Raw genomic sequence first — 138859 nt, forward strand, 5'->3', positions numbered from 1 at the left:
TAGTAATTTCTGCCTCTGCCGACAGCCTTATTTTCCTGGCTTCACGCCTTCCTGGAGCAGTTGCTGGTTGGGATCAGCGGAGGACAATACTGGCCTCTGCTCTGCCTGGAGGGCTGCTTAAGGCAATGCTACAGCAAGGGCAGGGTTGTTTACTGATGGCAAGGAGCCCGCGGCTGCCCTCCGGGGCTCTGCAGAGGGCTGATCCTTTGCTTCGCACAGCCTTGGAGGTTGCTGCACCTCTGCCAAGCCTGTTTTCATTCTGGAGAGTCTAAGCTGCATTATGCTGCTGGTCAACGGAGCAGCATCACGTCCTCCGGTTGTCCCCAAAAGGGGCACATCATGGGCAGACTCCACTCACTGCCCCCCGCCAGAGCACCTCAGCCTTGGCCCACAGGGACTCCTTCCGGGGCTGGAGCGGTTGCTCTTTGTTCTCCTGCATCCCTTGTCTGAGCCCACCAGCCTGGCGGTCATGATGTCAGGGTACTTCTGGAGAGCCCACGCCCCCCCCAACTCATTGCACAGACCACAAAGCCCTGCTTCAGCTTACTGGGGTCATAACACGAAAGCCTGCCTGGGGCCAGAGAACAACCCCCCCCCCAGCCTGAGCAAAGGGAAAAGCGATCCTGTGGGTGGCAAATCTCTAGCAGAAGAGAAAGCCTGGCTTGAAAAGCCAACCGGAGCCAGGGGCCTGCCCCTGTGAGGAAATCATTGCAAAGCAAGAGGTGTGGAAGGCTCCTGTGTCCGTTAGCTTAGCCTTCTGGCTGACTGTTGGAGCCACCTGAGCTCTTGCCCCCATGGGCCAGATTTGCAAGAGCTCAGCGCTCAGAAGCAGGCTCTGGCCTTCCCGAAGATCCCCGGCTGCAGTTGGCCCACGTGCCGAGCAGACCTGGAACCGTGGGTGCAGGTGGTGCAGCAGGAGTTGGCTGGGTGCGGAGCGCTTCTGAAAACCTGGCCCTTAGCTAGGCGCTTCCAGGTGCATGTCCACTGCGGCTGGGACCAAATTTCCCAGGCCATGCAGAGCAGCTTGCGCTGGGGGGGGACCAAGCTAAAAATAGCAGCGTGGCTGTGCTGGTGCTGTGGACACTCGGGCTCTCACGTCCAGCTGACCCCCTGGGCTTTAGGGCCCACGCTCCAGGCCGAGCCAGATGTCCACGTTGCTATTTTTAACATGTGAGCTCGAGCAAGTCTGTCTACCCAGGTTGGTTCCCGGCTGCAGCATAGACAGACCTGGCAAGGGAGCAGATAAAACCTGGCTCCAGTGGTGGGCACTGAAGATGTGAAGATCTGCCCCATATACAAGGCCTTTGGGGCAGCAGCCAGCTCTTGGTTCTGTCTGTATCCTGCCTGGGAGCGGTAGGCGCTATTAGAATCCAAATGCTCAGAGCTTAAATACCAGCCCAAACCCCAAACTTTGAACATGTTTATTGCCAGCTAAAGCACGCGGTTATTTTCACAACTCACAGGCTGAGTGCATGGCCGCCGAGCGTCCCGAACGACACCCATCTCTCTGGAGCTAGCAGAGCCCGACATTGCCATGATGCTGGTCAGCCGAAAGATAGCTATTAACAGGCTGCATTAGGCCTGTCTATCTATATACACACCGAAAACCCCAGCACACAGTCCCTGCCTTCCCCCATCTCTCTGCTGAGTGCTTCGGGAACAGCAGCTGGTAAAAGCAGAGCTAGGGACGGAGCCTCTGGGCTGGAGGGTGGGGGGCATTTGCCCATTGGGAACCCAAATCCAAGCTGGCAGAGGCAGGAGGGGGGAGTGGCTGGGAGTTGACAGAGGCAGAACGAGGGGGCGTGGAGGCACAGCTACCACTTCGGGCGGGTTTCCCCTACTTGGGGGCAGGAGAAAAGCTTTTAGCTTCCGGAGTCAGCCCCAGTGCAGAGAACACTGGCCCTGAAACCCAGCTCTCGTCTGCACCCCAGTGCTCACTGCAGTGCGTGCCTGGACCCTCAATGGGGCACTGGTTTGTGGGAATGGCCCCCTCTCCCGGGGACGCCCTGTGGTTAGCGCTAACTAGATCCAATGCCTCGGGGAGATGGCTCGGCGGTGGCATGGCTCTGAGTTTGGAAGGCACACAGTAGCCTCTCCATTGGTCTCTATTCCACACATATGGACCCCCCTCCTGGTCAAGGATAGCCCCCTCTGGCTATAGGTACAAGGCTGGCTCCACTATGGGGGATAATGGTGAAATAGCTCCGGAGCCAAGAGCAGCCCAGGGCTGGCAGGTGACCGTCGGCTCTCCTGGTTGTATCCAGCTATGTGGGATCACCAGCCCACGGCCCCCCTAGCTGCCTGCATCACCACATGTGCAGCTACAGGAAGCTAATCTCCATGCACAGGACGATCAGGGAGTCGGAGCAGTCGCGGCGCTGCTCAGCCAGGAGCTTCCCCTTGGTCAGGGGAGAGGCAAAGCCCTTGGCTAGGCTGGCCCGCCACCCTTGGCAGTCCTCCTTCGGGGCTCGGTGCCCACGTTGGCTGGAGCCATGCCAGATTGCCCTGTGAGCCCTGAAGAGACAATGCCAGGCTGGGGTCAGTGAGGGTCAGCAGAAAGCCACTCAGGGCCTGATTTTCAGAGGTGCTGGGTGCCCACCCTCCAGGAGAAGTCAAGGGGAGCTTGGCGCACCCGGCCCCAGGCGTGTGGCTCAAGCTGGGGCCCCCAAATCAGTGGCTGCTTTTGAAAAGTTCAGCTTTGGGGTTAACCCTTGAGCTGCTTAGACTGCACACAGCCTCCCCTCCCAGCTGAGACGCCAGCCCCAGCCTCCCTTGCCTCCAGCGGTTATGGGGGGTGGGGGCAGGCGACTGCAACAACATCTTCCCTTCTGATTGGTTCCCAGGCACTTCAGGCCCCAGGAACAGAGTCCCGGCCCTGGGGTTCTAATTCATATGCATGCAACAGAGTCAAAGATAACCATAGATAACCAACCAACATATCCTGTGCAAAGCTCCTGGAAGTGCCACTTACCAGGAAAGAGTTTAAAGCCTTTCAGCCCCAGGTCCTTTGCTACAAGGCTCTCCTGGGGCGGATCCTGCACCTGGGGGTGGGGGTCGTCAGGTAATTAGGGTCCCTTAGGAATGACCTCTTTGCATCATCCCCTCCCCACCAAGGTCTCCCCGCACGCAGCGACTGCCCCAGCGACACCCCCTGCTGTGCTCCGGGCAGGTGCAGAGTTCGCTCACATGCTACTACGCTCTCCTGTTCCCGCACTCACCAGCTTGGATCTGTCAGCACGTTCTGGCCGTCGAAGGTGTAGATGGGAAAGTGCAGTGAGTTGAAGCGGGTGGCGCCGTCACCTCCGAACAGGGAGTTCCAGGTCTTCGCCAGCAGCTGGCCCTGCCATTGGAATCAGGTTGACTGAGTGTGAGCGATCAGACATTTCATCTTGTACCGGGCTGGCCAGGCAGCGAGCCAGGCTCACGGGTCAGGGATTGGCCAGCCCTGGTCTAAGTTTCTAGATCAGAGCCAGGCTAGGTTCAGGTGGACTCCTGGGGACATCCATGCACTGGTCTCTATTGCAAACAAGCTGGAAGGCACGGGCTGCTCAGCGTGACCGGGATCCATTCAGGCTGAGAGGTCAGGCTCAGTGAGATGGCTCTGGCTGTGGAGGATTTTCAGTGGACACTAGACAGTGCCCGGGAGAACAGGCCATAGGGCACGGTCCTGCTGTGGGGGAAGGGCCAGATGGCTCAGTGGGTTTTAGCTTCTGGGATTCTCTGAGAAAGGTTTTTCACCACTTTCCTGGAGGCTCCTAAGCACCAACTGTGGGCGTGGGCGAAGGACCCAGCAGCTGCAGCCGCTCACCCTAACAACGCTGCTGCCATCCGACTTTGTTACTCACCTTCAGGTTGACGACGGGCAGAGCTCTGTCTGTCCTTTTCACGATGGAGACCAGGTTCTGCGTGGGTGACGACAGGAAGGCCCGGAAGGTGCTGGACAGCTGGGCCTCCTGCGATTGCCTGTGGCACTGCAGGTCCGCGCCGCTGAGCCCGTTCATATTGCCGGGCAGCGGGAAGTTCAGCGCGACCAGGCGGAGCTGAGAAAGCAGAGGGGTTAGCGGGAGCAGGCGGGGTGGGGGGAGCTCTAGCGGCTCTGTCTTCCAACAGGGCACCAGCACCCAAGGGTGTCACACGCTCTGGGGCCTGTAAACCACATGGGGTGCCCAGGGCATGAAACCTCGTGGTAATGGTACTGTCTCGGAGCAGGCCTGCAGGCGCTGAGAGATTGCACCGCTGAAGGCTGAGTCTCTGGGGCGGACTGAGTGCCGCTGCACATCGGTCCCCGAAGCGGAGATGGTAACTACACATGGGCCAGAGCTCTGCTGGCTGGACAGGCAGTGGGCTCTGTCCTGCAGATCCTACATCACAGCCCCTGGCTGGGCTGCGGGGGGATCCTTTGCAGCTTGGATCAGCCTGGGGTGACACCCCGCCTCCCACAAGCTGCCTCCACATTGCTGGTGGGACCTAGGCATCAGGACGGGGAGCCAGGAGTCCCAGAGATCCCTCGTTGGTGCCCAACGGGTCCCAGGGGAAGGGGAAGGCCAGCCCGCGACTTACCGAAGGCACCCTCGTGGTGATGCTAGTTGGCAGGATCCCGGTGGCTGCTTGACTCCCTTCCTTTGAGACCTAGGAAACACTCAGTGCGTTAGCCTCAAGAGACGTTACCATTTGGAGCAGACTCGGGCGTGCCAGCACGTCACAGGCCTGGCGGAGACAAGGGCCCGGCCCCACGGATCTCACACTGGGTCCAACTAATGGGCTCTCCACAGACCCCGCCGAGCACAGCCCCTTGTCCAGGCTACCATGGCAGCGTGAATTCCATGGAGGGAGATTCGGGCCTGTGTTATACAGCAGGGCAGACCAGGGAGTCAGAGTTGTCCTCTGCGGCCTTGAAATGGATGAATTCCCAGGGGCCCATCCCACCCTGAGATCGGTGTTGCATTCCTGCTCCTACCCCTGTATGGCCTCTCCCGCGCTACCTGTCCCCCCCATCGCTGCAGTGTCTGAGCTTCTGTATCCCCGGAGCAAGAGCGCTTAGCCCCAGCGCCGGGCGGGGCAGCTGGCCCTCCCATTCCTTGCCTCCTTCTGGCCCCACATCTCCCTTCTTGGGAGAGGGAGGGGTGCAAAGGCCACCTGCGCTTTCCTTCCCTGGCCTGAACCCCTCTGGCGAGTGGCCACCCCGCCGCTGTTGCACTTCTCATCTGGTGAGAATTCTGGACCAGCCACGCTCGCGGTGCAGAGCCATTTCCCCAGCCACGGGGCATGTCCACGCCCTTCTCGCGCTCAGCATGCCCTGCAGGGACCCGGGCAGGCTGCGCTGAGAAGCAAAGCAGCTTGCCAGGCCGGGCCGGGCCAGCTGGCTGAAGTATCCCATTTCTGCATTGTCAGTACTCAGGACTTGGGGTCGGAGTAAGAGGAACTCAGGACGCAGCTCGATGTGGACAGCACTCCATAGAGTCAATGGAGCTGGAGCTGCCCACTCCAGGGAATAATTGACTCCGTGGTGTGCAAGACCTGTTCAACACGGGGACAGCGACCCTGGTGCAAACCCTAGTGTAGAACCATTGCACTAGTGTGAGCCTTCTGCATGTGCCCCCTGTCCACGCCCAGAGTTCACAACCACGTGACAATGCTGGTGGCTAAACTCCCCAGTGAAGACAAGGGCAGGTAGCCTGAATCTCCGAGCATGGCCTTTCTGGTGACACAGGTCTGCGGTGGTGGTCAGATGCACTAGTCACGAGTGAGTCCTCACCTGATGATGTTCTGTGGACACAGAAGGGTCATCGCCAGCCAATATGGAATCCGAATCTTCCAGCTGAGCAAAATCACACGAGAGAGAGGGAGAGAGAGGGAGAGATGTGTTAGGTCTTGATCTAGTCCTGTAGCTTTATTCACATGTGGTTCCCTTAAGGGAAACCTGTCCCCATTTTCCACTGAAAGAAAAGGAGTACTTGTGGCACCTTAGAGACTAACAAATTTATTAGAGCATAAGCTTTTGTGAGTTACAGCTCACTTCATTGGATGAAGTGAGCTGTAACTCACGAAAGCTTATGCTCTGATAAATTTGTTAGTCTCTAAGATGCCACAAGTACCCCTTTTCTTTTTGCGAATACAGACTAACACGACTGCTACTCTGAAACCTGTCATTTTCCACTGGAGTCACATTGAAAATGAACATCTTTGAGTAAAACAGACATTTCCTTTTGGAGCCTAGTGCCTGGCAGGAGAGAAGTCAGCTGGGAATTTCCCCCGAAACCTGGAGAAGTTCTATAGAAGTTGGTGATCTTTTTTCCTTTCCCACTTGGCTTGACTCATTTTCTTCCTGGACGCTCCTTGTAAGCAGGTGTATTAGCGAAAACACACTGAACAGCTCACTGAGCTGTCCTTGCTGCTACCGGACCATTTCATACTAAATCTCAGGGACTGTACGTCAGGGATTCTATTCTCCGCTACTGACATGTTGCATGAGTTTGGGCAAGGCACTTCCTCTCCCTGTGCCTCAGTTTCCTGTGAAAGGCACCATGGGAACCCAAGGAAAGGTGCCATGGGAACACCAAGCATTAGCTATTGCTAGAGATCCAGAGACCCCAGCCCAGACCATCTGGAGTCTGGCATTTCCTGGTGGGCTGGTCCCATACCAGGAGCTTGCTCCAGCCTCTCGGGGTTCTGATGAAGGCGCTGTTCTCATTGCTGACGTAGACCAGACTCCCTTCGGGGATGGACGAGCTGGATTTGAACATCAGTTCTTTCGACTTGAAGACCCAGGTGTGATGCTGAGGGAAGGAGAAGCAGCAGTTACAGGTTAACGGCCAGACCGCAGAAACACCCTTAGCCATGGCCCTGCTGGGCCATTCCCACTCTGGCACCACCAATCAGTCGCTTCGACCACCCCAAGCTGGCAACAGCCGGGAGTGTCATAGATCCATCCAGCACAGCAGCCCCCAGCACAATCAGCGGCTGTGGCAGCAGGTTGTGACACCTGGGACGGGTCCTGTGCTTGGGGACAGCACTGTCTCCAGTGATTTCTCCCCCATGCAGATAACCCAAACCCTCAGCTCCCACCAATGGTGCTGGGCACTAGGGAGTGGATGCATTCAAAGCCCCATGATGCCCGGGATGTGGGTGTGCCAACATGCTTGCTACACGGTTTGAGGGGTGTATTGAGGCAGTTTGCTGCAGCTGATTGACGTTCCTGGGACATGGTAGAGGTGCCCTTAGGGACGAGTCTCCTCATTTGCGCTGGCCAGTCCTAGCTTTCTCTGCCACCCCTGCCCCCGGCTGCTCAGGGCATGGAAAGCCACTGCCACGAAGGAAGACAAGGGATGCTACAAGATGCCAAAGTCCAATACACACCCTGGAGTCAGCTGGGGGGTCAGGCACGTCCTTCTGAGGTGACTCAGCATCTAGAGAGCAGCAGACAGAGACATCATAGATTCATAGATACTAAGGTCAGAAGGGACCATTCTGACCATCTAGTCCGACCTCCTGCGCAACGCAGGCCACAGAATCTCACCCACCCACTCCTATGAAAAACCTCAGGCTCCCGCTGCACGGGTGGGTTCGGCAGAGCTGAGCGAAGGCTCCGGCCGGCCGGGGAGAGCAGACCCGTGCTCCCCACTACCCACCCCGGGGCTCCTCCTGGCAGGATCTGGGTTGGTATGTACAGAGAGGGACCCTTTCCGTCCGAGAGCCCTGCTCTAGCCCCATTGCAAGGGCCCCTGGGGCCAAGGAGTAAATGAACCCCTTGTCTCCACTGGGCAGGGAAGCCGAGCTAGAGCCCTGCTGCCCTGAGCAGTAACACCACGGTATGGCCAGCGAGTTTCTCGCAGGGGAGCGGCCCGCTAAGAACTCAAGGAAAGTGCTGCTTCCTGGCTCTTCCTTGGCAGGGGTGGGGTGGGGCACTGGTTGGGTCTCCCCATTTCCCAGATTTTTTTTCAATCCAAAGCAAACTCCAAGGCCGCCCTGAAGCTGAAGATGATGGGCACGCAGCGTGAGGCAGCCATCGGCCCCCAGGCCTGCCCAGCTGCAGGCACAGCGCCCATCACAAGGAGGGGGAGACCTCTCGAGATCAGGAGGAGATGACAGAGATTGCTCATTAACATCTACTCCTAGCTGGCCGCAGGGTCCCAGCCAGGCAAGGGCAATGCCTATCCTGGGCTCAGTGAGACCAGGACAAGGCCTGGCTTGTGAGCCCAGCTGTCTCGTGGGGCCGTGCGTGGGCAGCACCATCGCCGAGACGCTGAGGCAGAGCTCATGGGAGCCAACGGAAAGACACCCACTGACTCCAGGAGGGCTTTGGATCAGCCCAGAGGCAGCTCAGAGAGCTACAGACCTTCCCCTGCAAATATTCTGCAGTGGGCTCCTGGAAGCACTTCACGTGCCGCCCACGTGTCCTGGGAGTCAGTGGCCAGGGGAGTGCGGGACTGGTGTGGGGAGGCCAAGGAGAGTCCATTACTCTGCTAGCGGGGCCTGAAATCTGGTCCGGGGCCCCCCTGAAATGCCAAGAACAATGTCCCTACCTGAGATCCCAGCTGCGTTGTGGGCCACCTGGAAAAAACAAATAAACATGGATCTATCAGCGCGAGACCATCGCAGACGAGACGGGCCCATCTCAGGGCAGCTGGGATGGCGAGTGGGAAAGGGGCTGGGGCAGAAGCCATTCCTCCAGTCTAGCCATAGCTACCTGAGCTCATCCTCCCGGGGGGAAGCGGGAGGGCTATCCTGGCGGGGTATTCCAGCCCGAGGAGGGGCGAAGGGTGATTTGCCCACTTGGCTGAACGGGCCCTGGGCTTACGGGGGGACGAGCGGCAGATCCAAACAGTGCCTGAGCCATGAGCCACAAGAAAGCACAAGCCAGGGTGGTCAGGGGAAGGGCCTGCCCCAGGAACCAGCCCTGCCCTCTGCCCCAGGCACCCTAGGCAGGCGCTGAGCAGCTTCAAAAACTTGGGATCCCTAGTCCCTCCAAGATCCCGCTGCTGCCCTGGATCTCGCTGTGGGCAGCAGGGGAGGCCGGCAGGGGGCCCAGGAGGCCCACGTCTTACCGGCTGTTTGCAGAACGGCTTGGTGCGGATGGGAGAAACCCTCTGAAATCAAAGACAGGCTGGTTTACATTGAGTCCGGGAACCGAGCACTGGCGCAAACTCATGCCCAGCCATCGGCCGGGATCCTTACATTGACGTAGAGGATGCCTGGTGCTCCAGGAGGCCCTGGTGGGCCGGGGGGGCCTGGTGCTCCGGGATGGCCGGGGGGACCCTGAAATAAAGATCAGCACAGAATTGGCCGTGGATCTGTTAGTGGGCTGGTGCTGCATGTCCCGGGGAGAAGGGTGCTACCAGACCAGGGCCTGCCTGTCATCTTCCTGCCCTACCGTCCCCTGGATTTTCCCCAGAGCTTCCCCTGCCCTGCTCACTGGGCACCCTCCCTCTGCTCTCTCACAGCCCTGCTTCAACCCTGCCTCATTCTCCTCCACAGCCGGCTGGATTCCTCCACTCAGTGCCCCGCTTCCTGCCTGGTCTAGGATCTCCGAGCCCTCAGGAACCCCACCCCCGGGCCTCCTGCAAACAACAGGGCAGCACCCAGCCTCACGGAGTCCGTGGTGCGCCGGACCCTGGAGTGCAGGAAAGGTCTGAGCCCGTCCCAGGCCATGGGTCCCTCGGGCTGTGGAGACAAGACCCAGGCCACAACTCACATGGGGGATGATTGCACCGTAAATCTCCGTCTCTACTTTGCCATTCTGTAGAGGGAGAGAGAGAAAGAGGGGGAGTCTCCTGTGGACGGGTTGGGCGCAGGTCAGGGGAGGGGGCCTGGATGTATAGCGACGCTCATTGGCCATCCAGCCCATTTGCTCCCTAGCTCGGCTGTCTGTCTCCCCTGGCCTCAGGCTCACAGGAAGGGTGGCACTTGCTGGGTGCGCCCATGCCATGCCCCTTGCCTTGCGGGGGCTTGGCTGGGCTGTTGTGGGGGTGATGGGCCAGGCAGGGGTGCTGGGTCGGCTCCAGTAGCTGGGGATCCAGCTGCAGTGTGGCAGAGGCAGATTTCCCTGCCCAAAGACAGTCCCCATGCCCTGGCCCCATGGCACTGACAGCCCTCCCCGGAACACGCAAACAACTTTGGACAAACCTCTTGGTATGTCAGTGGCACCCAGGATCCATACGGGCCCCTGGAGCTGGGGAAGGAAGGGTGGCCTGGCAGGACCCCAGCCTCCCTGGGACAGCTGCGGCATCCCTGGTGAGCCAGCAAAGAGAAAGAGAGAGGGGCCGTGATCTCTGCTGGGCACAGGAGGGTGAGGGCCAGGCATGTGGGGAGCTGGGGTACTATCACTTGCTGCACTAGCCCCTCGGCTTTGGAAATTGGGTTTAGTTCACAAGGAAAATGAGTTGGCCAGTCTCTGTCTGGCTCCCATCCAACCCCACAGTGGATTTGGCCCAGCCGTGGCGGTCAGTGCTCAGGCGAGATCCTATCCTGCAGAGGGTCCAGGCGAAGGGGCATTGGCGGAGGGATGGAACAGCATCGGGTGCTGGGTCTCAGGGTGGAAGCGCCCTGGGCAACCTTTCCCAATGGCTGCCTGCATTATGCCAGCCCCAGTGCTGCCGGGGCCGTGCGTGGCACAGCTGGCTGCCCGCCGTGTTTCCATGGCTACTCACCTGCTCTCCAGGGTCTCCCTTTTCACCCTGTAAAAAAGGAGACAGTCCCATCAGAGCCCCGGCTCTCAGAGGGGTTCACAGACCCCACTGGCTCAGCCCCACTGCCTCTGGGAAGTGGGAGCCATTCTCTCATACACATGGGGAAACTGAGACACAGAGCGCTGGAGTGGCTTGCCTGGGGTCCCATGGCAGGGTTGGTGCTGGAGCCAGGAGTCCAGCACTTAGACCAGAGTGGAGTGTTTGACAGCCCGTGCACGTCTCTCGGGCACAGCAAAAGGGAGCTCCAGTGAAGGGTTAAAAGCGGAGGAAGGAAAGCAGCACTGGGGGTTGTACCACTGGGCCAGGAACAGAACAGGGGGTGTCGGGACGGAGGCAGGGTCCCTCTTGCACCAGCAGTGATCTCTGCCTGACTTTGCACACCTCATGGCCGGACTGTCCCGGACTCATCCAAACATGTGGGTTATGCTTGGGAAATCTCCCGCCAAGGGTGGGAGCTGCGTGCTGGGGGGGCACAGGTGGGTGCGGGAGCCAAGTGCTGCAGTTCTGAAGATGGACTTTCGGACTTTCCTCTGTGCCCCAGAGCTCACGTGGGGCGGCTCAGAACAACCCGGGTGGCGGGGGGAGGCGGTTTACCTGTACGGATAACCAAGGTGCGGTGCTAGGGGCCGCTATGCTGCAGGGAGTGAGGCAGGGGGGCTCAGTAGGGGGTGCTCTCCCTTGTCTGCCAGTACTTATACATACTCACCTTGGGACCCGGCGGGCCAGGCCATCTGGGGTGCCCTGAAGAGTGGGGGTCACACTGCAGTGAGAAGAACACAGCTGTGGGGGGCAGTCTGGGCCTTTCCTACAGCCCTCTCCCAGTGTGACGGCACGGGGGGGCCAGGCCCACCCCACACAACTCGGCTCGCCTTTTAGATGAGCACAAAGGGCCCGTGAAACATATCCGCCCTGGATCCCCCACTCATGGCCACAGCTGCTAGCATGTGAGCTCCCCGCACTGTAACCCCTGTGCCCCCTCCACAGGGCCAAGGACCCCCCCAAAGCCTGGCACGACAACAATGCTCCCATGGGTGTCTCTGGGAGCTCCGGGCACTGGCAGGCAGGCGAGATGCGACCGAGTTCACGACCGCTCACCCTGTTCTCCCCAGGTGGTCCTGGTGGCCCCATGGGCCCGGGTGGACCTAGGGAACCCTTCTCTCCCATCAAGCCGAGGCTGCCTGGAGGGCCGGGCTGGCCAAGATCACCCGTCTCGCCCTGAAGGGACACAGTGCAGGGGGTGAAAGAGCCAAAAACACACGACCCTGGTCTGTCTGCAGGACCCAGTGCTCTGCAAACACTGCCTGGGGAGGGCAGCGTAGCACAGCTGGGGAAACTGAGGCACGGAGTAGGGAAATGACTACTTGCAGTGACGGAGCTGGGAGCAGAACCCTGGAGTCCTGACCACACTCCCCTCTCCAGGGACAACCCACTGTCACGTTGGTGTGAGGAGTGCTGCCACGGTGGGTCCAGCTTGGCACCTGCTGCCTTGGGCCAGGCCCTCCCATGCTGCCCTGGTGATGGCTCTGTGTGATGAAGTGGGACTGTTCTTAATGTTTCCTTTGAATACTGTAGGGGTGCCTCAGTTTCCCCTAGGCAGTTCTTAAGTATCTAGGGGGTGGGATAAGGGGGTGTAATTGTTGCAGAGCAAAGGCCCAGGATACATAAATGGCCGACACTCTGTCTCCTGGCAACTGATGGCCTGGGCCCTTCCCCCCGCCAGGTGAGAGCTAAAGGGTTGGAGAACAAAGGAACCAGGTGCCCTCCTGGCCCAGAAAGGGACAAAGCCCAGAGGAGGAGGGGCTGGGGAGAGTTTAAGTTTGGGGCTGGCTGGGGACATGGAGTGAAGTGCAGATGGAGTTGTCTGGTTCACTGCCCCCCAAAATGGACCCGGCTGAGGGGTCCTGTTCTCTGCACCTACAAGCTCTGGTGTAGACCATGTTCCTGTCGTCTAATAAACCTTCTGTGTTACTGGCTGGCTGAGAGTCACGTCTGACTGCGGAGTTGGGGGCAGGACTCTCTGGCTTCCCCAGGACCCCGCCTGGGTGGACTCGCTGTGGGAAGCGCACGGAGGGGCAGAGGATGCTGAATGCTCCGAGGTCAGACCCAGGAAGGGGGGAGCCGGGGGAGCTGTGTGCCCTGCAGACAGGCTGCTCCCAGAGAGGAGACTCCCCCAGAGTCCTGCCTGGCTTTGTATGGAGCAGTCCCAGAGCATCACTCCGTGACACCCTGTGCCCCCCTCGGCCCGAATGGTTCGTTACCTTTGGCCCGGGGTATCCTGGCTCTCCGGCAGGCCCCGGGTTTCCTGGTGGTGGCATAGGCCCCGCAGGACCTGGGGGCCCTTCATGCCCTGGAGCTCCTGGAGGCCCTGAGAGTCCTGGAAGCCCGAGGGGGCCGTCAGGCCCTGGGGGGCCTTGGAAGCCCGGCGGCCCTGGGGCCCCAAGTGGCCCTGGAGGGCCGGGAGGTCCTTGCTGCCCTTCACGGCCTAGTGGTCCAGGGGGGCCTTGGATGCCTTCATGTCCTGGGTAACCTTGGGGGCCTGGAGGCCCTTGGTATCCGGGCAAACCCTGGGGTCCAGGCGGCCCTGCCACGCCGGGCATGAGTGGCTGCTTTGTCAGCTGGCAGGAGAGAGAAGAGATACCGCAGAGCCGCTTCTGTGGTGCCAGCCTCCCCATCGCCCATTGCACCTGCTCTGCCCCCATTGCAGCCCCGTCCTCTTCCACACTGGCCTCACTGCTCTGCCCCTGCAGCCCTGCTCCACCCCTACTGCCCCTGCCCTGCCCCCACGGCCTCTGCCCTGCCCCCGTGACCCCTGCCCTGCTCCACCCCTGCTGCCCCTGCTCTGCCCCACCTCCCACACTGGCCTCCCGTCCCACTGCGGTCCCCACCGAGACTTTGCAGACAGATTAAGGATAACTTGGCCCTGATCCAGCCGGCCGCCCCCCAGCTTTCCCGTCCCACGTGGTCTCTGCTCTCCCTCTCACTTCCCCAAGCCCCAGCGACTTCTGAGCCCCCCCCCCATCAGGCTGAAACCCCAGACACCCCATCCTGCCCTCACCTCGTTCTCAGATCCCTCCGGCCCTTCGGTGCCAGCTGCCAGCCCCGGCACGCCCGGAGGCCCAGGGAGACCGGGCGGCCCCTGGAGGCCAGGCTGCCCTGGGCTCCCCGCCTGGCCTCGCTCCCCAGAGAATCCCGGCAGGCCTCTTTCCCCCAGGGGTCCCCGCTCTCCTTTTTCTCCCTGTTGGGGTGAAGATACGCGGTGGATGGGCTGAGCCCCTGGGGGGACTGGTCAGCGTGCTGCTGCCCCCGCCCTCCAGCTCCCACCCCCTGCACCACTGGGAACCGGCTCTGTCCACGTTGGAACCCATTTAGGAACCACCAGCGCTCAGGGGGGTCCCATTCCTCTGCTGGTCCCAGAGAGAGGGGCAGGAGCGGGCGCAGCCCAGCGTGGGTCTGTCCCCCACTAGTGGCCAGGCACTGGCTGCCTTGGCGGGAGCTGCTCACGCAGCAGCCACGCCAGCCTGGCCCCTGGCTGCGCTCCGGCTAGCGATGGAACGGGGGGGTTCTGTAAGCAAACACCCCATCAAAAAGCCACGGCCTGAATCTGGGGAGGGGGAAGGGTGTGCGTGGCCCCAGAGAGCCTCTGAAAACCCAGCATGCTTCAAAGCCAAGCTCTTGAGGGTCTGGGGACCTCAAACACACTGGGTGCCCCATCCCTGTGCCCCAGAACAGAGCCCCCCACAGCCCCCTTCCTTCCTACCTTTGGGCCAGGGGGCCCAGGGGGGCCAGGGACGGCTGGGCAGACGCACTGCGAGAGGTTACCAGTCGCCTAGGAGATGGAAACAGCCTTGAGTGCCGTGGGCGCTGACCGGGCGCGGTGCCAGTCCCATCCCCGTTGGGCTTCAGGGGGTCACGGGGCAGAGCAAGGGAGATCTGGGGTGGTGGAGTGGGGGGAGGGCTGGACTGGAAACCCCCTCATTCTGCTGGTAAAGCCGCAGCGGCTCCCCTCTCTGCAGGAGGCCGGGTACCCATGCAGCAGCGGGGTCCGCCCTGGCGGGGCTCTGGGGGGGCTGCTGGCACAGGTAGCTTCACAGCGGTCGAAGGACAATTAAGGGGAGGGTTGGTATGGATGCTCCTTGAGCTCCGGCTCTGCTCCTGCCCCTGCATGAGCGGCTGGTGCTCAGCCCAGGGCAGGCTGTGCCAGGAAGGGCCCCTTCCCACCACTCACCTGGGGAAGGGTGGCAGCTGCCCGGGGGGTGGGCGCTGCTGGCGTCGGCCCCATGGCAGTTGCCTGTGAGAAAGCGGAGAGAGATGGAGGGTCGGCATCATCGCCACGGCACCCCCTTGAACCTAGAGGCACTGCTGGCAGAGGCGCCCGCCCGGTGGGGAGGGCAGAGCAGAGCATCTCAGCCGCGCTGGCACGCGCCCCTTTGCTCTTGTCCAGCCACAGCAGCCCCCCAGGGGGGCAGTGGCAGAGGTGAGCTGGAGTCACCTAACCGAAAAGTCTCCATCTGCTGCCAGCCTCTGCAGGGGATCCCACCCCGGTTCTGGAGGCCCCCCGGGCTCTCTCATGTTGGCAGTGGCCCTGGCAGGCCTCAGAGCCCTGGCTGCCTAGTAGGGTGATGGAAGAGGCCCCAGGGCCAGAGCTGGCCCTGCCTGGCTGGAAAGGGCCCGTTCCTGGGACAGGACAGGCTGGAGGGGTGCAGGGCAGTGCGGGGCCGGGAGGATGGAGAGAGAGCGACCATGTGTCCATCCAGCTGAGGACAGGGCCACACCATCGGCTCCTAGAGAGAGCCAGGCGGTAGATTCCCCCTCTTACCTTGATCTGCAGGAACTCCTCTTCCTCTTCCGCGCTCCCCTCGAAGAGCCCTGGGGAGGGGCGGGGGCGGGCAGCAGGGACTGGAGACGTCTAGGAGAGACGGGGCCACGGGTGGCAAAATCAGTCCCAGCCCCATTCCCCTGTCAGCTCCTCACTCCCTGGAGAGCCCAGTCTGCCTCCTCCGGCCCCATGGGGCAGCCATCTGGGCCCTTACCGTTGCCACCAGCTGCTGGGAGAGTGGGGCTTGGCTGCCTGATTTGCATACGCTTACCCATCCTGCTTTGCTCTCCCCTCCCTTCCTGCTTGCACCCTAGCTGTAAAGTGCTCTCTCCTCCCATTGAGGCTGGCTGGGCCAAAGCCCCCTAGACAGCCCTAGACACCCAGCCTGGGGCTGCCCAGTGCCAGGGAACCAGAGCCAAGGGTACCAACCAGCCCCTCGCTATCTGTCTGCACTCGCTGAAGAGCTTGGGGGTGGGTACAGCTGCCCTGTTCCCTCCCTCTGGAGTCGTAGCCCAATTAGTACAAAGCTGTGGCCCAGCTATGTGCTAAATAAAAATCTGGGTTCTGGCTGCCTGGCCCTGCTCGGGGGGATTTGGGTTCTGGTTGTCCAGCACCGTGCGTGGTGGGGTCTGAGGTCCAGATCCCAGCCCCGTTCAGCAGGGTCCAGGTTCTGGCTGCTCAGCCCCGTGCGCGATGGGGTCTCGGGTCCAGCTCCTGGCATATGCGGCCCACACTGATAAATAGCCTGAGAACCACTGCTCTAGCAGGGCTAGTGAGCCATGCGTCCCCAGGCTCCCTGCCCTCTCCACGCCCTGCTTGCCCACCCCCTCTGGTGCAGGGGTAGCTTTCTGAGGGCCCTTCAGCTGCCCATCCCTGAGGCATCAGGGCCGGGTTGGGAGGGGGGAGAGCTGCACATTGGGGCTCTCTGGCCAGGGGGAGTGATGTGCAGAATCCACAGAGCCCTTGAGCCCAGTGCCCCCGCCTCCCACCCCCACCGGGGCTCTTGGGGCTGGGGTCCGAGCGAGGGAGGGACCCATGCAGAGGCAAGGGAGTCTCAGGGGGGTTCTCAGAAGATCCAGTCCAAAAGCCAGAAAAACAGCAGCAAAATACCAATTCGCCTGGCAAAGGGCTGAGCTGCTGAGCCCTGGGGCGGGTGGCCGGGGGGGGGGGCTATTGTGTCTGGCCTGCGGGGCCCTGAGATAAGGGGGAAGGACAAGAGCAGAGGAAACTGATTAACTGGTATGGGGCGGGCTGGGGATCAGGGCACAGCTGGGGGCTGGGCATTGGGGCATGACTGGGGGAACTGAGCCTCCGTGAACAGCAGGGGGCTGGTATCTGGGTGTGGCTGGGTGTCTGGGTATCGGGGTGTCGCGGGGGGCTGGGTATCGGGGTGTTTCTGGGTATCAGGGTGCAGCTGGGCTGCTGGGTATTGGGGATGGCTGGGTATTGGGGTATGGTTGGGTATTGGGGTGTGGCTAGGTGGCTGGGTATCAGGGTGTGGTTGAGTATTGGGGTGAGGCTGGGTATCGGGGTGGCTGGGTATTGGGGGGTGGTTGGGTGGCTGGGTATTGGGGGGTGGCTGGGTATTGGGGCACAACCAGGGGCTGGGTATTGGAGTGCAGCTGGCTCGAGCAACCTTGGGACCTGGGACTCTGCCTCCTGGCACTACAGTGTGGCCCCAGCCCAGCCCGTGAAGGGGACGGGACAGAGCCCTTAGGGACCTGCAGAGTTCACAGCTCCAGCGCCAGCATGTGCTGGGGCCTTGCCCACTGCATTGGGATTCACTGGCCTGCCCGAGCCCTGTCCCGGGCACACTGCAGCCAGGCCGGGAAAGCAGCCCCAGGGGAAAGCGAGGGGCATCTGCACGTGGGGGCCAGGCAAAGCTCACCTGCCCCTCCACAGCGCTCGCCCTGCCTTGTAGAGAGTGTGAGAATACTCCCCGCCACAGATCCCCCCATCTCTCCAGGCACCCCCCACCCATCCACTCCATCCCCCCAAGGCACCCCTACCCATCCACTCCCTGCTCAGCCCCACGTGTCCGCCATGCCCGCCACACACTCAGCAATGTGATGTTTGCCACACACACAGTCACTCTCGCACACCCACAGTCTCTCCCCACATGGACCCTCCCCACTTGCTACCTCCCCCAACACACCTGGTCTCGTGTTTCCGGGGGGGCCTGCGTCCCACCCCCTGCAGCCTCCTTGAGCGCCAGCACCTGGCTCTGGGGGGCTGGCCCCAGGGGGGGTTTGCTCAGCAGGATTTTCGGCATTGGCTCTGTGTCGCCAGCGTCCCTGTCTGTAAGAGCCAAGGGCAGGTGAGCTGGGAGCAGTGCCTGTGCCAGGGCCCCCTGAGCAGCATGGCATCGGCAGGGAGCTGTTGGGTGTTGGCTCAATCCCCCGGGGACACGGGGTGTGGGGCTAGGGGGCGGACAGGGCAGAGCGTGGCCTGGATCCATGTCCTCGTAGCAAAAAGGCGAGTGTTTGTCCTGGCTGGGGCAGAACTTGGGGGTCAGGACAGGCTCCATGGGACCAACCCCAGCTGCAGGAGCAGCCTGGGTGACTCCCAGAGCCCCAGGGCCAGCAGCTGTGAGGGGCTGAGAGTCCCCCCTGGGACCGGATCCCTCCCCATGCGCCAGCCATGCTCTCAGCCCCTCTGCTCGTGCCTGGGCACCCTGGTTGCCAGTCAGACTGAGCACGCTTGCCCAGGGTGGGACTGCTCAGGCCTGGTGGTGCCGGGGGACCCAGGGGATGGGCACAGGCAGAGCTGTATGCCACAGAAGGTCCTGCTGCCACGAGCCAGCGCTCCCTGCAGAAGGAGGTCCCAGGGAAACACTAGCTCAGGCTCCTTGTGGCACCCCACCCAGCTGCCCGCTCATCTTTGCCCGCACACCCTGTGGCGCAGCGGTGACGCGTGCCTTGCCCCGCTTGCAAATGGAATGGAGCAGGCTGACTGTGGGAGCCCACGGCCATGCTCTGTGCCCCGGCACGCTCGCATGCATGGCACCGGGGGCAGCATCGGCCAGTGTGCCCGCAGTTTGGGGGGACCTGGCTGGTTCAAGAGCTGAGGTCAGCAGGAGCTGTGGGGTGCTCAGTCCCTTGGGAATCAGGCCCCAGGGTGTCTCCAGCTGGCCCCCCAGAATCAACACTGCCCACCCAAAGAAGTGAGCCTCACAATGTCATCACGGGGAAACTGAGGCACAGAGCAGGGAAGGGACTTTTTCAGTGAGTCAGTGGCAGAGCTGAGAACAGAACCCAGGAGTCCAGGCTCCCAGCCCTCCCCTGCTCTATATCACTCCCACCCATACCAGCTGGTGGCGGTGGCGGGGCTCCTGGCCTGTTTTGCCCCATGGCTGGTCTGTAGCATCCCCTGTGTGCTGTAAGGTGCACGGATGGTGGGCAGGGGGGATGTCCCTTCCACCTCCCCAGGGGTCACCCCAAGCACCTACCTTCCCCCTCTTCTGGGGGGCGCTGTGCAGATGTTGGGCCAGCGGTGGTCGTGGGCGGGGGTGTTGTCGTCAGCCGGGAGCCCAGCAAGAACCACTGGGCCATGCTGGGGCAAGCCCAGACCCCCCCTAGCAGCAGGACACACAGGCAGTGGAGGCAACGGCTGCCCCGGGGGGTCCCCATGGCGCTATGCTGGGCGCGGGCTGCCCTGGGCGCTGGGCAGCTGACTGGTGCCGTGGCCCCTGCCTGGCTTGCTCTGTCTGCCCTCTGCGTAGGAATGTGCCTCCCTGCAGAGACACCGCGCTCAGGGCTAATCTTTGGCACCTGGCCCTGCGCTGTTATCACACCAAATCCCCCCCACCCCCAGCTCTGACCCGCCCCTGGCCTGGCATCGGCTCCTCCCTGGGACCTCAGCCGGCAGGGCCCTGAGCACCCTCCTTAGCGCTGGCCGGGATCGGTCCTGGCTGCAGCTCCGGCTGCCCCCTCCTGCCAGGTGGCACCGTTGGCAGGTGTGAAAGGCTGGGCTGGCCCCTCACTGAAGGTCAGATCACCCCGACCCGCATGTTGCAAAGAGGCTGCTTGGGGACACAAGGGCATGGAGCCGGGGCACAAGTGACCTCCCCCCAGCTGGCATTTGGCAGTTCAAAAGGAAAGGAGCTGGTCCCAGCCCAGCTGTGCAGGGGTGGAGAGGGGACTGGGCAGTAAACACAGACCAGGCTTGAGGGGCACCCGCAGAGTTGCAGGGGGACGACCAGAGCTGTGATAGCGGGGGAGGGGAGGGGCATTGGCAGAGCTCGGGGCGGGGGGCAGCCAGGGCTGGGATAGCAGAGGGCAGCCTGTGGGTCGGGAGTGAGGGGCACTGGCGGATCTGTGTGCGTGAAACTTGCCCAGTCTTGGCCCTCCCCAGCACACTAGGTATGGCCCTGTCATGCCCCTGCAGGAAGCTGAAAGGGCAGAGAGTGACCAGGGCAAGTAACTGAGCTTGTAACAGGGGTGTTAGGGAGCGAGCGGTGGGATGGCAGGGGGTGGGCCGTGGGTCTCAGCGAGCGAGCGGTGGGATGGCAGGGGGTGGGCCGTGGGTCTCAGCGAGCGAGCGGTGGGATGGCAGGGGGTGGGCTGCAGGTCTCAGGGAGTGAGTGGTGGGGGGTGGGCCAGCGGTGTTAGGGAGCGAGCGAGGGGATGGCGGGGGGTGGGCCGTGGGTCTCAGCGAGCGAGCGGTGGGATGGCAGGGGGTGGGCCGTGGGTCTCAGCGAGCGAGCGGTGGGATGGCAGGGGGTGGGCTGCAGGTCTCAGGGAGTGAGTGGTGGGATGGTGGGGAGTGGGCCAGGGGTGTTAGGGAGCGAGCGGTGGGATGGCAGGGGGTGGGCCGTGGGTCTCATCGAGCGAGTGGTGGGATGGCAGGGGGTGGGCCGTGGGTGTCAGGGAACAAGCGGTGGGATGGCAGGGGGTGGGCCGTGGGTGTCAGGGAACAAGCGGTGGGATGGCGGGGGGTGGGCCGTGGATCTCAGTGAGCGAGCGGTGGGATGGCGGGGGGTGGGCTGCGAGTCTTAGCGAGCGAGTGGTGGGCCACGGAGGGTAGAGGCGGCTGATGTCTCGTGGGGAGGGGTGGGCAGAGCTCCTAGCCACCTTCTCTACTCCCAGGGAGCTCTGCCCCGCCCCAAGCTGGGTGGGGAGCATCCTGGGGCTGGGCACAGAGGGGTAAAGGGGGGGCATCCACTGGTGCAGCTGTCTCGGGCTGGGCGCAAAGTGTGCAGGGGCTGAAGGTGCGTGGGAGAGAGACCGCAGTGCAGTCCCCTGCTCCTCTGGAGCCGGGTGGAGAGTGGGAGCCAGGGAACGGGGCCCCTGGGGATCAGCCTCCAGGCCAGGCGGGGGGCTGGAGGGGGGGCAGGGCCTGGTGGACCAGGCTCCGTCCTGCACACTCTGTTCCCTTGGCAGCCGCGCAGACAAAACAGCCCCCTGGCCCTGCTGCCGGGGGGGCCGATAAGGAGCTGCGCAGCCGGGTGTTTGTTTGGGTTTGGTCAACTCCTCAAGGCTGGCACCTCCCAGGCTTTGCCCAGCTCATGGCCACCACTTGGCCCAGCTGGGGGCTCCAACCAGGCCACCCCAATGCAGCCATGCAGGGGGGTCACTGAGTGACATGTGAGACTGCCTCCCCCGGGGACCGAGACCCCTGCTTGCCCTGGGAGCTGCAGGGGCCATGGCCAGGTGTGGGGAGGGAGGGGTGTGGGGGCAGTAGGTGGCAGCTAAGGCCTGGCCAACCTGCTGTCCTTTCTGCTGGACCCCTGCCCGCAGCACCGTGACGCCGGGGACTCGTCACCCCTTTGCCTGGACTGAAGCAAATGGGGGCATTCCTGGTGCTTCCTTCGCACCCCAGTTCTCCTGCTTCCTGGCCTGTTCTCCCACGGGTGAAATCAGGGCAAAATTAGCCCAACTCTGCCCTTCATCCCAGAGCTGGAGCTGGCCCTGGCATGACTCCTTGCGGATAAATAGTAACATCATCAGGGCTCTTCCAGCCCAAGAAGCGCTCAGAGTTTGGCAGCCTAGTGGCTATACCCTGGCATTGCTGCACCCGGCCCTCAAATGCAGCCACCTCTGGGGTGGGTTAGCTATGTCTCAGGTACCTGGCACCGCACTAACACGCAGCTCAGGGAGGGAAGCGGGACCTGGCAGCCAGTCTGTGGCAGGCTCAGCCCAGCTCTGGGTTTCTTAACAGCCATGAGGGTCGGAAACTATCAGCATTTTAAACAGCCCTTTGATTCTGCCAGTGCCGACGCAGATCACAGGGCCAGCGGGAGAGAACAGCGAAGCGAGCTGCCCCCAGGGGCCTGGCTCCGTGTCCCTCCCCCGCATCAGCGCAGGCTACAGGGGCTTTGAGCTGTTTGCTGGGGGAAGCTAGGGGCAGGTCCGAGATCGCAGGGACCCCACCCACACACCCGTTTGGGACAGGAAGTGAAGGAGAATCCCACCCTGCGTGACCAGGCCCGGGAAGGGAGCTGCCCACGTCGGGGATTGGCCTGGCCAGGGGAACTAGCCTCCCTCTGCCAACCTCCCCAAAGGTCGGTCTGCCCAGCGCTCTAGGGCTCTGCCAATCGACGCCCAGCCAGAGCACAGGGCCCCCAGGGCCCACCGGCCTGGGGCAGAGTCTGCCAGCAGGGACCCCCCCTCCTCCGTACGGGGGAAGGGCCTGGCCCAGAGAGATCCTGACGCAGAGCCTGGGGGGTCAGCGCTGACTCAGGGAACACGCCCGGGAACCTCCTCCACCCCAGGCCCTGCAGCGCCGGGGAAAGTCTCCCACCTCAGCACTGGAGAAACGGGCCACTGGGCAGCGTCTCTCTCCAGGAGCCTGGCCCAGCGCCATCGCTCCCGGCCCGGGCCTGGGAGACGGAAGAAACGAACACTCAGCTGGAAGCCAAGGTGCGAATCCAGGGGATCTGGGCAGCTCTGCAGGACGGGGCTTGTGCTCCTCTCCCTGCCGGGAGCTACAGCACCGGATCTGTGCCCCCCGCCGGATCTGCAATAGGGCCCCGCGCCCCCCAGCTCTGCGCTATGGCTCTGGATCTCCACTATGGCCCCGCGCCCCCCACCCCTCCATCCTATGGGCAGGATCTGCCCAGCTCCGGCCACGAGAAGCAGGGCGGCAGGACGATAAGTGGAAAGCTGCTGGCACCTAGTGGCTATTGAAGAAACTCTCGCGGAAACTGGCAGGATTTGGAGGTAGAGACGCGGCTCCCTCTTAGCTCAGAGGTTCAGGGCTCTTGAGGGTCCCTTGTTCCAGCATCTCTGGGGCTTGTGCCTCGCTGCCCCATTCACACAGTCCCAACGCTCGCTGGATCTGTGCGCAGGGACCCAGCGCCCTTTGCAAACACTCTGTGATCCCCAGCAGGTCGGTACAGACTGGCCCTGCCAACTGGGGAAACTGAGGCACAGAGCGAGGGCACAATAAGCCCTGCTGGCGATCAGTGGCATTGCAAGGACAGGCTGATCCGAGAGCCACTAGTGCGCGCTCCCCCCGCTGCCCGCCCCACAAGCATTGAACAGCTGCGCACCGACTCCCCACGAGGGCTGAGAAAAGGATCCGAGAGCAGGGGCGCTTCCAAGGAAGGATCCCAGCCCCGCCCGCGGCCCTAAAATAACTCCTGGCGACACCCCGGGCCACCTCCCCCGGGGCTTCGCTTCACGCGAGGGAATCCGCTGCACTGAGCTCGGGGAGTTCCCCCACCAGAGGTTTCGGCCGCCGACGTTTCCCTCGCACTTTCCGCCCCAGGCTCCCTGCGAGCCTCTCACGGCTGCAGCAAGCCCTGAATGTCCCGGGCCTGGCAGCTGAGCAGAACCGAGCTCACGGGGGTCCAGCGGCGCCACGCACGGGGGCCCACGGGCGCTGCCCCATCTGAGCCCGGCCCCCGCAGACGCTGCAGGAGGGACGGAGGGGGCAGCGCCCCAGCGTGGACTTCGCCCCGGACACCCGCGCTCCTGCCGCGGCGAACAAAACGCACCAGGCGCCCTTGGCCGGCCAACGCGGGGAATGCTCGTTACCGAGCCGCGGCGGCCCCGGGAGAAAGAGGAAGCTCAGCAGCTCCCACGGGGCTCGGGCCGGGGCCTCCCTGGGGGCGCGTCCTTGGGGCGACACCAAGGCCGCTGCGGGCGCCTAGGGAGGATGGAAGATCAGCTCCTCGGGGGGTCCCCAAGGGTCCGCAGCCCCGCTCCTCCGCCAGCTCCGCGCAGGACCGGGCACCGGGCCGGTCTTGCTTGTCCGCCAGCAGCACCGGGGCACCCCCTGCAAGTCCTCAGCCGCCAGCAGGGCTCCCAGCTCCCACCCCGCCTCCCGCAGCCGCTGGGCGTCGGCGCTGCCCGCCACCAATACCAGCCCGTCCGTGTGGCCGTGGTAGTGTCGCCCCAGGGCCCCTGATCCGAGCCTGGCCCCGCACATCCCACAGGGTGAAGGGCACGTCGCGGACGGGCGCCACCGTCTCCACGGGGAAGCCCAGGGTGGGGAGCGTCTCGTTCAGCTTCAGCCGGTAGCGCCGGGGAAGGGGGTTTTCCCGGCGTTGTCCAGCCGCAGCCCCGGAGCCTGCGGCCCGGAGAACCCGGCCCGGAGCAGCCCCCGGCCCCGCTGCCTGCCCGGCCAGGCCGGGCCCGCGGGCCTTTACTGACAGCGGCCTGGCCTCCCATTGGCCGGCGGGGGGCGTGGCCGGGGGAAGCCCGGGCGGGCCGCTTGGCCGGGGCGGGCTCTGATACGGCCGGAGCCAAGGGAGCGCGGCAGCCAATCAGCCAATCAGAGCGCGGCCCAGGGGGCCCCCGGGGGAATCCCCCGGGCACGTCAGCGGGGCCTGGCTGTCAAAATGATTCTCTCCTGGCGCTCCCCCGTGGGCACCGCCGCCTTCCGATGCCCGGGGCTCTCCTCTGCCCTGCCCCTTATGCCCGGGGCTCTCACCCTGTTTCTTCATGAGGCCACCCAACATGCTATAAAAATTCCAGCACCCGGGGGGGGGGTCTCCGGGATCCAGGCTTCAGCTGCAGGGATGGGGGGGGGCTGTGGGCTCTGGGCTTAAGCCGCGGGAGGGGGGAACTCAGGCCTTCTGCGGTGCAGGGCACTGGGGCTCGCGGCTCTCAGGGCCATAGGATAGTTTGACTTCTCGATTTGGGGGGCAGCTCCAGCCAGGCCAACAGGGCTGTGCATGGGGGGGAAGGAATTCCGTGCCCACAGAGGTGCCATTTCAGAATTTTGGGAGGGGGGGCAACTTTGACCGTGATTCCAGGGGCTACTTAAGCAACTGAAAACTCTAGGGTTTTTTTTAAGATAACAGCTTAGAAATCTCTGACGGGAGCACTGTATCTAATTCCTATATCAAAGAAAGAAATTAAATAAAGTTTAGACCCACACAGCTCTAATATTGACATGTTCTGACATCTTGTGGCAAGTCACTCATGGGACACTGGTTAGGTTTAAAATGGTAATGTCTCTTCTTACTCAGGTACGCTTAGTAAAGTCAGAAGGGACCATCCTGATCATCTAGTCTGAGCTCCTGCACCTGACAGGCCACAGAACCTCACTCACCCACTCCTGTAATAGACCCTAATCCCTGGCTGAGTTACTGAAATCCTCCAATCGTGGTTTAAAGACTCCAAGTTACAGAGACTCCACTCTTTTCTCTAGTTTAAACCTGAAAGTGACCCGTGCCCCAGCTGCAGAGGAAGGTGAAAACACCCCAAGGTCTCTGCCATTCTGACCCAAGGGAAAATTCCTTCCCACCCCCAAGTATGGCGATCGGTTAGACCCCAAGCACCTGGACAAGACCACCAGGCAGATCCATAGGAGAGAATTCTCTGTAGTAACTCAGAGTCCTCCCCATCTAGTGTCCCATCTCCAGCCAATGGGGATTTTTGTTATAAGGAAAAACCAAGTTCCCCTCAGCTCTAAATCGAGTCTGAGCTCGGAGCAGAGACTGGGCCAGGACTCACTGCGCTCTTGGCCGATACAGGGCGAGAGGTTCCATGTGAGAGCAGAGGGGTGATGCCTGGCCAAGGGTTCCCCTCCCCACTTCCTCTGGAAGCAGTGCCCCCGGGCACAGCACCGGGGATTAGCCCAGCAGCTCCTGTTTATTCCGCTGGGATGAAACTTCGGGGCAGCCTGCGCCGCCAGCACTCACCCAGCACACGGCAGCGGGGGGGGTTCAGCGCCGCCTGCCACCCTGAGACACCAGGCAGCAGCTCCAACTCTGCTGAAGCCAACAGAGCTCAGGGTGGGCAGCTGCCCCCATCCCCCTCCACCACTTCCCACTCGAATTGCTGGGGGAAGTTTAGAGTAACGGAGCAGGCCTGCCCGAGGACGGGGGGCTGCCCAGGACCCTGGGGCGAGGCACCCACGGGAGGCACAGATGGCCAGGGAGCCCCTACCTTCCCCACCCCCTGAGAACCCCACCCCCAGCGCCCTGCAGTCCGGTTAGCTCGCGGGGGGGGGTGAGGGGAGCCCTGATCTCTCCAGCTGCCACCCCAATTTCCAGCCGCACCTCACAGGTTCTACGGCTCAGTATTCAGGGGACCTAGGCCCCTCACCTTGGCGTCGGGCCCATCTTCCATCCCCCAGTTCCCAGGCCTCCCCGCGCACAAGCAGGGGGAGCGCGAGGGAACAGCGAAGCGAGCTGCCCCCCGGGGCCCGAGCGCACCGCAAACGAGCCGGGTGTTTCCCTGCCCAGCTGGCTGGCTGCCCCGCCCCCCGGCCCCGGCAGTGTCAGAGCCCGCCCCAGCCAAGCGGCCCGCCCGGGCTTCCCCCGGCCACGCCCCCCGCCGGCCCGCCGGCCAATGGGAGGCCAGGCCGCTGTCAGTAAAGGCCCGCGGGCCCGGCCTGGCCGGGCAGGCAGCGGGGCCGGGGGCTGCTCCGGGCCGGGTTCTCCGGGCCGCAGGCTCCGGGGCTGCGGCTGGACAACGCCGGGAAAACCCCCTTCCCCGGCGCTACCGGCTGAAGCTGAACGAGACGCTCCCCACCCTGGGCTTCCCCGTGGAGACGGTGGCGCCCGTCCGCGACGTGCCCTTCACCCTGTGGGATGTGCGGGGCCAGGCTCGGATCAGGGGCCCTGGGGCGACACTACCACGGCCACACGGACGGGCTGGTATTGGTGGCGGGCAGCGCCGACGCCCAGCGGCTGCGGGAGGCGGGGTGGGAGCTGGGAGCCCTGCTGGCGGCTGAGGACTTGCAGGGGGTGCCCCGGTGCTGCTGGCGGACAAGCAAGACCGGCCCGGTGCCCGGTCCTGCGCGGAGCTGGCGGAGGAGCGGGGCTGCGGACCCTTGGGGACCCCCCGAGGAGCTGATCTTCCATCCTCCCTAGGCGCCCGCAGCGGCCTTGGTGTCGCCCCAAGGACGCGCCCCCAGGGAGGCCCCGGCCCGAGCCCCGTGGGAGCTGCTGAGCTTCCTCTTTCTCCCGGGGCCGCCGCGGCTCGGTAACGAGCATTCCCCGCGTTGGCCGGCCAAGGGCGCCTGGTGCGTTTTGTTCGCCGCGGCAGGAGCGCGGGTGTCCGGGGCGAAGTCCACGCTGGGGCGCTGCCCCCTCCGTCCCTCCTGCAGCGTCTGCGGGGGCCGGGCTCAGATGGGGCAGCGCCCGTGGGCCCCCGTGCGTGGCGCCGCTGGACCCCCGTGAGCTCGGTTCTGCTCAGCTGCCAGGCCCGGGACATTCAGGGCTTGCTGCAGCCGTGAGAGGCTCGCAGGGAGCCTGGGGCGGAAAGTGCGAGGGAAACGTCGGCGGCCGAAACCTCTGGTGGGGGAACTCCCCGAGCTCAGTGCAGCGGATTCCCTCGCGTGAAGCGAAGCCCCGGGGGAGGTGGCCCGGGGTGTCGCCAGGAGTTATTTTAGGGCCGCGGGCGGGGCTGGGATCCTTCCTTGGAAGCGCCCCTGCTCTCGGATCCTTTTCTCAGCCCTCGTGGGGAGTCGGTGCGCAGCTGTTCAATGCTTGTGGGGCGGGCAGCGGGGGGAGCGCGCACTAGTGGCTCTCGGATCAGCCTGTCCTTGCAATGCCACTGATCGCCAGCAGGGCTTATTGTGCCCTCGCTCTGTGCCTCAGTTTCCCCAGTTGGCAGGGCCAGTCTGTACCGACCTGCTGGGGATCACAGAGTGTTTGCAAAGGGCGCTGGGTCCCTGCGCACAGATCCAGCGAGCGTTGGGACTGTGTGAATGGGGCAGCGAGGCACAAGCCCCAGAGATGCTGGAACAAGGGACCCTCAAGAGCCCTGAACCTCTGAGCTAAGAGGGAGCCGCGTCTCTACCTCCAAATCCTGCCAGTTTCCGCGAGAGTTTCTTCAATAGCCACTAGGTGCCAGCAGCTTTCCACTTATCGTCCTGCCGCCCTGCTTCTCGTGGCCGGAGCTGGGCAGATCCTGCCCATAGGATGGAGGGGTGGGGGGCGCGGGGCCATAGTGGAGATCCAGAGCCATAGCGCAGAGCTGGGGGGCGCGGGGCCCTATTGCAGATCCGGCGGGGGGCACAGATCCGGTGCTGTAGCTCCCGGCAGGGAGAGGAGCACAAGCCCCGTCCTGCAGAGCTGCCCAGATCCCCTGGATTCGCACCTTGGCTTCCAGCTGAGTGTTCGTTTCTTCCGTCTCCCAGGCCCGGGCCGGGAGCGATGGCGCTGGGCCAGGCTCCTGGAGAGAGACGCTGCCCAGTGGCCCGTTTCTCCAGTGCTGAGGTGGGAGACTTTCCCCGGCGCTGCAGGGCCTGGGGTGGAGGAGGTTCCCGGGCGTGTTCCCTGAGTCAGCGCTGACCCCCCAGGCTCTGCGTCAGGATCTCTCTGGGCCAGGCCCTTCCCCCGTACGGAGGAGGGGGGGTCCCTGCTGGCAGACTCTGCCCCAGGCCGGTGGGCCCTGGGGGCCCTGTGCTCTGGCTGGGCGTCGATTGGCAGAGCCCTAGAGCGCTGGGCAGACCGACCTTTGGGGAGGTTGGCAGAGGGAGGCTAGTTCCCCTGGCCAGGCCAATCCCCGACGTGGGCAGCTCCCTTCCCGGGCCTGGTCACGCAGGGTGGGATTCTCCTTCACTTCCTGTCCCAAACGGGTGTGTGGGTGGGGTCCCTGCGATCTCGGACCTGCCCCTAGCTTCCCCCAGCAAACAGCTCAAAGCCCCTGTAGCCTGCGCTGATGCGGGGGAGGGACACGGAGCCAGGCCCCTGGGGGCAGCTCGCTTCGCTGTTCTCTCGCGCTCCCCCTGCTTGTGTGGAACTGGGGGATGGAAGATGGGCCCGACGCCAAGGTGAGGAGCCTGGGCCCCCTTAATACTCAGCCGTAAAGCCTGTGAGGTGCGGCTGGAAATTGGGGTGGCAGCTTGAGAGATCAGGGCTCCCCTCACCCCCCCCGCGAGCTAACCGGACTGCAGGGCGCTGGGGGTGGGGTTCTCAGCGGTAGGGAAGGTAGGGGATCCCTGGCCATCTGTGCCTCCCGTGGGTGCCTCGCCCCAGGGTCCTGGCAGCCCCCCGTCCTCGGGCAGGCCTGCTCCGTTACTCTAAACTTCCCCCAGCAATTCGAGTGGGAAGTGGTGGAGGGGGATGGGGGCAGCTGCCCACCCTGAGCTCTGTTGGCTTCAGCAGAGTTGGAGCTGCTGCCTGGTGTCTCAGGGTGGCAGGCGGCGCTGAACCCCCCCCGCTGCCGTGTGCTGGGTGAGTGCTGGCGGCGCAGGCTGCCCCGAAGTTTCATCCCAGCGGAATAAACAGGAGCTGCTGGGCTAATCCCCGGTGCTGTGCCCGGGGGCACTGCTTCCAGAGGAAGTGGGGAGGGGAACCCTTGGCCAGGCATCACCCCTCTGCTCTCACATGGAACCTCTCGCCCTGTATCGGCCAAGAGCGCAGTGAGTCCTGGCCCAGTCTCTGCTCCGAGCTCAGACTCGATTTAGAGCTGAGGGGAACTTGTTTTTTCTTTATCCCTGCCCATCTGCTGGGCAGGAGCAGATGTCGGGGCTCTGCGACCTAGGGTTTGTTGGTGGAGAAATCAGTGATGCAGAGGCTTGGATATGCTTAATGTCATTGGTTTTGTTTACACAAATGCACCCATCTCTGAACAGAGGTAGTCACAAACAGCATGCAGAGAAATCCCGTCCCCCAGGAATCTCAGCCCAACACCAGTGTCTGATTCCCAAGGAGCAACTCTACCTCCAGTATTGAGTGTTATTAGCCAGAGGAAGGCAAAGAGCAAACTCTCCTGCAGCTCACCACAGCTCCCCCTCAAAGAACCTGTAAGAACCAAATGACACTAACAACAACACTGCATTTCTTCAATGGCTAAAAACTTGCTCGCACAGCAAGAAAAAGAACTTGTAAGACTATGTGTAATGGCGCCACCTGTGACCCCTGCCACAACGATGTATATTTATCCTGGGCTGGGTTATGAGAGCTAGTCTCCAGCCTGAGCACCTGGATTTGAAGCCCTCCCCCCCGGGAGTGAACCGTGGCTCCGTGGCCAGGGGCACAGCAGGCAGTGACTCGCCTCTGGGGCCCGGAGATCAAGTCCCCACTCCGGTCACAGGCAAAGTGACATTGGCAGAGCTCAGTGTTTTATTGAGTCACCTCAGACTCTGCAAAACACCTGACTCCGCTCAAAAGCTTCCCAGGACTTGACTAGCGGGGGCAGGGGGAGGCTGGCAGTCAGGATTGAGGGGCGCTAGCTAGCCGGGGGCTGTGGGTCGGGAGTGAGGGGCCCGGCAGAGCTGGGGGGCAGGGAGCCCGGGGTGGGGATCAGAGCTGCAGCTGCTCTCTGGAGCCTGGGCCCCTCCCCGTGGGCTCAGAGCAGCCCCTTGCCGCTGACTCTGGGCTGCTCCCAGCCCTGCCCGTTCCCTGCCCCGGGCACTGGGCTGGCCCCGTGGGGAGGGACCGGCCTGTGACAGCTCCGGCAGGCGGGGAGCCGGGGGCGTGGCCAGGGGCCGGTATAAAGTCCAGAGACTCGGCTCGCACAGCAGCGCGGAGTCTGGATGGCTACTGGCCGGGCTGAGAGCAGGCTGTGAAGCCCTCTCCTCTCCCGGCGTCGGGGGGGCCTGCCTGGCACCCCGGCTGCGACCCTGCTGCCTTCCTTGGGCTGCGCGCTCCCTCCCCCCTGCCCTCGGCTGGCCGGTCCCTTATTCGCCATAGCGCCCGGTCCCTACGCCCGCCCGCCCGCCCGCCATGCCCTCGGGAGGCCTCTCCGCTGTGCTGCTGCTGGCCACCATGGGCCTGTGTGTCAGCGACGAAGCCATCCACTGCCCGCCCTGCTCGGAGGAGAAGCTGACCCGCTGCAAGGCGCCCGTGGGCTGCGAGGAGCTGGTGCGGGAGCCGGGCTGCGGGTGCTGCGCCACCTGCGCCCTGAGCAAAGGGACGCCCTGTGGGGTTTACACGGCCCGCTGCGGCTCGGGGCTGCGCTGCTACCCACCCCGCGGGGTGGAGAAACCCCTGCATACGCTGATGCACGGGCAGGGGGTCTGCACTGAACTCTCTGAGATCGAGTCCCTGCAGGAGAGCCTCCAGCCGGCAGGTAAGGGGGCTGGGCGTGTGGGGGGGGCATGCATGGGAAGGGAACCCCCGACACCCCCCTCAGGTCAGAGCCCCACAGGCTGGCACCGAGGGGGTGAGCCATGGGCTGGCATAAAGGGGCAGGTATGTGTGAGAGGGGAGGGGTTGGATGGTCTGTCCCTGGGTACCTCCACTCTCTGGCATTGCTGCCCAGGGGTGCTGCCGGGAGGTGAGTCATACCCACGGCTGGGCCTTTAGCACCCACTGGCGCAGAAGTGCCCTCCCCAACTGCGCCAGCGACGGGGGCTTGGCAGCTGGGAGGCCCCTGTGGGAAGATGCTAATGGCCAGACTCATCTGAAAGACACAGCCAGATCGTTTGGGTGGGAAGGGGTTAATGCCAGTGGCCGGTGCTCGGGGGGGGGGCAGTTCTCCAGGTACGGGGGGCAGAAAGGGGGCACTCAGAGGAGCCCGGCTGGCTGCAGTAGAGGAGCCGGCTGACCCTCTGTGCCATCCCGGGGGGGGGCAGCCCAGCTGGTGCACTTGTCTGCCAGGGCAGAGCTTGGCTGGTTCCCTGCAACAACTGGCACTAGGATCCTAATGTCTAGCTTGCCCGCCCCATGCCAGGTACCTGCGTTTCCCCCAGCGCCAGCCGTGGCGGGTTCCTTGCCAGGTGAGGAGACCCACTGATTTCCTTGCCCATCCTTGCTCTGCCAGTGAGGGGCCCCCTCCCCACAGTGCCCAGAGGCCGGCCGAGAGGCGGAGCAAATGAACTGGCCCAGCACTGGCTGAGTGCTGCCTGGGCTATGGGCCCTGGGGGCTCCAGGCCCCTGGGCCATTCCTGTGCCTTGAGCCGGGGGCACTCCAGGAACAAGACAGCCCCAGGCTGATCCATTGCCACAGGGTCAGATTTGCATCCTCTGGCCTCGCCCCTAGCCCCTCAGACTCCGCCTCCTCCTCTGGCGGCACACGGAGGGGTAAGAGACAGGGGCTGTGTCATGCAGCTGACTGAGCCCCTGTTCCACGGGGCACCCTGTGTGCATGGCCTAAGTGGCATCTTCGGCCATGCCACATCCCCCGCCCCAGGGCACGCGCTCGGCAGGCCGGCTAGGGGTTACAGAGCAGAGGAGCCCGCTGTCGGGAGGGTGGATGGAGAGTTCATTCCCCTTGCTCAGAAGGCCATGCTCCCTCCTCCGGTTCCCTGGCACCCCCGTGCCCTCTGCCACTCCCCTCCTTCCTCTGCTGGGCCACACAGCAGCCCCGGAGGAAAGGGGCCTCTGCCCCTTTCGAACCAGGGTCTGGCCTTGGCCCTGGGGCTGGGAGTCAGGGAGGGGCTGACACCTGTTCCCCACCCCAGCCAAGAGCCTGGGAGTGAAGGACGGACCCCTCGCAGCTTGGGTTAGGGAGAGCCGCAGGATGGCACCCAGGGCAGGTGGAATAGGAATATCAGGCATCCACCCGTCCGTCCATCTGTCCAGCCAACCGTCCGTCCATTCATCCACCCACCCATCCATTCATCCATCCTCCCTTCGCTCTGTACAGGGAAGGCTGGTGAGACCTGGGGGCTTGGGGCTGAGCTAGAGGTGGGAACGTGGCCTTACATCTGTGCTTCCTCCCACTGGTTCCAGCCGGTAGCTTCAACGATGGACACGAACCTGATCCTGGGGGCGGGTTTGGAATCTGCACCTCAATCTGGATCCGGACCATGAAGCTGAGCACCTGTGCTCCAGCCCTGGGCTGGGACCTGGGCCGAGCTCCGGTTGCTTTGCAGGGACCTCTGCCTTTTGGTGGATCCCCCGGCATTGCCGGGCGAATGGGGAGCTGGGCCACGGGGGACGGGGAACGGCCCTTCCTGTTGGCTGGAGCTGGGGGAGGCTGCCCGTCTCCTTCCTCTGCCTGGACCACACTCAGCCTCTTGTGTTCTGCCTGGAGCAGGCACGGGAGGGGCAGGACTCCTGGGGCATCCCTGCCTATGCGGGTTGCCTTGGGCACTGTGCCCGGGCCACCCCATTGCTGTGTTGGGGAAACACACCCATGCCCTGAACCCGGAGCCAGCTGCTCCCACACTAGCCTGGTGCTGCCCGCGGGTGCTCGCAGCCCCTGAGGCCCTTCTGCCCCGCCAGACGTGGGCTGCTCCTCCAGCCATTACATCTCTGCGCCTCCCTCTCCCCCTCCCCTTGCTCTTCCGCTCCAGTAGACTTGGGCTGGGGACACCGGGGTCCCTCGGGGGGCTGGAGCCAGCTGGCTGTGTGGGCGCAGTGTGCCTTTGGGGCGTCCTACTGGAGGATGGGCCGGGAACGATCCCCAGGCCTGACCTTGCCGCATGGGGGTCTGTGCTGGGCCAGACTGCAAAGGCCTTGGGCAGATTTCCCGAAGGGACCCGTGGGAGCTCAGCAGGTGCCCAGTTCCCCATTGCACCGAAGCACCAAACCCTCTTACGCATCTTTGGAAAATCCCTCCCTTGACGTTTGTCCCGCTGATGAACTGGAACCCAATGCCAGCTCTTCCCCGCGATACTGGCCTGCCTTTCCCAGCCCCCCATTCCCACTCTGATGCCATGGGGATCGGCACTCATCTAAGGCAGATCCACATCCCTTTTGCCAAATCACCTCCCTACCCAGTGAGCCCCTGGCCTCTGCCCTGCCTGGTTGCTGCAGCGTGGGAGTCAGGTGCAGGGACACGGGTGTGATGACATGATGGCTGCCTGCTGCTTTTGGCTCTGACCTGCATAATGCAGAATTTTCCCCAGAGTCTTTAGGAAACAGACTGGCTCTGTCCCCCCATCTCCTCCAGCATCGCAAGCTCTGGCTGGGGGGAGAGGCCCGGGCCACGGGAACCTGGGATCTCCAGCCAGATGTTTCACTCAGAGCTTTGCGGGTACCCGGATGAGTATAGGGCATGGAGAGCAGGTGCATTATTCCTCGGGGGGAGGGGGAGCGTGGTAAAGCCGGACCCGCCCAGGCTCAGGGTGGCCCCATTAGCACACTACAGGTCACTGGACAGTTGGGATCCTTCCGCCAGCCTCCATTAATCCCAACCTTCTCCCCTGTCATATTGTCTTTGCTGCCAGCTTCCCTCCTCTCTCCTAGTGAGTTCACACCCTCTTGTAGGCATTCGCTTTTTTTTTTTTTGCTGTGCCCATGTGTGGTCATGTGTGCCGTGATCTTAACTACTGGCCATGCCCATCATGGCTGGGAGTGCACTGTGGCCACCTGGCTGGCACCCGGGTCCCCGTGCTGCATGCGTGCGGCGTGCGTGCCAGGACAGATGCCAGCCAATGGGAAAGCAGTGCCCTCATCCCGCCTCCGAATTCCTCCACATCCCATATAACTTTCCGAGAGCTGAGACCCTTCCTGGACCCGCCCTCAGACTGGCCCCACCTCCCCTGGCGTCCAGACCCACCCACAGATTGGCCCCACCTCTCCTGGATCTGCCCATAGAATGGTTGGTATTTGTGAGCAGCCCTGCCCATTGGGTAGAGCCCAGGGCTGGGGGGCAGTAGAGTGGCTCTTAGGTTCTGTTACTGACTTGGATGAACTGTGGCAAGTTTCTGAATCTCCCCGTGTCCCAGCTCCCAACCTGTAAAATGGGCGTAGCAGGCTGGCTAGACTGGACTTCTGTCCCCAGTGTCCTCTACTGGATAGATTAAGAACTGCTCTCCTGTGTGTCACAGGCCCAGTACTGACAGCAAGCGTGGTTGTTATTCATTCTCTGTATTACCATTGTGCCTATGAGCCCTAGTCACGGACCACGAACCTTTGTGCCAGGCGCTGTACAAACACAGACCAAAGAGCTGACAAGCTCCGGAAAGAGAAACCAGCTGGCTACAGCCAGACCAATGTGGGAGTCCCAGGGAGTTAGCCAATGCTGTGTGACTAGATGAGCCAGATGCAGGGTGGGCATTGGGGCTGCACATGCAGCAGGAGCAATGGGGTGGCCAGAAGGAAGTTTATGTGGCAGGGAGCCGGTGCCGTTGGAGCCGGACAAAATGAGCATACATTACTCCCCCGTGCATTATTGCCGGGGGGGTCTCTGGTAATTCGATGATGAGAGACGTTCCCTGCTTGTGCCGGAGACCCCCGGACTTTCTGTGAGGATTGAGCATCCAAAGCCCCTCTGAAAACGCAAGCCGTAATCAATAGCCAGTGCCCACGTGTGGGCAGATGTCGGCACCATCCGGCTGAGATCCCAGGCCAGGGAAAAAGACCCAGGTTGGTGCTGCAGGCTGTGGGGGGGGGGCACAGGTTCAGCGGCACCTACCCCAGCTGCTGGCACCCTGGAAGGGAAGATGGCAGGTGGACTGGGTGGGTTTCTGGGCTTGTCTACACAGAGAAATTGATGGCTGTGGCTAGGGAGGTCTAAGAACAACTCTGCCCTAGCGCTGCCCAGCCCTGTAGAGCGTTCCTGGAGACCCGCTGGTTGTGTCCTCTGGGCAGACGTGACTGGGGAGAAGTTAATGTGTAGCTAGGACAGTAAACATGGGTCCCCAATACCAGGAATTGCGCATCCCAGGAAATCCACAGGTGGGGGCGGGGGTTCTTTTTGGATTGCTCTTGAAATTGTGGCCCAGGCCTGGCAATCTTTGTCCTTGACCACGGGGCCTGTGGTGTGATGGACTGGCGCCCACTAGAGCTGCATACCAACGGGGTTCGCTAGGAAGCCCAGGGGAGCAGGTGGCTTGTACCCTGATACGGAAAGGGGGCACTGCTTTTCTGAGTCTGGGATGGGAAACCCGGCTGCCTGCCCAGGGCTTGAAAGATCGCTGCGTTTGGAGCTCACCAGTGGGGCTGAGGGAAGCCCCACCCCTGCCCCCATGGATGCATCACCCTGGCTGTTAATGGAGCGGTGTTGATGGAGGCAGCTCTTACAGCTGGGCGACTGAGCACCAGCAGATGGGCAAGGAAGGAAATGCAGTGGGGGGCACGTGACCCTTCTGACCCACGCTCCCCTCCCCCTTGGCTCCCAACTCCCCTGAGCTTTGCTGCACTTCAGAATCTGGGCCCTCGAGTTGGAGGTTCAGGCCCGGTAAAGGGAAGCCAAACGCAGCTCCCCAAGGGGGTGGTTCATCTCCCTGGGGGAATTGCTCAGCTGAGCCTTGGAAGGGGGAGAAAAGCCAATGGGACAGGGGGGCCTGCGGACTCAGACCCACCATTCACTGCCCAGGGATGCGCAATGTACCTGTAAGCTGATTGTTAACCCTTCCAACCCCAAGTCTGCCAGCCAAGCAGCCGCTCGGGAAGCCATGTGTCCGGTGTAGCATGTGTGATGGCTGTCTCCAAAGGGTTAATGGCACCCTATCTGCCTTTTCTCTTGTATGTTGCTATAGGCCAGCGAAGTCACCTACACCTGCTTTGACCGGGTACTTCCACTTGGGCTGCCCCAGGGGGAGCTCACTGGCCCCCCTGCAGCACCCCTAGACTCCCTCCGGAAGGCTCCAGGACCCACAGGGGTCAGCGGGGCAGGAGGGTGCTGTGGACGGGTGCCACGTGACGAGGCTGTGTGTGGGGCTGGACCTGGCTAGCGATTGTCCTCCGGGCTGTGTTTGCAGACAAGATTGGTGGCTGATAACAAGGTGGCTCCCAGCAGAACAAATACAGAGATGTAGCCAGGTGGGTGTGGGCCTGCCCGGCAGAGCCCTGTGAATGCGGGATGGGCTGGGAGAACGTATGTCCACCCACCTGGACCCTGACTGGTGCCTGGCTGGAACTGGGACAAAGAGGAAGGGAAACCAAGAGGAATCAGCTGGCTGCAATGTTCCGTGTCCCTGGGAACCCCACAAGTTCACTGTTTTATCCCATGAAAACAACATTGCAAACTCTTCTGAGGAGGAGCGGAACTGGATTAAGAGAGGCACAACAGGACTATGGGCCCTGGCTTCTCGACTTAAATCATGAGATCGGAGTATCAGCTTTTAAAAAGCAAACAAAAAACAAATGCTCCTGGCTCTCATGGATGGAAAAGAAAGCTTGAAAATATGACCAGAGCATAACTGGTGTCTGCCTGAGTTTGCAGAGAGCCTGGAACAAGAGCTCAAAGGAGTGTGATCCCATTCATCCTAACTCGGAAACCTGTTGCCTCTCCAGAGGGGAGCAGGGTGACAACTTGGGGACAGGGACATGGCCTGGGGTGGGCCCATGGGATGTGTGTTTAGGGTCCTGGATTGCCTTAATTTGGTGATGGACAGGATCCCTGTCTGTGCTGTAGGCACTTGGAAAACACAAATCCAATCAGGTTTGGATTTGAAAAGATGCACCAGGCAGCTAAAATCTCCAAATTTGGTGTCTTTCAACCAACAGCCAGGGCTTCTCCAAAAGCAGTCCCTGGCTTGGTTCGCTCAGCTGCCGGCATGAGAATGAATTAAACCCAGCTGCAAGGCCAGGCCATTGCACCCCAGGGACTCCTGAGTCATACTCAGGAAGTGCAGGTAATTAACCTTATTTCTGCTGCCCCCCACAATTACCAGGCAGGCTCCAGAAATCATGAAATTTAAACATAAATAAATAAATGTTGGGTTCTTATATTTGCTGTCTGGGTTGTGAGCCTTTAGGTTTAGTGGTTTTAATCTTTTCTCCACAGTCACAAGATCTAGCAACTTCCTGGGGATCTTTAATGACAGCTGAGATTCTCACCTAATCACAGGGCTCCAGGAGCTGGGGCTTTAGGAACCCCCAAGTATCATGAGACTTGCCATAAGCCTGACAGTTTGCAACATGGCTGCATTAAGCTAAGGGTGCAAAGCCTGTATGGAGCCAAAGAACGTTTGGTTTGTCAGAACATGGGAACTGCCAGACTGAACTAGATCTGAGGTCCATCCAGTCCAGTGTCCCATCTCTGCCAGTGGGCAGCAACAGATGTCTCAGAGGAAGGTGTTAGAACCCCATGGTCAACATAAGTGGGATAATCTACTTCTGCCACATTGGCTCTCATCCTGATCTCTAATAGTTAGAGACAAGTTTAAACCTTGCAGTAGGAGGTTAAATATCCCTTCCAAAATTGGTTGTCATTAATGATGATAAGTCTGGGTGTTCTCACTATCCAGATGTCTAGCTCCTTTTTGAATTGTGCTAAATTCTTGGCCCCAGCGACTTCCTGTGGCAATGAGTTCCACTGTCTAATTTTGTTGGTTTCTGTCTTGTAGCATTCAGCAGCAGCTGCTGCTCTTGAGTATGTGTGGCATTCAGGAAAAGCCAAAGGCACTCCCCACCCCAACACTTGGCCAGTAGTTAGTAATGATTTAGTACTGGATAAATGTCTGAGAAAATTTGACCCTGTGGGAACTACATATATGTTGTGTGGCTGCATGGGTATGGGGGGGATGGAACCTCTTCCCTCCTTTCCACACAGACATGTGGACCCCAGTGAACATGCTAGCCCCTTGTTAGCAGCCTGATTTGCCATGGTTCCCATGGCACCTTGCTCTCTGCTGTGTCTTTCTGTTTTTCCAGCTGCCTTAATTTAAATCTAGCTTGTTTCAGAGCTGGCAAGGTGTCCCCCCCCCCACGGTGTGGAGAGGGAGCCGGGATGATGCTGGCGACGGGCCATGTGCGGCTGGTTTTAAATTTGTTTATGGGACAGGCTAAAAATAGCAGGTAGGAAGAATGGATATAGCAGACAGCTGGGTGAGCCTGCCCAAGGGCAGGGGAACTAGCCCAGTGTGCTGTGGTCATTTCTACCTGGGGCACGCTACCTATCTGCCGAGTCTGGATCCTGCTCCCTGCTCTTCTCGTGTCAGGGGCGTCCCAAGTCTGAGATTTGAACCTCTCCAGCAACTGAGGCTCTGGGCACAATTGTTCTGGTGCTGACTTAGTTCTAGTCCATCAGATATGCTTTGGGCATCCATCCAGAGATTTCTTTCCTTTGATCCCAAGAGTCGACTTGGTTTGTGCTTCCAGCCTAGGGGCCCTCTGCCGGGATCACGTCAAGCGTGGACTCAGGGAGGGGAGGGAACGCCGGGCTGTTTGCCGAGTAACGTGGCTTCAGCGAAATGGGGCTGGCACGGGGGCGATGCGACCATCTGGCCCCGCTTCCAGGGGCGGTGGCTGCTGAGCGGAGGGGTGGCGTGGGGTAACAGCTCAGCACCTGCTCTGTTCCGGCATCTTCCCAGCTTGTTCTAGAATCATTAGATTGGAACTGACGATGTTGCAGCGAGCAACCGTGACCCAGCATCGCCTGGCACTGACCCGGAGGCATTCTGGAGTCTCGAGACAGCAGAAGCAGGGTGCGCCGCACCTGGGAGTTAATGGTGTCTCTCTGCTCCAGAGCAATGTAATTCTGGGCACCATTTGTCACCAGGCTTACCAGCGCTGACACATGATTGCAGGGAGATGCTCTGCCTTTCCAGGGAGGAGGAGCGAGCCAGCGGGGTTATGGGAACGGAAAACCCAGATCAACCAGCATCACAAAATAGAGCAGCGCTTCCCAGGGTATTGGTGCATGTGAGAGCTCTCGCCCTCTGTCTGTCTCTCTGGTTCCAGGGGGATCTGTCCATCTGGCTGTGGTTTTCCATCACACTCCTCACCCTGGTAGCTGCACAGGTAACTCGGCCACGCCCGCCCCAAATGCTGGTCTGGCTCTTGCATGTGGCCAGAGTTTGGGAGCTACGGAAATACGAGTGTGGCCTTGTCCGTCTGTCTGTGCCTCAGACCCCAGGGAGGAGCTGCTTGGCCGGAGGGGTGGGTGGGTGTGTGTGTGTCCAGTCTGCCCCCTCTGGCTGGGATGGATGGTTGGGTCAGCCAGACCAAACAGCCCTCTCTGTTTCTCCATGGCCCAGCCCCCACACCTCCCTCCCCAGGGGCTTCCAGACTCAGCTGGCATGGTCTGCACTATCCAGGTGGGCGTCACGCCACGGGAGATGGGGGCTGACACCTGGGTGGTCTCCTAAGTGCAGACACAGGAGGGGGGCTGTGCACAAGCAGGTGTGCAGCCATGTACCCAGGTGGACATCCAGGTATGCAGGCGTGCAGCTGTGTACACAGATGTGCATCCAGGTACACAGCTGCCCCAGCAACCCCCTTATCCCCCCCGCTGGTGCTCATTCAAGCTCAGGTGTGCCATGGCTTGGCTGGCACAGGCTCCAGCCAGCAGAGGAAGTGGTTTCCCTCCCTGTAGAGGTTCCAATAACAAACAGATGAGGAAGCAGCCCTGCCCCCCCCCCCAGCTCCCCCCAGCCAGCTCCAGCCCTGGCTCTTCCTTTTGCCTCCTGCATGACCTGCTCCCCCTCCCCGCCTCACCCAGCCCTGCTCCTTCCTCACGGAGCCAGAACTCGGTGCAGGGCTCGGCAGCCAGAAAGGGTGTTTTTCTTCTCCGGCTCAGCCGCGCCGGTGCTTTGCTCTGGCCGGGGCTTTGCTCTGCACGCTGGGCGACCCTGGGCTCTGGGGCAGTTTGGGCTGGGACCGGGGAGGGAGGGCTATGCCTGGCATTGGAACTCAGGCCCCAGAGGGCGGGCACGCCCACCCATGCTCTATAGCCTTGGCTGTGTTTGCAGGTGTATAGTGGGGCCCCCCCTGCCCCACTTCCCTGGCTTGGAGACAGTGCTGGTGATGCAGCAAGGGGTGTTCTTCCTTCCTTGGCATGACCGAGTGCGTGGGAGTGTGGGGCCGCTGGTGGGGCCGTTGTGCTACCCAAGCTGTGATTGCACCAGTCAGTGCTCGTCAGCCAGCGCAGGGGGCACGCCCACGTCCTGGACAGGAAGGGGTTAAGGACAGAGCGGCTGGCTCTGGGGAGAAGCACTTCCTTCGGTGGCTCTGGTGTGATCCCAGCTGGCGTGGCTGATGTCCCGGGCCCCGCAGATGGTGCCCGGCTTAGCGTCCCATTTCCTCAAGGGAGCCGAGCCCTCTGGTTTCACTTGGAGCAAACAGGCCAAAGACTGATGAAGGAATGACCACGTGAGAAAGGAGGGAGCTCAGTAGGGCAGGAGTTAACTGGGGGTTTCATTCCCCGCTTGCATTGATCCTTCTTGCCTCAGCCCTGGCCTGGCCCAGCCTGCAGCATTACAGGGCAACCCTGGCCCCCCCAGTCCGCTCCCTGGCTCCGTCACGGGAGTCTCCCAGCAGGTTCACACTAGGTGCGGGTCCCTTCACGTCAGAGGGGCTAATCCTGATTCCCGCGGGTGGGGGCAAGAGGAGACTGAGGCCCTGTGGATCCGCTCCCTGGGGTTGCGCTGGGCTTCGAGACACCGGGACCAGGTGTCTCAGCACAACCCCCTCCTCCCTCCCCAAACCCCAGCGTGTTGACAAGATACCAAAAGAGTTCTGCCGGGAAGGCCAAGAGCACAAAGAGCAAAGGTCCCGACGTGGCCACAGGGGGAAAAAAATCTGTTCTAAGGAAAAGGGCAGAAGGCACCATCCCCAGCTCTTCAGTGGCCTCCGGTGCTGGGAGGCCGCAGGGCTGGTGGGGAGCTGCTCCGTGCTGTGGGACTGTGCAAGTAAAAGCTGGGGGGTGGGCAGCAGCAGGAGTAAGGGGGGATCTAGCCTTCTAGGGGCACCCAGTTGCATCGGCAGGAGGAACATGGGGGAAGGGACATGAATTTCATGGACCCTCTCCTGTGTGGAGCTGGGCCGAGCCGTCTCAGCTATGATTGCCTCCTCCTGGCCCTCCAGCTAATACCACCGTCCTCCACCCTGAGCTCTTCTCCAGAGCCCTGGGGGCGGGTCACTGTCCGATGTGACCCAGAGGACTGGGCTAGATGGCCCTTGGTTCTGAGCCAGTCTGCCCAGGTGGCTTCACGCGCTGGGAGGGTTTGGGGCTGGGTCTCTCCGGGAGGAGCACATAACGGTGAGTTATTTCCCTCCTGAACTTTATTCAGGCTGGAGCCGGCCGTCCTGCTCGGAGCCCCAATTCAGTGACTCCCGCAGCCAGGCTGGCTTGGGGCTCTGTCCCAGACACATGAATTGAATGTGATGCTCAGAGCCTTGTTCGTGTCTCCCTCTGCCCTTCCCGCTTTGCTAGGCTGACCGGGCAGAAGGCCAAGGGGACTTGTTCTCTCTTTTGAGACTGGACCTTAGAGCCGGGTGCTTTCCCTCTTCACGGTGTCTTTAAACCACCATTCTCCCCACCCCATCTGTCCCTTAAGGACTGAGACCCCCTGGGGCAGCCCCTCCACGTTGCCCCAGGAGGGGAATACTATCTGCACTCTAGTGGCCCGACTGGCAGATGCTTGACACCTCACGGTGCTGCTTGGAGCTGGGGGGGCTCTGAACTTCAGTGTCCATCTTTTCCACCCCCCTGCCTGCACTCAGCTGCTGCACTGACAAAGAATGGCCAGAGACAACGCATCTCTGAGGGGTGCCCCACTGCAAGGAGCCCCCTGTGCTGCCCGGTGCCCCAGTTGTAGTCATAGAACACACCTGCTGTGCTGACGAATGGACACCCCCAAAGCTTGGTGCCGTTTGGCGTGCTCCAGCATCCTGAGACTGCCCCAGGCTCTGGCGTGGGCTGGGGTTGGAGCTGGTGTGTCGTCCGGACCCAGCTCTGCACCGAGACGGCCCTGGGGGCTGGCGTGGGCTGGAGCTGGAGCTGGGGCTGGAGCTGGGGCGGGGACGGGGACAGGGGCGTGGGCTGGGCTGGACTGGAGCTGGAGCTGGAGCTGGCATGGGCTGGGACTGGAGCTCGTGTTCTGTTTCAGGCCCAGCTCCGGTTGCAGGTGTGTTCGAGCAGGAGGCACTTGCTGTCTGCTGAAAGCTGCAGCTGTTTATGTCCGGCTTGAAAGCACCTGCTCTTGTGCGGAACCTTAGGGTGTCGTCGAATATCCCATCCGGGTTAACCCTGGGCGGCAGCACGGCCCATGGAGCTGCGGCAGGCGGACCTCTCCAGCAATGTCTTGAAACCCACAGTTTAGGCTGGCCTGACACAGAGGCAATATTTTGTGCCAACCCAGCAGAGGAAGCACGTCTTCCCAGCACGGAGCTACCGGTGTTGACACCACTGGTGCATGAACAAAGGAGTGGGCATGAAAAAACCACATTGTTCCAGCTCTCGGTACAGTCCTGTTGGCCTCTGACAAACCAGGGGCTAGACTGTTAGTGCCCTGGGTCACTGTGTCGCTCTCACAGACAGCAGGGAGGGAAGAAGGTTGATCATGTGGATGCTATGAAGAGAAATGTGCCCAGGGGGACTGGATGACCCAGGAGGCCAGAGGGTCCTGGCTGGGGCTGCACGGCCTTTCCCAGTGCAAACGCAGCCAAGAGTCACCACGCTCTGCGTGGGGCACATTGAGCTGCTGGGGCTGAGCCCAGGTCCAAGGGGACAAAATTCTACCAGCTACTGGCGGCTCGGCAGTCTCCGCAGCCGGATGGGCCCTGGAGACCGAGTGCCCCCTTCCGCCGGACGGGGAATGTTGGTGGGGCCAAGGGGTGCTGGCGGGCAGCTCGCATCGCGGCTGTCTCGTGAGTGGAGGGATTTATGTGTGCAGGGCGATGGGCCTAGTACTGTGCTCCCAGGCTAAGCTCTAAGCGCGCTCCCAGGCTAAGCGCGTTTCGAGGGCTCTGCAAACTCGTCAGCACCTCACAGGGCTCGTGCACTTCCGCAGGCTCCCAGCACAGCTGGCTGCAGCATCATTTACAGGCTGTGGCAACTTACAGCTGGGCGGCTAATAAAGATATTGGAGGAACAGTCACAATACATGACTAAGACAAAACAAGCTATTAAACGCCAAGCAATTTTTCATTGTGGCAGTCTGCTCCAGTAATCACGCTGATTCTTGGCTCCGTCCGGCCTCTTTCCTTCTTCCCTTGGCTTTTCCCTCTTTTGGGTCATGCTGCTTTCTCCTGCCTCCCCTTCCCAATGCAACTCTCTCAGCTTCCCTCCGAGGGGGAACAGAAAGGCCAACGTTCAAGCCACAGCCGATGGGGGAGGGGTGTGACGGGGGGGGGTTTGCTGCACCTTGGGAATCTTTTGCATTGTGCCGAGTTATCATGGCAAGCGGCCCCTCCATGGGTCGGAGAAATATGGGGCTGGAAGGGACCCCAAGAGGTCGTCAAGTTCCGCTCCAATTTGTTCCTGTCTTTCCCCAAGTGCTGTGCCCAGAACTGGACTCCAGCGGGGGTCTCCTCTGTGCCTACCAGGGCGGGACAATCACTGCCTGTGTGTTACCTCCGCATGCTTGGTACAACACCCCGGAAAGAGATTAGCCTTTGCTGCAGCCCATTGCTGAGTCAGAGTCTGTCTGGTTAAACGAGGAGTCAGCCGTTGAGAATTCCCCGAGGGAGCCAGCTGGGATCCACCGTACTGGGCCGGTCTGGACAGGCAGCCTGCGTTCCATGCAAAGCACAGCGAGGCTGGGCTGCCCAGCAGAGCGGCTGGCAGGACGCACTGTGGGTTTGGATTGCTCTGTGCACAGAGCTGGACGTGTTGCAAGGTTCACTGGAGCCAGCGGTGGCTGCTGTGGCCATCAGTTCTCCTGGAGGGAGCATAGTCGGTCCCCTCGCAGGGTTTCTGTCCCGCTCTCCCCCGAGCCCGTCCATATCGACAGCTCCTGTTTGGTGTTGCTGCTGGGTTGACCCGAGAGATGCTGGAAGGCAGAAGGGCAATGCCCGAAGGCCTCGTCTCCTGGGAAATGCAGCCCAGCCCATAGCCTTCACTAGCGGACCTGGCCACTGCCCCCCAGGCCAAATGTGGCCATCAGAATATATCAAGGAGTGACTCTGGCTACTGGCTCTGGCTAACAGAGCTCTGGGCCTGTCTCTGCCCCGGGCTGCACGAAGCCACAGCTACCAAGGGGATGGGCTAAAGCACATTCCCATGCCCCGTGGCCAGCGAGAGTGCCGGCCCCCGGCATTGCCCTGCCCCTTTCCAGCTCTGCCCGGCAGCCTCTCTCGAGGGAGGTGAAGCCTGCCGCGGCCGTGTGGAGAATCCTGAACCCACAAGCTCAGCCTATCGGGGCAGCACCACGTGGAACCCCAGGCATGGCGGTGTGAATCAAGAGCCACTCATCTGAAATTAAGAATGACTCTGGATTTATCCCCTGGGCCTGAGATCCAAATCTATCCCCGTGGCCTTGGATTTCACCTCAATGCTGAGTCCATGGCTGCCTGGGGACTAAGTAGCCAGGCCCCAAATGCACCCCAAGGGCGCCAGTGTCTTCACGTTGCGTGCTGCGAGATGCACTCCCCTACAGTCTGGGGGGACGCCCGGGCCAACGCCCCCCCGCAGGTGGCAGCGCTGTTTGCTGAGAGCGCTGGCTGCATTCCTCCAGGCCAGGCGGACATCCCTTTCCTGTTTGCTTTCTGCACAGACCTCAGCCTGCAGGCTTGTTATTGTGAACTCTCCACAGTCCCACAGCACGGAGCAGCTCCCCACCAGCCTCGCAACTCTGCCAGCACCAAAACTGGCGCTAGCCCCATTCTTCTGCCGCCCCCTTCCTGGCCCGCCGCCCCCTAAGGAGTCAGAGGTCAAGGCCTTTATCCCATTTCCCAGTGGCCGCCAGCCAACTGCAGCCATGCTGGGGAGTGACATGAGATTTGTGCATTAGGCAACATTATTAACTGGCCTGAGAAAGAAATGGGAGAAGGTTGTTTCTACGCAGGGCTGAGAACATGACCCAGCTCAGGCAGCGATCAGGCTGGTGCTCTCCAAGCGTGATCCCAGCTGGGAAGAGAGCAGGGCCAAAGTAGCTAAGGAGAGATCAAAAGGAGACGAAGGCAGCCCAGAGCCTCCTGAAAGGTAGCCTGCATTCTCCTTCAGCTGCAGCTGGGGAGGAGCCTTGTCCCAGCAGAAACGGAGCATTGCATGCTGGGAACTAGATTGGGACCTGCAGCCCTTTAGAACAGAGTTTGACCAGCTCTGGGCTCAGACCTGGTGTCGGCTGATTTGAGTCAGGCAGTGAAAACTCCCCAGGCCACGTGCAAGCTCTCAGACTTGGAGACACTGAAACTTAATAGTGGGGACCTTAAACTTTCCCATGCGTAGGGTGCTGGTGGGCCACCTGGGCAGTGGCTGGATAGGACTGGTCAATGGAGGGCTCCAGACTCTTGGAAGACACTTTATTTTCCCCATATGCTTGGACGAGAGGGGAAGAGCTTCCTAGGCCCTGCCCCGGCGCATGCAAAAATGCCGAGATTAGCGTGAGAGCAACAGGCTTGGGGCCATTGTACGTGGACCTGCTCGGGAACCTGTAAAAGTCACCCCAGGAGCAGATAGCTCAGCCTGGGGACCCTGAGCTGTAGCCAGGTAAACCAGACCAGGCGTTTCCCAGCAATTGTGTGTGTCGCAGCCTCAGGCCGGATTATGGAACCTGCTCATCCAAAGTGTGTTGCCTGCAGTGAATCCTTTGCCTCTCAAGGCACGTCCTGCATCATCTGACCTTACCAAAAGGCTCTTTGCTTTATTTAGATCATTTTAACTGGGCCCATTTAGATTCTACACCTCTCCACAGTCGGGGCAGGGAGGGGGCTTGAAGTCCCTTGGTAAAACATTTCGCTCTGCTTCTCCCCAAATGCCTCTCCCCTGGGAATGACAGGTGCAAGGTGCAGTGACCTCAGATCTGCCTGCGCCACCACTGAGTGTGCCCAACTGAGCAAACAGTCCATCTGGCATGGCAAGCCACCCATATACCAACCCGCCCCAGTTTGGAGGGGGATCTTCCCCCCAGACGCATACTGAGATTCCAGCCGGGACAACCACTGCAAGGCTGGCTACCAGCTCACAGCACATGGCATGGCCACACCGTGGGGCAATGGGCGGCCAGAACCGAACCTCGCCATGTCCCATCAGCACTGGCACCACCCTGGTATGGGGTCTCCAGCCGCTGCCACCTCTGGTTTCACGTTTCACATTTCAAGGACACGTGCTGTTTCCTAGAAAAGGACGGATTACATGGAAAGCAAACAACAAACATAAACGGAGAAGTGTCCGTACTGCAAACTTTGACCTGGCGCCTGGCAGCAGTTCCATAAATACTTCCCTGGGCCAGTACGGCAGGACTCTGCCGGTGAACACAGGCCCCCGGTGCGCTACCCACAGACTGGCCTTGTGGCAGGGCACTGGTCCCTTCCGCTCTCTGGGCTTGTGTGTTCCCTTTGGCTTGTCAAGTTGGACTGTCCGCTCTGTAGGCAGGGCTGTTCTTGTTGCACAGCGGAGACTCTGATCCTTGCTGAGGCCTCAAGGGGCTACCGTAATAAACATAATACCAGCCATGGGCAACATCTGCTTCCCTGCAGCTGGCCCAGAGGGTTTCGCTGGTATTCACCTGATAGCTGGGGGAGCGGGAGCAGTCTGTAGCTCCCGCCCAGCCTTGGGTTGGAGAGCTGACTGTTGGCAGAGATGGGGCAGATAGATGGGAACCCTGTGTCTCGCTCTCCTGAGAGCTTTGGTCACTATTTGATGCCACCTTCCTTCCAATCCATGTGATTTACTCCTATCAATTGACATTTGCTGGGAAAAGGGTCCTTTATCGTTACCTTTAGATTCTGCTTGTTCCTCTATTAGAAGTTCAGGGCAGCAGGTTCTTGTGTTTAAAACCTGTCTCTGCCCTGACACCCTCTGTGACCTTGGGGTCAAGTGACTTGAGCCACTGCCCCGCTAAGTGCCTCAATTTCCCCATCTGTAATGGGGTTAATGATACTGACTCCTAGCAGGGAGGGCTGGGGGTGGCAGCTGTGTGGCTTCATAGTGTCTGTAGTGGGCTTCCCAAGGCTGGGGTCGCAAAGGCTCTGCCATGTGTTCCAGACCTGGAGCAAATGTTACCCAACATTGTTGCAAAGCCTGGATTGCAGGGACTGTCTTCTTGCATCTTAGCAGTGCAGCTCTCTCCCTTGGGCACAGCGTGGAGCTCTGATCCACCCCATCCTGTCTCTGGTGAAGCAGGAGGAATATCCTGGTGCTCACTGCATCTAGTGGCATCCCTGCAGTTTGATTTAAAGAGTTCCCTGTAGGATCCTCCATGGGGGAAAGTGGTTCCCTAGCCTCCAGGCCTTGTGAGGCACAGGCTGGGAGTCATACAGAGGTGAGCAACGCCTGCGGTTCAAGTCTCCAAAGTGGAGGCAGGATCAGAGCCTGCCAGGGCCGTGGCTAGCAGGAAGTCGGGCTGTGGAACGTGACCCCTCCCGGCTGCTCTCAGGCCACGTCAATGCTGGCGGGGTTCTCACGCAGCTCGGGCACTCCACATGCCTCTGCGTGCTCACTGTGTCCCCTGGGCCATGCACCCACCATGCCTCCTGGGGTTGTCATCACAGAGGAGCGTCAAATCCAGGGTTGAGTTCCCGAGGCTGTTTTCACTGCAAAAAAAGTGTGTTCTTCCTGGTGGAGACGAGGTGCTGGCGTTCTTAGCTCCATGTACCCCCGTCTCCAGGTGAAACCCCTCCTCTTGTGGCAGTGAAGACAAAGCCTGAAAAATGGCTCCTCATCTCTCTCCTCCCTCTGTGTGAAGAGAACTGCACCAACATCCAGCCCTGGCTCCTCCGAAGAGGAGAGCAAGGTCATTGCTTGCCCTTGCTTTGAAAACTGTCCTCCCAGTGTGGCTGGGTGAAGTTCAGAGCTGGATGGATCCCTGCAGTGGAAGCTACAAAGGGAGGTCGTCATAGCACAGGAAGGGCATTTGCAGTTTGCTGCTTGAATGGTTTTTCTCGTGTCCCCTTATTGTACTTGGCGTCTTGGCAGGTGGAGAGGTGTGATTATGTGATGGGAAGGAGTCACCACACGCCAGTGAAGTGTAGGAGGAGATAACCTTAGCACGGCCCTTCCAGGCATTGATTGCCAGCAGGTCAAATTACCAGGCTGGTTTAGGCAGATTTCAGATTTTGACCAAGTTATCTGTAAAACTCTGCTAGAATTTGGCAAATCAGCAGAATTTCTCACCTCCTAGTGCCAGGAACCGTCGCTGTGTACAGAGGGATTTCAGTGAAGTCAGCACAGCTCACGTTTGCTTGTGCTGAAACCGAGTTGTTTGGTACAAAAATCTCCCTGAGTAGGTTAGATTTGATATTATGATTAAAACCAAATCTTACCATATTTCATATGACCATTTCCACCTGGGAATTTTCTGAAGGACTTGTGGGAGTTAGGCGTGTAAATCTGACTCCTATGGCAGGTCCCAGGCAATAGAGATAGAAAAACTACAGTTCTGATACATTTCTTAAAAATCAAGGGGGCTTTCTATCGTTTTGTGCATTGACAGCATTTCACCAAATTTCTTTGGGAAATTGCTTCTTCCTATGCACAATTGATTAGTTTAAGCTGTAACTGCACTTGGAACTGGACCGTGCTACACCCTGTTACAAGCAGCATGGGTTTCTGTATCTGTCTGCTCTGTGAAACTGGGCTAACAATGTCCCATAGTGAATGGATTTCTTGGGGCTTGTCTCATTTCTGTTATAGCCCAAATCAGTCAGGATAAAATCCACCACTGAATAGTTTTAACCCTCCACAGAGCTGGGTTCCAAAACCAGGCAAATCGTGTATGTGAAGGGATGTGTGTGTGTGTGAGTGTATGTGTATGCACTTTCTTATTTCATCGGCACATCTTCAAAGTGTATGTGGCTGCAGATGTGATGCCCCCCTTTGCTGACAGACTGAGCCCATGACGCTGCCATAACAAGCAGGAGACCTCACTAGTGACACGACGGCTCAGCCCTGCGGCTGTGGAAACGGTTTGCACAGCAAAGACAGAAAACAAAAAGCCCAGCACACGCAGTGGAAAAATGTTGTTTGAACCAACCATGGAGCTTTAAGGATCCTGAAATCAAAGGGACCTGCAGCTTTTAAAAATGCTACGCTAACCAGCTCTGGTTCCATGACGGCAAATCTCCCGGCCGCCAGCGTCCGGTATTGCAGTCCTGGAACTGTGCTTAACCCAGATGGGCTGCCAAGACTCTGGATTTCAGACCTGGACTCTGCTTGAGGTTAACTTCTTTATTCCTAGAATTGTTTCCCACTCTCCCCTTCAGTGTACGTTAATGCCTGGTGGTTTCTGACTCCCTGGAGCAGAGGGCATGACCCTCCCGCTTGTGCGCAGCCACGCGAGCATGGGAAGGTCTGCAGACGCAAACCCCATGTCCCATTTCCAAGGCATGCTATGTCATTGGCCCTGGCCTCTTTCCCACCCTGGATGCAGCCTTTTGTGCCCAGTTCTTTCCCCGGAGTCCCAGGGAAAGGCTCAAGTTCCTTTGGCAAGTGACAGCTTGTAAATGAATCTCAAACAAAACAAAAACGGGGGCCGGGCCACATTGGGAACGGCAGAGAGCATCCTGGGAAAATCCTGCTTCCCACAAAGTGCTCCGCTCAGCAAGGACATGCTGTCTGATCTCAAAGGAGCAGAAACCTTTGGCCTCCGGCGCCTGCCCCCTTGGCAAAGCAGCTGGGTCTGGGCTGAGCAGCAGCGCCTCCGACTGTGGGGAGGGGTGTCGGAGCATCTGACTGAGGCAGAGCCCAGGGGATGGGCTGCCCTGCTGCCAACTGGATGGTCTGGCGAGAAGGTGGAGAGGGCCCATGGGAACGGCGCTGAGGTCAGAATCCCAGCGCAGCCAATATTCGCTGAGTATTGGAGGACGCTGAGTGAATGGCAAACGGTTTAGGGGCTTTTCCCCCAAGGGCGAGCGAAGGGGGCTCACACGTTCTGTGACTATTGATGTCCTTGGTTTCCATAGGACTGTGCATGCCTGTGCGCGCGTGCGTGTGTACCCATGGATGTGTGCGTGCATGTGTATCTGTATGTGCGTGCGTCTGTGCGCATGTCTGTGCATGCGTGCATCTGTGTGAGTGCATTGTAAGCACATATCAAAGCAATATCCAGAGATAATTGAGCAGCGGGGGTGGGAGACTTAGATCAGGACAATCTACTGTCATGCACAGCGGCGCATTTGATAGGCCCATCTGTTCACTGCACTGGCTCAGGCCTGAGGCCCATCCCGTGCAGGATCCCATCTGGCCAGTACCACGAGCGTCAGAGGAAAGTGCCAGAGACCTACAGTCAGCAGCCTTTGTTTCTAACCCCTGTAGTTAAAGAGCAGCACAAACCCTGGAGCAGGAGGTTTAATATCCTTTCTAAAGCTCTTGTTACAGGATTTACTACAATTGCTCTCATTAGCTAGGTACAGGTCTAGTCCCTCGTCGAATCTTGCTAAGATCTTGGCTTCAATAATCTTGTGGCAATGAGTCCCGCTGTCTAATTACGCATTCTGTGAAGTATTTCCTTGCATTGGTTTGGAAAGGCCCCCCCGTTCCGGTTCATTGAACGGTCCCTTCTTCCTGTGTTGTGAGACTGGGAGAGCAGAAAGTCCAGACCTCCCTTCTCTAGACTACTCACTACTGCCCAGTCCCCTCTTGTGTCCTCTCTAAGGCAAACGACCCCAATATTTTCAATTGTGTTTCTGAGAGAGTCTTTTCAGGCCCTGATCATTCTCATTCCTCTTCCCCACACCTCCTCGAATGCTGCAGTGTCCTGCCTGAGGGACAACCAGTGTGGTGCAGCGGGATCCAGGTGCTGGCTCCAAACTCCTGGGATCCCAAGGGAAGCCCCGGAGACCTTACACTGTCCAGCAAGGCTGTATTTTTGTAAGGGGAAGTATTAGTGGATCTGGCCGCACTATGTCTGGCATCCCAGAGCAGGGAAGGTGCAGAGGCCACAGTGAAACTGGAAAGGAACAGGGGGAGGGTTGAGGTAGAGGGGGGTAGTTTAACTGAACTTTTGTGAGCCCCGCCCAAAAGGTCGATGAAAGCTCAGGGCCAGTTATTGGGCTGGTTGGTTGGTGCCCTTTGCCCTTCATGCTGCCGCAGGACATCACTGGGGAAGGGAAGCCCCACAGCGCTCCCCCAGCAGCGGGCAGCACCCCCTTGAGCCCAAGGCTGTGCTCAGCCAGCCAGTCCGTTCCTCTTGGCTGTCAGGACTCTCGGTGCCGCTGGAGCTCAGACAATGAAACTTGAGCTCGTTGGACACGGTGCATTTCCAGAGCAAAAGGCTCGGCCAGGGAAAGGAGCTGATGTGCAGGGCCTGGCAGAAACCGACGCCAGCTTTCCATGCCGCAGGAATAAAGTGCTAGAACGAAAGCGGGGAAGGGGGGTCTGAATCAGCCCGTCACTGAGAGAGCCATCTAGGCAGGCAGGGGCCGGAGCTCGTTACTGTGTAACGATGCCCGTTAGGCCTCCAGTTGGTGTCCTTGTTTTATCCCAGGTGCGAATGGGACAGAAGCATCGCTCCAGGCACCCACCCTGGCATGGATGGGCATGGTCTTGGGTCCGCCGAAAGCCGCCTGGGGCTGGGAAGGTGGGCGATTAGCCACCTCTTGCCTCATTAGTGCAGCCCAGCTGGAGGATCTCATGGCCCTTCGGGCCTCAGTTTTCAGAGGTGGCCCCTGATTCGGGGTATTTCCCTTTTTTGGAGAAACTTGGGGGTTTCTAAAACCTCCAGGTCTCCAGAATTTGGGAGGCCAGGGGAAGAGCTTTGGGCTGCGCGTCTTTTCTCCGAGGAGTCAGTCCCTATCTGGGACTTGAACCCGGGAGCTCTGGGTCTGGAAGCAGCTCCCGCGTGAGCTGAAGGAGGAGCCATGTTCAATTTTAGCAGCAGTGGCGCCGCTCTCCCCTTCGCAGGACTCCAGCCATTCTAGGGCCAGACCAGGCCATGCTTCGGCTAATGAGCCTTCCCACCAAACTCATCCAGCGCAGCCCGCATGGCATGTGCCGACCGTGCCAGCGGGCACAGATGAAACCGCGTCTCATTCAGTGCAGGGCTCAAATACAGCGGTGGTGGCAGCCAGCGTAACTCCACTTCAGTCAGCGGGGTTATGTAGGCATGGGGGAAACGCTCGTCCCAAGAACGCCCTGAGATCTGGCCAATCCGGATTCGGACCAGGGATGCCGGGGGAGGGGGGCGGCAATGTGCTGGGATTAAACCCTTTTCCCAGCGGGGATTAGCCTGGGCCCACCGAGATGCCCTGGGCGAGGGTTATGCCATGAGCCAGGGGCCCCTGAGTGGATTCCTCTTTGGCCTCCCGGCCACCTTGCTGGGTGCACCCAGAGCAAAGTGAGGAAAGTGCAGCTGTCTCCTTGGCCTGCTGCCCGCTCGGGCCTAGCGGGTAGACATAGATGTGGGGGGCCAGGGAGGGGGAGTTTGTTGTGGTGACCATCCCGGATAGTGACAGATCTCTTGGGGAAATGCCAGCCGGAGAGACTGTCCCAGCCGGCCTATGGGGAGGGGGTCCTGGCGCAGCACAGAGCCTGCCGTGCCTTTCCTGTCCGACGGGGCCCTGCCACGGGCCCCAGCCTCTGTTAGCAAAGGGAACCGCTGGGCCGTAGCTGCGGACACATCGCCTGGCCCGAGGGGCCTCCGGAGCTGGGGGTGGGGGGATGGTTGTGGTGGTGGTGGTGGGGGGATGTTGCTGGAATAGGGGAGGGAGCTACGCGCAGGATGTCAGCGCTGACGTGGGATATCGCGCAGGTGACCCTAGCGAATGCCTGGGTCCTCGTGGATGGGACGTTCTCCGTCCCTAGAGGTCAGGAGGGAGGGGCAGGGTGCATGGGAGGACGGGGTGGGGTCACTGGGACAGCCCCTCTTCGGGGGCCAGCTGTCATCAGCCAGTCAATAATAATAAAGTCCAGCATGCGTAACAGGGGACCCTACAATAACAAACCCAGGTATGCAGCGCAGCGCCCCAAACAACTACCGCTAAAAACCCCCAACACCTACGTGCAGCCCTACAGTAACGAACCCAGGTACGCAACCCAGCACACCCGAGCAACTCCTCTCTCATGAAAACAGCACTGGTGGGCAGCCCTACAATAACAAACCAATGAATGACACCCACGCATCACACCCCACCCCACCCCACAGTAACCAACCAGGCTGGAAAACACTGTGTCTTTATATCTTGTCATTTAAAAACAATCAACGCTGAAAAGCGCTGGGGCCAGGCAGCGAAAGGGGCCTGGGGGAGAGGTGTGGGGGTGGAGGTAGCAGTGGCCGTATGGGGGGCTGGAGGAGGGATGCTGATTGGGGGAGAGACAGTTTTAAGTCAGGCGCTAGAGCTAACTGCTGCCCCCCTGCCCCACAATGGCTGCACAAGGGGCAGGTTACGCTGAACTGCTGAGGCTGCTCCGGAGAGGGGCTGATGTGCGAACCCATTTGTGTCCTACGTACGTTCCCGGGAGCGAGGCCAACTTTTACATAATGGATGGAAACTTTTATTCAGCCCATTTGGAAAAGGGCTCGAGCGCAAAAGCGTTTTGGAGTCCCAGCGGGAGGGAGCGAACTGGGCACAGAAATGGAGCCGGGAACTCGCCCAGAAGGGGGCTGTCAATGGGCCAGCTCGGAGTGGGCCTGGGGGCCAAAGCTGGCTGCTACTTATGAAACCGTCTCTTTGGGCTGCAGCCGGGATTGCTCGGGAGGTGCCCCTGAGCGGGTGGCGGGGTCGTTCTGGAGAGGCAGGTCAGGCAGCTGCTGGGCACCATGGTGGGCAGCTTGGGAAAATCCAGCAGTGACAAGCGGCACTAGAAAGATTTGCATGGAAAAAAACTCACTGGTGCCAAGCTCCCCGCAGGGGCCACAACAAAAGCTGGGCAGGAGGGAAAAGGACATTTCCTGCATCCCGTCCTGGTGAATTTCTCTCCAAGCCAATGGCTGGAAGAATGAAGAGGAAGATGGCCTCAGAGTTACGGAGAGGAAGAAAGGCCCAGTGGTGGGGCACTAACCTGGCACTCACTGGTGCATCAGTTCCCAGCTTTTCCCTATTGCTTTGTCGGCTGCTGCAGTTCCAATGGGGATATGGGCACTGAGCCGCCTGGGATAAATAAAGAGTGTGAGTTGTGTGGCTACTGCAGTGATGGGGGGACAGAGACACGCCCAGCTAGATGGGCCGACACGCCCTAGCTACGTGCCATCGAGCGATGTGGCCCTGCTCAGGAACTCAAAAAGACCTCAGTTCTAGTCCCAGCTGTGCTGTTGTTTCAATGTATGGCCTTGGGCGTGTCCTTAATCTCGTGGTGCCTCAGTTCCCCTGTCTATGAAATGGGGAGAAGGATCCTGACTTTCTCCGGCCTCTTTGTCTGTTTAGACTCTTCACCCTGAGTCTGTCCACACCTGGCCCGAATTTAATACAGATCAGTGAGACTAGCCAGAAAGGTGAGGTGGAAATTTCTGAAGTGCCATGAAAAGCAACCGAGGTTTCTGAACTTATGAAGCGGCTGGGTGACATTTAGGCAAGAAACGTTGGTTTGGTGGAACTGGACAAATCCCTCGTCTTGGCTGGTGAATGAGGAGCCAGCCCAGCTCCGCTCTAGTGTCTGTAGGCTGCTGGGAAAGCAGCTCACACTGCCGGCTTCTCTATCCTCGTTAACGCGTGGTATGAGGGCTTGGTTTAACGGGCTGGGTCTTCACCCAGCGGGGAAGAGGGAATCGCCAGCCACGGCCCATGTAACCATCTGAGTCAAAGTCTCGTGTTATTCTGTCCTGCTTTGACACTGCGCATGTGACCCCGGTGAAGGCAGCGCACTGGGGGGCTGGAGCAATGCTTCCAGTCTGGCCACGCCTCACCCCCAACAGGAGGTGGGAAGGTTGGTCCAGCCAGGTGCTGACGTCCGTGACCCCTGTATGTCAGGGCTTTGCTGAATCCCTGGGACTCCTCCAGCCTGGGGCTCTGCTGGGTCAGCCCCACTGGGGCACTTCCTGGGGGTGAGGGTTTTGATGGGGGCATTCGTCGAGCGGGAACAACACGCAAATGGGGGTGTCTGTAGCAAAGGCTTCTCTTAGAGCTGGCCTGAGGCTTCATTTCACAGGGGTCACCACTAGCTGCCAGCGCAGAACCGGAGACAGGAGCAAGCTCCACCGAATCAGGCTTGGCCCAGGCTTCCCTGACAGGGTTACGTGGCCCCAGCTCCGCTGCGTTGGGAGCCGCTCAGCACCGTTGGGCTCCCATGCTGCATGGCTGGGGCATTCGGGGAGAATCTGAGCAGCCGACCTGTCCTCGCTATCTATGCGCCCGGGGGCCCTATGCAAAGCATATTAAGTGCACCTGGGAGCCACGTGCTGAGTCAATCCTGTAACAAACTCCCTGCAGCTCTGCACCAGGGCCATCGCCCAACTTACCTGACGCATCCATGCAGGGTGGGGGCAGGGATGTGCAGGGAGCGGGAGCTGGCCAGCGGCAGCACTGTCTCCAGTTCCTGGATATCGCTCCGCGAGGCTCCTGCCCCAGCCGGCCTGAATCTCAGCTCCCCTCTCTCCCTGACTTTCCGATTTTGCAGATAAGGAGGAGATCGACCACCCCAACAACAGCTTCAGCCCATGTAGCATCCAAGACAGGAAATGTCTCCTGAAGCAGCAGGCAAAAACCCGCGACCGGGTGAACAGTGGCGTGAAGATGAGGAGCAACGGGAACTTGCATCATCGGGAGGAGACAAGGCAGATAGTGAGATGCCCCTTCCTCTCCCCTGGCAGCCCACTCCCTTCGGCTTGGGAGCAGCTGCAGTGCGGGCCTGTGATCCACTCCCTTCACCCCAACGCCCTGGGGCCTCCCAGTGCCCAGCAAGTGACTGGGGTTTGGGGCTGCAGAGCAAGCACCAGCGGGCGGGTCTGTCGTGCAAGCAGCCAGCATGGGGTAGCTTTGGTTTGCCAGGACTGCGCCGTCCTGTTAACCAGGGGACTAGCTTTTCGCTGCTCACTGCGCCCCAGAAAAGGAAATTCCCCACTGGGGGTGGGCTGTGCACACTCCCCCAACACTGACCCCGACCAAGGGGAAATGAGCAAGGTCCCCCTTGGTCCCCAGGCATTACAGGGGCTAAAGCAGGGAGTGGGGCTCTCCAAACACCCAGGGGGGATTTTACTCTCATGCCGAGGGGGGGTGGGGTTTGCAGCCATCCCCTCCCCCAGGGAACCCTTGGGAGGAAGCGCACTACCAATTGGCGGGTATCTGGCCATAGATGGGAGAGGATGGCTCCAGCCTGTGTAGATGGAATGAGGGAGGGGGTCTTCTTCCTCCCCCGAGCTGGGCTCCGATCAATGCTTTCTGTGCAGGCCCAGGGGTCGTGCCAGAGCGAGCTGCACCGAGCACTGGAGAGACTGGCCGCATCCCAGACCCGCACCCATGAGGACTTGTATATCATCCCCATCCCGAACTGTGATCGCAATGGGAACTTCCACCCCAAACAGGTACGGCCTGCGCCCCCATTGCCAGCAGGAGCCCCGGCCTGGGTGTCGGGGACAAGGGAAGCCAGAGAGGGGCACACATCCCTTGTACAGCTAAGGCTGTGGCTGACCCACAGGCTTGGGAATCTGGACTCCTGGGTTCTAGCCCAAATGGGTGAATTACAACCCCTAATTTGGGGTGTTCAGCATCCACAGCTCATTGTTTTTGGCCCCTTGAAAAGCCAGGCCCCAGGGGTCTCAAGTCAGGCCCCCAAACTTAGTGGGGATGACCACTGAAAACGTAGCCTTCGCCTCCATGTGTCCCGGTCTTCCTGTCTGCAAAGGGGACCCCGGTGCCCGCTCCCCTCTCTCGCAGAGGGTTTGCCAGGCTATGAATTAATCATCGCCAGAGAATGCTTTGGGATCCTGGCCTGGAAGAGGCAAAAGCTGGGCAAAGAACCACTTGGAGCACCCACCTGGTGGGAGGCATTTGACCCGCCTGGGCCAGTTCACCCATTCGCCAATAGCCCAAACGGGCACCTCCTCCGTTCAGCATCACTTCTGTCTCAGGCCTGCAGTGGCTCTGCCCAGCACTTCACCTGGCGCGGGTTCTAGTCCCTCCTTGAAACCAGTGGGAGACTATGGGGCCTGGGCCAGCAAGGTGCAGTCTAGTGCTGTGCTGTCTGTCGTGTTCATTGGGAGCCTGCTGAAGTCAACGGACGCTGTACTGAGCCCATCATGTCTAGAAAGTAGAGAATGGCCCTGGCTGTATTGCTGGACTCAGCTCCCCATGCTCAGAGGGCAAGGCCGGACATGCCCCTCTGCTAGCCCAGGGCTGGACATGTCTCTCTGCCAGCCCAGGGCCGGACGTGTCTCTCTGCCAGCGCAGCACGGACTAACCAGAGCCTCCTTTCCCATCCGCAGTGTCACCCGGCCCTGGACGGGCAGCGTGGGAAGTGTTGGTGCGTGGACCGGAAAACTGGCATCAAGCTGTCGGGAAGCCCAGAGCTGAAGGGCGACCTGGATTGCCACCAGTCCGTGGACGGCGTGCGAGAGTGACTCGGCGGTAAACGGGGGACAGGGAGATTTCCTTGGCGACCGGCCGGGGCCGAGCCAACCCATTGGTGCTGTTTCTGAGTGGAAAGGAAGGGGACACGACCACAAACAAACCTCGCTGGGTTCGGGGGATGCCAAGATGTGCTAATGCCCTCGCGCCCCCTGCACCTCAGAGCCGCTCTGCCCTGCACCACCTGCCCGCGGGCCCCTTGATTCCGACACTGCAATTCTACCCTGGGCTCTGTGCATGGACACGGGCCGCCCCGGCTGAAAGGGGGGTGGGGCTAGGCCTCCAGGCCAACATGACCACTAGCAACGAGTAGCTCTAGGGACGTCACACTCAGGGGTATGTTACCCCTCAGCCTCTTCGGCCCCGGCCCCCGGCCAGCCTCCCAGTGTGACCCCTCCTAACCCGCACAACTTCCCACTTTGCTCTCGCTTGCCCCAGCTAGCGGGGGCTTCGTGGATTTGTGGCTTTGCTGGCCCTGGGGCTGTCTCTGGGGCAGGTGCGGGGATGTGCTGCGGCAGCCAGAGGGAAGGAGAGGCTCTTTCTCGATCACTTTGCCAAAGTCCGATGACGGAGAGCAACAGACACAAGCCCCCAGGGTTGCCTCAGTGCTGCCGCCAAGTATCTGCCTTATATTAGATGCCGGGTCATGGCCCCACTCAGGGTGGCTGCAGGACTGTTGGATTCGCAGCCCTACCCCCTACTGCCCCCGTTTTTTCAATGTGGTTTCACCATATTGTGTGCTAGGATTTCCTGCATTCCCATGCCCTTTCTCCTGTGCCTGCCAGATTAAGGCGTGGGGACTACAGGCTTGTATCTAGGGCCCCAGCACTGGGAGCCATGTCATTGCATCCGAATCTCCGCTTTCATTTGGCAGAAGAAGAAGTAAGTTGCTAACCCTCATGATGGCAGAGAAACGCGCAATGATATGACCCAAGTGCTACTTACGGATGCAGTGAGATCTTCCTGAGTCTTCAGACAGCCTGAAACAAGAGCTCGGAGAGGGGGGCCTGCTCTGATTATTTCAATGGGGTGTTAACTCCAGGCCCTGCCACTTTGGGGGCCCTGCCAACCCCACCCCAGCAGAGGACTCTGTATGGCAGGAAGAGACGCGTGCAGTGGGCCGGTTCCCCTTCGCCCCAAACAGATACACCCCGGCAGGTCAGGTAAGTACTGGGGAGGGGGGGGCCTTGCTGTCATGCCTGCCTGTCTAGGGAGGAGGGGAGTGCCAGCCCTCCCCAAGAGGAGTACTAATGGGCTGCCCACCAGACAGTTCATGTGTGGGTGATTGGGGGGCTGAGCAAGGAGAGGCCCCTTGTTGCGATGTGCCCGGGCTCCTAAATTGTGTTGATGTGGCCTGTTGACACATGGGGCAGCATGTACCTGTGTCAGTGATCTATGTGTTGGTGGGAGCGTACGGGGTGGGTGACAGGAGACGTCTGAGAAGGTCTCAGGGAGGCAGGTAGCAAAGGACACAAGATCCCTCTCCAGCTTTTCCTGGCTCGTCACTCGCACTTACTGTGAGCCCCACGAGATCTGCCTCTCAGAGTCCCCGCAGTCATGCGATTCGGGGAGAACTCTGGCATGCCTTTAACAAGCGGGACATTTCTTGCCCTGCTGGCTGCAGGGAAAAGCCTGAACGCTGACCCAGGGGCACCCGAAAGGCTGCAAACCCAGAAGACGAATAAAACGAGACCCAAACCGATCGCTTTTAGATCTCCCTTTTTTTAAGCCAGCCTCGCCATGTTTTGAGGCTGGCCACCTGGTTTTGGGCTGCGTGGAGCTGCCCTCCCCCCCCCCCACATGCAGCGGGGCCCCTGTGCTCAGCCTCATGGCGGTGCCACTGCAGGCAGCCGTGAGAACGTATGGGGTGGGGGGAGTCGCAGGGTTATTTCTCAGCACAGCCCAGGAACACTGTCATCTCCCCACAATAGGACCTTCCTCCTTATTCAGAGCTAAGGCAAAGTTTCTCCTGCAAAGCCCTGGTTTGCGGGAGCAGATGGACAGCGGGTGGTGGGGATCGGCCGCGCTGGAGCTGTCCTGCCCCCTCTAACGGCCAGGCGACGCGTGTTGTGTCTAGGGTTGCCAACTTTCTAGTTGCACAAAACCGGACACCCTAACCCCGCCCCTTCCCCGAGGCCCCGTCCCCGCTCACTACATTCCCCCTCCCTCGGTGGCTCGCCCTCCCCCACCCTCACTCACTTTCATTGGGCTGGGGCAGGAGGTTGGGGTGCGGGAGGGGGGTGCGGGCTCCGGGGTGGGGCCAGAAATGGGGAGTTGAGAGTGCGGGAGGGAGCTCTGGGCTGGGGCACGGAGTTGGGGTGGAGGAGGGGGTGAGGGCTCCGGCTGGGGGTGCGGGTTCCAGGGTGTATCTAGGCAGGCAGAGGGTGCATTTGGAGACAGGCTCTCCCTGTCCGGAGAATCGTGTACAGGGCCTGAAACGTCTGACCTGGGCTCCCTACCTTTGGCGATCTATGCCAATGACCTGCGACGGGGAGCCTGTGAGCGGGCCCCACTCCCTGCTGGAGGTCTGGGGTTTCAGGGCACGTCCCTGTGGAAGCCAGGGGCAGATAAGATAGATTCGGAAGCAGTTCGTTGTTTCTGGGTGGCCGGTGAGGTCCAGGCCTGGTTTGTTTTCCACTGGAAAACACAACAGGCTGCAGGAGGTAGAAGCCAGGCAGACAAGGTCCCTGACAGCACAAATCCAAGCCAAACCTGACAGCTTGCTCACCCCCTACCTCCCTGGGCTCCAGCGGGGACAGCAGCTTCCTGGAGCGAGTGCTAGGGGAGCGTGAAGGCAGCAGCTCTTAGTGGGAGCCCAGCTTCGGAGACAGCTGTGGAAAAGGATAGAGCCAGGGGCTCTCAGCCTATTCTGCCCTGCAGATCCCTTCCCATCTAGCCGGCCTCGCTGTGGCTGCGTGGAGCTCCGTGCCTTGAGGTACAGCTGCATTCGCAGCCTTGTGGATACTCTCACAGCTTCTCCTCTTCCTCAAGGGCTGGTTGGGTCCAGCTCTCTGGGCTCTTACGTTGGTGCCCCTCATTGTGGTATCTGCAGTGGCCACCCCATCAGAAGTAAAGCCAACAGTACCAGAAATTTGTCATTGACGTGGGCTTCCAACAAAAAATGGGCTAAATGCAAACGGTTCAGGAACGGGTGGATTTCAGCTAAATTTCATTCCGAAGCATTATCATGTCGAAATGTTCCATTTTGACAGATTCCAAACGGACTGCTTCGACTTTTTGATTTTTAATTTCAAAACGACTTTTCCAAAGGAAATTCCGGGGGGATTATATTTAAAAATGAGCTGAAATGGGCAAAAGCAGAGCAAACTCTTTTGAATTTATCAAAACGAATCATTTTGATGAACCCAGAATTAAATTTTTTCGGAATTTTGTTGCGTGGGATGTTTAATTTTTGGTTTGGTTGGGTTTGGGTCTATTGCAGAACAGCAAAAATGCCAGAGTCATGGAATTTCCCATGAAATGGAAAATCCAGGCCTGGCCTAGCTCTGAATAACAGTGAGGTTTTTCCTCCTTGCCTGCAAGCGAGAAGTGGTCTAGGTTTTTTAAAAGTGAGGATTATCTGTAGGAAAGCACAAGATCTGCTGTGAATGGGGAGCTATTCCAGGGTTGGGGGGCAGGGAGGGCGCTGGGTTTAGCTGTGAGTGTAATGAGGTGCAGTATCTTATCTCCTGTGGCAGTGAGTTCCGTAGTCTAAGCGCCAGCTCAGGTCCTGGCTTAGAGCTTCCTGCTCTTCGATGGAAGTTTCATTGTTCCCATGGAATACAGCTACTGTGGAAGTTCAGGGTCGAGGGGGTGGGGGGTGGAGGGAATCTCTCAGGTAGCCAGGACCAATCCCACAGAGAGCTTGGATTATCAGGCAAGGACCTTGAACTGGGCTCTGTATTTCAGATTATTCTTTGGCTTTCCCCGTTTGTGTAACAATGACATACAGTGTAAACAGCGCACATACACAACCCCTCCCCCATTGCACCACCCCACTGCACACACCCTTCAGGTGGTGGGTTTTGAATTTGGTCAGCTTCCAGGGTGGGACAAAGAAACATTTAAAAAGAGCTCTAAGGAAGTAGAACAAGCCAAACCCCAGGGTCCGATCCACCCCCACCTCCCTCCTTGTGGAGTCATTGACAGGCGTGTGAAATGTTCCCCAAAGTGGGCGCGTTTCACACTCATTTTGCACGGGTTATAGATGAGGTGCAGTGTGTGTGTCTGTGGTTGTGGTGGGGGAGTATCAGACCCAGAGTTTATTATTCTGTTTCTTTGTCAGCTCTCACCTTTCCGCTCACCCACCTTCACATAATGATTACTCAGCCTGGGGGGTTTCCCAGCCTAGCCCTGGAGAAAGAGGCCGTCCTTTGCACCACAGAAAGGAGAGGGCAGCCGGAGAGTTAAGCAGGGCTCCTCAGGTGGCCAGAAGAGGAATGTGTGTAGGTGCGTGTTTGTGAATGGAGCTGGGCTGGCTGAGTGTGTGTTATTGTGGATGTGGGGGGCGGGTCATTCCGTAAACATGCCCCCCGCTTCCAGAGCAGAATGACTCTCTCCCTTCAGCCAGCCTATGGCTTTTCCCCACCACTCCCTTCAGGCTGCGCCTGATCCCAAACACCAACCTTCATCCCGGGTTCCACCTAGCGCCGGAAATCAGGGGCGAGTTCAGGCCAGGAGTCAACACTCGCTTATTTCACTTGTTGGCTGTGGTCAGAACAGTGATGTAGGAAGGGCCCTGCCTTCGGCAGCGTTTCTGAGGTCAGGCTGCTGCTCTTCCTGGCATCAATAGGCTTTTACTCCTGCAGCATGGCAGGCAGCTCTGGGAAAGCGTTTGTTGTGCCTGGTTCATTGGCATCTGAGCCCTGACTGCTGGTGGCCACAGAAGAGGCCGAACTTGTAGAACCTGCAGGAGTCTGTGGTGCCGGCAGCCTTGAATTCTAAACTGAGCCACTTTGCTTGGGTAGCCCTCAAGTGGGGACCAGCAAGGGCCCGCACGGCCCCTCATCCAACCCCTTGCTCAGGACTCACTCAAGCAAACCCGGGTGAAAAGCGAGGCCCTGGCCCTGGAGAATTCTGATCAGCAGCACACAATGGACTATGGGGTGTAGCCAATCCCCGGGGCCAGCCACCATGGGGTGACCTGGTCTCGCTAGCACACTATGAAACCAGCACTGAAATGAGGACAGACTCAGGCTGCCTTTGTGTTCAGCACCTTGGCTGCTTCCAGGAGGGACGAGGGTTGCGGAGGGTGTATTTTCCAGGAGGTTCCTGTAACTCAGCCCATATCCTATCTGCCCATAACAGTCAGCCCTCTCTTCCCATCACATTCCAGAGTTCCCCATCGGTTCAGCTTGGATTCCCTCAGCTCCAGACACCAAGGGGTCTGTGCTGCTGAGATCACAAGGGTCAGGAGCTACTTTCCCCCTGCATTATTGCTAGCCACGTTCCAGGGGTGAAATTCAGCCCCGGGCAGAAGGCCAGCACCAGGCCTCTGCACCACACAGGTCTCCAGTGGGACGTACATGCTGCTTAGAGCTTGGGCGGGCCTTCTGCGCTGGGGGGAAGGCCACCCTCTGGGTGTCACAGGACCACTCGATTGCACAAGGGCTAAATCTCTCACTTTTCCACTTCCGGCATGTGGGGAGATTCTGCTGCGTTTCACCTGCCATCCTTTCCTCCTCCCCCTTTCCTGGTGATCCTCCGAGTGACCAGCTGGGCTGCAGGCCGGTCAGGAACCTTCTATGGGACAGCACACTCAGCAGCGCAGCAGGTGACTCCTTCGTGGATTGAGCTGATACATTCAGCATCATAGCAGGTGTCTTCTGCCTGGACACACCGAGTACAGTTAGCTTCATAGCAGGTCAATCCTACCTGCTGCATTTAGCACCATCGCAGCTCTATTCTGCCTGGACACACCTGGTACAGTTAGCTTCATAGCAGGTGCATCATTGCTAGATGTGCTTAGTACACTCAATAGCGCAGCCGGGATGGGCTGGCCATGCCTGGCCTCATGTATTCCCTCTGGACACACCCAGGACACTTTCTAGACCCAGATTAAGAAAAGACTTTCCTAGCTGGTTTCATGAGGAGAGGGCGAGCACCTTATAAAAAGCAACAGACTTTCCCATTTAATGGCAGCCTGGCCTAAAAACTAGTCTCTTTGGAAAAAAGGGATATGGCATCTTGTGAGGGCATTACATTTTTTGTTCATTAGAAAGCACCCTGGCATAAAGGACTTGACAGTTGTATCGCATCTCTCTTTAGTTTCATGCTGTATTTACACATGCTCATTATAGGAGGCTAAGGCCAGCTAATCTCCTCAGTTTCTGCACCCACGTGCTTTTTTGTCATTTGCTCATCTGAGGGATCCGTCGGTGCCTCGCTCTGAAAACCCTCTCTGTGTAGAGGCTATTGCTTCTTTACCCAGTAAACTTGAACCTTTATATTGTCAAAAAGACAATCAGTAATTGCTCTATTTAATTGTCATGGTTATTTAATGTGTTTCTCTTAAATGTACTTTATCTTTACATCGCTTCAAAAAGCAAAAAGCAAATGACAAATGAACCCTACACAACTAATCCTGTGGGTGCTGGGGTGTCAGCTGGGGCCTCTAAGCTGTGATTTTCTATGATATGATTTGTACGTTATATGAAATCCTATATGCTTTCTCAACCAGTCAAATTAAAACAAAAACTACACGTTACTTCACCTCTTCTCTGCCATGTTGTGTTGAAATGTCAGCAATGGGATTTATCCCCTGCAAAGAGGGAAACCATCTCAGAGTGTCTCCCCCTTCTCTCTAGGCCCTGAGCTGGCTCTCAGGAGCACGTTGGGATTTTAGCATCATGCCTGTGGGGGAGTGACGGGTTAGGCCCTGGTTGCAGATGGGGAACAGGGGCTTGGATCACATAAGGAATCTGGGGCAGAGCTGGGACTGAAACAGGTCTCCTGAGGCACAGCTGGCCTTCCCACAAAGGGGATCTAGCAGCTTGTTGTCAGAGGGAATCAAACACACACAGGCAATGTCCAAGGGGGTTCTAGTCCCTCCCCTTAATTTTGGGGCTATCGCTGCCACTGCCTGGGGGCGAATGGGCCATATGAGGTCAGAGCCAGGACCTTTGAATCCAGACCTGATCAGCCTTAGAGGCTACGCAGACCCAGGAGTTCATGTCAGAGCCACCCCAGCCATCAGCAAGTGTTATGGCAGCTCCATACTCTCAGGGAACGACTCTTGCTTGGCGCACAAAAGGTCCGGTGCCCAAACGCTGGTTAAGGCCTCCCTGCAGGGGAGAAATCTTTGACTCCGATCACTGTAACCAGCACTTAGAAATCGGCACAGAAGTCATACGTGGACTGGCAGATGCTCTTTCCAAACAGCGTCACGGACTCGCTGCCTGCAAGTGAACGTATCCAAAGTCAGGGAATAAATACAGGGCTGGACCAAATTCAGTACAAAGTAATTGAATCCAGGTGCAATACAACCTCGGCTTTGATGAGCTTTCTTCCTGCTGCAGATGGTCTCTGGGGGCCGTACGCAGACCGGCGCCACTGGCTCTGGGCTCAGATCGCTCAGGTTTGTCGGACTCCAGCCCGGCTCTGAGACACGTGGTACCTTTGACCCTATTTCAGGCTCTGATACAAAGGGAAATAGCAGCTGCAACAAAGTCTCCAATGGAAAATACTGACGCTGAGGGTGTGGGGGGAGGATCACGAAGTTCTACTCCCACCCGGAGGATTGGTGCATCCTCTCCCACAAGATTAAAACCAGATCCGATAATGCCCCCTGAGTGTCTCCAGTTTCTGCTGATGAGGCAAAGGTGTCCAGGACCCGAGCATGAACAGCGATCTACCAAATAGCTGCAGTGTGTGTGTGTGTGTGTTGTATCTGGCTGGTTGGAAATCACAAGGTTATGCAATATCCTGTGCTAACAGTAAACACCTGTCTGATACCTAAGTGTGATACATGTGTGAGAAAGACTCTGTGCATGTTCGTGTGTGAGATAGCATCAGTGTATGAGCTGAAGTGACTGGGTCCGACGTGTTGAGCCATGGGACACCTACTTTTCAATTAATTCGGATGGGCGTGGCTGATGCTGGTCGGTCGGGACAAGTGTGTTGACACAGTTTGTCCCCTAAAACCAGTGATAATTGCCTAGTTTAAAAAGACTTTCAATCTCCCTCCCCCTCCAGTTCAAACCAATTTCTGCCAGGCCACTGTCGGACTCTGAGCCTTAGCTGCCAGGCTGCTCTTCTCGTCAGGAGCTGCTCACTGGACAGCTGCTCTTAGGAAGAAATTTTCGACTGTTACGGGTCTGTGAAATGAAGGGCAAGATCCTGCCTGTTGTCAGACATGCTCCTGTTCATTCCAGTGGGCGTCTCTTGCACCCTCTCTGTCCCAACAATGTTCGCTAGAAGGCCGGTGCCTTGAGCTGTCGTACCGTAAGGAGAGACCGACATTAACATCCCATCCGTCTGTTGGCAATGTTAGCTTTTACATGGTACCCTATTGACACAGGCAAAGAGGAAATCAGTCCTGGAAATGAAGTAGAGCCTTTTTGAGAGGAGAATCACTTTCCCCGGCCAAACCACAAGTCATTGATATAAGAAATGAGTGGCAGCCCGCCTGCTGGGAAGGAGAAATATGGAGGAGAATGGGGAGAGCTCATTTATTGTGCTGGTCTCTTTGTGTTTACTGTGTAAACCCCAAAGATAGAAGAATTTGGCTGAGTTGTTAAACCACTGTCAGTGGAAGCAGGAAATGGAGTAAAGAATATGTCAGGATAAGGGTAGCGGGTTGCTTTGGAGTTGAATAAGTTCTTACGTACTTCGAAAGCATCTCCAGAAAATCAGAGCTGTTCTACTGTATTATTTCCTGTCCGTGCTCTGAAACTGGATAAGCCACTTAACCTGTGCGTGCCGGATGTGCCACATAACAGTGCTGCCAACTCTCATGATTTTATTGTGAGCCTCATGGTGTTTGGTGTTGTACTGAGAGCCAGAGCTCCAGGATCCTGCGTTATGGGGTAATCTCAGCTTTCGTCTCAAAGACAAGTTTCTAGTCCTCCTGGTTGCAGAGAAAAGTTGGAAAATGTGACCCCGAAGGCTCAGGTCCAGAAGGCAAACAAAGAAAACCTTTGGAAACATCTCAAGAATTTTTAAGACAATCTCATGATTATTTTGGGAGGGGGCTGACCCATGAGTTTTGAGCCTCGGATGTTTGAACATTGGTGAGTCTGATGCTGCTTACGGGTACTTTGCAAAGCACGCTGAGTTCTCTAAAGGCGTGTCTGCAGTGCCATCAGAAGTGTGATGCATGAAGCTACCTCAGCTAGCACCATGGCCGAGGACACCCAAGTACGGCCCCAGGCTCCCTGGCGGGCACGTTGAATCTTCACCCTAATGAAAAGGTGCAAAAGCTCTGATCCTGTGGCGACAGCAGGATGCAGCCCTTTATTTCCAAAGTCATCTACAAAAACAGAGTTGAAAATAATAAGACTCCTTGATTATTAAGAATTTATCGTCTGAGATTTATTTACCATAGAAAAGATCCCATTCCGATGGCCTCGCTAGGAGAACATGATCTAATCAAGTCATTCTAAACGAGCTAAACACTGGCTGATTATTAAAACCAGATTTTGCTGCCAGGCTTATCACTGATCCAAGGGCAAGCTATCCCTGCCCAGGGCAGAGCTGCAAACCCTCAGAAAACATGCCTGTAACTTTCCTGGGTCATTTCATTCCAAACAAAAACAGCCCTTTCCATCCAAATTAAACCCTTTGTGGGGAAGTTGAAATTGGTGTGTGACAAAGACGGTGCAATGTTTCACCCGTGGGGAGCATAGCCTCCTGAAAATACAGTAATGTGCTCCTGGATGGTCTTTTTAGGGAAGTGTGCCTACCTCAAATGACAGCACGGCTGGAGTTTCCAAAGGGCAGGGCATCTCTTTGAGAAATTACGGTATGCCATTGTTTTCCAGAGGCCCAAACCGCAGAAGGTTTTGCAGGGTTCAGAAAGGCAGCCGGATCAGTTCCATACTCCTCCTGGTGATCTGGAAAAACGCAGAGCAGAGCCCTCATCCGACCTGCTCCGTGGGGATCAGATTGCTGAAGAGGAGGATTTGGCTAGGGCCATAACCCCCCCGGTTGGCCTGCCTTCGGCTCATGCAGCACGAAGCAACCTACCTGCCCCATCTCCAACATGATCTGTTTCTTCTGTTTTGCTTTTTCTGTTGGAAGCAGAGCCAGGGCTGAGACGCTTGGCAGCTTTACTGCGCTGGCCCTGGCCCAGAGCAGAGCCGAGAACGTGTGAGCTCAGGAGGGCAAATCCTGCTCCAGGGAGAGGGGAGAGAACATGGAAACAGGCCGGCTAATTCCCCTTCCCAGCCCCCCTCCAGGCCACATCTTGTCTTGGGGGTGGGGGAGGGATACTTTCCTTTAATTTCTTTTAGCTCCTACTTTTATTAACAAAATTTCCTGTGACTAAAACTAATGCCAAGAACATCTGCAGTGAACAGCTCCAGTGCTGGGCTGTGCAATTAGGAGGCATTCAGAAAAGTCACCCCCAGTGCACTGGCCAGCCAGGTTTGGCTTTTGCACTGAGCTTTCCTTGTGCCACGATAGAATGGCCTTTCCTGGCACCTAGAATGGGGCATCCGTGGCCAAAAGTGGCGAGTGATTTTGGGAGCCCAATGAAAGACTCTTCCAAAAGGGCCTCATTGTCCCAGGGTGGATGTCCAGCACCTCCCCCCATTCCTGGCCTCTCAAATCCCCCCGCCCCCCAACATCCAGGCTTCTCCTATCGCGAGCCACTTCTGCGAATTCAGGCGTAAGGATTTTTTCCCCACCCACCCTCGACGCTCGGTCTCCTCTGGACAGTTGCGCCACAGCTGGTTAACTTGGCGGTTCGGGCTGGGGAGCGAAGGAGGATGGGATTGGAGGGAGGCAGCGTGCTGGGGCAAAGAGAGCCTGGGATCTCTAGAGACCACGCGCTTCCTGGCCCTGGCTTCCCTGGCTCAGCCACAATCCAGCAGCAGCACCCCCTCAGCCCCGCTGGGGCATGACGCATGCTACTGCTGTACCAGGGAAGAGCCCCCCCCCCACCTGAACAACCCGCTTCCTTTCCTGCAGCCCCTCGGCAGCCTCCCCTCTGAGCAGTGACCCAGCTTCCTTTAGGAGCCCGGGTGGGATGCCTAGTCTAGCCCATGTGCCTGCCCTGCACTGCAGCACAGTCTGGGGCCTGTCAGTGGAGGGGAAAGTGGCAAATCTCGCACTTGTCTCCTTCCCCAGTCCCATCCCTCCGGCTGCGATCCTGCCCTAAGGCCAGCAGTGGCCCAGAGGTGCACGGGGCAGAGGCACTGAGGGTGACTTAAGTGATTGGTGGCAGTAGAGGCCGTCCGTAGATCTCTTCCCCTGTCTTTTGGAAGGAGGCGCTCTGCAGCGTGCTCAGAGCCGCAGGAGCCAAACGGGACTCCCCGGGAGCTGCCGAGCATCGTTTACTCCCTGCTTTAGTTCAAATAAACAGCCCCGTCCCTGCCTGCCTCTCAGTGTGCACGGGCTAACGAGGAGCTGGCGGGATGGGTGGTAAGTGTCCCTGGAGACGATGCAGACGCACACACACGCCTGCTGGGCAAAGGGACCACAGGGCTGAGTGTGACGGGGTGGGGCTGAGTGTGACGGCTGGATGAACACGTGGAGGAGTCGGTGATGTTGCCAGACCAGGAGAATTAGTAGGTTCACAGGAGGTGGGAGAGGACTCCACACCCCGAGGAGGGGTTCAACGCTGCTGCTTTGTTCTCAACCAGAGAAGTCAAGAGGGTGAGAACGTCCTGCCCCTTTCAATGCCACATACAATAGGGCTTCCCTCAGCCAAAGTCCGAAGCGCTGTGTTGACCTGTGGCTCCCCACAGCCAAGGTAAGGAGAGGACCAGGAAGGCCAACGACCTCTCTAGGTCTTAAACAGCAGCCGTCACCGGGGTATGTGGAACAATGGACACGCCCATCGATTTCTGTCTATCTTCTCCAGGCAACTGTGGCTGGAGATTTGTCCCTGCCCCCTGACTCTCATGGCCACCCCAGTTACAGCGTGCAAAGAGCCCCTAACTCATTCCCCCTGGCTGAGCTAGCCCCACAAATCCCTGCAGCACTAGGCTGGATACGCCCATCAACCACGCAGGCTGACCGGCTCCTCCGCAGAGTTAGGGGCAGGAAGCCAGGCATCCTCTGCTTATGCCAGGCGTGGCGGGTGAACCCAGCCATGCTCGGTGATGGCACTTGGCAGCTGCTTCGCTGCAGGGGGGGAGTTTGTGATGGGCGGATTAAAGGGGATTGTGAAGAGGGCCGACAAGTCAGGGAAACTGCCTGGGCCAAGGGGGATCATGAGCAAAAGGGGCAGCAGCCCTTCCCCTCCTCGGAGCCGGCCCAGGGATGGCATCCAGCTGAAAGGGGCTTGGACTGCAGGGTGTGGGGCAGAGGAATAGTAGGGGAAATCCCTCCTGCCCCACAGAAGAGAGGGAAGGAACTACAGCTGGCAGGCCACCTCTCTGACCATGCACCATGCAAGGGGCCAAGTTCTGAGCAGAAATCGGTGTAAAGTGGCCCAACTCTGTTGGCCTAAGGGAGCTGGATGCACCAGCTGAGAGTTCAGCCTGTGTTGAGCCCCGGTGGCATCGCCGAACTCAGCACATGTGCCCCTAGGCAGCGCTGGCTTTTGGACGGAGCCTGTGGCCAGAGCAGCCCCAGGCACTGATTAATCAATTAAACAGGACTTACGGGGTGCGTAGGCCTGAGGCTAGTGCTCTATACTGGGGGAGGGCGGGGGGATTGTGGCAGGGTCCTGAGATCCTTAGCCTATTCAGCCGTGGCTTGTCTCTCCACAGCGCTAGCACCACCCCTTGCAGTCTAGCCTCCAAGGCTTTATCCAGCCCAGTTGTCAACCCATGGGATGAGGCTGCCACCCCTTTCCTGGGACAACTATTCCAGACCCTTAGCAGCTCTCCAGACACCCGGTCCTGGGTTCTCACCACTGAACCACACTGTCACACTTAGTGACCTTCAGTTTCCTGGCAATTGGTGACACCAGGCCAAATGTATCCCTATTACAACCCCATTGGTTCAACTGCCCCCCCAATCTCCTGCACCAGACAACCCCTGCCCCACACAATGGCATACAGAGGAGAAACAGGAGGCGATCGGGCCTACGCACATGCGGACTCTGTGGGGGATGCACAAGCTGGTCCTGGCGGATGAACTTTTTATCTCAAGGTGGATCAAGGTGTCTCATCTGGCAAGCCTCGCGGGGACTGTTTGCTGTAGTTCCAGGGGGCTGGCAGCTGAGAGGCTGCAGCTGGCTTGGTTGCTGGAGAAGCCAGCACAAATATTTTATGGTTTACTTCCATTTGATGACTATCTGTGCTGGAGAGAGCTGCGGCCCACAGAGGAGACCTGCACATGTGCATGCAATCAGGAGCTGTAATATCCTGCCGACGGAGCGGAGCTGCGTGGGGGAGGGGAGGGATGTTTTCCAGAGGACTCTTTCTCTTCCATAAAAGATTCACCGCCTGCTGCTTTCAAAAGTTTGGGGCCAGGGCTTCATTAAAGCTGGGGATGGGCTGGGGCCAAACCGGCAGATCCAGCAGGCCCCATCTCTGCCCAGGAACCCAGGTCAGCGTCTCCGCTTTGCCGCTCCAATTGGGATCGCACCTTTTGTCTCAGAGTAGCAGCCGTGTTAGTCTGTATTCGCAAAAAGAAAAGGAGTACTTGTGGCACCTTAGAGACTAACACATTTATTTGAGCATAACTCACGAAAGCTTATGCTCAAATAAATTTGTTAGTCTCTAAGGTGCCACAAGTACTCCTTTACCTTTTGTCTTAACATCGCCATGTGCGAATGGTCCGGATGCCTCCGTTCTTGATCCGAATCTGCCCCCCAGCAGGGCCTGGCCCCAAACGTTGCTTTGCAGAACTGAAAGCCAAGCAGTGACGGTGAGAAAAACCAAACGTGCCCCCATTTTTGGCCAGTCAGTGTCTCCCAGCGCTTGGACAAGGGTTAATTAATGAGGCCGCACAGCCATCCTCCGGGAGAAGAGTCAGCATTCCAATCCCTGTTTTAATGGTGGGGAAACTGAGGCATTGAGTGGGCAAAGGAATTGTCCAAGGCCACATGGCAAGTCTGTGGCAGAGATAGGAAGAGAAGTAGGTTCTAACCATTAGGCTCCAGCCCCTTCCTCCTCGGGGGCTAATACTGACAAAGAGTCATTCAAGCAATCCCTGGACACCAGCGACCCTTCTTCACTTCCGTTAGTGTAGACACTCACAACGGCGATGGAAGAGGTTCTCCTGTTGGATTGGTTACTCCACCCCCTTGAGAGACGGGAGCTGGGATGAGGGAACAAGGCATCCCCTCGACCTAGTGCTGTCTACACCGGGGATCAGGTCGGTTTAGCTGCGCAGCTTGGGGGGTGTGTGGATTTTTCACCCCGCTGAGCCATGTAGCTGGGTTCATGTGACTTTTGCGTGTAAACCTAGCCACAGAGACCTGCAGCCCTGTTCAGCCGTGTCTCGTCTCGCCTCAGGGCTGGCCTGGCTCATCACACTTTGTTCACTGGGGTTTTACCCGTTCCATTTGGAATCATCCCAGGGGGCAAGGCTCTGACCCCGTCCCTGAGGTTACTTTGCACGACCCTGATACATCTCCCTGCCCCAGAGCTCTGCCAACATCCAGCCTCAACGTTCCCTTTGTTCATTTCCTCCATATTCCTCCCAGCCCCGCACATTGTGCAGCACCCCAAGGAATTCCTCGTTCCGCCTCCGACACTTGCAGGCATTGATCCTAGCCCCTTCCCCTGCCCCCTCATAGAGAGGGTCCTGGAACTCATGCAGGGGGAACACTGAATCTAGGGAGGGTTTGGGCCCCTCCACAGCCTTCCCTAAAGTCTCACAGGGACATGGAATGGGGCAGGTGCCCCACAAATTTGAAAGGGTGTGTCAGGGCCTCCCAGAGAGCAAAGGGTTAAACTCACAGTGCCCTGAAGGGAGATCAGCCCCAGATGAGCCTGCGTCAGCCTCTCCAAGACTGGGGGATTTTTGGACCAAGAAGGATCCCCTGAGGAGCTCCCAACGGGGTTCAAGTAGCAGGCTGTCCTGCTTAGTGATTAGGAACCTCTGGATGGTGCTTGCTGCGTGGAAAGGGGGGTCTTGTGGGCTGCCCATCGGCCTCACGGCTCCATGGGCTCTGCCATTTGCAGGGAACATGTGGGGCCAGCAGGGAGTGGGAGGCAGGCATGCCCCGTGGATGGGCACTGCTGGGGTGGGCGCATGTTCTCTGCCCTGCCAAACTGCAAGCTCCCAGCCGCTGGGCCCAGAGCACGGCACTGCGGCAGGCAGGGCTTAATGGCCTGGGAGAGGGATAAGTGATGACAGAGGGGAGCCAGCTCGAGGCAGCTTAGGAGTGGAAAAAATGCTTGAAATGAAAAATTGTCTGGTGTGTAGATCCTGGATTGGTTTGCAGCGAGCTGGCCCTGGGCCGGCCTTTGTCTCTGCACAGGCTGGTGTCTGAAATGCGGCGGGTCGGCCTGCACCACAGCAGACCCCGCTCTGCGGGCAGGAGTTGGATCAAACACTGGGGCGTTGCCCTCCCTCTTCAGCCACGGTGGTGACACAGGCTCCCTCCCTTGCTATTCAACAAGCCATTCTCCTCTCCCTGCAGCCAGCGTGACTCCGTTACATGAGAACAGCCAGACTGGGTCAGACCGATGGTCCAGCTAGCCCTGGATCCTGGCTTCCTCTGCTGACTGGTGCCAGATGCTTCAAAGTGAATGAATGGTGCAGGGCAGTTATTGGGCGATCCATCCCCTGTCATCTAGTCCCAGCTTCTGTGACGTGAACTTATCCCCTTCCTTTTTGAGCCCTGTTATATTTTTGGCCTTCACAACATCCCCTGGCAGTGAGTTCCACAGGTTGCCTTCCTTTTGTTTGTTTTAACCTTGCTGCCTATTGATTTCATTGGGTGACCCCTGATTCTTTGGTTATGTGAAGGGGTAAATAACACTTCCTTCTTCACTGTCTCCACACTGTGCATGATTTTATAGACCTCTCTCATATCCCCCCTTAGTGGTATGTTCTCTAAACTGAGCAGTCCCAGTTGTTTTAATCTCTCCTCATATGGAAGATGTTCCATCCCCTCAGTCATTGCTGTTGCCTTTCTCTGCACCTTTCCCAATTCTAATATCTCTTTTCTGAGATGGGGTGACCAGACTTGCACGCAGGATTCCAGGTGTGGGCGTAGCATGAATTTACATAGTGGCATTGGGACACTTTCAGTTTTAGTAGCGCTCCCTTTCCTAACGGGGCCTAACATTTTGTTTGACTTTTCGATTGCTGCTGCACTTGGAGCAGACATTTTCAGAGAACTCTCCACAACGACTCCAAGATCTCTCTTGAGTGGTAACAGCTAATGTAGACGCATCATTTGGTATGTATAGCCGGCATTATTTGTGCATTACTGGACACTGACCAACACTGAATTTTGCCTGCCAGGTTGTCGCCCAGTCACCCAGTTTAGTGAGATCCCTGTGTAACTTGTCGCAGTCCACTTTGGACCTCACTGTCTTGAGTCAGTTCATATTGCTGTATTCCTGCCCTTTGTTTCCTATATTTCAAACAGTCACTGATCCAGCAGGGGACTTTCCCTCTTAGCCCAGGACAGCTTGCTTTGCTTACGAGCCTTCTGTGAGGGACCTTGGCAAAGGCTTTCAGAAGTCTGAGTGACGCCCAGTTCACACAGGGGTGAGCCAGAGAGAGTCAGGTTCAGGGTCTATTTCCATCCACACGCATGGGGAGTGAGAGGAGGCTACATCAGCCAGGGCTACAGATTCCAACCCGAGCCGCCTTGCAAACAGAGTCAATCCCAGAGCAGAATGGCCACCAGGAAAGTGCGTGAAGGGCCTCCTTGCCAGAGACCAGAGGGCTCATCAATATCCAGCAAGGCCTGGCCCGAGGTGATGTTGCTGTCTTGGCCAACACCAAGGACCCAGTTAAAAGCACAAGCTTCGATAGTGTGAGCTACAGCACCAGGCTCCATAATGGCAGCTCTGACAAAGCCCTCTCCTGTGCAGCTAGGGGCCACGCCGCACACACTCACCACGGGGGCACACGGGCATGAGGAGCGAGACAGGTGAGGTTCCCAGGAGGGTCTCACCATCTCTAGTGTCTCGCAGTCAGGCTGAGTTGAGGGGCCTGTTAGCTTGAGCTGTGGTTGCTGAGGCTCAGATCCCCCAGCCCAGAAGAAGAGTGCTGTGCGCTGACAGAGAACTTCCCGTGCCCTGGCACTTTGCAAACATGGCCGCAGCTGGGAAAGCGAAGGCAGAGACACGACTCATCTAAGGTCCCTCAGCGAGTCAGTTACAAAGCCAAGCTTAGACCCCAGGCATCCTGACTCCAAGAGCCCTGCCCTGATTGCTAGACCACACTGCCATGCCAGGGAATAGAACCCAGGAGTCCTGACACCCAGCCCCAGCATCCACCCACCCACCAGCCCACAATCCCTTTGCAGTGCTGCAAACAAAACCAACGTGTCCCCACTCCCTGCTCTGACCCTGCACAGCCTTGACTGAGATCTCCAGAAATGGGCCATTCTGCTCCGAGGTTACCGTTTCAGTGTAAATGGGGATGTGGATGCAAAAGGGGCATTCTCCTCCGATTGACACTGGCTTTATGCCTATTCGAGTTCCTGCAGAAGAATAGAGGAGGGTGAGACAGATGGGGGCCGAATGGACAAGCACTACAAAGTTAAAATAAACCACCCGGCCAAGATGGCAGGAATGTTAAAGCCACAGCAAACTGTCGCCAACCTGCAGACCGGACCTTTGAACTCTGAGCGGCCCGAAGCCAAAAAGGAAATGGGAAGAGTGAGGGAGGCAGGGAAAGAAAAACTGCTAATAAAACCCACACAGACAAAAATCCTGCCCCTCCAGCCTGGGAGATTAGCATCAAGGAGACATTAGTAACTGTCGATTTCCTGCAGATGTTGTTTTCAGAATGGTTTACAGGGGGCTGGATGGGTTTGAATTTAAGCACTCAGCTCATGGGAGCTCTGCAGAAGCAGGTCCATGGCTCCTAAGAGGCACTGGATTCCTCTAACCACCTTGGGTCTCAGTCCTGGCCGCGGATTCGTTACAAAGACATTCAACCCCACATGAATGACGCCCGGAATCCCAGTCAGGAGCTCCGAGCTCTTGGGCTTTGCTTTGTTTTTATATGACGATGAACCCAGACAAGGTGTTATGGCCACAGTAGCAAGAACTAAAGATTGCTCTCCTGGCAACCCTGCTGTGGAGGGAATCTGTGCTCTTCTCTCAGCGCACGCCATGCTTGTCAGCAACAATGGGCCAATGATGGCCAAACTCGGCAGGCACGCACGGGGGTCACTGGTTTGGCCCCCTGAATTTGATTGAATTAGACAAGCACTGAGCCCAATTGCTCAGCCGGTACAATGCTACCGAAACTGACCCTCTGTGACCTGGTTTTCAGAGATCCATGGAGCATTTGCAGCTCCCATTAAACTCAGGCCTGAAGGAATTTGAAGGAAGAGGGATGAAGGGTTAAACATCTTTGCCCAATAGCCGCAAATTGTTCTGCTCTGCTACTGTGCCCCCAGCGGAGAGCGCACGACTTCACTGACCCACCTCTCCGCTTTGAGCTGAGCCCTGACCGTTTTTTACATCGATGACATAACCAATGATGTCATTGACCAAGGACATGTTCCAAAGCCCACTGAACTCCCATTGACTTTCCAGGGCTTCGGATCACACCAAAGCCATGGTCATTTCAGTCCAGGAAGCAAAACCCAAGTTCGTCAAGGGGAAAGAGACGGCACTGGAAAGGGAAAGGAAGTGGAGGTGCTTGAGAACCATTTAGAAATGTGTTTGGCAAGTTTCTGTCCTCTCTGCACTTAATGCCACATCATTTAAAATGAAGCATGTGACCCAAAACACTGGCACAGCAATAGGCTGTGAAATGCGAATTTCTGACCTGAGACGGTTCCGAGCTGGGAAAAGACACCGAGACAGGCTTCAAAAGTTCAGGCAAGGACAGGCAGAAACAGGGAGGGAGGTGTGAGGCAGTAGCCAAGGTAAATTATTCAGGGCCAGCCAGAGGGCTGTTCTGCGGCGCTTTGGAGCATGTCATTCATATGTGGGAGCGTGTGTGCACTTCCTCTGCCCCAGGAAGTGTGCCAGGCTGGATTTGGGGTCAGAAAGACGCTTCTGAAATATCCCCTTTTGAGAAGATGGGCTGATAGTGAGCTGCTCTGAGGGACATGGCTCCGAGCTTGGTTACACTGTACTGGACACGCATCAGAGGGGAAAAGATCCAGGGCAGCTGCTAGTCCGAGGAACTGCCCCACAGCTCTGTCTGAGTAATAACAACTCAGCTCACATGCAGGTGCTTTTCATTCACCTTTGTCCAGAGCCACGTCACAGAGACAACAACAGAGCCCCGAGCTCCAGGCCTGAGACAGAATTGCTCCTGGCAGAACATCGCAGGGGAGCTGGCCATTCTAGATAGAGGCATTGTCTAGCAGTGAGAGCACTCGGCAGGGGGAGTGCTTAAAGGAGCCATTGTCCTAGGTGCTGTCCAAATGCACAGAAAGGGACAATCCCTGCAGCAAAAGGTTTGCAGGCTACAGAGGCAAGCCCTGTGATTTGCTCACACAGTGGGTAAGGAGCGGAAGTGGGAACAGAGCCCAGACTTCTTAGCATCCACATGACTACTTGAGCCACTAGACCATGCTGCCTCAAGAGCCACTGACTCAGGCAAGTTCTCTCCCACCTCTGGGCCTCAGTTTCCCCATCCGTCACATGGGGGTAGCGCTACTGAGCCACCTCCCAGGAGGCTATGAGGGTGTGTGTTTGTAAAGTGTTGGGAATGATTCATACTGACTAAAGAAGGCTCCCCTTCGCATGAGGTTTGGCCACCTCCCTGTTAAACCTCCAACATGCACCATTCGCCGCCCCAGAAATGGGCAGGTCCCCTTTAAGGTGTGTGAGACTTGCATTCTTCCAGCACTCTGCAGACTTTCTCCCACACTGTTCATCTGCCCCAACCTGCTTCAGCGCTCTGACAACCCTCGCAGCCTCCTCCACCCAGTCTCACTTCATGGCCAAAAGCTTTGGAACAAAAAATCTCTTTTCCCCCTAAACTACTATTCAGGCTGTTCTTGTTCCTGCTGTTTATGGGACCTGGTTCCCCTCTTGTCTGGAGAAATATGTTGGGGAGAGGAAGGGCTGTGAGGCTGAGAAGTGAAATGACAGCCGACAGGTTCGCTTGTCACACGGCTCCTGCAGTGTGGTGTCTCTCAACAGTGTAGGGGCCAGCAGGGCCAGTGAGGCTGGGCTCTAGGTGCTAGCCCTGGCTCTGTCACTGAATCAGAGTAAATCATGTCGCTGGGGCTGTCAAATGTGAGGAGGAGCCAGGTGCAGTGCTTAGGGCACTAAGATAGGCCTTGGGAGGCCAGTGTTTGGGTTGCTGCTTTGCGCTCAAGGGCAGGCTGGATCACAGTGGTCCCTTCTGGCCTGAGAACGTATGAACTGGCTGATGGCTTGGATGTGCTTTGAGATCCTTGAACGGAAGAGCCCAGAGTTGTTCTGTCTCACTTGGCTTCTAGGTTTCATTCCTTATGTCTGTCTTTTTGTGAATGTAAAGTCCTACGGGCAGGGGTTGTGCCTCCCTATATGGTACGATCAGGCACAGATTCCTCCACAGTGCATTTAAATGAATCGTCTCTTCATGGCTCTCCATGCAGCCCAGTTCTTTGCTATGGGTAAACTGGAGACCCGTGTTCGGCATGGAGCTCGCGCTGGTGGCAGGCTCTTCCCATGAGGCGCTGCAGAAATGCTACCCCACAATGACACTGGGGGCACCATGCTGCTACCGGTGCCTTCTTTCGGCTGAGAAGATCCTGGATGGCGTTGGGGAGGTTTTAGTTGGGGGCTGAAGGTGACGGCTGGTGACGTTCTGTTTTTTTCGTTGTTGGGCTTGTCCTGGAGTAGGTGACTTCTGGGTACTCGTCTGGCTCTGTCAATCTGTTTCTTCACTTCAGCCGGTGGGTACTGTAGTTGTAAGAATGCATGATAGAGACCTTGTAGGTGTTGGTCTACAAGTCTACCCGCTGTAGGCTGAATCTCAGACAGTAGAGGATACGTTGATTAAAGGGTTCAAACAAAGGTCAGTTATTATCACTGGGTGACCATTTTGACCTCCCGTTCCTCCTTCACATGCTCTGGGCAATTAACATGCATGGAGGTGAATTAGCATTTGATTAAAAAAGTCAGCCCCCTACGTTCCTCTGCTGCTAGGTTCTAGGGATGTCCTTCCTTCTCTGTCACTGCCTCCTAGACTGTAACCTCTTTGCAAAAGGGAACTGTCGTTACCCGGGCATCCGCAAATCACTAATGCCAAAGAAATACAATGACTTCACAATTCTCTCTCTGTCTTAGATGGCCCCGTTACCAGAGTAACTGAGCAACTCACTATCTTTGCTGAATGTCGCCTCCTGACCCATCTGAGCAATAGGGCAGTGCCACTGGTCTCATTTTACAGATAGGCGTTTGAGGCCCAGAGAGGCTAAGAGACTTGCCCACGGTGACTCAGGAAGCCTTTAACAGAGCAAGAAATTTAACCCAGGTCTCCCCTGTCCTAGATTAGCCCCCAAACCACAGCATCATCCCATCCTTCCTGTCTAACTAGCAACCACTGCTCAATGCGGGATTTCTGAAAACTGTCCTATAGGGACATAGCCTCATCCTGTGCTTAGACAGTCAGGCATTTCTCTCAGTAGGGGAAACTGGCAACTCTCAGTATAGCTTTGTCAATGGATAGCTTATGGCTAGGGAGTCACTGAGTGCTAACCTCCAGAACCCCTTAGACAACAATCTGCCAAGCCAGGAGGTCTCCCTCCCTTTGATGAGTCCAGATCCTTGCCGAGTGAGTTGAGCGGCTCCCGGAGTGCAACAGCTACAGGTGATTTCCCTTGTCTCTCCCCCACACATCTGGCCAGCTGGATGGCCAAAGTCAAAGCAGCTGGGGACCAGACGTGCCCAACAGCAAAACGTGCCCACTGTGAAGTTGTAGCCGTTGATAGGCCGCATGCAGCGCATGCCAGCAGTTCTGCTGGGGAGGCCTGGGAAGGGAAACGCTGATTGGGAGCAGCTGGGAATTTGCAGCCTGTTGGTGCATTCATGGACACAGCTGTCCAGGGAAGAATCTGCACCTTCCAGATGCGAGTGGCCAGCTCCCAGACCGAGTGGCATGGGCTCCCTTAAGCTCTAGAGGCACAGACAACTTTGCTGCTCCCATTTTGGGAGACTCTGGAGGTCATCGGAACAGCAGTTTGCCACATCATCTCCCTTCTTTCTTATCGCTCGTGGGCTGCGTGTGTACACGTGGGTCTGCAAAACATCTAATAGGCCAGGTCCCTGGCACCAAAGATTGTGCAAAGCAAATCAGACAAACCCAGTCCTCAGACAGACCTCCTCCCACTACAGGATCTCAACATACCTTGCAAATGTTCAGGAAGGAAGCCTCCCACACCTCACCTTTCTCCAGGAGGCCGGAGAATTATCCCCATTTTACAGAATGGGAGACTGAGGCACAGAGATGGCCGCCACCAATGTTTTTCCTAAAGTGGTCACTGATTTGGGGCAGCTTGAGCCTGGTTTCCAGAGGTGCTGCTCATCCTGCTGCTCCCGCTAGGTACCCGTGGAGTTGTGGGTCAAGAAATCAAGCCCCTCCTATGCTGATTGGTCCTCTATGGCCACTTCTAGCAACGGCACTTTTTAATAGCGCAGTCTGCTCCCAGAATGCTTTGCCAACAGGGTACTGGCCAACCTGGGATTATTACTCCTCCAATCTCCAGCTCCCGAGGCCGCTGCTTGGCTGTCCCAGAATGCACTGGGGCGGGGCAGGGCTGTCCAGGGTGTTGGCTGCCAGCGTGGTGCTTTAACCTGTTTCTAAGGAGCTGGTTCTTTGCGAGAAGGCGCAAGGCTGGGGCCTAACTGGCTGTTGATGCAACGGCGTCTTGTGGATGGGGCTGAATTTATGGGCGCTGTCGGGTGAAAGGTCTTGCCTCTGAGCCAGAGGAAAATTGCAATTCTGCCTCCACTCCATGGGCAGAGGCTGTGGATCAAGCCCCCTACGTTGGTTTTGATTCCTCAGCCCTGGCATTGTTATTAGAAACCCAGAGCGTGTTTATTTACACAGCTCCTCCAAGGGCTGAGGGCTCAGGGCGGAGAGGCTGCCGAGGTGCATTGTAATGCAGTCTTTTCCCCCCAGCATCCCTCGGCCAAGGCCAAGCCTGGAGTTTGACCCTAAGCTAGCGGCCATTACCCCAGGCTCTGGCCTGTTCCTGCACGGAGCCCCCTGCAGCTGCAGAGCACGGCCTAGCACCCAGCAGCTCCCGTGGTGGCCCGTAGAACCCCACACCCTCCGTGCCCCCAAGGCGCTAAGGTCTTGGCAGCAGCTGGCTCTGGGGAGGGGCGGGGGGGTGTTGGGAAGTCTGGTCCTCCAGTCTCTGTTAACAAACCGCCTGGCCCTTTGTGTGGCTGGCTTCCCTTTTCGCTTGGATTGCCAATGAGCTGATCCCAGCGCCACTGCGTTCCAGGCGCCATTGTTTTGGGGGCTCGCTGGCTTGTTTAGCCCGATCCACGAGGCCTCACGGATGGTGTCACTCCACTTGGTTTTGTGAAAAGACAAAAACCCACCCTGCTGGCACGCTCTTCTCATCCCTCTCTCTGACCAGCCGGCTCAGTTTGCTCCTTTTCCACAGGACCTGGGGCAACCCCAGTGAAATTCCAGGTGTTTCCCATTAGTCCCTGGACTGTCCGTCAGCTTCCAGGGGGTAGTTTGGGTGCCAGGAATAACCCACATTTTTGCAGAGCAGGGCGAGGAAAATCAAGGCCCCCTGTGCTGCACCCCGAGCAGCCCTTACTCACGTGAGCCGTGCCATAGACGTAAACGAGACGAATTGCCCGAGTGAAGGTGGTCGAGTTGGGCTGGGCATTTTGTACCAAGGCTAGCGATCTGACAATAGCACGGGATCCCGAAAGTGATGCTGGCCGGAAAGCTGTCTTGTGTGATACCTGAAATTTATTACCCAAAGGCACAAAGGAATGCAAGAAAGACTTTACAGCCGCGCTGCTAATCTGGAGCAGCCTGGTACATTCCAATACCCGTAACCCAAGCTCCAATCAAAGCAGCTGCCAATATTTTTACACAGGTTCTGCGCTGACTCATGCCAATCTTCACAGCCCAGTGGGGGATGTATTAATCTGGGGTATAACTCCAGAGAAGGCAACGGAGAGACAGGTCTTCAAGTGCTTTAAAGAGACTAATTAACTGAGCTGGGAAAGAGCTGTTGACCCCAGTTGGGGAAACTGAAGTACAGAGGGGACAAAAAGACTTGCCTGAGGCCACACAGTGAGCCCTCTGTTGAACCAGTCATAGAACCCAGGTGTCCTGGCTTCCAGACTCCCCCCTCCTCCCACAGTCAGGGACAAAACTGAAGAGTCCTAACTCCCATCCCATCCCGTACTGTAACCATCAGCCCATAGGACCATCTGTTAGGCTAGTTCTGAAATTTCCCCCACTGCCCGCTTTTCCCCCCGTTGTTACAGAATGACCGCACATGTCTCTGGTTTCCATCTGGAGCTCCCTCATCCTGTTACTCAAGGCTGCTTTAATGGCCCATGGCTGGTGGTCTGTGGAGGGCCCTGTGCCAAGCCAGCTGGCATACCCCTTCGCTTGGCACAGCGCTGAGCTGGACTCTGCTGGGCACCACTGTGAAAAGACAATCATCTCGTGTAGGGGGATGGTGTTTTCATCTCTGAATGCCCCCAAGACATGCCTGAGGAGGGACAATGAACACGGGGGTTCTCCCAAATGGTCTCCAGTCACACGCCTTGTGCCATGTGCACTGGAAGTAAGGCAGCCCCCGCTGAATGTGTTCAGCCAGTGGCCGGAGGGTTCCTACTGCAAGACAATTGACACTCACTGTTGTCTGTGGACGGACTCTCTCCAGGACCTGGTGATGTCACGCTAGCTATGAGCAGCACCTTTGGGAGGCTGGACCCACAGGATCCGCAATACCCTGGGGATGAGGCTGAAGACATGATGGGTCCCTCAGTATCTCCGTCGCCTGCCGGGCATTTTGGGAAGGGGGTCTCCAAGGTCAGCCAGTGCAGGAGGCTGAGGATGTGAAGGGCATTTTGGGAAGGGGGTCTCCAAGGTTAGCCAGCCCAGGAGCATTCCCATCGCTAGCATCACCATGAGGCCTAAAAATGGACTTCGATGCCTAATTTAGGCACCCACATTTGGACCCTTTGGCGAGGGTGTTGTACAACAGCTCGGCCCGGCGGACCTGGAGGGCTCATCCTATGGCAAAGGCTACGTCCCCAGGGTGCTTCTAGCCTGGGGGAATTGACTGAGGCTGCTTTAAAAACCACAGAGCACGGAGACTGGTAATATCGTAACTACCCATCAAAGTATTCCATAGCCTCCATACTGCAGGAAATCTCCTTTGGTGCCATGGTGCCCACATGATCTTGCTTGGCGCATGGCCTGCCCGGGGAATGCATGCATTGACTCACATGCAAACAGCCACCTCGTTCCACAAGAGCCCCGTGCTTCAACACAGCTACCATCACGGGGCGGGAGGGGGAGAATCCGGCCCAGATCCAAATCCCCCAGCTGGCAGCGAAGGAACAACAGACCGAGGGTCTGATGCCACAGCAGTGTAAATCCCATACCAATGGCAGCCAGACAAGGAGCTTTCTGCTGAGTGGGTGAAAAGGCCAGGTGGGGGAAGTGTGGCTTCCTGCCTGGCAGGATCTCCCCAGTACCAGCTTGGTTAGTTAACCCTGCGTGGGTCCTATCAGCTGGGGGGAATGTGGAGCCTGGGCAGGCGAGAAGAGAGCGAGGCAGGTGGGAAGCTAGCAAGGTGGTCGGTGGTCTGCACTAACAATGACCAGATCTGCAGCCTGCAACAATCCCACTGCTGGGGCTTTATCAAGGCGAGAGAAAGGGGGAGAAAAGCACAGATCTGTCCCCCCCAGGGCATTTGAGGTGTCCGGGGACCCAGCGTTCACTCTGCTGGCCCTCCGGCAGCCAAGAACCCAACGCAGACCTGAGCCAGTGGCGTGGGGAGAGCGGGGCAGCTGGGGCAGCCCAAGCAGAAACACACCCCTGCCCACAGAACAAACCACACACGTCCCTCCCCGAGAGCCGGGGGCACGCGCCGCGAGGCCCATTTCTAGGAGCCAGTCTGTGATTCACAGCCAAGAACCACAAGAGCTGCGGCTACTTCCCTGCGGGTTCTGGATGCAGCTGAAACAACCGGAGCTTCCAAATGTAGGTGAAGCAGCCTGGGGGCAGAGGGCTGAGGCCACCCGAGCCCCCTCAGCCTGAGCTGGCTGTTTGTGGGCGTTTGTTTCCCAGTGGCAGAACTTAAGGGGATGAGTAGGGCCAGCCAGGGGAGTAGAGAAGCAAGCTGGCCTTGGGGCCAAGGCCCTGCACTGGGGCCCTGGAGATCTGGGCTCCCTTCCCAGCTCTGCACAGACAGACTCCGTGTATGACCTCGGGCAAGTCACTGGGTCTCGCTGGACTTCATTTGCCTAGTTAGGCTGTAATCTCCTGGGGCTGGCGGGAGAGCAGAGAGGTGTGTGAACAGGGCCCCTCCATGCTACTGTCATACACACAATTATAGTGGGAACATGACTCTTTGCAGATGCTTCCCGGAGCAGTGAAAAGCCTCTAATGGCAACGAACACAGCTTGCAAAGTGCAGCTAACCCTGATAGGTCAACAGTCCTGTTCACCTCTCGCCCAACACGAAACTCTCCCACAGCCACTGGATCAGTGTCGTGAGCTCGCTGTGGGTCAAGCACCAGGCTGGTTGGACCTGGGATTCTGGTTCAGGCCATTAGTAGGGGCAGTAGGGGCCAGCTGCAAAGCTTGGCCCCAGCCCCACCAAAATCTGGGGCTTGTTTGGCTCTGATCTGGACCACGCTGTGGTTGAAAACGAGCCCCAGCCTCCATGAGCTTTGGGTGAGCAGGAAGCCATGGAGGTGCTGGGCAGGGCGGTGCTGGGCAGGGAGACGTGGAGGTGCTGGGCAGGGCGGTGCTGGGCAGGGAGACGTGGAGGTGCTGGGCAGGGCAGAGCTGGGCAGGGAGACGTGGAGGTGCTGGGCAGGGCGGTGCTGGGCAGGGAGACGTGGAGGTGCTGGGCAGGGAGACGTGGAGGTGCTGGGCAGGGCGGAGCTGGGCAGGGAGACGTGGAGGTGCTGGGCAGGGAGACGTGGAGGTGCTGGGCAGGGCGGAGCTGGGCAGGGAGACGTGGAGGTGCTGGGCAGGGAGACGTGGAGGTGCTGGGCAGGGCGGTGCTGGGCAGGGAGACGTGGAGGTGCTGGGCAGGGAGACGTGGAGGTGCTGGGCAGGGTGGTGCTGGGCAGGGAGATGTGGAGGTGCTGCGCAGGGCGGAGCTGGGCAGGGTGATGTGGAGGTGCTGGGCAGGGCAGAGCTGGGCAGGGAGACGTGGAGGTGCTGGGCAGGGCGGAGCTGGGCAGGGAGACGTGGAGGTGCTGGGCAGGGAGACGTGGAGGTGCTGGGCAGGGAGACGTGGAGGTGCTGGGCAGGGCGGAGCTGGGCAGGGAGACGTGGAGGTGCTGGGCAGGGAGACGTGGAGGTGCTGGGCAGGGCGGAGCTGGGCAGGGAGACGTGGAGGTGCTGGGCAGGGAGACGTGGAGGTGCTGGGCAGGGCGGTGCTGGGCAGGGAGACGTGGAGGTGCTGGGCAGGGAGACGTGGAGGTGCTGGGCAGGGAGACGAGGAGGTGCTGGGCAGGGTGGAGCTGGGCAGGGAGACGTGGAGGTGCTGGGCAGGGTGGTGCTGGGCAGGGAGATGTGGAGGTGCTGGGCAGGGCGGTGCTGGGCAGGGAGACGTGGAGGTGCTGGGCAGGGTGGTGCTGGGCAGGGAGACGTGGAGGTGCTGGGCAGGGTGGTGCTGGGCAGGGAGATGTGGAGGTGCTGGGCAGGGTGGTGCTGGGCAGGGAGACATGGAGGTGCTGGGCAGGGTGGTGCTGGGCAGGGAGACGTGGAGGTGCTGGGCAGGGTGGTGCTGGGCAGGGAGATGTGGAGGTGCTGGGCAGGGTGGTGCTGGGCAGGGAGACATGGAGGTGCTGCGCAGGGCGGAGCTGGGCAGGGTGATGTGGAGGTGCTGGGCAGGGTGGTGCTGGGCAGGGAGACGTGGAGGTGCTGGGCAGGGTGGTGCTGGGCAGGGAGACGTGGAGGTGCTGGGCAGGGTGGTGCTGGGCAGGGAGACGTGGAGGTGCTGGGCAGGGTGGTGCTGGGCAGGGAGACGTGGAGGTGCTGGGCAGGGTGGTGCTGGGCAGGGAGATGTGGAGGTGCTGGGCAGGGCGGTGCTGGGCAGGGAGACGTGGAGGTGCCTTGCGAGGTTAATCAAATTGCAGCCCAGGAATGCTGTGGCCCCCTCCTGTTATAAATGCAGCGCTGTGGCTAAGGCCCTGAAGAAAGCTTGCTCCTTGCGTCCATTCCCCACCTACTCCACCGGCCGCAAGGACTCGATTGTGTTGGCCGTAACCCCCCCGCCCCCCCCCACACTCTTCATTTCTAGGTTCACAGGGGTGTGAGACGACGCCCCAAGGCAGGCAGCAGGGACAGGCCTCTGCAGCTCCGAACCCAGCCCCTGCCCTGTTTGCCCCTCTGGTCCTGTGTGCACGGCCCCCACTCCAGTCTAACACACTGGAGCGCAGGGATGGGATGTTCCACGGGGGGCAAAAAGCCCCGGGACGTTTGTTCCATGGATCATTGCCCCAGGCGGACGCTCCAAGAGACCTGTAATTAAATCAGGCCGAGGTCGTAAATTAAAGAGAGCCTGAGCCAGGCAGATATTTCACAATAACATCACATAAGCTGGCGGTGTCCTGCCGGGACTGGAGCGAAGGGGGGTGAGGGTGGGTCAGGAGCGAGCTGTCTGTGAGAAGCGGGGGATGGGCACAGCAGCTGGGCACAGGGAGAGTCGTGGGGGGAGTCTGAGGGGCATCAGCAGAACGGGGGTCGCGGGCATGTGGGACTGGAGCAGCAACTCAGGATTTCAGGACTGAGGTTCAGGGCAGAGTTTGGCAGGGTCTTGCCAGGGAGAGTGGTGGAGGCAGAGCTGGGGGGCAGGGGGGAGCCCAGGGCTGGAATAGCGGGGGGAGGGAGGCTGTAGGACAGGACTGAGGGGCGTCAGTGTGGGCGGGGGGCTCAGCAGTCTCCTCAAGCCCAGCATCCCAGTAGCACTGAGTGCTACATCCCCTGGCCTTAGCGCTCTTAGACCAGGGCCCGTGGGGTTGGCTGGGGGACAGCACGGGGTGCTCACACCGGCGCCAGGGAGCCGGATGGTGTATAGACGCTGGCAGGGATGGGTGGTTTGTAAGTTGTCATCCCCATCGGCCCCCATGGAACGGGTAAAGGGGGAGCTGCCGTCTGTGCAGAGCGCTAGCATAGAGCTGGCAGCAGGCCACTCGGCTCCCGCGCCAACTCCCCAGGCTGGTGCTGGGCCACTGCTGGATTTCACCCAGGGAGAGCAGGCAGCAGATCCGCAGCTGGATCCACCTTGGTCCCTGGTGTAAAAATGTATCTGGCCCCGGTTCTGAGCTCACTTTGAAATGTCACGGATTCCAATGGGATTGTTATTATTGTCGATTTGTACTGCAGTGCCTAGGAGCCCAAGTCATGGACCAGGGGTCAGGCCCTGTAGAGACACCAAGCAAACGGACAGTCCTGTCCTCAAAGAGCTGCCTAGCGAAGTGTTGTAAATACAGAGGTTACTTCTGAGCTGCACTGGGGTCAGAATCCAACCCGAGCAGCAGAATTGCACCAGGGACGAATTTGGCTCCCCCAAAAGCTTAGCCAAATGGAAAAGGATAAAACTGGGGGGGCAGGATCTGGGATTTTTTTGTGAGCTTCTAAAAGGTTTTAATAAACAATAAAAAAAACAGAAAGGGGCAATAAAAGCGAGTGTATGAACTAGAAAAGCAGCCCTCGCAAGCAGAACCGCGTAACCAGACACACCAGAGCCACAATCTCCCTTTGCGTGGCATTTCAGGTATGTTTTCAGAGCAAACTTTTGCGCTGAGCGATAATGGATTGGGACCTCCACGCTACTTCCCTGTGCCAGCAGCTCGAGCTCAAAATCCATTTGAAGCTGTTTTCCTTTCACTGAAAAACTTGATTCAAGCAATTAAAGGGGGAAAAGAAAACATTCCAGCCCGAGAACCCTTGGACTTTTGTTAAGAATCAAAAGCTGACGAGGCTTTGTCATCATTTTTAAATTAAACTCCAAGCATGAAGGAGCCCCCGCTTGAGTGAGCCTTTGGCACAGATTTCCATCGGATGAGGATGTTGCTGGGAAATAAATCTCCCTTGGCAATGCTCCACTCTTCCCCTCTGCTTTTGCAGAAACATCCTTAGCAAATGTAACTAGTGGGGTGCGTGGGTGTGTCCAGGCATGTGTGTGTGTCCGTGCGCAGGCATGTGCGCTGAAGGGCAGCCGTGCTCGTGTATAGGGTGCATGTGTGTGTCCATGCGTGTGTGCACCCATTTCAAAGCAGAACTGTTAAGGGCTTCTCAACCTGGTTTGCTGCTGGGTCCATAGTTATCGGTTAGGGAGGAGAAGCCACCTCCTGGTTTGGGATCATAGTAGGTCACTTCCCCATAAGGCCTGGCCTTGTTAGCTTAGAACTAAGCCTCCAACCTGTTCAGGCAGCTGATGATAATTACCCACCACTTGGTGCAGTGTTGCCTGCAGGCCCCTTCCATGACTGTTGGCTCCAGGCCAGGATTTAGAGAGACCCCCAAGTGGCAACACTGGCTGGGAGCCGGAGATTCCAAGAGAACCGCAGGGTCTGTCTGTCCCGCAGCCTCAGCAGAGAATCCCCTTCACACAGGAGTTACAGCCGAGCCCGGTTTCTTGGGCAGCGTGAGGCTCTGCAGCCTGGCACGGTGCAACCAGCAGCCACAGCAGGCTGGTGAGCCGAGGAAGAGGAAACCAGCCCCTAAGAGGTATCACTCCCCTGAGCCTACAGTGTGAAAAGGTGGAGCCGGGGCACGGTGGCTGGGTTTGCTGGTGCAGGTGGCTGCCAAGGGCCCCTCCAGCTTCAGCTGTGGTCCCTCTGTGCAGGCAGCGTTGCTGGCTGGCTGGGGCAGGGTGCTTGGTTTGCCAACATGCGGTTCCTGGCTTGCCAGTGCCCAGCAGCTCATCTGTGTCGCGGGGCTGACAGCTGATCAGGCAGCAAGATGCCAGCACCACGAGCCGGGCTACTGTCCCGTTTCCGGAAGCCCTTTTCAAAGAGGGGCCTATGGCTACACATGGCTTTCTCTCTCGGACGCCTCGCAAAGCCACCTGGAAACACATGACCCGTGGGAGAGGCAGGGCGCTGTGGCTCCAGGACCCACTTTGCAGGAAGGGAGGGAGAACAAATCAGCTGGATGCACTCAGGTGCCCGCTGGGCCATTTCCACGTGCAAATACGGGTGTGTGCAATTGCACCTGGGCTGCAGACCCCACCTTACAGGGCCGGGAATCTCCATTCAGCGCAGTCCACCAACGGGGTGGCTCCGATCACCATCCCAGCACCTTCCCGCCAGCCTCCGCTAGCTGTCCATCACATATTCCCCCCACCCCTCCACCATCAAGGCAACAGAGGAAAGGCTGCTTGGATCTGGCCCAGCCGCTCCCGTGTGCCCATGAGCATGAGCGCTGGGCTGCGCGTGTGGGTAGCGGGAGGCAGTCCCACCCCAGGCTGGCATGTGGCTAGGCTGGTTCAGGAGGGTCTCACTGCCCGCTCCTCTCAAACAGCTCTGACAGGCAGGAAACAGGGAATGGGGGTCAAGGAATCTGGGCTGTAAATTCCCAGCCAGCAGAACTGATTCCACATCAGTGCATCCGATGAAGTGAGCTGTAGCTCACGAAAGCTTATGCTCAAATAACTTTGTTAGTCTCTAAAGTGCCACAAGTCCTCCTTTTCTTGATTCCACATGAGAGCAGTTTGCTCTGCCCAGGAAGGAGTCAGGGAGCTCGGCTTTCTGATGCCACCACCGCAGACCCCAAGCAAGACGAACGCCTCTCGCAGATGGGAGAGGCCCACACAGGCTTCAGCCGGAGAAAGCACGGAGAGCCCAACGGAGGAGACATTCCCTCGGGGATTGGGCAGATGGGCCATGCTGGTCAGGAAGTGCCTTGCCCCAGATCACAGAGGGAATAAGTGTCAGAGACTGGAGGAGGATCCAGGAGTTCCAGGAGCCCAGCCCTGCGCTCAGACCATCAGAGAGTCGGCCTGAGAAGCAGCCTTACATTCAGCATCGCCACACCCAGGGGGCACCTTGTGCCCGTGGCCAGGAGGTTTAATGTTTCACACTATGATGGTATCTGATTTGTGTCCTATGCTGCTTCACACCATACAGCCCCTGGAGACAGCACTTTGGGCTGTACATTTGCAGGCGATCCCTATTCCCGGTATATGGTCCCTGGGCTTCAGATGCCAGCAGGGGGAAAATCCACCCCCTCGAGAGACCCCACTGTGCTGCTCCAGACAGAGCTACAGCGATAGGGGAAGATAGTGACCGCCCCTCGATGTCTTCACTGAGCACTACAGCTCTGCCATTGACACAGCACCGACGACAGTGGGAATTCGGTCGGGATAACCACGTTACTCGGGGTTTGGATTTTCCACATCCCTGAGCGACATCATTCTCCCATCATACGTTTGTTGTGTGGCCCGGGGCTGTGACTTTTCGGAGCATTGAGGGGCCTGGGGTGTTTGCCCTTGAAATATCCGTCACTAGCTGGACTCCAAAGCAGAGCGATAGTGATGACATGAGGCATTTGCTAGGGCTGGTGCAGGGCGCTGTGGTCATAAAACCACAAACCAGGAAAATAAAGGATCGGGCCTTGTTACAAAATGGCTGGAACGAAAGCGAAGAACCTAAACCAAGAGCTGAGCGTCCAAAAAGTGTGGGCCAAGCCATGGAAACCAGGAGGTGCTTGGAACCTTGCTGGCTGCTTCCTTCCTAAATCCAGGTGGGTTGGGCTGAGTTTCCCTTGGAGCGTTTGGATTGGTCTGACCTGAAACTTCAGCTGGATTTCAGGAGCAAAGGGCTCTTCATGGACACAAAACGTTCCAAATGCAAAAATGTCAAGGATTTGGCTTGACAATTGGCCGTTTTCCCTGCTCCAAAATGGTTTGGGTTTGAAAAGTAAAAGCAAACAACAGCAACACAGATGGGTTTGGAGGAGTTTTGCAAAATTGGACTCATTATCAGCAGCTTGGACTGAAAAGTGGAGGGTGGGGGTGGGAATCAGATTTTCTTGGGGAATTTTTGCATATTTTATTTTCTAAAAAGAAAAAGGAAAGCAGCAAATGCTCTTAGTGCTGTCATTTGGCGAGCCAGAGCACTTGAATTTCATATTCCCTTTGCCATTGTACATAGATTTTCATGGAAAGCACTGTAATAAAAGCAATGAATTAAAGCATTGCTTGTTCACAGCTTGCATAACAGAAATCACAGTCCCAGAAGCCAGGCTCTTAGAGGCCAGGCGCAGAGGACTGAAAGTCACAGAAGTGATTAAATTTTATTTAATCAAAACAGCATTACAATAACCAGCAAAGCTGCCAGACAGACTTTCCTGCGTCTTTATAACTCCCAGAAGATGGGCACAAGGGGCTGGAGATAAAAGCTGACTCGGTGGAGCCCCCTGGTGTTCTAAAGTGGCTCATCCCTCCAATTCCAGGACTCTGGCTGCGTGGGGCTCTTTATTTGTTTGCAAAGAAAAAAAAGAAACTCTGGAGGAATTTGCAGTTGGTGCTAATTGGCTCCCTTGTAAACCCCCTCCGCGGAGAGGCCGGAGATTCAGCAGGCATCGTTGTGTTATAGACTTGTCAGAAAGCCTCTGTACACAAAGGCCAGGTTGGGATGGCCACGTGGCCTGGCCTCAGAAGAGACTCATTTGGGGAGCAGATGACCATGGAACTTTTGTAGGGAATTATCCGCTTGCCTAGTTATTCCCCTTGGGTGACATTCAAGCCTGTGCAGAGAAACAGCAGACGGCCTAGGCACCAGGTCAGCCCCACCTCCGGGCGAGGCTGGAGGACTGTAGGGCCAGTGGCTAGGGGTGCTCAGCGAGGGCTCAGAAGACCAGCGTTTGATGCCTTGTTTTGCAGCTCCCAATGAATCAGAACTAGGGGGGAATCTGTTCCATAGCCTCTCCACTCAGCGAGCGGAGAGTCCTGAGCAATGGATCACACAGCCAGAATGGAGCCCTTGGAAATCTGTTCTTGCAAAACAATAGATCTAGCGGATTCCATTTCTTAAATATCTTCACTGAAAGTCAAATAGAATAACACCCCCCCACACACCCCACTTTTACACAGAAATGAGTGCACTGGTTCAAGAACGTCTTCCCCTGGAGATTTAAGGCTCCTGCCTCGCTTTATACTCCTTTGCATCTGACTTCGCTGGACATGAATTGAATGTACTGGGTCTGGGGCCTCCTTGCACTGAGTTCTGTACAAAGCGAGAGGTCGACCTGCCCAAAAGAGACTGCAGCAAAATGGGGGCCCCAGTCCCAACTGGAGTCTTTTGGGCACTGCCATTATATAAAAGACAGACAAAGAGCAGGAGGGGAAACTGATGCACAGAGAGGTGGAGGAACTTGCCTACAGTCACGCAAGTCACTAGCTGCCAGGAGTAGAACCTAAGCCTCCAGAGTCCCAGTCCAGGGCTCTAACCACTAGATCATGCTGCCCCAAGCCTTGCCCCTAAGTAGACCGGGCTGCCCGCCTGAGTCCTGGCCAAAGAACAAGCCCAAAGAGTTACACAGCCTGGTGCTTTTGTAACATCTTACTCCTATGTAAATAGCACAGGAAGTGCTGTGAAAATACAGCAGTTAATGGAGGAAGAGGCACAAACAAACTAACTGCCCAGGATTTTGGCTTATCAAGATTGAGTTAGGGGATTAGACAATGAGTATTGCAACCTGTGCACACCCCATCTGATTTCCCAGGTCCAGACTCACTAGCTCAATTCCCTGGTTTATCTCCTCATGCTCCAAAGGGATGAGACCTTCAGCTGATGGCCGTTGAGTGAAGGGAATTGACCTCGTATCTCCTGGCTCCCAGTCCAATGCCCTAGCTATGCAATTGGGCCTCTTACTTACTGGAATCACCTGCTTCCTTTAGGAGGTGGAGTGCCCCAGAAGGAGGCTCTGCCAATTTACATCAGCTGAGGATCTGGCCCAGATCCAGGTAAGTCTCCTCCAAAAAGCCAATACATTTACGGTCATGAAAATGTCAACGTTTATTTCTCCGCTCGTCTTGATCTGGATGTTTCGATCCAGGCTAATCCAGCCTAGCAAAAATGGCACAAAAATTTACCAGCCCTGGCCAAAAAAATCTACTTCGCCCTACATTTCAGTCACAAATCCTTAGGGAGCCAAGATTTTTTCAGAATCAGCTCGTGATCGTAGGGGCCTTGATTTGCAGAATCCACCTGGAGGCTACTTAGAAGGGCCTATCGGTCTCCAGAAGGTCCTCCCTCGCCTGGCGCCAGGTACCATTGTAGCAAAGCGTCATTTATCCTCACAAGACATCTGTGAGGTCGGGCGGTGCTAACCCGGATTTTTGGAGGGTGGGAGCTCAGATCCTTTTAAGAGTCTCAAATTGGGCAGCCAGAAATCAAGGCATCACTATCAAAAATCTTGGCCCCCATATTTTCCCTGCCTATTAAAGAACAAAATTACTCACCCCAGATGAGTGAACTTTGCAAGGCAAATCCAACCCGTCACACACTCATCCACCATCTGACCCACTGTGGCTTCCTGCAGGCTGCAATAATACATACACCTAAGGCATTCGGCATGATAGAGATTTCCATGGGATTCCTCATCAGAGATCTTGAATGAGATCTGATCCCAGAAGAGGCTCCCAGGGCTGAGCAGGGAGCGTAAAGCCTTCCTCTGAAACTCTGGACATCAAAGTACGTAACAAAAGTTATAAATAGGAGCAGTTGCCAAAATGCAACAAGGTAGCAATAGAATGGCAGGAAATGGCTCAGCAGCATCCAGGTACTGCCAGCACCGGCTTCTATGCAGGTCTGCAGCATCTATTGCTCTGGGAGGAGTTTGCTGATAAAGTCAATGACAAGAGAAGCCGGCTGCACAGTGTCGTACTCGGCAAAGAGATGACAGACATTCTCGACATCAGTTTGGCTTTTGGCTACAAAGCCAAAGATCCTTTGAAAAAGAGAGAGACCAAAAAAAAAAAAGGCCCAGTTAGCTTGCATTCAAAAATGGAAGAGAACAAGCTGAAACTAGCTGCAGAGTGAACTTCTGAGTCTAGCAATCCCACCTGACCCATTCCCTAATCACGTTCCCGAGGAGAAACCATATTGGGGTCGTGCTTCTCACTGTCACCTTCCTGACTATGAAACATTTCTGGGACACAAAGTACAGTCATAGAGGAACTCACTTCCTGAGTACTGAGAAAACTTCGGGAGTTGAAGGATTTGCTGGGCTCTTTCCACTTAGGGTGAAATTCACCCCCTGTGAGAGGGACAGCTGTAGCTACTGCAGAGATCTTACAAAGTTTGGGTCTCTATGGGTAACACTTGAATCCCCCTTCCATTCCAGGAGGGGTTCGTTACAAAGCACTGATGAATTCTCCTAACTCTATTCAAGCCAGCCACTAAATTTTGTTTCTCCTCCGATCACTGGGGTTTTAAATTTTAAGTTTAAGCTGCTGTTTGAAATGTCTATATAAATAACCAGAACCCCATAACCGAAGCCCCTTTCCTCCTGCATTTTCGGGAGGTTTCTTTGGATGAAGCTTACCTTGAAGACTTGCAGTACTTTTGCCACCTGAAAGGAAAGAGATGAATAAGCTCACAAGAGAAATCCAAAAAGAAAAGGAGTACCCGTGGCACCTTAGAGACTAACAAATTTATTAGAGCATAAGCTTTCGTGAGCTACAGCTCACTTCATCGGATGCATTTGGTGGAAAAAGCAGAGGAGAGATTTATATACACACACACAGAGAACATGAAACAATGGGTTTATCATACACACTGTAAGGAGAGTGATCACTTAAGATAAGCCATCACCAGCAGCAGGGGGGGAAAGGAGGAAAACCTTTCTCACGAACCCTGTAGCTCACGAAAGCTTATGCTCTAAAAAATTTGTTAGTCTCTAAGGTGCCACGGGTACTCCTTTTCTTTTTGCGAATACAGACTAACACGGCTGCTACTCTGAAACCTGTCATTATGCAAGGCACTGAATTTAGCCGTATAGAGTGGAAATCTGTCAACTTCATGAAAAAACTCGCACAGATACAGACAGACATCATCTTCCTCTCCAAATGCAAACAGATGGACATCATACCGAAAGGACTGAAGGTAAAAAATCCATTACAATCTACATACCACACAGACTATGCTGACAGCTTGTGCCACACACTCTCAAAGAAACTGCGGAGCCACCTGATCAACATCCTCTACAGCAAACAGGGAAAGATTAAGAATGAGCTCTCAAAACTGGATACTCTCATAAAGAACCAACCTTCCACACAAACTTCCTCGTGGCTGGACTTTACAAAAACTAGACAAGCCATTTACAACACACACGTTGCTTCTCTACAAAAGAAAAAGGACACTAAGCTATCTAAACTACTATATGCCACAAGGGGCCACAACAATGGTTCCCGTAACCCACTCAGCAATATTGTTAATCTATCCAACTATACTCTTAGCCCAGCAGAAGAATCTGTCCTATCTCGGGGCCTCTCCTTTTGCCCCTCCACCCCTACGAACATGATACAGTTCTGTGGTGACCTAGAATCCTATTTTCGACGTCTCAGACTCAAGGAATATTTCCAACACACCTCTGACCAACATATTAACCCACAGAGACCTTCCTGCCAACACTACAAAAAGAAGGATTCTGGGTGGACTCCTCCTGAAGGTCGAAACAGCAGCCTGGATTTCTACATAGACTGCTTCCGCCGACGTGCACGAGCTGAAATTGTGGAAAAGCAGCATCGCTTACCCCATAACCTCAGCCATGCAGAACACAGTGCCATCCACAGCCTCAGAAACAACTCTGACATCATAATCAAAAAGGCTGACAAAGGAGGTGCTGTCGTCATCATGAATAGGTGGGAGTATGAACAAGAGGCTACTAGGCAGCTCTCCAACACCACTTTCTACAAGCCATTACCCTCTGATCCCACCAAAGAGTTACCAAAAGAAACTACAGCATTTGCTCAAGAAACTCCCTGAAAAAGCACAAGAACAAATCCGCACAGACACACCCCTGGAGCCCCGACCTGGGGTATTCTATCTGCTACCCAAGATCCATAAACCTGGAAATCCTGGACGCCCCATCAACTCAGGCATTGGCACCCTGACAGCAGGATTGTCTGGCTATGTAGACTCCCTCCTCAGGCCCTTCGTTACCAGCACTCCCAGCTATCTTCGAGACACCACTGACTTCCTGAGGAAACTACAGTCCATTGGTGATCTTCCTAAAAACACCATCCTAGCCACTATGGATGTAGAAGCCTCTATACCAACACTCCACACAAAGATGGACTACAAGCCGTCAGGAACAGTATCCCCGATACTGTCACGGCTAACCTGGTGGCTGAACTTTGTGACTTTGTCCTGACCCATAACTATTTCACATTTGGTGACAATGTATACCTTCAAATCAGCGGCACTGCGATGGGTACCCGCATGGCCCCACAGTATGCCAACATTTTTATGGCTGACTTAGAACAACGCTTCCTCAGCTCTCATCCCCTAATGCCCCTACTCTATTTGCGCTACATTGATGACATCTTCATCATCTGGACCCATGGAAAAGAAGCTCTTGAGGAATTCCACCATGATTTCAACAATTTCCATCCCACCATCAACCTCAGCCTGGACCAGTCCACACAAGAGATCCACTTCCTGGACACTACGGTGCTAATAAGTGATGGTCACATAAACACCACCCTATATCGGAAACCTACTGACCGCTATTCCTACCTACATGCCTCTAGCTTTCATCCAGATCATACCACTCGATCCATTGTCTACAGCCAAGCGCGACGATATAACCGCATTTGCTCCAACCCCTCAGACAGAGACAAACACCTACAAGATCTCTATCATGCATTCCTACAACTACAATACCCACCTGCTGAAGTGAAGAAACAGATTGACAGAGCCAGAAGAGTACCCAGAAGTCACCTACTACAGGACAGGCCCAACAAAGAAAACAACAGAACGCCACTAGCCATCACCTTCAGCCCCCAACTAAAACCTCTCCAACGCATCATCAAGGATCTACAACCTATCCTGAAGGATGACCCATCACTCTCACAGATCTTGGGAGACAGACCAGTCCTTGCTTACAGACAGCCCCCCAATCTGAAGCAAATACTCACCAGCAACCACACACCACACAACAGAACCACTAACCCAGGAACCTATCCTTGCAACAAAGCCCGTTGCCAACTCTGTCCACATATCTATTCAGGGGATATCATCATAGGGCCTAATCACATCAGCCACACTATCAGAGGCTCGTTCACCTGCGCATCTACCAATGTGATATATGCCATCATGTGCCAGCAATGTCCCTCTGCCATGTACATTGGCCAAACTGGACAGTCTCTACGTAAAAGAATGAATGGACACAAATCAGACGTCAAGAATTATAACATTCAAAAACCAGTTGGAGAACACTTCAATCTCTCTGGTCACTCGATCACAGACCTAAGAGTGGCTATACTTCAACAAAAAAGCTTCAAAAACAGACTCCAAGGAGAGACTGCTGAATTGGAATTAATTTGCAAACTGGATACAATTAACTTAGGCTTGAATAGAGACTGGGAATGGATGAGTCATTACACAAAGTAAAACTATTTCCCCATGGTATTTCTCCCGCCCCCCCCCCCGTTCCTCTAATATTCTTGTTAACTGCTGGAATTAGCCTACCTTGCCTGTCACCATGAAAGGTTTTCCTCCTTTCCCCCCCTGCTGCTGGTGATGGCTTATCTTAAGTGATCACTCTCCTTACAGTGTGTATGATAAACCCATTGTTTCATGTTCTCTGTGTGTGTGTGTATATAAATCTCTCCTCTGCTTTTTCCACCAAATGCATCCGATGAAGTGAGCTGTAGCTCACGAAAGCTTATGCTCTAATAAATTTGTTAGTCTCTAAGGTGCCACGGGTACTCCTTTTCTTTTTACGCATACAGACTAACACGGCTGCTACTCTGAAAAGAGAAATCCAGATATTTAATTTTATTAGCTGCATATAATTACTGTGTAACTAGAAAACTGTTACTTTTACTGGGGAAAAAAGCTGAACTTCAGATTAGTCTTTTCTGAAAGTCTGGAATTTTGATCAGTTCTTTCAATTCTGACTTTCTATTCAGGGCCAGTCCTTGGTCCCATCCGGTGCCCACCGGGCACTAGACACATGGCAGTGATTTTCCATCGAGGGTCAAATGAACACTACAACACCCAGCCTGCACCCTGAATAACTTAACTGCCCCAAATTGCAGAGCAGTTGGTTGCAACTTACTTTCTGTTCTCAGGATCCATGCTACAGAAGCTGAGGGCAGCAAGGGGATAGTGTCGTCGGAAAAACACCCTGCAGAGGGGAAGAAGAAGAAGAAGAAGAAGAAGAGAAGGCTTTAAAAGAGGCAGCGCCTGGATAGCTCAATGGGGAGAAATACACTTCTTCAAAGTCAAACCACTCTTGCTGAGCCAACGAGCCCATCGGTGCCTAAGGGCTGGGTTCTAATCGATCTCGGCTGAGCAGTGACGTGAATTTAGCGCCCGATTCTAACTCCCTTCACCAAAGGGCCAGTGGCACAGCTACAGTGGCTTTGCTCAGAGTAGAATCATGTCCCTATACTATTAAATGTAATGGGTCAAATGCAGCCTGGGGGTTATGCCTCCAATTACAGAAGGGATTAATTTGTCCCAGAGGACCAGTTTCCCCTGTAATTTACATGAGGCTTGCAACATTGTAACCGGGAGGAGACTTTGGCCCCATTTCGGAGAGGAAGGATTTCAGGATTACGATAACGAGGTTTTATGCAGCCCTGTCCCCATTCATGCTGGAATCTAGTTACTCTGCCAGCCCTGACCAATCCGCAGCAATGCTGTCATAAGCACCGCCCCAGGGAGTCTAACACCAGCATCTCCGCTGGAGCGGGCAGGCACGTCCCAGATGACCATTCTTACTTTCTCTGGATGTCGGTCAGGATTATTCCTTCCTCGGTCACTTTGAAGTGAACAATGGTGGGCATGGGCGGCGTCTCCAGCTCGAAGGTGGAGGAGACAGCTTTATGAACTGCTGAGGCGCCGGTCAACGTCTCCACGCTCACGGAGTTGAGGTACAAGACGTTGCAGGCTGCAACGGCACAGCACAAAACCAAGGTCAGCGCCACGCTGGGTCTACGGGCCCCTCCTGCCTGCTTTGAAGAGCGATCAGGGGACCAGCTTTTTGTTCTGTGTTTGTACAGCACCAAGCGCTGTACTGGGGCCCCTGCCCATGGCACTACAGTCAGACCAATAATAATTATACTACATTTCTTTCTCTGGTCCTTTGCTCTCACCCGCAGTGCACCCATTACTGACTGCATACTCAGGACAGGAGAATGACCTATATATACTGCTAGCCTTGGAGTCTTTACACTTCCCCCATTAGGCCCCCTATGCTTGTCCACACAGCAGCTCGAAGCAGCCACAACGACACTACCCCAGGACCGCCAAATCCCAGGTGTTCAGAAATCAGTAGTCGGCCCACGAAAATCAGGAGATTTTATAACATAATAACGGTCGGGTTCTTTTCCTTTGCCTTCAGAGGTTTGAGCCATTTTCAAATGTTTCTCAATCATGAGAGCTAGCTGCTGCCTTTCGTTTTAATGCAAGTCGAGATTCTCATGCAGTCACCTGATTCCTGGAACTGGGGCTACAAGAAGAACACCAGGTACCACACGACTTGTGATAAAATGGTGCAAGCTGGCAACGCCGCTACCCTCCCACTCCCCCAAGCTACAGGTCCTCCTCATGTCAGCTGCTCTTCCGCTGCTTCCGTGACTTGTGTCAGAATTGATCACAACAGTGAAAAAAAAATCACAGTGTCGGGTGTGTTAAAGGTAAAATCACTCCACATGGGGTGAAGTCCAAAGCCCTGCAGGATGGCGACAGTTGCCCCTCCAGCAAATAAAGCCCGGAAGAAACCTGGTTGCTTTTCTTTGCTCACCAGCAGTTTGCTTCCTTGCAGAAAGTGCAGATTCCAGGGGGGTCTCAAGGCTATTTTCTCCACCAGCGAAATCTGTGCAAGCAACAAACAACCGTAAGGCATGGACGGAGCAAGCAGCTCTGAAATCAACGGTTGTCCAGGGGTGAAATTCACCCTCTGTTCAGAGGACACACAGAGTCCAGGAGCCAGTTAAGTCTTAGAGTCTCTGCACATGGGTGAATTTCAGCCGCTGTGACTAGGCCACATCTATTCAGGGATCCAGGGATATCCCCCACCATCACCCTCTGCCTCTTCCAAGCCCTTCATGTCTGTGTCCCCCCTCCACCTCTGTGATCTGATCCCTCCTCATCTGTCCACTCTGCTCCACCCTTTTGGCCCTGATGCAGATTGTGGTGCTTTGCGGCTCCCGGGCCAGTTCTCCGGAGCCCTCTTCCCAGCCCAGGGGTCTCTCTACGGGCTCACGTGCACCCCCCACCCCTTGGACTGCTGCAGAGGCTGCTCGCACCCCGCCCGCTCGCTGGGTTTAGCAACTGCAGCCAGCGCGTTGGTATCGCTGCATGGGATTAAGAAGACAGCGTCCGCTCTGCCTACAGCCAGGGAGGTATTGGCCAGTTTTGCTCCTCACCCCTCACCACAGTGGCACCTACAGCTGCCAACCATTCATGCCTCTCCCTGACCCCCGACCCCACCTACTAGTGCTGTCCCCCATTCCCACTGACATGTCCGCACTGCAGTAATGGCCAGGCCCTATGTGTGCCGTGTGCCAGCCCCTTCCAAACTCCCATTTTGCTGGAACGGGGGGGAGGAGGGCCATTCCTTAGCTGTGAAGCCCAGACGTGTCCGCAATGGCCACCTAGCCGCCCCCCCTCGCTAACTCCCAGCATTTCTGCCCGCTGGTCTCCTCCAAGTCGGCCCTGTACCTCGTGTGGGGATGGCCAGCTTGCAGGGCAGGGCTAGCGGTGTGATGGCATGCTGGTAGACGAAGGCCGACAGGCTCCCTGCAACCGAGACAGCGAGAGGCTTACCGGACGGCAGGAACACATGAACCCACCAGCTCCCACGTCCTCCCACCTCCCTCCTCCTGGTCTCAGCTAGCCAGAGCGAAGACGGTGGCATCGGTCTATTACCTAGAGGAGCCAATGTTTTTTACCCATTGTATGTACAGGTCTGACTGGTCACGCGGCACACGCTGGGAAGTGTCTGCAACAAGCATTTAAACCGCGGTGTAGACAAGCACCAGGCACAACTGTGATCAGGGCCCTGGTGTTACCATAATACATGTAATACTCCTCCCGTAACTTCCGCTCCAGGACAGTCATATCCTTACCAAAATAGGGCTCCTCGCTGGCCCCTTTAAGGTGCACTCCTTTGGCAGATGACTCAATGAGGAAGTGTCGGACCAGGTCGCTGCTGTCATCACCTTCAAGCAAAATGCAAGAGAGGCTCTACCACAATCTCCAGTGTTACTGCCCACCATGTTTTTGACCCTCCACTTTCCCTGCATGCCTCTGGGCCGGGCGGTAATTGCATGATCCCCTTTAGTTCAGCTCTACCTGCAGGGTGGGATTTTCAAAATGCCATTTCAATTGTGCTTCTGTGCCACCACCAGGCAATTCGGCACTGACCCTTACATCCCCCTGCAGCCGTGTTTTGAGGTTTCAAGTGATGTGTGGCCCTTGTGCTGCCCACAGGGGTGGGTCCCTAATCAAGCAAAACTCTCATTGCTTATTGGCTCTGTTACAAACTGCTGAACCCGGCTTATACGATTCTCCTGGGGAGTTTAGCTCTGTGTTCTTAAGAGGCCTCTCTGTACCTGTCTTGCAGCTGGATGGTGAGCTGAGAACCTTCATCGCCAGCCCAAACGACCCGCGGTATGATGTGCTGTCCCGCATGAGGAAAGCGCCTGGTTTCGCCTCCTTCAGAAGTTGGATTGCTGAAGGCAGAGAGGAGAGGGTTACCCATGCAACGCAAGTGGCATTTCGGCATTTCTGAGCTCAGCATTCCCTCTGTCTAGCACTATAACCATCCCCGGGGGCAGTGAAATGCAGCGGGGTGGGTTTCAGGGTGCATATGAGTATTTCCTTCATGCATGTGCAACCCATGCTAACAGTCTGGTGCTTTGTCTCCCTTTCGTGGCTAGACCACATATCCTCATTTAATGAATCTGCTAATGTTAGGTCCTCCCAACTAACGGACCTGCTTCTTTAGCAGTTGCCTCACTGAGCTTTTAAATTCAGAGGTCCAGGCATGCAGAAGACCTGACCAGAATGGTGCTACTGCACCGGGGTGATTCAAGAAGCATTTGACTTCAACCAGGATCCGTATCCTGGGAATTGAAAAATACTGTTGGCCCTTTCCAAAACCAAGTTCACTCAACTGATCGGTAGAAAGGGGAGCGTATTGTTCTCGACTCGGACAGCACAGACAGAGTGAAGACCTGATGTTTCCTGAGCATCATCTCTAGACTGGTGAGTGGCTCTTCCACTCCCGTAACACCAGCTTTTATTGGGTTAGGATGCAATTAGGAAATAAGTCACTATGGGACCTAAGTGATGCATAGAGCGTCTGCGGGTCCTCTGCCACCCCATGAGACGAGCAGCTCTCCAAGAACTATGCAGAAGGGTAAATTTGGTAATGGGATAGGCTTAGCAACAAAATCTCCACTCTTTTTACCTTGGTCCCTTGTAATGCTTGGCTTGAACCAGTATTTTGACGTGTCCATCACAAATTTCATGGTTGGCTCACCATCTTTGGAGGGACCTGCAAGAGACAATGGCATTCCCTCATGCATGGCACATGACACAAACCTCTCTCTTTGCAGAGAGACCTAGGCATGTGTTATAGGTATTTAGATCCCAGGGATTCTCTTCCCTGGCATCTTTAAGGGGAGAAGAACCCTAACAAAGACTGTTTCTCTTTTAACTGAGCTTGGGTTTAAATGTTTGCTCAAGTCTTTCAATTAGAACTTCCTCTCCTGTTTCCAGCATAATTCACTCCCCACTTCATTATCTTCTTGGCAAACCACAGTCAAGATCAGAAAGATAATAGGCTACTCCTCAACTGGTGTATATTGGCCCAGCTCCACTGAAGTCAAGAGCGCTATGTTGAGAGACATCCCTCTTTTCTTTCCCATGAGAGTCCAGATGAAAAGTCTCTGTCGGGAGCTGCCCCAGTAAACTATTCCAGAGAACAATGGCCCAGTTGTTTACTCTTGAACTAGGAACGTTGTGTTTCCCAAACTTTTGGTATCTTTAGATGTCCTCCAAAAACAAATGGGGGGCAAAAAAGTCTTAGCCGTGAAATAAGGATGAAATTAAAACATTATGGGTCACGTTCTCAGCCAGTGTATATGAGCAAAGCTCCATTTGCTTCAGTGGAACTACCCTGGTCACACGAGCTGAGGATGGGGCCCAATAATTTTACGGAACCTCATTGTTACTGGATGTTTTTAACCCCGACCCTTTTTTAATGAACAATTCTTGGACATTTCTGCACACAATTTTCAGCAGGAGAGAGTTTTCATTTATACAACATCTTGGTCACACTTTATATTGGGGTTCCAATTTATGAAGGGTTAAAAATGATGACTAGCTGTTTCAATAAATGATTAATCAATCATTCTAGATCTTGAGAGAGTCCAACAGGTTGCTTACAACCATGACTCATGACCATCTCTAACACCTCTGATGATGGGGTTATCACCATCAAGGACACCGTCAAAGATATCTATAATATCTATTAGTGTCTTATTAACTATTTATAAATGAAAGCTTGATTGGAAGTGGAAACACAATCTCCAGTTTCATCCTGTCTTTTCACCTTGGTAACCCAGTGGGAGTCTCTGTGTTGGATAACTTCACTCTGAAACAGAGAGTGATTCCAACTCAAAACAGGCACAACTTACCGTTCGTGGAGAAGGAGAGAGACGTTTCAGAAGAGGTCTTATTCAAGCTGCTTATCCCTGAGGAGGAGCTGAAACTGGGTGGAATTTTCTGCTTGACGGAACCCTGGAAGTCTCTGCCCATTTTGGGAGACGTCTCACCATGTTCCAGACATCCGTTGACCATAAGTATGGGGATATCAGCCATGGAGTTAACGATGGACGGGGGACAGCTGCTGGCGTGTCCCTTCTGGAGTGGCAGGAAGGAAGAGGTGTTCACTTTGTTGGAACTGGGACCTGGGCTAAAGGCTTCTCCAAAATGATCGACTTGGACGCCTGGGGAAGTGAGACAAGGGCTACCGAAAGAGCCGATAGATAAGGGGCTTTTTTCCGCTGATCTGTGGGCAGGTTGGTAAGAGTCGGAGTCATCGTTGAGAAGCGACTGGGTGCTGCTGCAGAAGAAAAGCAGAAGGTACAGGGAAATTGGAGGGCTTGTTCGCCAGTTGACATGCTATGCAGCAAGCCAAATAAGAGATTGCCTAGGGGCGGAGTGGGGAGGGGGGAACCTTGCCTGGCTCCTGTGACATCAAATCACAGCATGAAAGCTCCCTTCCACCCCAGGGGGGAATAAAGCGCTGTGGGATTGTGCCAGCACAGCCAGCTCCCTCTTCTGTCCTTTCCTCTGCTCCCACTCTCCAGTCTTTTCCAGCGACATGAACTGCTCCTTGCGGAAGGGCGGGAGGGGGGCACTAGTGCATCTGTTGTTTCCTGGGAGAATGCAGCACTACTCTTTGGTGGTATATTAGGCTTTGAACCCCCCAAGAGCTTTCTGCCCATCCCCACCCACCTGGCTTCTGAATGGGGCCATCTCCATAAAGGCGGAGAAACTCTCTGCCATGGCTCATTCTTTGTGGAAATACACCCGAGCCGCTGAATGCACAGACATCACAAAGGCGGATTTACCTTCCAAGCACGTAACTGCTATCTGATCCCGGGCTCATGGAGAGCATGGAGACCCTGCTGGTTCTCTGCTGAGCCCGGCCAATGTACAAAGCCCTCCACAAACTCTCCAGGCCGGGAGAGGTGGCCAGGAGAGTATTTGGCCTGTAGGAGATGCAATCCTTCTGACCATGCTGCGGGATGGACACACACTCAGACACTCTGTAGCAGGTCTGGGGGGAGCTCCCAGTGGGTGGCTGATTTTGAGGAGCTGCCTGGTTGCTGTCGGGCCCGGAGGGGCTTGAGAAGACAAGACTGCCATTCGGGGTGCAGTTGTCCCGGGCTAGCACCCCTCTTGGGAGCAGGAAGCAGCTGCCTTGGGGCGACATGGAGAGCGGAGTGATGCAAGGACTGGCCGAGCCTTGCATCGATTCATGGCTCTTGGCTCGGGTGGGGGTCATTTCGATATACTTGATCTCTGGGGGGGAAAAAGGGAGGGGTTAACAATAAGGTATTTGGGCAGGTTCATCAGCCTAACATAGGAGGAGAATTATTATGGATTTAGGCTGCAATTTCCAAAACAACCCAGGGGATTTTGATGTACAGTTCCCATTTACTGGGCACCCAAATCCCTTAGGTAGCTTTTGGAACCTCAGCGTCATATTCTGACAGCACCTCGCGGCATCAATCCAGATCAGGCCCCACATTCACACCACAGTCACAGAAGGTGACGCGGTCCCTGTCTGGGGGAACTGATAATCTAGGCACAACAAGGGAGCGCAACCGACAATTGCAAGTGCAAAGAAAGTTTGTGTTTGATGGGAATTTCAACCCCCCCGTGTCAAACACAAGCCCCACAACGGTGCTTTCCCTGCACTAGTGCTTAGATGCAACCTCTACTCTTCAGTAGGCCTGGGCTGTGCTTAAATTCCCTTCTTCATAAGCCTGCAGGGGCTGCAGGTGTTGTGTGGCCATTAGCCAAGGAACAGGGAACGTTACAGAGCTGCTTCCACCCAGAGTTTTGAGTAACCCCTTTCTCCCACGTCAAAAGGCCAGGCCTTGCATTGCAGCTCCCAGAAGCAGATTCCTACCTCATCTCTCTGAAATGGTGACACTTCGCTTCTAATTACAGCCAAAATGCCCTGCCCCCAGCCTAACAGGAGCAGCCCCAAGGAAGACAGGGTTATGTCCGGTCATCTCGGAGAGCGCAGAACCCCTTGTGATGATTACAAGTTGATGCCTGTAGCAAAGGGCGGATGCGTCTATTTGTCTTCCTTAAACAGCAGTTCTGTATGTACCTGACTAAAGAAAAAAACATCTGGCTACTCCCAAGTGAGTGATCACATCAGACGCAAGGGCAAAGGGCGTGTGAGACGGGATGGGCTTTCTGGCTGCTGCATACCACTTACAGCTCACCTGGTGCCCAGGCCCCGTGCTTGGCTGTGTGCACAGGGTGTATTTCGCCCATTCCAGGCGGGGCTGGATGCTTGGAGCATTGGTAACCATGCACAGAACCAGCGTGGTGCCATTTGTGTGCAGAGCGAAGCTGCTTGTTACAAGGCACCTGCACATTTCTAACTGATCAGATCACGGGCTGAGCATTCCAGCAGCAAAAGCAGCCAGAACCTCGGGCAGGGGAGCAGTTTGGTCGAGTCCGTTGTCCCAATTTGGGCAGGAGTCCTTTGGTTACTGAAGTAGTTCTTCAAGGCGATTCAAGATCTTTCAAGTATGTGCACCCCAATATCTATCCCAGAACTGCTCTCCCTCACTTCCCTCTCTTTCAGGGCTCATGGGACACCCCAAAGAGAACACGTACGTATTAGTATATTGCTGTGTCCGTCCCCACACTTGTGAAGGGGAAAGTTTTGTTTCTAAGCAGATCTAAGAAAGCCTAACATTCAAAAATAGATTTCTGAAGACTCACACTAACCGGCTTTCTTGCTCTGGAAGTTAAGATTGGAATCCCAGGTTCTATTCCTGGTTCTGGTAGGGGAACAGAGGGTCTAATGGTTAGAGCAGGGGGGACTAGGAGATAGAGTTTCTGGGTTCCATGCCCAGCTCTGCCACTGCCTCATGTGACTTTTAGCACATCATCATTTAACCACTCGGTCCCTTAGTTTTCCCATCTGTAACACTGGGATCAAAACAGCTAACGGGCAGGAGGGATCATGGCACTCAATTAGTCGATGTCTGTAACTTGCTTTGAGATCCTCACTGAGAAATGCCAGAGAAATGCCACATTCTAGGGGGCAGTGCACGGTCACTGTGCGCTGATTTACAGTGGTGAGATCTCTGGGGGCTATGCCGGAGTCCCTTATTCATTAACAAGTGCTGCTTTCACCAGCCCATCCTGTTTTATTTTTAAATAGGAAATAGCCAAGGCTGTGGTGTCTGGTGGGAGATGACGCTCGACAGAGATGGGGCTGGGACTGCTCACTACCAGCATGGAACAAGGTGCTTCCTCAGCTCTTTGGGCAGTTTCCTGCTTTTGAAAGGCAGATACCACAGAAGAGACATGCGCCCAACTCAGCTGTGGGCCAGAGCACATGAAATCTAACCCTAGCTACTCTCATCTTCTATGGACATATAAGAACTGTATAATTCAGTGGATTCAGAGCCGAGAGCCGGTGGGTGAACATCCACTCCAAGTATTCCTAGATTCCTGGATTTTAAGGCCAGGAGGGACTGTTTCGATCATCTGACCTTGGCCAGATTTCACCCAGCCTTTCCTGCATCAAGCTCACAGCTTTTGGCTGAGCTACCGGAGCTTTTTGAAAGAGATGCCCAGTCTTGATTTAAAGACTGGGCGATGGCGAATCCACCGTGCCCCGGGGTGCATTGTTCCAGTCATAAATCACCTGCGCCCTTAAAACTGTGCATTGTGTTTCTAGCCTGAATGGGTCTAGCTTCCGCTTCCAGCCACTGGGTCTTGTCATGCCTTTGAAGCCGGGAGCGTTCCTTGTGCTACTGTTAAAGGCATCAGTAGGATGGAATATTTTTTGCATAATAAAAAAATGCTCTTAAAAGTCTTGTGTTTCCTTGTCATTCATTTGACATGCCTGGTTGCTGTCTTATAGCGTGTGGTTAGTGAGTAGATGACTCTGGGAGGATGGTTAATTGCCAAAGGCTGCGGTCACTGCTTCTTGTAAGAAACAACTGTGCCTCAAAGGCATCAGGTTCGAGGACAAGTCCGCACAAAAGTTACTCTTTGGTTGCCTTCTTGGTGCCAGGCCTCTGGGCAAAGCACAGACAGATGTTCAGTTTAATTGGGCTGGTGAATCTGTCTACTGTTGAGAAACCAATTTTAAAATAAAACAGGCTGTCCTTAGATAACACTCAAAAGGGAGCTGGATCAACAGCCCCATCCAGCACATCAGAGCCTACAATACTCATGGCTGCAAGGTTTTCCCCTGCAGGCAGCAATGCCGGGCCTGCTACGGCAGAGAACACCAGCCCTGGGGCCCCACCTGCCAGAACCGGGCTGGGCTGATCTGACGCTGCCATTGCAACTCAGAACTAACCAAGAATGCTGCCGAGTGGGTGAGCCAGGGAGCACGAAAGGTGCTGCAGCTCGCCAGAGCGACAGGGCTAGGGGTATCTGCCGGAAGCTTGTCAAGTCCTTTTGAGAAACCCCGACTAAAAATAAACACATGGCACTTCTCTCTCATGCCTCAACCTTTCCCCAAAGTCTCCCCTCCCTGCTCTTGCTAAAAAGCAGCAATCACCCTGTCAAAGACAGTCCTGGCCAGAGCTTGGTCACCCAGTGGCCAGTTTGTCCCAGTGTCAGCTCACTCGTGTCCAGAGCCCTTGTGACCAGCTCCTGGCTGGACACACTGTGTCCAGGAGCTCTACCTCCAAAGGAAAAAGGAAGGAAAAATTGTAACTCAGAAGGGTCCTGTTAGGAGAAATAATTGGCTGTTTCCGGGTCATCACTTTAACCCAGCTGTGTGCCTGCTGTCTTGAAGCTCTTGCCTATCAGACAGGTTTAATATTAGCTCATGGTCCTGGCTAATTTTTTGGCACCAGGAAGCGGCAGGTTTGACTTCAAAACAACAGCCTGACTGTGACCAGTGCCCCATGCTATGCAGGGCCGAGAGGGCCATTCTAACATTCTCAGCCACTAAGTACCAGAGAGAATTAGCTTCAGCCATGAATATCTCCCATGAACACACTGTGGGTTATGCAAACCCTCCCTGAGTGGAAGGTTCAAACGCACACATCAGGATTTTCATTCCACAAAGAATGACAATGGTAAACCTGCAGGCGTACGCAGGGCCTTTGCAGAAATGATTTCTCAGGGGCCACCGCATCCCTAAAAGTCTTCACTCAACACGTTACTTTGTGCAAGCCACTCTCCGCCATCAGTCCCCCTCCACTCTCTGTCTTGCAAAGGAATTCACAGCAAGAACCGAGGGGAACGTGTTGCCATTCACAGCCATTTCCCATTGTTCCTTGTTGATATGCCCAGGCTCCAGTTCATTCAGCTGCCCCCTTATGTCATTCCCAGCATGGCGCTATCTGAGTGCCTCCCCAGTTGTGAAGGGCTTAGCCTCACCGCTCCCCAACAAGGTAAAGCAGTGCTGTTAGCTGCATTTTACAGATGGGGAAACTGAGGCACAGAAGATGAGCACACACTGGAGTTTTTTAGGAACAATCCCACGGCTGTAGAGAGCGGCCTCCATGGTGGTGACGGTGGGTGCTACATTCACCAGCGTGCTGGCGAACCTGGCTCTGCGCAGGGCTCAGTGGCTAAGCCTTGCTCTCCCACTGTTGCTGCCAGCGGCGGGGTTCGCTCTCACAGCTGGGGACAGACTTTCGAAGGAGCTCACTCTGCACCTGACACATGGGGCTCTGCTGAAAGTCCAGCCACACCTTTGGGGGCCCAAATGAGAGCGGCGTTCCACTGGAAACAGATTGGCCCAGGGTCACACAGGGATTCTGCAGCAAGGCTGCGAACTGAACTCAGAGCCCCGAGTCTGTCTCAGCACCTTAACTAGTCTCCCTCTGAGGGCGGTCCCCCCAAGAGAAACTGCAGGACAAACAAAACTCAAACACACCTCTCCTGAGGCCCACGGGCTGTAGGCTTGGGCTGCTCTGATCTTTATGCTAATTCACTCGCCCCCTGTGCCTTGCTTCTGAGCTCCTGCCTTCCCCGTTAATCCCTCATTAAGCCACACACCTGCCCTGGCTTTAAGTCCAGCCAGGTGACCATAAACTGTTAGCTCCTCCACTAACCCCTGTAAGTCACCTAGCCTATCTGTGCCTCAGTTTCCCAGCTGTGAAATGGGGATAACAGCTCTGCCCTGCAGCACAGAAGGTCTATGGGGATAAATACATTATGGATTGAGAGCGGCCTCAGACATTATGGTGATGGGGGCCCATCGAAGTCAGAGAGAAAACTTGCCAGCCCAGCCACAAAATCTACTTGCCTGCCCCTGATGTGATAGGCAAGAAAAATCACATCCAAACCCTGGCTGTACTATGGGTAAAATTATTTCACCAGTGCCCTTTTTGAGGACTTGGGCAGCACCTCCGCCTTGTGCTTGCCTGCTGCACAGGGTGAATTCTCTGGGATTGCACGGGGCATGTGCAATGCATGGAAACACTTTGGGACTTTCATGCTACTTTGCTAGGGCTGAGCTTGCCGTGCGCTCGCTCCACTGCACATTGACAACCTTCACCTCACCTAACAAATCTAGGTCTGGTTTCTCGGTCACAGCCGCGTTGCCAGGAGATGTGGGTTGGGCAGTGTACTTCTTGCCGCTGTCTGGTTTGAGCTGGAGGGGCTGAAAGGTCGGGTCGATTTCTAGGATCAGTTGGTTCAGGCTTTCTATCGACACATCCAGGGTTGGAGACACTGGACTGGCCTCAGGATTCCCCTCAGTCTCCTCCTCGCCCTCTGGCTGATGTGTGGGACTGGCTCTTTCCAAAGAGGCAACCTGATCCTCTTTCCTGTGGGGGGGAGAGGCCACACATGTGAACATGGCATTCGAGTTAGGTCCATGCAGTCCCCCATTTGGCAGCAGCCGTGCTTTGGTTTGTGCCATCATAGGCTGGCTGAGCCAACCCTCGGCTGAATAATAAGAACATTTTGTAGTCAAGCTAGGGCAGCAGGGGCTCCTGGCTGGATGTAAGCTTCTGCTTTCTTCCTGGGATGCAATACGTATCGTCTGGCCAACCCGCAGCACGTGGCTGGGTATGACCTGAGACATCACGTCGGCTTCCTGCCTTAATATTCAGCCTGGGAGCGTTGTCTTCTTCTTGTCTTGGGGGTGAGTTCTCCACGTGCCTTTTTCTGCCAAGGGCCACGACAAACCTTTTCTTTAATCTGCCGTCTCAAGCGGAAGGCACACAAAGGGAGTCTACAGAATGCAAAGAACGAGCAGTTAGACACTAGGCTCTCTGGGAGCTGGAACATACATTAGCAGAATAATATCTAAAGTAGGGAAGCAGGGGTCAAACTTGGAATTCAATTGGAAAAAAAAACAAAAAAACCACTCTGCAAATTTTCCTTTGCGCTTGATTCCACCAAGGTGACCCGAGTCCTCCGGTGCATTCGGGCAAGCTGCAAATTCATCCTCACTGCCACTGCTTTTCTGTGGCCAATGACCCCCTCCCCAGCCCTCCAGAGAGCTGAATTCTCTCAGCCCCATTTGCACCCCACCTTTTCCTTGTCTGAGAATTACACGAGCTGTCATTGCCTCAATCTAGCCCTTTGGATGGCTTCCGAGAAAACTGGGGCCCTATCAAAGGTGACAGTGATAGACAGCTAACTCTAACCAAGACGGTGAACTCTTGCGATGGGTAGGAGGGCTGATTGCCAGTTCAGATCTTTGCATGGGGATGACCGTGCGTCATCCCATTGTTTTGTTGATAAAGTGTGACCCAGGTACTGGCTGCACAGGAGGCTGAAGTGATGCACTAAGTTCTGACTAGTCCCTGAGTGTGTTTGGTTTGTGTTTAAAAGCCCTGGGTGGAAGCAGGAATCTGCACTGAAAACTGGAAGCCATCACTTTAAATTCTCTGGGGTTTTCCTGGTTAGCTTGTAGCCTCTGGGTCTCTATTGGGAGGCATGTGATCTGGGTCTTTCAGCAGTTAGTCCGCAAAGATCCATCCTAGAGCAAGGTAGCATGAGTTGTGCAGCTTGTTTTCTCTCACTCTGTTTTGTGTGTTTGTGGGTTAACCCTAACCCTCACCAAGATGGGTGACATTGCAACCTTCCAGCAAGAGTATTTTATGTTTCTATCTAATTTCTCTGTCTGTATGTCCTGAACATAACACAATCAAACTTGGGCCCTGGGCATCTACAACCACAAGCCCCTCCTGCCTGACCCGAGCCCCAGCTCTGACAGCTCTGAAATGCGAGCCCAGGAGCACCTTCCGACATCCACCAGTCGCGAGAGGACGGAGACACAAGCGTTTGGGGCTAGAGAGCAAACTACACCCTCCTTAGTCATCGGAGGCCTGTTCTGGGACTTGCCCAAATTAACAGGGCGCGTCAGTGAAGTTGAGGAAAACAGTTGCCATGGTGATGCCGGCTGTGTTTTGAGTGCCGAACAGAAGCCGTATCATATAGCAAGTATTGATATGCCCCTGGCTATCAGGGAGTTAGCACGCCAGAGCACGGGGCAGCCTGTGCTGGTGGAGGAGCCGGAAGCTGGGTCTGAGTATAGTGTGTGGAGGGGGAGGTTGAGTTTTCAGATGACAGAGACTCTTCTGAAAACAGGGATGACTCTAAATAGCCAGCAGCACCAAGAAGGCTCTTAGAAACTTGACCCCATGTTGCCAACGTTCACATTTTGATCAGGAGTCTTATGCTCTCTGGTCTTTTTCTTAAAGCTCCAGCTCCTGGAATCATGGGATTACAGTAGAATCCCAGCTTTCATTGGGAAAAGGTTTTTAGCCCTGCTGGTTGCAGAGAAAAGCTTGTAAACTTGACCCCTAAATTTAAAAAACAAACAACAAAACTCCCCAGAGGCGACAAAAAACCCAACCGCCCCAAGTTTATGTTTCGTTTGGTAAAATGTCAGAACTGTTAAGCCAATCCCAGGACTTTTGGAACTGGACTTGTGAGTCTGGAACAGTCAGGGTTGGCAGGACTGAATCTGCGCACCAGCCAGCCCCCTCAAGCCTCGCCTCAGCCCTTAGTGAATAGAGACACGCTGCTTCACCAAGCAGAAGGAACCTCAGCAGAGCTGCTCTACTCAGCCGTGGCAGCTGTGTGGTTCCTCTCCAGAGATAACAGCAGGTTCCTTAGCTATGGCATGGATTTTCTATCTCTGCCACTGATCTGCTGGGTGACTGTGGACATATCACGTCCCTTGTGTGTGCCTCAGTTTCTCCACCTGTAAAATGGGGGTAATGGTACTGGCCTTCCTTGGTAAAGCACCACAGGTGAAAAGTATCTCTAAGAGAACTGAGTATTGTCTCCGTGAGCATGTTGTTGTTTTAGATGGTGCCCATGCCAAAGGAGCAGCAGCCCAGAGAAGCTTTTTTGCAGGGTGGGAAGGTCCAGGACACAGGCATGGGGGCAGAACAAGGGCTGTCTGATCTCTGAAAAAGCTGGGGCAGGATCCCCCCCTGAAGCCACTGAGATGAGGAGACTCAGCCCTTCCTTCAACTGGCCCTCCCATTCTTTTGCCTTGGGGGATTCTAACCCAGATTTTGAAGTGCTTGTTTTTCTTTGGGTTCGTATCCTAGGAAATCCCTCGCCTGGAAACTGTAACCCTGCACAAAGCGCCCTGCAAACAGCCAGGCGCTCTTCCCTCTGCCCCCCGTCCGCCGGCCATGGCTCTTTCGAGAGAGCACCACTCTATGGCCCATTTCTCACCAGTACAAATTCCAGACCATGGCAGTATCGATAGTAGTTAGAGCACTGGTCTGAGGCTCCATCCCAGCTGTGACCTTCCCCTCTCTGTGCCTTGTTTCCCCTCCAACCCTATGTCTGTCTTGTCTGTTTGGACTGTAAACTCTTTGGGGCAGAGCCTGTCTCTTGCCTGTGCTTGGACAGTGCTTGGCCCAATGATCTCAGCTGGGGCCTCTAGTTGCTACCCAACAATAATAATAAAACCCAAAGCCCCGTTATTAGGCAAATAGGACGAGAGGCCTGAGCTTCTTTCAACAGCTTATCTCCAGACTAGCCTGCCACACCAAATCCCTCCTGGCCCTGCCAAATGCACCATCCCTGCTGACTTTCAGAGGCTGCAGGCTTATCTGCGCTGGGCTACTGTACCGTTCCTTTTCCTCCTGACCCCCACAGACTGCAGCACCTCCAGCTAGGCAGACGTCTCACTGCAGGGGGATATTGCTATTGGCTCAACTCTCAATGGCAAGAGAGGAGGCTGCAGCTGAGGAGGGGGGACTCAGGCCGTGCTCCATTTCTGTAGGCTAAGCAGGTGTCAGTGGGCCTGGGGGTTATCCATCCTGGTGCAATGTGCATGTAACATGCACCACTCAATGGTTAAATATGCTCGAACCCCAACCAGGAAAGGAAAATCATACGTAAGACTATAATCAAATAAAAATTGAAAACAGTAAGAAACAAATCTACTCCTAGGGCCTGGGGAATAAATCTGAAGCCCTGTAATGTCCAACAGATCATCCAACACCCCCTACCCTGAGTAAATACAATTGGTGCCTTTGCCAGTCCACTGCATTGTTCAGACACGAACCACCATGTCCTGGCTAATTTGACGTCTCTACTGGATATTTGCTCTCAGGGAAGAAAAAAAAAAGGCAGGAAATAAATCACCAGCTAAACACAAAGCAGCAGATGAAGGAGAGCAAAGCAAAGAACAAGATGAACTGATGCAATTTGAAACAAAATGAACAGGAAGATTCATTAGGAAAGACATTTTGAAAACAAGGCGCATGCAAGGCTAGCACTCAAAACAGTGTTGTGCATAACTAAAGCAGGTACCTGAGCTGCAGTTCCTTACGCCTTCCCTCGCCCCGGCTCCTGCTGTGACGCCTCCTTCGGGACCTCTGCTCTTTATGAATCAGGGCAAGGGGCAGTGTGCAAGGGCTCAACCCCTGCTGGTGCCTGCGTTTTAATATCAGCCCCGTTCCGCCCACGTCAGGTCGAGCCGGCCACGCCTGCCCTCCCCCATTCCCCACACTGCCAGGCATGTTCTAGTCCAAGCCCAGGTGTGCTATAAAAGGGATGGTCCAGATGCCATAGTCTAAGGGAGGAGCCCAGAGCAGCTGGCAGAGGGTCAGGCTCCTTCCAAAACAGCCATTAGGTAGCTGCACAGGAAGTGCTGGAGGACTGAACACCCGGAGCTGTGCACATACAGTGCATGCTCCTCTGAGCTGCAAAGGATAGTGCCAGGGAGATGACAGCAGGCTCACACCCCACCCAACCCATGGACATAGGTGTCACCAACACTAGCCACGCATGATAATAATTAATTCTCTCAGGGGTGCTAATGCACTTTGAGATGCTCAGAAAGAAAAATCTAGAGATGGGCAAACTATTAATGACTGTTCATTATTATAATCAAGCTTAAGAGGTCAATGATGCAAACCCTGGGGAATAATATTGTAATCAAGCCAGCAACCACTACTCCTGGGGGAATTCTGCACCAAAAAAATAAAAATTCTGAGCACAGTATTTTAAAATTCTGCAAAATTCTGCATCTTTTTTGTCAAAACAATGCAATATAATCCAGCTAATTTCAATTATTTTGGTAATTGGTTTAAACTACAATACAGTGGATAGAGGATGGGAGTGGGAAGCACTGGAGGAAATCCCCAAACCCTCTCTGTCTAATAGTAATGTAGCTCGTATTGACCCTTTACCTCTAAGTATTAGTCAACAAATATATGCAGACATAGTGTTATGTGTTTCATCATAGGCAACTGAAGAGCAAGTGAGGGCTGTGGACTCAGACTCACAATTTATATTGAGTATTGACCAGCTCTAGAAAGGTCAGTAGCAAACAGTTCATGGAGCACATTTTGATAGGAAATTTTTTCAGGCCAAAAATTCAGACCAGTTCTAATCACTGAAGCACCGTAAGCATTTATAAGGCGACACTGTCCTTTACAATAAGGCTTCTTTACACCACTCCGGCAATGTAAGGAGTCTTAACATTTTTACACCTGTTTTATACTCCTGGGGGAATTCACTAAGAATAATGGGAACAATTCACAAAGCAGGCAGACTGCTACATTCTCCTCTGCCAGAGGGAACAGAGCCTGCCCTATGCCTACCTCTTTGGAAATACCCCAAAGCCCTGCTCCTCCAGGCCGAGCGTGCTGCAATAGCGAGTGAGAGGGACAGTGTGTGTCTCTCTCTCACACACGACTACCCGACCTCCCCCCAGGCAGTGATTTACATCTCTATTGGCTCCTCTGAGTGCCCAAACTGACCTGTCTGCATGGCCAGGGAGTGGGCACATGACCATTCTTGCGGCTTCCATTTGCTTCCCCATCAGAAGTCATTTTTCTGTGGGTAAGCCAAGAAATCTGCGGGGGCCATGAATTCTGTGCATGTGCAGTGATGCAGAATTCCCCAAAGACGTAAACCAGCTCTTTCTACGTTGCACTCCAAGGAGATTGAGAACTTCATGGTGACAGTGAGGATAGAACTTACCCTCCTGCTCCAAAACCCCAAGCCCTTAACACCCGAATCAAGGGGGGATCTCCATTAGAGGCTAGCAGTACAGAAGCCATGAAACACAGATGTCAGTTCAGATTCCATCCACCTTCAAATACGTAATGTTAATTTCTCCCTTTCAGGCACCTCTGCAGCAGCTGGATACAGATATACCGGGCTTGGATAAATGGATGCACAAGGTGTGTTGCTGTGACTGATGCAGGCTGCCCTGGGATACCATCTGCATGAAAGGTCATTTCTAATGGAAGGGCCTGATTCTGCTACCATTGCAAGATGGTGATAAAAACTCCTCAGCTGGTGTAAATCAACACAGGTCCATGGAAATCGGCTGAGGCTCTGACCCGATGGCTTCTGTAAACCTGGGCTCTAGCATTCCACACTGTCATCCTGCTATAGCCAAGTGGTTCGTATGTAACAGTACACACACCGCAGCCAGGAGCACCGGGAGATGGCGACCGCCCGCTGCACGGACAGAGAATGGACTTGGAGCATAACTCAGACTCGCTCTTGAAACATAGGCTTTAAGTAGAGATTAGAAAAGAAAGGCAGTAAAGGGACACACCTGTCTGTACTCCCTAGCATGAGCCTCTCAATTCCTTTCTCTCTCTGGTCCTACCCACTGTTCTAGGACTATTAGACAATTACACAACTTGTACCTTATGGGGGAGATGTGCAAGGGACAGCTGGGCACCTACCTAACTCCCTTTTGTACGGTGCCTAGCAAAATGGGGCCCAGTCTGGTCATTATAGTCAGGCACTACCATAGTATAAATGTGTAATAATAATAACTGATCATTTGTGCCTTTGAAAACTCTCTGTATAAACAAGTAATTGAACCATAACTGTTGTAGAATTTAAAGACTTATGTTGTGGATTTCGGTAAGGCATTTGCAAAAAGAAAAGGAGTACTTGTGGCACCTTAGAGACTAACAAATTTATAGCTCACGAAAGCTTATGCTCAAATAAATTTGTTAGTCTCTCTAAGGTGCCACAAGTCCTCCTTTTCTTTTTGCGAATACAGACTAACACGGCTGCTACTCTGAAACCTGTCAGTAAGGCATTTGTGATACATGTAGGAATAATGAGATATCGAGTTTATTACAATTACTGTTTTATTGTTTATCCCCCTATCCATCCATCCTCTTATAGTGGTGCACATCTCCATAGCATCTGTGTGCCTCGCACATGACAATCTCAAAGACCTCATGACCACCTCCCTTGGGTGACTCTACCCAGAGTAATCTTTATAAAACAGATTTTACTGGAAAGATTTACAGATTGAACCTTCATATTTTTCACAGAAGCACCATGAATCATTGCCCTTCTGAGGTTCTCTTAAAAGCGCTAAGTCAGATTCTGCAGTCCTTATTCCTGCAAAACTCCTCTGAAGCGGGCCACCAAAGCTGGGTATTATGCAGTGAAAAGATGAGACATGTAGTATCTATGCATCCTACCTTAAATATTTTTTAGATAGCTCTAGATTTGGGCCATTGAAACCAAGGGGAGTTTTGCCACCAGTTTCAGTGGGAGCAAGGACTGCTCTTTAAAAGAATAAATCCATTCAGGGAAAGACAGCACTCTGTATACCCCTATGTGCTTTGATTTACCTGACCACCTGGCATTGTTAGCTAACTCTCTGAAATCTCCGACTACCAGGAAATCCATCTGACCACAATATAAACTTCCTTCCTTATTGCTCCTTGATCTCTTTTAACAATCTACCTAGTGTTCAGTTTACCACCCCTTATTGTTTTTTCCTCCCATAACATTCCTGGGTAAAGAGTATTTTCTTGGAATAGTCATTGGGTTGTAACCTTCTGCACAGATGTTTTCCCCAGCAAAACGGCGAGATTATATTAGAAAGTAATCGCCTGGCAAATTTTATTTTCCTTTAATGACAAAATCCACCGAAATCATTGTTGTGGGGCTCAAAAGCCAGATTTAGAACTAGAACTGGGATATTTATTAGTGCTCTTCATACATCTTTATGGTAGCGTCATGGGGTTCCGACCAAGATTAGGGCCCCATCGTTCTGGGTGCTGGACATTCACAAAGTGAGAGATGCTCCCTGCCCCAAGGAGTTTACAATCTAAAAAGACAAGGGAAGTGTTACCACCCCCTTGTACAGATGGAGAGTGGAGGCAGAGAGAGACGAAGTGACTTGCCCAAGTTCAAAGTGGTTGTCGGTGGCATAGCTGGGAGCTGAGCCCAGATTCCCAGAGTTGCAAGGCTGGCCTTCCTTAGGAGATATTTGGCTTTGCAGCTGACAGGGATGCACCATATCTGAGAGCTAAAGATAAGCGCAGTGATGAAAAACACCGACTGGGTCTAGTGGTGAGAGAGGAAGGGGAATTGGGTGGTTTGATGATAGGATATGGAGCCATTAGCCTCTAGATTACCATATTGGGTGACCTCAAAGCCCTGGCCAGCTGGTGGTTCTCAGTTCCTTGGGGGCTGGAAGGAATCCACATGACAACACGTCCCAGCATAGGCAGCCTCCACAAAGAGGCCAATGTCTAAATGGAACCCGAACTCCCCTCTTGCCCCTGAAGGGCATCCCTCCACCCAGGTGCAGCAGCGGGTAATGGGGCTTCCTTGGCAATCCCTTCCTTCGCTGCAGCCTCTCTCATCTCAGATTCCTTTTCCAACTGTAAACTGACTTGACAAACAGAAAACAAAACACGACCCGCAAAAAAAAAGGGAAGACTTTTGCTGTGTCTTTAACATTCGACTAACGGCCTGACGGGCTCTGTGTCCTAGAGGGATGCAGTTCTTTGTACTGGATTGTTACTGCTCTTGGCACTTTCAAGGCCAAACTGAAATCCTCTGTTGCTTTTTTATGTTGCTCTGCTGCAGACCAGACATTCCCAACTCAGGGCTTTCCCATTCCCATCCCGCATGGCGTTCGGACTCGCCCTGGAGGGCCCAGCTGCCATAGAGAGAGGGCTGTTTGTTGCAGTCCTTTTAAACTCCTCCATGAGTTCTGACCTGAGCAAAAAGGGAGATATTATAAGATTACTCTGAAAAACATTTCCAAGCCCAGGAAAGGCAGGTGCCCCACAGAACCCACCATGGTTCTATTAGGTTACAAGCCCAGTCACTGAATCAGTGAAGGAGCAGAAGTGCAATTGCTTGGGTTTTGGGAAAGGACAGATTTCCCCCAGCGTTAGTGGCCTGGAGGAGTAAAGCATGGGAAATTCCTTCAATAAAAAAACCCACCAGGCAGCCTTTCCCAGGATGAGGGTGATTTTATAAATATCTGATTCCTGGTTCTGGTGCCTGAACTGCATCAATACACATAACGGTACGAGCCTGACCAAACACAAAGGGGTCTTTTCAACCGGGACAACCACAGGGGTGAAGGAGGTTTCTTAATGCTCAGATGGAACAGTCGTGCACATTAACAGTGAGAAAGGGACACGGGTTTTAAAACTTTCTCTCTGTTGGTGCTCTCTGTGTGGAGCGAGGAGGTGTCTTTTGGGCAGCCTGTGCCCCAAGGAGGAGGCCCAGCCCAGCAGGATGGCAAAGAAGGCTGCAAGCCCTTGGGATCTGGGCAGTTCTAGAAGCAGAAATGCTGGAGCAGCGTCTAAGGGCTAGGGCAGGGGGCAAGATCTGTTCCATCCTTCCTCACCCTAGGAAAACTCTCCTACACTCAGCTCTACAGACGCTTCAGAGCAGGGACTTGCTCCCTCTTTTCCTCCCTGGCTCATGCAGAGGGACTCCTGCCCATGCCTGCATCCTGACCTGGACTTGTCTAACACAGCCTGGCCGGGGTTCATTTTATAAAAGCAAAGTATGAATCTGGCAACGGACTGGGAAACATAAAAGAAGGTAGAATTGCTGGGCCAGCCTGTGAACTCAAGCGTTCTTTATGGAGCTGAAATGCCCGGGGTGGTGAAAAATGCCTAAGCCCTGTGACACAGATTAATCTCTCCCCGCCCTCGGCCCCCCGAGCCCACCACAGGCTGTAGAAATCCTTGCAAAGCCTCAGTAAAATAAGAAACAGTTAAGTGGCAGTGGGCCCAAAAGATCAAAGTGACTCACAGGAAGTTCGATAAGGCAGTTAAGCAGAGCAGGAAACAAACAAACGCTATTTTGGATCTCAATAAATTATAAAGAAAAACTCCCCTCCAAAATCCACCCAAACAAGCGACACCGAACTGTCCGTCTGCTGGGAAGGAGGACAGGACTTTCCCAGGAGGAGTCAGGCTGTGCCGGTTGGGGTGAAAGCCACTTTTACACGAATTCCTGCCGCTATACACTAACTGGGCCCTGGTCCACTGCAGGCTGCAAAAGGCAGTGTGGTCTAATGAACAGGGCATCAGGATGGGAAACCTGGGTTCTATTCTGGATCTGCCCTGACTTCTGTGTGAATTCACTACCCCTCGTGCTCTCTCTCTGATCTATTTAGATTGCAAGTTCTCTGGGGCTGGGACTGTCTGTTACTTTGCGTACATGCAGCACCAAGCATGACGGTGCTCTGATCTTGGCTGGAGCTGTTAGCGGCTACTGTAATGGGCAAAGTAGTTTGGGAAGGGCTCCTGTTAACACCAATGGCCTTTGGTTCAGGCCCAAGTCTCCAGCCAAACACAGAAGCGTGACTAGTCCCGTTGGCTTGGAATTCTGATGAGCTGCAAAAAGCTCCGGGGACCCCAAAGAATGGTAGGTCCCCGCGACGCCCCGAGTCAGGCACATGGTGACGTCAGAGCACAGAAAACATCGAGGTCCAGTGGGCAATGCCGAGGAGCTGCACTGCCTCCTGGACTGCAATACTGAGGCTCAGCTCACGGCATAATGCCAGTCCTGGGTGCCAGCCCCATGGCGGCTGCTGTAGGGCCCCCAGCTCACCCAGAGCACTGTGCTCTGCATGTTCCTCCTCGGTCCTGCTTGTGCCGTCTGCTCCCACTAGCGGGACCTTTGTTCGTCTGAGGATTTCTCAGTGAGCTGCCTTTTGATTGACACACCCAAAACGCTGCTTTGGGACGCTCGTCTTATTCCTGTAACAGGGTTTAAAACCCTCTCTCCAGTTCATGTGTTCAAACAAGGCATCCAGGCATAGGCACAGACTTGGAGCACCCATGGAGAAAAATCAGTGGATGCTTAACACCCACCGGCAGCCCAGCTCCGCTCCCTCCCCCCCCACTCCCGCCTGCCGCCGATCCCTGCCGATCATCTCCTCCCCCTCCCTCCCAGCGCCTCCTATATGCCGTGGAACAGCTGTTCAGTGGCATGCAGGAGGCGCTGGGAGGGAGGGAGGGGGAGGACTGGGGACAGGGCGTGCTCGGGGGAGGGGGCGGAAAGAGGCAGGGAAGAGGTGGGGTGGAGCGGAAGTGGGAAGAGGTTGCAGGAAGGGATGGAATAGGGGTGGGGCCTGGGGCTGAGCAGGGGTTGAGCACACACCCCCAATGGGGAAAATTAGAAGCCAGTACCTATGTATCCAGGTCAGCTGAAAAGGATTTGCAAAATGTTCCTGATCCAAAAGGGAACCCAGGCACTTTGTTATGTGCCCAGCAGAGCAGGGCAGAGAATTCTGCAAACCCCTTTTATTTCAGACAACCCGGGGAGGAGTCCCAAACGAAGCCTTACAATGGGAAGGACAAAAGGGCCAGACCCAGCTCCGCAGTGAAACTTCCTTGCCAGTGGGCGCAGGACTGGGCTAATACTGGAGAGAAAGAGCCTAGGACTGCCCAGCTGTTTCTGCGCAACCTGCTGCAGCCACTCAGAATGTCCCGGCACCAGCCCAAATCCCCCTGCGCCAAAAGGCCCCCGTGCCTGAGCTGCAGCAGAAGGTCTGCGTCCTGCTAGCTCAACTCTTATGCCCTGTGTTCCATTCGTGGCTCTTTTCTGCAGTCTCTCTTTATAGTTCAGAACTTAGGACTGGAAAGATTTTGGACCCCCTGCACCTTTCCCTCGGAACTCATTGCCACTGCGCTAGTGAAAGCATTTTGTTGGACTCCCTCAGGGTGTGGATACAGCGCTTGGGACTTACTCCAGTTCGGTTTACTGCACAGAGTGCGCTGCTCGGTGTTCCCAATGTCCGTACGGGAAAGCACTGTGTGAGTACAGTGGCTGATTATTATCCGAGCTGGAGTTTTGCGAGTCGCTTGTGACATCTGGTGAAATGCTCTGAAAGGCACACTTCCATCCGGGACGCAGTATAATGTGTGCCGGGGTTTTGATCATTTCAACTACGTTGTGTGAATTTGTCAGTCATGAAAGTTACTGATCACTGGCACCCTCGCAGGGCTGGCCATTCAGTCTTCCCCCACGTCTGCCCATGCATCCGATGAAGTGAGCTGTAGCTCACGAAAGCTTATGCTCAAATAAATTTGTTAGTCTCTAAGGTGCCACAAGTCCTCCTTTTCTTTTTGCGACTACAGACTAACACGGCTGCTAGTCTTGGTTTGCAACTCCCTTACTCCGGAATTCCTCCTGCCCCGGGATCCCCACACAGCTCTGGAAGCCCCTGCAGTCCAGGCCTGAGGCTCCCAGCTCTTCCAGTCTTGGGATCTCCATATGCAGCCCATTGATGCACCTTGGCCCTGATCTGCAGCCCCCTATTTCACCCCTTAGAGTGACCAGACAGGAAGTGTGAAAAACCGGGACAAGGGTGGAGGTGGGGGCTAATAGGCACCTGTATAAGAAAAATCCCAAAATATCAGGACTGTGCCTATAAAATTGGGACATCTGGTCACACTACCTCCCCTTGAACATTGAACCTCACTCTGAATCTGCAAACACTGCAGTTCTGATGGCTCCTAGGCAGAACCACAGCCCCAGACCCCGCAGATCATGCGCTGGGACCTACAAACTCATTTTGGTTGAGATGAGATTTGAAGGCAGGTCTCCAGAGCTGACATTGGCATGATCCGTGCAGCCTGCTCGGCTGGTTCACAGCCAGGGGAGAACAGAAGAGCAGACCCTGAGGCAACAGAATCTGAGATTTAGAGACATGGGCCAGGGCAGCCAATGGGGTTGCACCCGGGACGGATTTGGTCCACAGCCTCATGCTAGAAAACCAGGGGGAGCGAAAAGCAGCAAGTCCCTGGTCCCTGAGAAGAGGGTTCTCCCCACCCCACCCCTGCCAAGCCACAAGCTCCGGCAGGGTCTGCAGAACCGCCCCACGTGCTGCCAGGTGAGTCACCTCTTCTTGGAACCTGCCTGCTGAACATTTACTCAGAGCAGTGACGCTCCCCCAGAGCTACATTCATCAGCCTCCCTCTGCTGAACAGGGACCTTTTGTGTTCCCTGTGAGACAACAAACCCTGCGGCCACTCGCATCCGCTCCCAGGGACCGGCTCATTCTGGGATGCAACAATGAGCCTTGTTCGGGAAAGACTCAGCACCCCCCGCCCCCAACACACGCAGTCGGAGGCCTGGGCTCGCCGCGGCTGCCCCGGGGTGATGGGTGGGTCTGTGCAGGAGGGAACGTGAGCCAGGCCGTTACCGCGCGGCGCGTGTCGCAGGTTGTAGCTCTCCGCAGGGGTGGCGACGCCTTCTTCACACGGTGCGGTGAACCCTGCAGCATCCTGTTCATGGTGAACCGCGGTCATTGCCGGAGCAGCCCGGCTGTTCTCCCCGCTGCCCACGGCCTGGGGGGTGGGGGTTGCTCTCGGGGGGTGGGTCAGGATAGCAGGCCCAGTGCTTGCTTGTTTCCCACTTTCTGCCTCCATCAGTGGCTCCAAATTGGGCCCTATTGGGAATCCTGCCAGTGAGCAAAGACCGATCCTTGGAGGCTGAGCGCCCTCCGCACCAGGAGACGTTGGGGTGTTGAGTGTGGATAGGGGTCCTGATCCAAAGCCCACTCAAGCCATGGAGTGGACTGCAGCCATCCCCATCTTTAATACAAAAGTGACCCCCCACACCGAGGCTGCAGCGCTCAGCTGGTCCCTGCATCCCTGCACCGCCCATTGGCTCACCGCCTCCCTGTTAGAGATTAAAGGCAGCCCTGGGCTGTGTATCAAACTCGGCAGGTTGCATTTGTCCCACTAGCTCATGTCTTGGATGGGCAGCACATCCAGGAGATCCAGGATACAGGCCGCAGCTTCTCCAGCCCACCTGGAGCAGTGTGTCCCAGGAGTCGGGGGAAGAGCACACAGGAGCCCGCAGAAAGGCTAGAGGCGGTCCCCCCATCATTTACTTTTGTTCATGTGTTTTCCCTTATAAAGCCAGGGCCATATCTGCAGCGTTTTCCCCTGGCCAGGCCGTTGGGCTGATGTTTCCTTTAATTAATCATTTCCTGAGGTGGATTTTTAAGGAGGAGGTTTGCTTAAAACAACGCCCCCCCACACCCTGGCGAAGCTGTCTGGTGGGGGATGGAGGGGGCAGTTTGGCTGGTGCTGGGTGCCCCTGAGTGGGTGGTGCCCGCTCTTTGGAAATCCACACGTCAGGGGTCCAAAGCTTTCCTTATAAAGGTGCCTCTGGGAGCTTCCTAGCTGCAGTTCTGAACAAGTTCCCTGTTTATGTAAGTGCTGGGATGAATCACGGGCTTGCCGGACAGTCTAACATATGCCCCATGAGGCCACCGTCTTGCTGCCAATCCCCACAGAGCAGCGCAAGCACCAGTGCCCCCACCTTCCCCATTATAATTGCAGGGGCTACTTGGGGAGTTGGATTGGGCAGTCTCCTGGATCAGGGGAGATTCCCAATGCCGTGCCAGGCACCTCGTGTTGGCTCAGCAATGCGGGCCTGAGCCAAAGCCCAAAGAACTTGGCTCCCATTGGTGTCAAAGGGACTTTTAGTGCAGGCCCTAGAGGGGCTAGTCGAGGAGCCGTGGACAGATTTGGAATCGTTCGTCGTTCCCAGTGATGGATTTATTGATGGGGCCAGGCATTCACGCCTCTCTTGCCGACATGCAGGTGTGACTTGAGCTCTGTTTCTTTGGTCTCCAGTCCCTAAGCGGGGGCGTCGGGCTGTGATCCCACCAGCTCTCGCAAGCCAAGCCTGGCCAGAACATGGATCGGAGACCGCCAAGGAACACCTGAGTGACGTGCGAGCGGTGGTGTCGATGCAGGCACATACCCTCGCACAGTGTTAGGGGGCACCGCGGAGAGGTCCTGACCACTCCGACCCCTTAACAATCCTCTGGCACCTTCCTCAAGGGGAGGGACGTACACTCCAGGATCCAGGCCAAATTCCCATGTGGGCAGCCACTGGGCTTCCCTAAATTCGCTCTTCCGCTTCAAAGGGATACAATATTCCCTCCTATTTCCCAACCTGGCCTATTTTGTTGTGTGTCTATGCACTGCAGTGTGGACGCACTAGCTTGGTGGGGAAGCCCAGGTTTCCATTGCTGTCCGGAGACTCAGACACGGGCTTGGAAACGTGTGTTTCCAGGCTCAGGGTGCAGTGTGGACGGACCCTGCCCCCAGTGAAATCATTGAGAGTTTCACCATTCACTTCAATAGGAGTTGGAGCAGAACCTCAAACAGCCCCGACATCCCATCCCAGAGGTGACTGCACTGCCGTGCTGGGTGATGCTTTCCCCGCATAGTTTGTGAAGCACCTTGGGATCCTTCAGGATGAAAAACCCTCTAGATATTGTGCAGTAATAGAGCCCATCAGAGCAAAGGGAGAGACCAAGGCAAGTCAAGGCTCCAAAGGGCTCGTTTCACCTTCAGATCAGCCCGAGAAGCCCCGTGTTATGAAAAGCAACATGTCAGTGTGAAAGCAATGCATTTTGAGGTGGATCCAGTGGGCCCGTCTCCAGTGCGAGTGACTGATTGCAGGGCGGATGCAACACTCACGAGGAAAACGAGTCATTAGTTAAACCCTGGCCTGAATCATTGCTTTCTCAAGTACCAACAGAATCCGGGTACTGACGGGAGGCTTGGGGGTGTGCCATTTTATCGTCAGACAGGAACATTCCTCACATAATCCCCCAATGAGCATGGAGCAGAGGAATTGCTAATACAAGCTGCTGAGGAGAACATGTTGCTAATTAAAGAATCTCCCAGACTCTCATGGGATGAGTCCTTGATCAAACCTGGCGGTTACTTTGGGGTGACAAAGGGGATGGCGTAAAGAATGTGGGGGTTCCCCCAAAATGTCAGCAAAGCCAAATGGTCTGCATGTGGGGGTTGAGCCTGCATCAGGTGTGCGTACACGTGCAGTGTGTGTGTGTATACATGCGGCATCTGCAAGGTGTGTGCACACCTGTGCCGGGTGTGTGTATGCGTGCACAGTTGTACCAGAAGTGTGGGAAGGCTGGAAATAGAAACCAAGTTTGAAAATGTTCATTTTAGGAAAATCTGGATTTGTTAGAGGTGAGGAAGGTGGGGTGTGTGTTTGGGGAGGATAGAAAAACTCCTGTTGGATCTGCCCACCTGCTATATCTTGAAGGAAATGTTGCAGAATCTCATCTAACCTAGAGTGTAGTTGAATCTCTTGCACAGAGGCATCAGACGGAGCCTGGTGCATATGGGCCAGGCTGTTTAATACTAGCTGTCTATTCTGCATAGAACTGGGAGGAAAGGTACATTTCGGCCTTATTTCTCCGAGCCCCCCTGAGGCTCCGGGTCAGATGCAGCTCTGCACACACTGACGGCATCCCAAGAAGAGACGGAACGTGCCATTGCAGGGGCCTCGGACGTGGGAGTGCCCAGCTCCTCCTGATCTCTGCCTGTGGCACACAACAGTCCTGTCCCCTGAGGGCTGATACTCCCATCTCATGTCGGTGGTGGGGTTTAGTGTGCAGATGCTGGGAGGCTGTGCTGTACAGGAGGTCAGACCAGCGACCTGGGGCTCCCTTCTGGCTGTACACTATGGTTCTGAGCAGCAGCTATGGTCAGAGGAGCTCTCTGCTGGGAGTTCACTGCCAGGTCTCCCAGTCCAGACATCCCGATCCTTGGAGGAAGAAGAACTTTAAGGCAACACTGCAGCATTGAAGACACGTTTCTCTCCCCCCCCCCCCCCCCGCCGCTTTTTTCTAGACATCCAGGAGCTGACACCGGGGATGTTACACCAAGGATTTACACAGGGGAAGCAGCTGCTGTCTGGATGGCCCCTAATGCTACATTAACAGCAAAGGGGTAGTGGGGAGAAGCTACAATACAATAAAGAAGGTGACAGTTGCCGAAGATTGGGCAAGGGCCACCTGATGCTCTGGGTCTTGAGCCATTCCATCCATCTCAGGTCTTCGCACAGCCCCCATCCCCAGAGGGTCTGAGCACCTCACAATTTTGTTAATGTCTTTATGCACCCAGCCGGGGAGGCAGGCAGGGCTGTTGTCCCTATTTCACAGATAAGGAGCTGAGAGAGAGACTGAGATGCAGATTTGTAAAGTTATTCAGGCCTTGGAGTGCTTGGCATCATGATACCAAACTGACCGAGGAGCCTCCATCTCATTTTCAGAAGAGAGTTAGGCATGTAGGAACCAAAATCTCACTGACAGTCACCACAATGCCTGGACATCTTTAGAAATCTGGGGCTAAGTGGCTTGTCCACAATCCCTCACCAAGCTTGTGACAGAGCAGGGACCTGGCTGTCCTGAGAACCTGGCTACCGCTCTAACCACTGGGCTATCCTTCCTCTCAAGGCACCATTCACTATCAATCGACAGCACTCTCTGGATTCCCTAGTCCAGAACAGTTCACCCACCCAGGAATGGCTCTCCCATTGCCATTCAGACTGGAAATAACACGTACATTTTTAACAGTAAGGGTAATTAGCCAGTGGAACAATTTCCCCAGCACTGGCAGTTTTGAAATCAGGATGGGGTGTTGCTCTAGGAATTATTGAGGGGAAGTTCCCTGGCCTGTGCCATACAGGGGGTCAAACAACATGCGCACAATGATCCCTTCTGGCCTTGGGATCTAGGACCCTGGAGGCAAGGACCTGTAAAAGGCAAAGCTATTGTTTGGGAGCCAGGTTCTTTGTCGGCAAGGTGAAACGAGAATCATCCCCCTCCATGCGGACTTTTCCTCTTTTGTCTCCGCAGCACGCGCTGTTTGTCCAGGTCTCATTACCACCGAGCGGAATGATTGATAGGGAAGTAACCCTGGACGGGAAGCTGCACCCAAGTTTGCTCAGCAGAATGGCCAGATGGTGGGAGGCATTTCTGGCCTTGGCCAAGTGTGTTAATTACACTTGGCATTGGTGATAAGGAGGGTGAAGCCGGGAAGGAGTGAGAGCTGGAGATGGGAAGGGAGAGGCAGGGTCACAAGCTGCTGGGACTGATGGATTGGTGAGGAGGCAGAGGATCAAGAAGAAAGAGGTGAGATCAGAGAACCATAGAAATATGGGACTGGAAGGGACCTCGAGAGGTTATCTAGTCCAGGCCCCTGCACTGAGGCAAGACAAGGTATTATCTAGAACATCCCTAATAGGTGTTTGTCCAACCTGCTCTTAAAACCTCCAGTGAGGGAGATTTCACAATCTCCCTACATAATTTGTTATAGTTCTTAACTACCCTTACAGTCAGGAAATGTCTAACCCGAACCTCATTGCTGCAATTTAAGCCCATGGCTTCCTGTCCTGTCGTCAGAGGTTAAGGAGAACAATTTATCATCCTTTTCTTATAACAGCTATTTAAGTCCTTGAAGACTTATCATGTCCCCTCTCAGTCTTCTCTTCTCCAAACTAAACAAACCATTTTTTCCCACTCTTTCCTTATCGGTCATGTTTTCTGGACCTTTACTCATTTGTGTTGCTCTCCATTGGACTTCCTCTAATTTGTCCACATCTTTCCTGAAGCACGGTGCCCAGAACTGTACACAATACTCCAGTTGAGGCCTTATCAGTGCTGAGTAGAGCAGAAGAATTACTTCTTGTGTCTTGCTTACAACATTTCTGCTAATACATCGCAGACCGGTGTTCACTTTTTTCCCCAACGATATTACATTGTTGACTCAGTTTAGCTTGTGATCCACTATGACTCCCCAGATCCCTTTCCGCAGTACTCCTTCCTAGGCAGTCATTCCCATTTTGTATGAGTGCAAGTGATTGTTCCTTCCTCAGTGGAGTACTTTGCATTTGTCCTTATTGAATTTCATCCTACTTATTTCAAATAATTTCTTAGTTTGTCCAGATCATTTTGGATTCTAATCCTGTCCGCAAAGTGCTTGCAACTCCTCCCAGCTTGGTATCGTCTGCAACCTTTACAAGTGTACGCTCTATGTCATTATCCAAATCATTTACAAAGATATTGAATAGAACAAGACTGAGGCCAGATCCCTGCGGGACCCCTTTTGATATGACCTTCCAGTTTGACTGGGAACTGTTGATAGCTACTCTCTCAGTATGGTTTTCCAACCAGTTGTGCACCCACCTTATGGTAGGTTCATCTAGGCTACATTTCCCTTATGAGAATGTCACATGAGACAGTATCAGAAACATTGCTAAAGTGGAGATATATCACTTCTACTGTTTTCCCCTATCCACAAGGTTTGTTACCTGTCAAAGAAGGACACATGAGGTTCCTTTGACCTGATTTGCTCTTGACAAATCCATGTTGACGGTTACTTATCACCTTATTATCTTCTAGGTGCTTACAAATGGATTGTCTGATTATTTGATCCATTATCCTTCCAGGTACTGGAGTTAATAATTCCCCAGGTTGTCCTTATTCCCCTTTTTATACTCTGGGATCTCTCTCCTCCTCCCGGTTCTGAACAATCATCGCTAATGCCTCAGAGATCTCTTCAGCCGGTTGTGTTCTAGGATGTATTTTGTCAGGCCTGCTGACCTGAAGATTTATCTAAGTAATTCTTAACTTGTTCTTTCCCTATTTAAGCCTCAGACCCTACCCCATTTACAGTGATGTTCACAATGCTAATCAGCTGATCGCTGCTCACCTTTTCTCTGAAAACTGAAACAAAACAGGCATTTGGCATTTCAGCCATATCGTAAGCCTATGGGGTTGTGGCGGGTGCGAATCACAGAGAGCTGGAAACCTGCCAGGAGGTCATTGTGGGTGGGCCAGTGGGATGCTGGGAGTCTAAGAACATAAGAGCAGCCATTCTGGGTCAGACCACATGTCCATCTAGCCCAGTGTCCTGTCTTCCGACGATAGCCAATGCCAGGTGCCCCAGAGGGAATGAACAGAACAGGTAATCAACAAGTGATCCATCATCCCCTGTTGCCCATTCCCCGCTTCTGGCAAACAGAGGCTAGGGACACCATCCCTGCCCATCCTGGCTTATAGTCATTGATGGATCTATCCTCCCTGAACTTATCTAGTTCTGTTTTGAACCCTGTTATAGTTTTGGCCTCCACAACATCCTCTAGCAACGAGTTCCACAGGTTGACAGTGTGTTGTGTGAAAAAATCGCATTTGGGATCTTCTTATACAGCTCCTAAAATAACAGGATCCTGGCCCATGGCTGAGTACTATATTAATGCAAATAATAAATAATAATGATGCTCATTCACCATGGGCCTGATCTAACCCCCAGTGAAGTCTATGAGGCCAAGGGGCCACTGTATATCTCCGCAACCTCTTCTGTCTGAGTCAGGGAACTCCATCCATCTGTTTTCCATGCTCTGATTAGGCACTGCTCGGGCACCAGGTGCAGAGTCGTGTGATCCCAGCTGCAACACTGGTGTCCTCCTGCAGCAAGAGTCTGGTTCCGTTGTGGCATTGCAAGGCATTTGCTTTGCCTTTGTTTGCAGTTGCTGAGTGGCAGTTGGTGCTGCAGATGGGCCCCTCCGCTGCTCACATTCCTCCGTGTTTGCTCACGGGGAGAGCCCAGAGATGGTAAAGTCAGGGCTGCCCTGCCCAGAAGCATTGCAAGGGGCTGACACCTGGCCACCATCGCTCTAGGCTGAAAACACTTCTGACATCAGCTAGAGCAGGTGACAGTGTGGCCACCTGGCCTACGTACTTCCTCCTGACCTAGTGAGCCACTGTATCGCTCAACCCTGGACTGCAATACCCCTGCTTGACCGGTCCTGCTCTCCCACCCAGCCCGCTGTTCCAGTGCTGGAGACACATGCACAGGTGGGGGCACTTCCGTGCTGACACCGACTCCCTGCTATTCCAGTTCTAGGCTTCCCACATTCTGACGCCCCTCAGGCCAGCCCTGCAGCACCCTCGGCAGGAGCACACTAACCAGCTCCCCTCTTCCGCAGCCTCAGCAGAAAGTCTGTATCTGCAAAAAGAACAGGAGTATTTGTGGCACCTTAGAGACTAACACATTTATTAGAGCATAAGCTTTCGTGAGCTACAGCTCACTTCATCGGATGCATAGAATGGAACATATAGTAAGATATATATATACATACAGATAAGTTGGAAGTTACCATACAAACTGTGAGAGGCTAATTAGTTAAGATGAGCTATTATCAGCAGGAGAAAAAACTTTTGTAGTGATAATCAAGATGGCCCATTTAGACAGCTGGCATTGCTGGCATTGCTGTACTTAGAGGATGCCACAGCTTACATGGCTCAAGGCTGGTTTTAGAATGAGGGAACGTTGACCTTTGCCAGCATCTTATTGTTTCTGGATTTCTCTGGGATTGTCTAACCCCCAACAGCAGTAGCAACAAAAAGGGGTTTAATAGAATCTATGGCAGGAAGATTGAGGATGTTCAAGCACCAAATGGAGCTTTTAGGCAGTGTTCAGAGTGTAAACAGGATTCCTGGAGGATCTCTGCCTTTAAAGAAAGAAAAAAGTGTCATGCTGTGTCACTGAAATCAGAAGAAAATGATGCACAGTTCAGAAGAAGAAATTAGAAAGTTTGTGGGAACCAGAACTGGAAAAGAAAATACGCTAAAGGGTCTAATTAGAGCTGACCTACAGGGTATGCTCCAGTTCCCCCATCTCTGTGCTGGGCTCTCCTCCCCAGCACAGACAGACACTGCAATGAGGGACTGATTTCCTCTCATTTTCCCTTTCCACTCATTTTATGCATATTGCCATTTAATTTCTGGGATGAAGCAGGTTATAGGTGCTCAGAGATGTAATAAATCGGATGGTCTAATGTTGCCCTCTAGTGGACAAGGTGCCACAAGTACTCCTTTTCTTTGTACAAAGCATGTACACACATTGTGGGAGTCAGGGATTCATTACAACTCGAGATGATAATGACCTGGCTCATAAGGCCCAGGCTCAGCTCAGCCCTCTCGTCACATACACACACTTCAACCCCTCTCCTTTTGCTACAAAGCTGCCTCATTTCTTTACAAGGAAGAAGCGATACCTCTCACCGTGTCAGACCAGATACACCTGCTCTTCAATTTTCACTTGTGTTGAAAGGGCTCTGGACTGGGGGGGACTGCCATCACCCCCAGTAAAGCACTAGGGGGAAGGTGTTCTCACTCGATTGCCAGACACATTGGAAGGATAGCTGAATATTTTGCACACACCTGCAGCATTCTGCGCTGACCTTTCTCAGCTGGTATTGCCATGGAGGGCAAGTGACACTCCTTCCTTATGCTACCCCAGTGATATGTCCATTGTTGCTTCAACGTACAAGCAGCTAACAAATATCTTTCTCCAGGTTGGATTTCTTGAGCAGCAGGGAGTTGCATGGTTAGGAACACATCTACGAATTGACAAAATCAGGCTCTTGTTTAATACTCTTGCTTTTAATTTATATTTGGATTCGCATTCAGGGCTATTTGCAATATCTGGGACCAGGGATCTTGTTCCCAGCTTGGTGGGGCTCTTCCTACCTCTAAGACCTTTGGGACACATACTGTGTATGGCCAGCATCTATCACATTGCAGATGCTACTTAAATAGAAATAACCAGTAATAACTGCTCTTCCTCCTCCTGCTGCTTTCCCCACCACTCAAGCCTTAGTTCAAAACCATCCTTTGCTTTCCTTTTCTCTGTACTCAGCTACATTCTGTGCTATATTTCCCATCAAGAAATGAAAAAAAGACATATAAAGGTGAAATCTTGACTGCCAAATGCAGGATGGAGCCCTGTAATCAAATCTGCTGATTATTATTGCAGATATGACACTGTGGTATCTGGCTGCAGTGCAGAGGTGAAGTTGAGATACTTTAGTTCTCAGATGCTGTGTTTTTGCCACCTCTGTTTGAAAGGGATGGGATCTTTACAGCCTAGCAGACCTCACCCTCAGGAAGATTTAGCTGCTATTTAGCCCAGTTGGTAGGTTTTCTTACTTCCATCCCTATTCCTCCTAGCTATACCGTTAGTCTGTTGCAAACAAGTTACTTGGTCCTTTAGCAGTGTTGCTGTTTGTTAGGTCACGCAGCATCTTCATGTGTGAGTGCAACACTCCATATATCACTCATAAATAATATTCAGGCCCTCCAGCTGGTTAGAGATGGTAAAATCCAAGCTCATGTGCAAGGCAAAAGGGGCAGTGTGTGCACAGATGTGTTAGCAACATATTTCAGCATAGCTCACTGGATGTGACACTTATACACCACAGTTTCTCATGTCCGCCCTCCAAGAATACAGCATTTTCCCTTCCATGGGGGTGAAGCCTTGGTTAGCGTTAAGGAAATTATGCTCTAAACATGGCCCCAACCCTATAGCCCCTTGCTGCATCACGACACACCTAATTCCTTAGCCACTGCACCATGCCATGCAGGGTTAGTTCCTGGGCATCAGACCCTGCCACTGGGGCAAGTTGTAGTGAGATCGCTCAGGTGACAACAGCTGGCTCCGGGGCCCAGAGCCAGGCCAGGCAGCTGCTGCAGCAAGTCACACAGCTGGGCGAGCTGCCCGTGGCTTCAGAGCCCCCTGTGAGCGTCCCACACTCTCATAACCCCTGGGGATACGCCCCCAAAATGACTTGCTGGGCCAGGGGGCCACGCCAGCCCCCACTGCTGCTGCCCCCACCCCATCCTCCCTTCTCCAGGCTCTGCCAGGACCCCAGGGCGCTGCCCGGCCCCGCAGCGCCGGCTTGTGCCCTGAGCCCCCAGGCCAGGGCCCCCCCTTTGCTCCAGCCAGCCCTGCTCCAAGCGCCAACCCGCCCCCCCTTTAAAGCCTCCTGCGCCAGGCGCCCCGCCCGGGCTGTTCCAACAACGCCCCGCTCCCGGGGGGGGAGGAGCTTCCCCCCTTCTCCAGGGTGGGCGCAGCGCGGCGCGGTCCGGTCCGGTCCGGTCCGGTCCCGTGGCTTCGTTGTGGCCCCGCCCCCCAGCTCTGTTTCTGGCCACGTAGGGCCGGCCCCGCTCCAGCCGGTGTGGGGCTGGTTGGGGGCAGCAGAGGCTCTTTGTGGGGTGCAGTGGCTCCCTGGGGGCGGGCTCTGGGGGGAGTCCAGTGGCTTCCTGGTGGCTGGTTAGCAGGTGGCCCCCGGGGGCTGGAAGCTTGGGGGGGGAGGCTGCTTGTCTGCACCCAGCTGACAAGTGGGGGGCGGAGTTTGCACCTGTGCACCCCCATTAAGCTGATAACTTCATTTTAAAAAATAAACTTTTTCCCCACTTTATCGTGGGCCCTGCCCGCCAGCACTGCCCCAGCCACCCCTTGGCCAGGGCTCTCCCTCTCCCTGGGACACTGCCCAGCCCCACTCAGCCCTTGGCAGGCCCAGGTCATTCCCTGGGGCAGAGGCTTGTGCATGGGTCTTCCAGGGTCTGTTTTGTGGCAGACTTTGGGGGGGGGTGCAGTTGTCTTTGTTATGAGGTGTTTGTTCACCAAATGTGACCCGTCCCCTTGCTAAGAATAACCAACCCAGTCTGTTTTCCTTCCATCTACGATCGGGCAGTGGGCTCATCCCCGGCCCTGCCGGGGCGCTAAGCAAGGTGATCCCTGGAGTCTGAAGGGTCCAGAGCGCTAATGAATGCTCTTGTAGTTCAAGCACTTGACTGGGCCTCAGGAGATCAATTCCCAGCACTGCCACAGATTCACCAAGTGAATGTGAGCAAGCCGGAGAATCCTAGACCTGTAGGGTTAAAAGAGACCACAAGGGCTATCTAGTGTGACCCCCCTCCCTTACTCCCTTTGTGCCTCAGCTCCTCGTCTGTAAAATGGGGACAGTGACCTTTCTTTTCCCTACCTCATCTCATCCGTTTGAACTGTAAGGTTTTTGAGGCAGGGGCCATCTCTTCCTAGGGATCTGTATGGCCCCCAGCACAGTGGAGGCTCTGCTATTGTATGGGCCTCGTAGGCATCACTAGATGGCAAGTAACAGCCTGCACCTGTCACTGCCTCACTGCTCACCTGTGAAATGTGCGGTGCTTGTGTAACCCACACACCTCCTTGGTGGGGTGCTCTGTCCCATCTCGTGGCACCGAGACCACTTAGAGAGAGAGAGAGAGACAATGAGTCTGCTCTACGGCCTGAGCTAACAGCCAGTTGGCTTTTAGCTCATGCACTAAACTCCAGAGGCCCCAGGTTCGATCCTACCTGCCGACAACCAGGGTCTGTGAGTGTTACACACTTGCCGTCAGTAACTACATTGGGTGCCAGGGTCCCCAGCACTGGGGTTCGGCTCCTCAAACTGCTCTTTATAGAGGTGCTTTTCAAAGCCTCAGTAGAGCTTATTTAATCTGGCTCTGTTAACCTTCCTCACATGCACTGAAATCTCCTCTGTTCCATGCACATGCTGACTTATTGCTGGGTCAGTCCTGAGCGCTGGGCTGCTGGCAGCTTCCTGGGTTGGGAGGGGAAATGCCCCTTTAGGGGGGTGAAACCAAACTTATGTGGAATTTGCAGACTTACAAGGAGAGTGGTGGGCAGTTCTATCAAAAACCCACCTCCTGCCTCTCACAGCAGAAGCGGGACTGTAAAGCAAATTGGCGTTTTCTTTAATTCTAACTTCTTTCAGTTGGGAAAGAGACCAAACTTTGCTGTCCCTGCCATGCTGGGAGTGCTGACTGCTCTGATTACACCGAATCTAGTACGTTTCATCGGATTTCCACTAATCACCTGAGGTGCAGAGGGTGGGAGGCTACAAAAGGACCCTGCTGAGCTGGTATTAACAGGATTTCAGCCTGTCTGGTGGTGTTCAGCCTGGAGTTCTGATAACTACGGAACTGCAAACTGGTCTAAGTGGTAAGCCCCATGTCCATGTGGCTACAGCCATCCTTTAATCACCTGTCTGGTCTTCTTCTTCATAATTCATAGCCAAGTGTTTCTTTTGCATCCTGTTGCTTCTATTTCTGCCTGTTGTGGGAGTTTAAATTCTTTTTCCTGTTACTTTATGTTTCACTTGTGTCTAGAGGCTCCAGTTGCTAGGCCCTGTGGAAACACATCACTAGTCTCTTCCCGAAAGAGTTCAAAATCTGGACAGACAAAGAGTGGGAGAAATAACGAATATCATCTCTTTACAGGCGAGGAAGGGAGGCCCAGAGGCATTAAGGGGCTTTCCCGAGGTTGCCCAGTGACAGAGCTGCAAATGAAACCCAGTCCGGAGCCACAACCCTGAGACCAGCCTCTCTCCCAACCTTTTATTTCTTCACATTCTGGTGGAGAAATTGTCACAACCTTCTGAAGTGGGGAGATGACATTGGCTTGAGGTCCCCTCCAGAATGAGCAAGGGCCTTACTCAGGATGCTTAGTGGTGTGTAGCTTTGTGTACAACTGTGCATGGTGTCACGGTTAAAAAGTAAAGCTTCTGTGTAGCTGGGACTTGAGAAGGTCCTTGCTCCTGTATGGTTTCCTCTGCGCCCTTCAGGATGCCTGCCACACGTTTTCTAGAGCTTGTCTACGTGGAGACATTGAAGGAAGATTAAGCTAAAGTGAATTAAGACCACTTCACTTCTGAATGAGAGTGTCTATACAGGATGCTTCAACTGTAACTTGACGCCTTTCATTCATCTTCTCTTTTCAGAAAGTCCCCATGTAGACAAACACCAAGTCTCAGGTCTCCTTTTTGCAGAACCGGACAGCGGACAACGTTTGTGCCGAGGTGGCTTGAGAACCAGTAGGACTTAAAAGCCTAGGTACTGGTGAAAAATTTTACTCAATGTTGTTTAACTTGTGAATGAAAAATAATGTACGTAATACAGCCAGAGCTTTACCAAACTGTTGGTGGGTGTAATAAATACAGAGGAAAACAAACACTGCTTCTCTTTGCAAATGCTTTCTGGAAGGAATTGACAGCATCTCTCTCCTTCCCCTTTACACGGATGTGCCAATGCCCATCGGAAACGGAAACTGAAACTGAACTGCCTTGCAATGTTGCCTTTCAGCGAAAAAAGAAAGGATGCGGTTGCTCGGAAGCATCACAGCAATGGTGAAAGTTGGAACCAAGAGAGAGACCAGGACCCTGAAGAATGGGAGTGTGGCAGGTAAGAGATGGAGTGACCTTTTCCTTGGGTCCTTCGGAGCCACTGCACCTGCTGAGAGGGTCAGCCACTCAATACAGGGCTCTCTCATGGATGGTAACACTTTGGGAGCTAGCAAGAGACTCTCCTGAGGCTGACCGGAGACAACAACAGAGAGAAAGGGTCCATAGGGTCATCCGATTGAAGAAGTAGTCCCGGTCCCTGGCTCTAGACATTCCTGCTAACTTAAATGCAATGGACAATAATCTGCTGTATCTAGTGTATTGTAAGAGGCGATGTTCTCAAAGTGTGACATTGCCTGCATGCTGTGCCAGTGCACCTCCTCCATGTGGCTGCCATCTTTCCCATAATCCACATCCTCTTCCTCACAGAGCTGCATGGCTCTTTGCAAACTGATGAGTCCCTGCCCACAAAGGCGCACACACGACGAGTTTGCTGTTCTAATTCCAGATGGGCAAAGCCAAGGGCCAGGTTGGCAAGGGCGCTATTTACTGCGTATAAAATGGAGCAAGTGCTGTCTCCTTTGATACCAGTAGGGCGATGCTGGCCATGGAGATTGCAGGTTCCAGCATGAGCAGCGTATCTTTCTGCCTTGCTCATGATGGAACATTGCCTAGTCCCTGAAGGCTGCACCCTCAGATTGTCTGTCTGTAAAGACATCTGTGGGCTGCACTGTGTCTGCCCCGATTCAAATAGGCTTAGAGCCCAGTCCGGCGGGGTTGAGGAAGGAAAAGCACACTTCATTGTTTTTCATGTGCTGGGATTATTTGGATTTCAGGTGTCACTTCCCGCCGACATGGGGGTTAACTGTTTTAATCATGCCCTTACTGCATGGGTGGTGGTTGGGCCACATCAAGTCACTTGCAAATGGGAAGTGTAAAAACGGTTTGCACAATTTACACCT

At 55.7% G+C, this 138859-nt stretch overlaps 4 protein-coding genes and 1 long non-coding RNA gene across 8 annotated transcripts; 3 read left to right on the plus strand and 2 right to left on the minus strand.

The window, feature by feature from the left end:
* Positions 1 to 1407: 1407 nt before the first annotated feature.
* Positions 1408 to 24044, minus strand: LOC119848861 (collagen alpha-1(I) chain-like). The gene is made up of 23 exons (XM_038385161.2): positions 23809 to 24044; positions 18950 to 19234; positions 17657 to 17799; positions 15502 to 15591; positions 14911 to 14973; positions 14443 to 14511; positions 13741 to 13920; positions 12944 to 13300; positions 11781 to 11900; positions 11392 to 11445; positions 10647 to 10673; positions 10123 to 10227; positions 9692 to 9736; positions 9175 to 9255; positions 9045 to 9086; positions 8523 to 8550; positions 7357 to 7406; positions 6642 to 6776; positions 5756 to 5818; positions 4561 to 4629; positions 3846 to 4040; positions 3219 to 3340; positions 1408 to 2514 (listed from the first exon to the last, which is right to left on the minus strand). Exons 2-23 carry the CDS (start codon positions 19128 to 19130, stop codon positions 2322 to 2324), a joined length of 2412 nt encoding a protein of 803 aa, XP_038241089.1. The 5' UTR covers positions 19131 to 19234; positions 23809 to 24044; the 3' UTR covers positions 1408 to 2321.
* Positions 24045 to 25557: 1513 nt separating this feature from the next.
* LOC119848850 (translation initiation factor IF-2-like) lies at positions 25558 to 27708 on the plus strand. The gene is given in 4 exon segments (XM_038385144.2): positions 25558 to 25687; positions 25949 to 26514; positions 26516 to 26648; positions 26651 to 27708. Coding segments are annotated over 4 exon segments (1065 nt in total). The 3' UTR covers positions 26887 to 27708.
* Positions 27709 to 30353: 2645 nt separating this feature from the next.
* IGFBP4 (insulin like growth factor binding protein 4) lies at positions 30354 to 64710 on the plus strand. Of its 2 annotated transcripts, XM_038385901.2 has the most exons (5): positions 30354 to 30920; positions 56061 to 56224; positions 56830 to 56964; positions 57865 to 58006; positions 58881 to 64710. In XM_038385901.2, the coding sequence occupies exons 1-4, from the start codon at positions 30575 to 30577 to the stop codon at positions 57997 to 57999; spliced, it is 780 nt and encodes a 259-aa protein (XP_038241829.1). In that variant the 5' UTR covers positions 30354 to 30574; the 3' UTR covers positions 58000 to 58006; positions 58881 to 64710. The 2 variants fall into 2 exon arrangements, with proteins under 2 accessions (XP_038241829.1, XP_043359301.1); XM_043503366.1 differs by having other exon boundaries at positions 30355 to 30920; positions 57865 to 64710.
* A 28441-nt stretch (positions 64711 to 93151) lies between these two features.
* TNS4 (tensin 4) lies at positions 93152 to 111480 on the minus strand. Its single transcript, XM_038385900.2, has 12 exons — positions 110877 to 111480; positions 105215 to 105668; positions 104276 to 104703; positions 103045 to 103131; positions 102185 to 102304; positions 101699 to 101791; positions 101292 to 101369; positions 100372 to 100443; positions 99348 to 99516; positions 98680 to 98748; positions 94939 to 94965; positions 93152 to 94341 (listed from the first exon to the last, which is right to left on the minus strand). The coding sequence occupies exons 1-12, from the start codon at positions 111400 to 111402 to the stop codon at positions 94212 to 94214; spliced, it is 2253 nt and encodes a 750-aa protein (XP_038241828.2). The 5' UTR covers positions 111403 to 111480; the 3' UTR covers positions 93152 to 94211.
* A 23269-nt stretch (positions 111481 to 134749) lies between these two features.
* LOC122457676 lies at positions 134750 to 138530 on the plus strand. 3 transcript variants are annotated; one of them, XR_006277338.1, is made up of 6 exons: positions 134750 to 134886; positions 135402 to 135583; positions 136494 to 136720; positions 137499 to 137610; positions 137860 to 137958; positions 138327 to 138530. It is a non-coding gene; the product is annotated as an uncharacterized LOC122457676 (long non-coding RNA). The 3 variants fall into 3 exon arrangements; XR_006277337.1 differs by lacking the exon at positions 134750 to 134886 and adding an exon at positions 134891 to 134910; XR_006277336.1 differs by lacking the exon at positions 134750 to 134886 and having other exon boundaries at positions 135238 to 135583; positions 138327 to 138526.
* The last annotated feature ends 329 nt before the right edge of the window (positions 138531 to 138859 follow it).

Source organism: Dermochelys coriacea, chromosome 27 (genome assembly GCF_009764565.3).
Source record: "Dermochelys coriacea isolate rDerCor1 chromosome 27, rDerCor1.pri.v4, whole genome shotgun sequence".
NCBI classification, from domain to species: domain Eukaryota; kingdom Metazoa; phylum Chordata; order Testudines; family Dermochelyidae; genus Dermochelys; species Dermochelys coriacea.

What these genes read in the sequence shown, in the direction of transcription:
- TNS4 (XM_038385900.2), bottom strand. Translation starts at nt 111,402, where the DNA reads ATGTCTCAGGTCATACCCAGCCACGTGCTGCGGGTTGGCCAGACGATA. An exon ending in AGCAGTTACGTGCTTGGAAG is followed by an intron (nt 104,704 to 105,214) that starts GTAAATCCGCCT and finishes TTTCTTCTGCAG; the next exon opens with CAGCACCCAGTCGCTTCTCA. An exon ending in AAGTACTGCAAGTCTTCAAG is followed by an intron (nt 94,342 to 94,938) that starts GTAAGCTTCATC and finishes TCTTTTTCAAAG; the next exon opens with GATCTTTGGCTTTGTAGCCA.
- LOC119848861 (XM_038385161.2), bottom strand. Translation starts at nt 19,130, where the DNA reads ATGGGGACCCCCCGGGGCAGCCGTTGCCTCCACTGCCTGTGTGTCCTG. An exon ending in CAGGATACCCCGGGCCAAAG is followed by an intron (nt 11,901 to 12,943) that starts GTAACGAACCAT and finishes GTGTCCCTTCAG; the next exon opens with GGCGAGACGGGTGATCTTGG. An exon ending in CAACGCAGCTGGGATCTCAG is followed by an intron (nt 7,407 to 8,522) that starts GTAGGGACATTG and finishes GCTGCTCTCTAG; the next exon opens with ATGCTGAGTCACCTCAGAAG.
- IGFBP4 (XM_038385901.2), top strand. Translation starts at nt 30,575, where the DNA reads ATGCCCTCGGGAGGCCTCTCCGCTGTGCTGCTGCTGGCCACCATGGGC. An exon ending in GGAGAGCCTCCAGCCGGCAG is followed by an intron (nt 30,921 to 56,060) that starts GTAAGGGGGCTG and finishes CCGATTTTGCAG; the next exon opens with ATAAGGAGGAGATCGACCAC. An exon ending in GGGAGGAGACAAGGCAGATA is followed by an intron (nt 56,225 to 56,829) that starts GTGAGATGCCCC and finishes CTTTCTGTGCAG; the next exon opens with GCCCAGGGGTCGTGCCAGAG.